Source organism: Scatophagus argus, chromosome 13 (genome assembly GCF_020382885.2).
Source record: "Scatophagus argus isolate fScaArg1 chromosome 13, fScaArg1.pri, whole genome shotgun sequence".
Lineage (NCBI taxonomy): Eukaryota > Metazoa > Chordata > Actinopteri > Scatophagidae > Scatophagus > Scatophagus argus.
In genome coordinates this window covers 10,350,357-10,494,535 of record NC_058505.1, presented here as the reverse complement: position 1 = coordinate 10,494,535, position 144,179 = coordinate 10,350,357, and the positions used below count along the sequence as shown (strand labels likewise).

General features: G+C 39.9%; 2 protein-coding genes across 2 annotated transcripts in view; both read right to left on the bottom strand.

Moving 5' to 3' along the window:
- LOC124069981 (aquaporin-4-like) overlaps window positions 1–3,833 on the bottom strand; it is a 4,195-nt gene extending 362 nt beyond the window's left edge. The window contains exons 1-5 of the mRNA XM_046409554.1: window positions 3,716–3,833; window positions 2,675–3,092; window positions 2,406–2,570; window positions 1,541–1,621; window positions 1–750 (exon numbers count right to left, since the gene is read on the bottom strand). The exon at window positions 1–750 is cut by the window's left edge and continues 362 nt beyond it. Coding sequence (XP_046265510.1) covers window positions 496–750; window positions 1,541–1,621; window positions 2,406–2,570; window positions 2,675–3,092; window positions 3,716–3,807 — 1,011 coding nt within the window. The 5' untranslated portion in view covers window positions 3,808–3,833 and the 3' untranslated portion in view covers window positions 1–495. The remainder of the gene's footprint in view (window positions 751–1,540; window positions 1,622–2,405; window positions 2,571–2,674; window positions 3,093–3,715) is intronic.
- An 83,605-nt stretch (window positions 3,834–87,438) lies between these two features.
- cdh2 (cadherin 2, type 1, N-cadherin (neuronal)) lies at window positions 87,439–143,696 on the bottom strand. Its single transcript, XM_046407593.1, has 16 exons — window positions 143,349–143,696; window positions 141,540–141,648; window positions 108,822–109,042; window positions 105,213–105,380; window positions 103,976–104,131; window positions 102,519–102,663; window positions 102,051–102,223; window positions 100,510–100,647; window positions 99,841–100,026; window positions 99,274–99,527; window positions 98,483–98,625; window positions 97,176–97,409; window positions 96,187–96,420; window positions 95,809–95,948; window positions 91,666–91,830; window positions 87,439–89,001 (listed from the first exon to the last, which is right to left on the bottom strand). Exons 1-16 carry the CDS (start codon window positions 143,406–143,408, stop codon window positions 88,795–88,797), a joined length of 2,733 nt encoding a protein of 910 aa, XP_046263549.1. The 5' UTR covers window positions 143,409–143,696; the 3' UTR covers window positions 87,439–88,794.
- Between the last annotated feature and the right edge of the window lie 483 nt (window positions 143,697–144,179).

Genomic DNA, 144,179 nt, shown 5'->3' with positions numbered 1-144,179 from the left:
GAAACTGGTCAGAGCTGTCTTACATTGCTTGGGACCTGTAATGTGCTTAATAATCACAAGGAAAATCTGTCCTGTCATTACATACACAATACATGGACCAAATGTGACACTAATCCAAAAATAACAAGCCTGCATTTTCTTCTTCACTCTTCCAATTCAGCGTGATGACCCCACATAATTGGTTGACCCTACACATATTTCCTGAGACACAATGTATTGCTGGCTGCCATTCTGCCGCGTATGCCAACACCTACAAAATCATTCAAGGGGATCCTCGGGAGTAGTATTGAACAGGCTCTAGATGTTTGTGCGATTGAGCCATAAAATCACATTAGCTTTATGACAATAAGTGTAATCCAGCTTCACTGTGAAGCCTCATGGACAGAAATTTTATTCTGCTTTGAGGTCTTTGGAGAGGGACACGCTCGAGATGGATGCTACAAAGTTTGACTGTCATTTCTACAGATTGGTCTCCATTTCCAGCGCACGTGATAGTCATACTGAAGACAGCACTTCTCCTGTCGAGTCCTGGAAAGGATCTTTTTTCTCAGCGTTCTGCACATCAGAGATGCTGTGGATGGAGCCTGGCTTGATGGCAACGTCCTCTGTCGCCACCTCCCTGTATTTCCCTGCTGGGTCCTTCTGTAAGACCAACTTCAGTCTCTTCTGTAACTCAGGGTCGGGGCAGTACAGGTACTCATAAAGACCAGCAGCCAGAATGCCCCCCAGAAGGGGTCCCACCCAGTACACCTATCATTACAGGAAGACAAACACCTTAATTGGTCAGGTCGTCAATCAGTGTCCAAGGGAGATGTTTTATTATGATGTTACTACCAAAACTATCAAACTGTCCTCAGGGAGGACATCATCAGGGGCAGGTAGAGCAGTGTCTGCAGCATTAAGCATTTACCGCCATGATAAGATACTGAATATTATACCAGTGACACAGTGACAGTTACTGAACATTATAAGCCTACGCAGACAACATAACACCATGCTGGCTTCAAATAACTTGGTGCAAGTAATTGCCTGGGTACAAAAATTCAGAGCTAATGCTATTTTACACCTTGTTCAGTGACATCTCATTATGTAGCTAGAGGTGAATATGCTGTAATGTTGTTATTCCTTCGCCTTTCTTTAGTTGGATTAAGTCATAAATTCAATGGTCATGCATAAGTTATTCAATAAGCACTTAAACCATCTTGTTTATGTTTTCTGTTGAGATTTACCAATATAACTGAAAGGGTATTTTTTGATTTATCTTCAGATCATGGCTGTCTTTGATGCTCTGGCAATGGTGCTGAAAATACTGTATGACCTTACCAGATTTCAATAAACCATATCAGCCTGCCATGGTAGAGCTTGCTCTCTGCAGGACATTAGCGCCAATTAGCTACTGCTAATTATTTCACAGCATTTTGACAGGATACAACGACATAACATTTGATCTGACTGATTTTCTATGCTAAAATACATGTATGTCATATAGGAATGGTTCAAGTCCAATCAAAACTGACCCGGCCAGGGAGATGTCTCTTACCCAGTGGTTCTCGAAGTTAAGTGTGACCATTGCAGGCCCGAAAGATCGAGCAGGATTCATGCTGGCTCCTGTGTAAGGGATCTAGAAGACAAATAGCAGCAGTACTTTCAGTCTAAATGATAAAATTTCTTCATTTTGTGTGGCATTGCCAACAGAGATATTGCTGTCTTACTCTGACTTACAGAACATGTCTTTTAATTCAAAATAAATCTGAGGCAAGTCATAACATATGTAAATACTGTGTATTTTCTTAACAGACCTCGGGAGAAACCACTTGTGTGAGAGATAACATCTATTTCCCTGTGCATTCATTTGTTCTGCAGGGTAAAGGGAGCCCCAAGAGATTGGTTGCTATGCAATGGCAGCCTCCAATAAAGATGTGCACATGGGTGTGAATCAGTGAGACGTGTACAATATCACACATTGAACAATAGATGCCTTAATGCACCTGCTCTTTCTTAAGAAGCATCGGTGCTCCTGCTTCCATTGTGTGCTACAGAGACTTGCACTTGAAACGAGTCTTGTTCTACAACTAACTCTGTAATGTGCTGTGTTGAATTTAACAAGATTGGTTTGAATTTAATAAGGTTGGGCTTGGGAGCCAAGGAGGTGTCTGCTGATATGTAGATGAGGTTGCAGACGATTTGGCTGATGCAATTATAATTATATTTTATATAACTGTTTGAAATAATAATTGTTTGAATAGAAACTTACTGTAAACATTTAATTTTTTCTATATATTGTAGTTGTCCACCCTCTTGCTGGAGTAATGAGAATTTAGAATGAGGAGCCAAAGATATTGGAGCAACACTGCAATAAGTATTCTCCTAGCCATCTCTTATCTAACTTACTGGAAGGTACTTACTGCAAACAAGTGACCAATAGTTACAGCAAAGCCAATGGCAAGGCCAGCAGAGCCTCCCAGGTCGGTGCGTTTGGGATCACAGGTGGCAAAGACAGTGAAGACCAGTTCAAAAGTGATAAGAAGCTCTACAAGAAAACCATGTCCTACTGAGATGTTGGAGTTCACCTTAAAAAACAGAAGATGGGGCCTGTTGAACTTTAACCAGCTTACCTTAAGGTATGAAAACGTGTTATACACACAAGTTAAAATTAGCATGGTTAGAGTCTTACCGTGGTAACACCGAGGGACCCTCTAACTGCAGCAGGTGTGACTAAGAAGAGGATCCCAGCTCCTGTTATAGCTCCCAGGCACTGAGCCATCACATAGAACAACGCCTTTGCCAGGCTCAGCTTTCTAGTTACCACCATGGCTGCAGTGACTGCTGGGTTAATGTGTCCACCACTGATGTGGCCAAAACACTGCACCATAGTGGCAATGCTCAGACCAAAGCACAGGGAGATGAGGACTAGGTCAGCTGGGGGAGGCTTCTCCTCTCCTGCAGCCCAGTTGATGGTGGAGCCCAGACCAAAAAGGACAAAGATGAGTGTGGCCAGGTATTCTCCGGACACAGCCCTCCAGAAGTCCTTGGTCCAGATCCCTTTAAAAGCCACCATTATGCTCTGACACTTACACCAGGACAGAAACCTCCTGGCAAAAAGAATAATGAGCAAAATGATTAGCCTACTTATGTATTCCTGGTGTGTGCATGTGGCTGGAAATGTACTGAACCCTATCAGGATGGCTGCCTCTGGGCACAACATTTATAACTCCACCAGGGACTTGAGCCTGTGACTTTCCATCACAAAATGCCATACAGAACATTCTTTAAACATTGTGTATAGGAGCAAATGATCACACTTACAATCAAAGCACACAAAGTTTAATTGCTGTCACTCACTGAACTTTAACCAGGATGGGAGAAAAATGAAAAACATCTTTGGTGCCAAACAGAACATAATTTACATTGATGGAAACATCTGTGAGCTGGTGCACATTTAGAGAAATGTTAAAAATTAAAATTGATTAACATTACATTTTGTTCAGTAAACCCCCAAGGCATCACAGTTGCACAGACAACTTCTGTGATTCCTCTTCCTCAGTCAATAGGCTAAAACTTACCAAATGCAAAAACATGTTCTCCCTCTCTGTGTCCCCATCATGTGTGATGTGTTTTCATTCGTAAGTCCTGATAAGTTATTCAACCAGCAGAGCCATCTCTCCCTTCATCACATCAAAAAGTCGAAAGACCTGAAATGACCTGTTGTACTTACAGGAAGGCAGCAGGCTGTCTGAACTCAGGAGTGAAGCAAAGAGCAGGTCCGTCAGATGAACATGATCCACACATTGTGCACTGGGATAGCATCCAGCAGCTTTATTAAGTTACTAACTGGGCATCACCTCACGGGAATTAAACAGCCTGCTCGGAGGGGAGGAGTCATGGGATTTGCTTTCTGTGCAAATGGTAGCACGGTTGCACAAAGTGCTACTGCACAGTGACTCAGCCAGCTTCAGCATCTTAGTCATATCAGAGCACTGAAACATGCAGGAATGAGCAGAGTTATTATAAAATGAGACTGCAGAACCACACATTACATTACCATCTTGTCAATTTAAACACTTGTTGTCCATTTCAATTTATATTCAACAAATCTCAAAACTATCGTCACCCTAAAGTAATTTTCAATAGATAACGCACAGATATCATAAGAGATGCATACCACACATACCATGTGGTATGTGTGGTATGCATCTGTTTAATTGTTTAAAGTATATTAAATCAAATATTCTGCTACATTCCACTGGGAAATATTGGACATTTTAAATTTGATTATTGTTACCACCTCTGTCGCGCTTTCTGTTTTTCTTATAGTAGCAGCTAGCGGTTACCAACAGTGCAGGACAAAAGTGTGAGTTTATTCAGTCAGTCAGTCTTGAATGGGGACATTAAAGCAGATAGGAAGGCTGCCAGGCTGCTAGCCTGACTGAACTGCCACACAGCCCTCTTTATCCCAGAAGCTTTCGTGTCCAGCGGCAGACAACATTACATTGTATTTCAAAGCAAAAAAAACTTGTGTAATGCCAGTTTAAGCAGAATATTGACAGGCCGATGTTTATTTAATTTAGTCCTGGTAAGAGTAAAATTTTGTATTTTCTGTAATTCTTGAGCGCATACATAAGTTATTCGTTACTAAAAAACACTAAGACTTCAGCTTCAGAGGATTTTGTAAAAGCATGGAAAACCATAAACTGCAAATTTATATCTGTGTTCTAAGGTAAATACAATTCCACCTCTATGTTTTATCTGGATCTTAGGACTTAAGTATTTGTGCTTCAACAAACACTTGCACACACACATTGCTTTTCTTTATCATTTTGTTCCATGTTAAGCGTCCAGGAAGAAACATGGTCAATTTGGTAAGAATAGAAAGATAAACTTGTTATCTTTATGGCGATCAAACGGCATTCTTGTAAAATGAATACAGATATCATTGTAAGAAAAAAACATCCATAAAAAGGACCTTCCCTCTGTAAGACCTTCTTTTGGTTTCTGTGACCTCTGCATTAAGTAGATAAACAAATACAATGAAAATATTGTACCTTTTATATTGACTGTTTTGATAACTTAACTGTACTCACAGACGTCTTCCGGCCATATACTTAAGGTGTACTCAAAGACACTCAAACAACTCCACATGACTAAAAATAAAAGTACAGGGCTCTTTGAATTTGTCAGATCGGGTGTCAAAGGGCGAAACTGGAGCTACTTATTACACCTGTCCAGTGCCCAGTGCCTAGTGTTTTCATGGGTCCTCCTTCTTGCGTCTGAGGAAAATAAATTGTAGATGTCATTTTGAATTGGATTACATATTTCAGTCAATATTTAGAAATGAATGCAGCCCTAAAGGTATACATGTCACAGTTCTGTGTTAGATCAGGAAACTGTCTCCCTCACTGGACACATATCTTCCAGAATTTTTGAGGAAGTGTTTGTTGTGACATTACTGCTAGACATAATTAAACATCAAAGGCCAATTGCTACTTCATTCTGACCTAATAAATTATGTACCTAAAATTATAACTAAAATATTTACTGTTGTCATAATAATTCTACCTTCGTTTTCACTTTGATCATCACATGAACAACAAACGGGCAGCACAGATATTATTTTGTTTGGAAAAATCTACACTGACACCAACAGGAAACAGTCAGCATCTTCCAAACATATTTGTGTCATAACTTGTCAAACCTACTGTGGCACTAGGCTCCAACTTCGGTTCATTTCAGCTCAATTCAGTGTCTTTATTTTCACAGCAAAAGTTATCTCATAATACTTTCCAATTAGAGCAGGTTTAGACCATTCTCTTTAATTAAATTTTGTAATACAGAGAATCTAACATCCCCCCATGAACAAGGACTTGGCGACAGTGGCGAGGAAAAACTGCTTTTAAGAAGGCAGAAACCTCGGAGCAGACCCTGGCTCTAGGTGGTCGGCCATCTGCCGGCTGGGTTAAAAGAGACAGAGAGAGAGAGAGAGGGGTGGGGGTGGGTGGTGGTGGGAGAAGGAGCACAGAAACAGCAGTTTATAAAAATGAATATTCTTTGAGTGATAACTGCAAGATTATCTTATATATTTGTACAACATTCTGTACTGCTGTGAGAGCTGTGGCTAGAAACACACCATACATCAGGTTTGACAGAATCTGTGTTTTTATATCAGGTGTACTGAGAGAGAGAGATTCTTTTAAAGTCTGAGTAGTTGCATTTATATACTGATTTATGATGACTTGTATTTACAGACTAAACAATATTTGAAGTAACAGAATGTGCTGAGCACTCAGCGGATACGCTGAATGTTTATTGTTTTTGGTTCCCCTTTATGACACACTGAGGTTATCATCAGCTTCCCCTAAGTATTTTATGGTTGTCAAACAGCGGCATTTGTGGCTTTGTTTGTTTGCTTGTTGTTTGTCTTACGTTACATAATGTTTTTATGGCTGGTTGTGTTGTACAGACTAAAGCATTGGGACACATATTGAATTCAGGTGTGGCATGGGGCAGTTTTTCAGGGATTTGGGTTAGGTCCCTTATCTCCAGTGAAAGGAAATCTTAATGCTTCAGCATACCAAGATATTTTGGACAATGCTATGCTTCCAACTTTGTGGTGACAGTCTGAGGAAGGACTTTTTTCTATTCCAGCATGACTGTGCCCCAGTGCACAAAGCAAGTCCCATAAAGACATGGCTGGTTGGATGAGTTTGGTGTGGAAGAACTTGACTGGCCCACACAAAACCCTGACCTCAACCCCTTCGAACACCTTTGGGATGAACTGGAATGGAGATTGGAGACAACAGCAGTGCCTGACCTCACAAATGCTCTACTGCATGAATGGGCACAAATCCCCACAGAAACAATTCTTTTGTGGAAAGCCTTCCCAGAAGAGTGGAAGCTTTTATAGCTGCAAAGAGGGGCTGCCAACCAACTCCATATTGATGTCTATGTATTTAGAATGCAATACCATTAAAGCCCCTGCCAGTGTAATGCTCAGGTGTACCAGTAATTTTTGTCCATATGGAGTAAAAAAAAAAAAAAAAAAAAAATCTTGAATATCATTTGGTAAAACAGTTGAATGAATTGTGAATCAAAAATCTTCCCTAAAAATGTTGAACTTTTGAAGTTGAACTTTTCATTTGTAGACTAGATGCCAGTGGAACTAATAAAATGTGCACTCACAATGATTGACCAACACCATACATGTAGTTTGTGGTCATTTTGAGACACCAAATTTAATGATGCATTCAATGACCATGTAAGTGACCTTGCCCTTGAAGAACATTCCCTTGAGTTTTCATGCATTAACATGTTTCATGTGTTAATATTTGTCTTAAAGATCTGTCATGCTCCTTTAGGCTAACACAATAGTTGTGCTCACCGTTAAGCAACAAGGTCAACGGAAATGTGATTGAAGATAATATCAGGGTTTTTACTTTTGCCAGTAGATCTTATCTTTCGGTACATCGCAATAAAATTGGGATTTGCCCAAAGTAGACACAATTTTCTAAGATGGGTAATAAAAAAAATAGATTATAGATGTCTTCTTTCTTTCTCTCTTTTTGTTTGTTTGCTTCTTTCTGTCTCTCTGTTTCTCTTATCTCTGTTAATTTGGCATTGAGCACTCTATTACAATGACGTAAATAAAATACGATGACCTACGTTTGTCCTCCATGTGAGCACCATTTATTTGTTTGTGCTGCAATGCCAAAACTTGTCTGTACTTCACCTGCTCTCCTTGGGATGGGCCTTGAAGGTGGTAGATGTTAACCTCTAGAGTTTCAGCATGCAGATTTACTGTGAGGAACAACTGCATATCAGTGTTAGAGTAACACAATACATCCTGTGATATCATCAATAACAGGAGCGAAATGTTCTTGTCTTGTTTAAAGAGTAAATTTTGCACTCTGAATGTGGATGTAAAGGCTACTTGGGAAGGGAGGAAAGGCAAATCGTCGTCACTTGTCACCAAAGTCAGCTTGTATCCTCTTGCACCGCCAGTCTGAAAACAAGAGCACACATTTTGCTAATACAAATAAGGCATCTCCAAGAATTAGCATCCATTGTAAGTGGCAACTTAAGGTTATTAAAAAAAAAAAAAAAAAGCAGAATTCTCTTCGGCACTGTCGGTGCTTCCAAGTTTATGCTTCCAATTGAAGAAAAATAAAAAAAAACAAAAAAGCAAACACTTTAAGATTAAAGAGCGAAGGGGAGCTGTAGTGTTCATCATGCTATGAGATGCAACCTGCACCACATGCATAATTATGCATATATGTGATACAGTTTTATTTACAGTGGTAAATATGGCTACTAGGCTTGCTCTTTTCACACTGAAATTTAAATCTGCACACTATACAAAACTCAAATATTAACGAGCTACATAAATTGTTAGAAAACAGTTTCAGGATCTTGTTTCTATAGTTCCTCCAGGCATCACACACATCAGAGGAGTCCCTCCATTACTAATTAAAAGCTTGCCTTAATTCTTCAGATTTGCATGTGTTTAAATAACAGTTGAGTCAATTAATGCTTGTTGATACAGCAGGAGTTCTGTTTGAGTAGAGAGCTGTCCGCCTGATCAAGTTGTTGGCTTTTACATAAGTGATTTGCTAAAAGGGAATTCTGACAATGTATTTTAGAGTAATAAGTTAGAATGGCACTGAGCACCTTTTTAGAATCTTTTGGGGAACCTATAAAGACAATGGATTAATAATTTGTCATTGAAAACACTGGCACTGACAGCAACTCGAATTGGACTTTACGGCACATGCAGTTCAGTTAAAGTGAAGCATTTTCACTCATATATAAAAAAAAATACTGGCACATATTGTGTCATCATAACATTGAACCATTGAAATACATTGAAAATCTACCAACACATGGTAAAGCAATACAGTTATAATCCATACCAATGATAAATGTATATGGTTTTTTAAGAATCAGTTCAGGCACTAAATAGGCGAGGTACCAAAGGCAGCGAAAGCAAACTGTCTCTTGTAACAAACATGTTTTCCTTGCTGAGTAACACTGCCATGCTTCGTTAGGCACAAGCTACTGCCTTTGTTAGCGCTGCACCATGCCAAGTTTTCTGCATGCCACAGTGAGAGAATCCCAACGCCGTTATATAATCTATAGGTTTGACAGGGAGCCAAATCAGTGGCCTCTTCTCGAAAGACAGGACTTGCTAAAGGGTTGATCCTCATTGAAGTAGATGAAGCAAATGAGAACAATCTGTCCGTGAAAGCTCATTTAACCTTTGACACATAGAGGAAAACAAGCTACAAACTGTAAGTTCGGGCAGTCATGCAATCGTGTAAGAGCATAACACAACTAGCATGCATGCATCTAACATGCAAGCAACCACAATGCTTTATCAGGGAAGATTTTCTCCTACAAGGCTCGAGGAGAAAGGTTTATAAGATGGCTGCATCGTCACTTACCTCCCCTGAGTTATGTAAACGGATCCACAGATTTCAACTCCAGCACATTTTAATGATTTACTCCAACTTAACAGTACAGTCACTCCAGATTTAATGGGTGTGAAGCACGACTGCAGCTGCCCTTTTATCGATGCCAAATGATTGGCGCGAGTGGGATCATAATACCAGCACATGCAGTGTATAAGCATCGCTTTCAAACAGCCAAATTTTACTTTGATCATAAAAAAAGAGCTACAATGTTTATCATTGTGATCGTGTCCCGATCTGACATGAGATTTCTGACTGCAACCCAAAGTGAGCTCAGTTTTCAGAGGGATCCTCTATTTGAAAGCATCGTAGCACAGGGTACAATATTAAAACCAATTTCAGGTCACTTTGACAGCCTCTTCAGTGTTGCTTGGTGTCCAGTTTGATGAAAAACCCAAAAGAACTGTGACAGCAGATGTAACACATCGCTCTGTTTTAAGGACAACCTAAAAAACAAACAAACAACCATAGGTAAACACAAAAATATGGACATAAAGCATGTTAACCACAAAAATAAATCTCAATCTCAATAACGGGCTTCCTTTTACACTGGGAGGCAGCTGATTATTAATAGGTCCAACCCAACTTTATTATAATTATTGCAGACCAAAATTAATTTCCAGCAGTTTTATTTTTCTAAAAAATCTTTAAGGTAATTGGTGACCTTTATTCTAAATGTGACTGATTCAACTCTCAACAACATATATTCAATGCACTCTTACAGAAAGGGGATGCTGGCAATGCTCTGCTCATACCTTCTCTCTGACGACACACTTCACGCTGTAAGCATCACTGCATCATGCTGCATCATGCTACGTCTGCAGCATTTTATCAGATTCACCTCTTGGCCCTGACTCCAGTTTTTCTGAGGAGGAAGAGTTTGTTCAATCTCAGTCTCCTTGTGTGCAGCCCAAAGTGTGTGCTGCAGGGTGTTACGTGTCAGAGCCTAAATGCTAAACATTAACTGAATATGCTCCTATTTCAACATATCAATAAAACTTTTCACGTGAGTCAGCTGACCAAAATGCAATTAGTTCCAGCAGCTGGCGGTCTGTGCAAACCCAATGGTCGGATGAACACACACACACACACACACACTTTCTCTTTCTTTCACTCTTCCTTTCTCTCTGCTTTCCCCTCTCTGTCTCTCAGAGCACTCAAAAGACCTTGAGATTATAGTTCTGCTGAACAAAAACAACTTGACAAGATCCCAATGTTTTCTGCCGTGGGGAGAGGGCACATTCCATGTAAGCTTCATTACTCCTATTCAGTCATCCACAGAGTATACTGAGATTTTCTGGCGTGAGCGAAGGTCACATTTTTTACCTTAAAAAAAGATGTTTTTTGACTTTGGAACATAACTAAACAAATCGTACCTAAAAAAAAAGAGAGTTGTTGCTTCAAGGAACTGCAAGGCAACAAGCACCATAGTATGATTAGCCAGTAACAGAGGGGTGAATTGGAGTCACAGGACTTTGAAGTTTGATAACTTTAAACTGAACTTGACAAAATCAAAATGAATTGCAACGACACTTGGACTTTATCACCAATGATTTATAACCTGACTTTGAGCCTTTGAGCCTTTTCACTTGAAAATACTTTATACAAGCCCAAAGATTAAAAAGTGTGTTTTTTAAAAAGCATGTCAACAATAAATTTTTCACCATGTGTCCAAAACTGCTTCTGTCTTTGCTGCTGTCTTTGTCAGGGTTTGGTACACACACAGGATTTCAAGGTGCATTCAGGTGCAACTTGTTATCTTGGAAATGTGAATCATGTCGTACAACATGTCTCTTCCTGGGCACCAACAAGGACATCATGGTGCATTCAAGCGCACCACGTAAACTTAATAGTCTACACTTAAAAAGCCGCAAAGGTCATTTAAAACAGGAAAGTTTCTGTTTTGACATTAGATTTCTGACTGCAACCCAAAGTAAGCTCAGTTTTCAGAGGGATCCTCTATTTGAAAGCATTGTAGCACAGGGTACAATATTAAAACCAATTTCAGGTCACTTTGACAGCCTCTTCAGTGTTGCTTGGTGTCCAGTTTGATGAAAAACATTGACATTATGACTTAGAACTCAGAATTCAAAGATTAGATTGTGGGACTTGACTGGTAACTTGTGAGTCTTGACTTTGGACTTGATTTCGGACTTGTCTGTTTTGACTTGGGACTCGAGTATTTTAATTCTTAGTGGATGAGGAACAATGTGATCATTGTGCCTTTTGATAGTAGCAGCCACCAGGGCTTTGGAAGGCTAAACCTAATAACTTTACATGCACAAAAGCAACCATGGATGGCTTAGGGAGTTTTTCATGTAATCAAGGGACTGCACAGAACAGATAATATTGTCCCCTGTCCAGCGTCTGACTGGATTGTAGTCTTGCTGTCTCCAGTGTGTTCAGGACAGGAAATGTTTTAGCTTGAAACAAAATTAAAGAAAATGTCCCTGGTGAAGTTTAGTTGAGGTATAATTTTAGGAACAGCAACATGATGGGAAGCAGAACTGCATCTGAGGAACATTCATTTCAAAGTATCAAATATTATTTGGATTCACAGTCAGGATATTCACCTGATATGTTACTTAGCCTGGATAACACTACGCACTCCTGTCATATGACAATACTGCATGCCATGAGGTGCCTTTATTGGAAAATCGCATCATCTTCAGCGTAAGTTATCATCACCTGCTGGGGATTTGATTTTAAAACCCCATCTCTCCCTCTCTCTCCATTTCTGTCTCACTCCTTCATTTGGACTTCAAAGAGACTCAGTGGCTTGATAATAATTTTCCATTGCTAATACTGTTGTAGAGCTACAGAAAAGTAAAAGACAGCATAGTACAATAGATGAACAATAAAACAAATGGAGGCATATACAAAAAGCATCATCAGGACTCCAACCATGCGGAACACAGCCACGTTTCAGCATGATCACTCAGTTGGAAAATGGCAAACAAGCCACTGCACTGTCTCCCAATCATATGCTTGAGCACTGAATTTCACCCCTTTTTTTTTGCATATTTTACAAGATATGACAAACATGTGCAGTGGCATTCTAAGTTTCTTTTTTACACCCTGTCAGGCAGATTTACAGTCCTTTTGATTTTCTCATTTTATTAATTTTCATTTTGTGTCTACATTTCAATCCATTTGTGAACTGAGATTGCCATTTGGACCCTCTTTCAGGAAAAAGAAAACTGTCTGACCAAGCTTGTCCCTTTTCTCTCAAGATTGGTTTGTAATCTGCCGCCCAGTGAGCAAAGATCATAAATATCTTGCTTTCACAGCAACCAAGCACTGCTGAGTGATTTTTTTTTCTACTTTTTTTGCCTTTCTGAGTTCAGCAGAGAGCAAGTGCATTAGAGGGGAACAAATTGTTCTGCGTTGTGGAAGGACCAGTGTGAGTAAACACTGATACTGTAGTTTCCAGGGCTTTCAGATGGTATCCACAAACAGTCTCACAGATAGTGTCATAGAGCATCCGGCCTCTTGTTACATTGCGCCAAGGAATTCGAGCTTTTAACCTTCCATTTTGACACTTTCTGTGATTAATATTTATCTCTAAAATAGTGCACGTCAAAACTGGTGACTGTAAATGTGATGGGGAGCCGCTGTTTTACTAATATTATAATTTCAGTCAAATAAATTAAGTATTCAGATACTTCACTTAACTAAAGGTAAAAGGCAAAAGTTCTTCTAACTACTCAAATACAGTTTAGTAGTTTAGTCCAGTGGGACCCACCCGAGCCCTTCCAACCAGTCACAAGATAAATCTGAGAGTTTGTGAGTAAGAACGAAGACAACAGTCTGCTATACACACACGATTCTTTTTTCAGATTTTCTGATCTTTGCTGTTTTGCATATTATTGGAGATTTTTACTTTTTTTTTTAATCAAATAATTAATTAGATGATGTCATGTGAGAGGTTTAGAAGGATAATCTGCTTTTTGAGGAAACTGCTAACTTAATCAAGGAGACCAAAGCAAAGAAAAACTGAATTTGGTTTAATCATTAATCATTAATGTATTTTATAAACTGATCATATGGTGTTTTTTTAAACAAAGTAAAAGTGTAAATTAGCATAATATGGAAAACTAAACTAAACTAAAGTAGAAATATAATGAAAGCATAATGTGGTAGTGCTTGAATGTAAAATGTTTCTACCACTGCTGAAGATATGTCTCACTTAATTATAAATGTCAGCAACAACAACCTGTTTTCTTTGAGAGTGCTGTCTGCTTTCTTAGGCCAACGCAAAACAACGCTGCCACACTTTCGCAAAGCAGCCTCAAGGCCATCCATATTTCGAAATCCATTCTGAAGCACAGGGAAAATAAAAAGGCACTTTTAAAGCTTTTTTTCTGTTTGTGGAAAGCCAGATTTTAAATGATGTGTTAGTAATGATTAAATGGAGTTTAAAAAAAACAACAAAACATGTGAAGGAAGGCTTTTAGCGTTGTGTTAGTGTTAGATTGGGTTGGTTTTTAATCCGCCTCTATCGTCAGTACTGCTGGGTTAAAACTGATATTCATCATCAGTGTCGCAGTTTGTAGGTGACATAATTACCATAGACCATAATTACCATAATCACCATAGATCAGATCTTACATGTAGTAATGTTTATGAGGATGCTAACACTTCCCCTTATACTGACAGCATGTTGTTCATACCTTAGCTCACAAATGAATTCCTTCCCTCCCTCCTTAATTTGAGGTAAGTTAATTAAAACTACAGTTACATTATTAGTATATTTTTACTGACAATGGATCACGTGACCTAATGTAAAGTTAAAGAGGTAGGGATGATAAGTCCACAGAGAGTTACAACAAACTCTGCAGTTCCCCACAACAAAATTTTTAATGCCTCTGAGATCATTGTTTGCGTATTATGGCCTCCAACTTTACTGTGTTGGTTCAGTCAGACCGGCCTTATCAGCCTCGCTTCCAGCTGCTGCGGCAGTAAATGGAAGACTGACGAAGCAGCGGCTCAGACCCTCCACTCAACCCTGTCCTCCACCACAGAATTATAAAAGTGAAGTGGCAGATTGCAGTTAGAGAAGGCTAAACATGCAGTTGAAACCATCAGTCTTTAGCTACCTGAAGCACATTTTACTGGATATTGTAGGTAGCTAACCTTAGCAGGATTGCTGGCAGCTCCTTACCCAGCTGAACACATGATTAATGTGCAGAGGGGAAAACAGCTTGCAAAGCCAGAATATTTTCACATCTGACTCAGTGAATTAAGGGTTTATTTCAGCCAAAGCAGGATTGGTAATTATTGGAACATAAACATGATTTTGTTTCTGTCAAGTTTGAATGAATTGTGTTTTACAATGATCTGCAAGGTAAAATTACTGTTAGAGAGAGGTGTGGCCAGCAAGCACATTTGTTTTGGTCTGGAGCTCTGGTGTGACATCTAGTGGTGATGAATGAAGCAGAAAGCCTTTAAAATGGTTCTCCATTTGCATAGCTCTGAAACAACATTCAGCATCACCACCATTGCTTCAGTTACCTTTCACCTTCAACTTGTTTTGTTACTGCAGCACTGGGACTGTGAAAACAGCACCCAACGCAGTTTTTTTCTTGACATTTTTACTACACGTGTGTCAGATGTATGCCATAAGCCTACAGTGGAGACACTTAAAAAAACTGCCTATCATAACTTGAGACTTAGACAAATAGATGGCGTAGATAAAAGTCAGAATGTTGTTACTGGTGTCTGGTCATTATACTTGTCAAGAAATGCTAAAGGAAAACCACAGTGTACACAAACTCCAAAAACACTTGTGTATGTGTCATTCTGACACATGTAGACAGAATGAACACAGTCTTTCTCATTACCAAGCCTTCATGGAGACAAGCTGTCAGGTTGAAACCCACAGGAGCCTACTGCAGATGCTGCAAACCATCAGCCTCAACTCCCAAAGCTAAGGAAATAGGATGTCTGCTAGCATCAGCATCAGAGGGAAAAGAAAATATTTACGGGGAAAGCATTCAAACTGAATTTTTGATTATAGACCAACTCTTCCACAAGGTGTTAGTCCACTGGGTTCAGTTTGAGTTTACAATCTGCTGTCAGTGCTGCCAGTGGAGAGATTTAACTGAGATTTAACCGTAATATGGCTGAATTCAGACCAAGATACCCAGATGTCTCAATAGCATAATCATCGCTTTGTATAAACTTAAAACCTAATCAAATTAATAAAATTAAACTTAAAACAACAACAACACTGGATGCTACAGAGAAAATCCACAAAGATTTTCACTGACAACTCCTACGTTGACCAATACGATCAATATGTTATCATTATGAGCTATAGAGCTTACCTCACTATGAAAATTGATCCAGATGTCAAGATGTTCTTGTTTAGGCCAAGGTCAGCCGATGAATCATATACAAATAACTGTGAATAATGTGCAAATGTGACAACACAAACAAGGGTCGTGTGGCTGAACAAACAATTTTCTTTGAGAAGCATGAATCATCATATAGCTGCTCAATAGTGGCATTATTTATATGACAGAATATTCATACTACATAATTCATATTTTACTTTACAACATGGGTGCCCTTATCAGAGTGGATAACAACTGAAAACTTTATGCTCTTCACTGTGCAAAACATATTCAAAGCATCAAACCTGTGGGGCATGCAATCCTTATTAACACCAAAAGTATTGAGAGGTAGCACTCTGCCCAAGCTCCAAACACTCACTTTAGTCCTCTGCCTTAACCAACTTTGAGGCTGAAAGGTCACACTAACTCTCAAATTACGGTGGCCAGCAGACAGAGGAAACACCAACACCCTTTAATGTGGTCCACAGTCTCTGCTCCATCCTTCTGGGTTGGTCTCCGTGGTAAAGGGAACATAAACAGCTTGTGCAAGAGCAGAAAACTGCAGCAAACTCAGACACATCTAATGATGCTCTAAACTGAGATAAAATAAAGTGAGGGTCACTGAAGCACTTGTTACACAGAACGAGGACTATTCAAATTGAATGGGCAGATGAAAATCAGCAGAGGATGTAGGATAATATATACAATCATGCACTTTAGACAGTGTGTTTCCAGAGATAGAGGCTTTTGTCTGCATTTTGTAATTGTGCCATTGAACAAGTCTTCCCTTAATGTATTTTGCTATAAAATCTCTCTCTAAGCCTCCTTAGTCTCCTTTTCTGGGAGCTCCTGTTCCCACCAATTTAACAAAATATTTTGATTAGTATTCATTGATGCAGTCCTTTGTTACTGTACTGTACTGAAGAAACATATCATTTTCTCATTTAATCTATCATCTTGCTGACAGAATGTAGAGCTGCCTGTTGGTCTAAAAGAGCAGGCGACTGACAGACTACAGGAGGTATGCATGAACTGCCGAAAGATGTCCCAGGCCAGGACAATCGAACCAATTATTAAACAACAGGAAGGCAAACAAAATATGAAGAATAAGGAAAATAATCACATATAATCTATTTAAAGGGACCTTCTCCAAATTTTCCTCACAAAGGTTAACTCAGTCATCTTGGACTGTCCTACTCAGTCTGTGAAAACAGCAGCCTAACATAAAGGTTGCCATGGCTGCCTGGAGGTGTTAAGTTTCAAAGACGTTTCCCGGGGTAAGTCTGATGAAAGACGCTATCAAGTTCATAAAGATATCTTAGTCTCTTCTCCAAAGGAATCTATCTTTCATTTCAGTTTTTATTTTAACATAACAGTTGGCACACTTTGAATAACTGCACCTGTGGTCTGCTGTATGTGTTAAGTGCTCATGCTGTTTGTTGTTTTCAAAAAATAACAGTATATGTGTAGTAAATGGAGTATATGCACATATGTTTCCAGTATAGATTTAGCCCCAGGTCAGGAAACAAAAATACAAGCGCTTTATCACATCTGTGGTATTATTGCTAGGGGTGATTGTCTAATGTGTATTAGTGTTGCCTGAGGGATAATGTTTCAATAACTGTCAGGATGAAATGCCCTTAAACCAGGATTACATAAAGAAAAATAAGAAACATTTTTGAAATGATTCACTGAATCTATTATGAATGACTTGGTGTAGGCTGTAAAATTGTTAAAAATCACACATACACTGTCAAAACAAATGGCATAACAGCAAACTGTGTCTAAATAACAATATGATCATATATATCACATTGAACATCAATCAGTATCACCACAAATACACAAATGAGTTGTTTGAATTAGTTTCCTTTTCTATATCTGAGTATTTTCCAGATGCTGGAAGAATAACCCTGCTGATTGCTTAACATGATGCAGGTGCTAAGTGGTGCCTCAGGATGGAGCCAGTGTGCTTTGAAACACAGAGACCTCCACCACCCACAGATTCCACGCAGATTCCACACAGATTTACATTCTGAGTGACAGCTCTACTGGCATTATATAATATTAACTTAATGGTGGCTGTACTGTCACAGTATGAGCTCCCTGCGAGCTTTCTGAAGATTGTCATATTACTCCCATGCCTGTCCTCTATTAACAGAATGATGGCTTAGTAATAATAATAACAATAATAAAAGCAATGCTAAGGAAATTACTATGGTTGTGTCACAATCTCAGCTCCTGTTATTTCAGAGGACCACTGTCAGTACATACACATTGTAGTGGCTTAATGCATAATATAATGTCTTAGAATCTTTAGAATTAAAATCTTTAGAAGTAACACAGCACGGGTATGGTTGTGGCTTCAGTTTATGATCCTCTTCCTGAAGAGTCAAATCAAAGCTGTTGGTTTGGAGCATTGTTAGGGAGTCACCAGACACCACATCCAAGGCCACCACTGACTGTTTGCCAATTAATGCTACCACTTTGGAAAACCAGCCCCCCTCCGCCCCACACACACGCACACACACACACACACAGACTATGATCAGCAGGATACAAGCTGCATTACAGGAATAGTTTGACTCGGGGAAAAAACATGCATCCACTTTGTGGCCAAGAGTACAAGCTCAATCCCACTCTCGTGTCTGTAAATATAGGGCTTATTAGTTTAGCTTAGCACAAAGACTGGAGATATCATGTTGTGGCATCCTTAGGGGTAATACAGTAACTTTCCACAGTCTTTTTGTTGTCTTAAGTTACTGTGCTCAGTCAACAGGCTTAAGGCATGTAAAATACTTATTATTTTTACACTTCTGTTTTTGTGTGTTTTTGATAAAACAAACAACATACGTTTGTGTTAATTACTGGGAAAATTTTCTGTTGCCAGGCTAGCTTTTTCCAATTGCTTCCAGTCTTAAGCTAAGCTAACAGGCAGCTGGTGGTATCAATCTTCTGATCAAAGTCTCACAAAATAAGTGTCAAGTAATTGTATTTCTCCAAATGTCAAAATGTACCTTTAATCTGATCTAATAAATTTTAAAATAAAATATTAAGTCTCAGAAAAACTGTGATGTCTCCTTGACACTAGTAGAGGATGAATAAGCTGTCGAACCACAATTGAATCAGCTGTATAATCCTCACTGTCACTGCACTGACCTGAGAACCTTCAACAGTGATTATTCAGACGACATAATACCTCTCCAGAAATATCTTCCACAAAACATTTTTCTTTTGTTTTGTCATTTAACTTGGTATCAGCTGCACTAACTTATAAATTAAGATCCATCTTTTCCCCTTTTTGCTTGAGATCAAACTGCATAATTGGTAGCCTGCAGTGAGCATGCAGGAGGAGTATTTCCCAATGGTGACATATAGTTGATGCAGAACATAAATGACATTTTCTTACTCACATGGTTCAACTGCCAAGAATAAAGCACAGAAAATAACTTTTCCCTGCTGAGACAGCTCTCGCACTATAGACCTTAACACAAAAAGGTCTTCTCACAGTTCTCATGTGCACTGTAAACTACTCTGTGTGTGTGTGTTTGTGTGTGTGTGTGTGTGTGTGTGTTCATGGTCAAAAATGAAAGCCAAAACATCCTCCGGGCACCACCATGGAGACATGCATCTGCACCGGTTATTTTTCAGCAAATTTCAATACTCACCAGGAGAAGTCTTCCCAATGAACTTTACAGAATATTGATATTTTGTTGGGGATATTTGTGTGTGCAGTAGGCCATGCCGTATGTGCTTGTATGCTGCTGAGAGGTGGAGTTGAATTGTGAATTGGAAATGGTGAAAAGGGTTTTTGGAAGAAGGTGGAAGGTAGTTGTGTGTAAAGGAGGAGTGAGGAAACGTTCCCTTGTGTAAGTGGATGTGACAGCTTCTCACCCAGGAGAGCACTTGTACTGAGCACACACTAGAGGCCAGCAGGGCCACCTGTCACACAGATCTGTGACTAAAGAACTCTATTAGCGAACAAGCACCCCGGGGTAACACACACACATGCAGACACACGCACAAACACACACAAAAAAATCAATATGCGAATGAATGAATGGAGCCATAAATGTAGAGTGATTAGGTAAGAAGACAATAAATATTGTGAAGGATAAGACAGGACTAGACTGACAGTCACTTTCAATATTAATGCACATTTTAATGATCCCATTCTCTAGATTATATCCTGCTTGTCACTATGGTTGGCAATACCATTGCTCAAAAGAGTGTATTTTCACTTAACATGATTTACAGTACATGCGCGGAGTGAATGGTGATGAAACAAAATTTTCTCCTTAAAACATGTTAGGCTGTGCATGACCATGTTTCACTCTGTCCACACTCCACTCGGCATATGACAATAATCAAGATGGATTCGCATTAAACTGTGTATACTTCCATAAATACATGGGGTATTTGAAAAGACAAGTGGGGCTTAGTGTAGAAATAAAAATGATCTATATTTCAAATGAGTGTGAAGCATGAGTGGGAGGAACTCTGCAGGCTTGACTTGGCCTTTGCGCTCACATGAACACAACTATTCCTCTCCATTTTATTGTCTCAAAAAAATTCCCGTCAAACACTGTTTATACATAATATAGGTTACTTAATGTGCAGAGATGCCCTCCTGGAATAGAATAGCCAGAGGAATTTTCCACACTGTCACTCTGTTTTGGTCAAAAAAATAATAATAATAATCATATTTGACACTGCTGCATCCTCTGGAAAACCACGACAAGTTGGGCTGTCAGGGCTCTTTTGCTTGGTTCTTGTCCTTGAAGCCTTTTGTCATTTTTCAACTTCTTGCTCCTTCCCCCCAGATAGACTAGTTGTGATGTTTGATTTTTAAATGGCTGCTGGAATAATATCCGTGAAATCAGGGATGATCGTTGCTGTCTCTCAAACCACTACCTCCCCATTACCTCCCTATTGCAGGCTCTCACGTGATGCTGTCTAGCTGATCCATGGAGAGAAATTCATTGGAACAGGTGGAGCTGTGAACCATATCCCATTAGTGAGTCTGCCAAAGGCTGGTCCCTGTAGGAGTAAACCCTCCTCTTCATGCACCATAGGCACAAGCTACTGTATATAGAATCAAATTTATGGGCGAAATCCTGCTTCTCAGGCAAAAACACGGAGGGAGTGATGAGCATATAGATCAGAGCTTTCATTACTTTTAATAAATATGTAAAATACATGGTATAAAAACCTTTTTTTCTGTGAGGAATGTACTTAGCCTGAAAACATTCAGAGAACAGTCATTTGCAATGAAAGTCAGTGGCTGAAAAATGTACTGTAGGCTTGATGATGTGTGTATTGAGGGTGCATGTGAAGGGCACACATGCCTCTGACTTTGGCTTTTGACTGGCTCGGATGTTAGCCCCTGGCTTCATGACTCTTCCCACATGGCATCACATTATGGCAACACTCTCAATTCTATACATAGCACAAGGACTATTGTCGACACAAATGAGAGTAATTGTACGCAGATATCTGATAAAGCAATTTCCCACCTCATTCTTTTAGGTTATAAGAAAATGAAATGGACCACCCTTCACCCAAAATGTGAAAACATTCTTTCAATCAATCAGGATGGCATGTGCGCGCATGATGAAATGTGTCTTATACAAATCAAGTGACTTGTATAAGATGAGTAAATGAAAAGCTGAGAGAAAAACTTTCACATGCTGTATATGGACAGTTAATGTGTGCCTTTCAAATGACATGTTTATGAGTTGCGTGGGTTTTTTTTGTGTTATTTTTCATCTCAAATTTTTCTCAGTAGTTTGTGGTCTTTGTCGTACGAATGGGAGTGAAAGATGGATGCACTTCATCTTAAGAAAACAAAACGCAAGAACAGAAAATAGAAAAACAGAACAGAGAAAGGATTTTGACAACACATGCATTTGCAAAAAATGCTGTTCATTGAAAACAACGCAGCAAACACAAACAATGTACACACAACAACAGAAACTGTCTCCAGAGGGCACCGAAAAGTCATGCACACAGCTGGGACATTCATTTTGTAAATTATGGTTTCATTTAGAGTAAAATAAATGATAAAGCAGGGTATATTTTAGGGCGTGGCTACCTTGTGATTGACAAATTGCTGGTCAAATCCAATCCTCCCCAGTTCTACCCTCTGACCCAAATATCATCACAGGTGATGTCATGGTAGGTTTACATTGGTATAGTGCTTAAACTTCAATAATCAATCCCGCTAAGGGGCTGTTAGGACCAACTTCGAAGGAATATTCACCACATTTTATGTGGATGTCCAATCAGATGGTAAATCAAACAAAGCAATAAATTCCATATTGCTGAAGAAGAAGAATCAACTTTATTGGCAGTATATATATTTTTACTTACACATACTGAATTTGACTTCTGCATTTAACCCATCCTTAGGTGAACACACATGCAACACCCGGCAAATTACATGCAGTGAAACACACACAGGAGCAGTGGGCAGCGTCAAGCGCCCGGGGAATTGACCAAGAACAGAAGTTCTTCTTTTGACACCAGCAATGTAGTTAGTAAGAAAGAAATAAAGGCTTTCTGTGCCTCTGGATCACCAGGGGACGTGCTGCCGCTCAAAAACGAGACTTGTTCTCAAAGTTTGTAAACTAGCTACAACCTCGACATCCCAAAATTTGAGTGCAGAAGATGTCAATGTATTTTAGAGCCCCAGCATACATCCAAAGAAACATAGCGGAGAAAAACTGAGGTTTTTAAGTCTTTATCTACTCCGACTATCTGAGAATGTCAAGGACCAGTGATGAACTTTATTTTTGACGGAGAAAGAAATATCCCCACAACAACTGTGGATCTTTTGACTCGTGCAAACTGTGTGAACGCTAAGCCTCATTTGAAGCCAACTAAATAACAATAAACAACTCTTTTTACATTATTGATTTTAGCTGCAGCTTTCCACCTAGCATTAGCATTGTTGTCATGCAGAAGTCTGTTGTGTTCCTCACTGTAATGTGTGTGTGTGTGTGTGTGTGTGTTTGTAAATTTACTTGAACAATATACTGTACAATATACTGTAAGTAAGTGTGGCATTCACATTAGTGTCTTTGATAAACACCCAGCAGCTACTTTGTTTAGCGAATTGGGCATTAGAAGCTAACACACAAAGCATCCTGGTATACGTAGGCACTGCCAGCACAGCTACACTTGCAGGACAACTCTTTCTTCAATATAGCAGGCGCTGAGGAATTTGTTGTTTCAGTTGACTACATTTATCGTCAGCACTGACTGGACATCCACATAAAACACTAAGAAATGACTCAAAAGTGACTCATGGTTGATGATATTAATAATAAAGTAAGAACACAAAAGAACAACTCAACCCAGTGAACAACTCAAATTATAAGAGCAAGTTTACTCTCCTGTTTGGCTGTAGTAGCAGTGCCTAATCCCACTTTCTTTCCTGAGATAATATGACAACTTGTTGAGAGATACACAAGCAGACTGAGGGAAGAAGCAACAGGATCACGGGTGAAGCAAACCGACGTGTTGCCATGGCACATAATGGTTAGAGTAGAAGATCCTGTCACTTCAGGAAAACAATATCAGAGTGCTGCTGCACACTGAGTGCTGTGTTCTCTTGTTGGGTTGTGCACAGTGATGCTGTTTATTTGAGTTAAATAAGTATCCTGTTTCTCTTATGTCAGTTTCCTACTGGCTGCACTGAATGCTGTTGAAAGGCTATGAAAAATTTATCCAAGCTAGACACCTGTGTCCCATGCTGAGCTGGAAAGCTGATTGAAGAAAGAGAAGTATAGTTATCCTCATCAAGGGAAGAGTCGATTCTGTATTTATATTCCAAAAAGCGGTCCCGCTAAGCAGACACAGATAATCCTCCTTTTCTCTTCCTGCAGTCTTCATCTGCCTTTACATATTAAGAAGCCTCATACTCCTACCTGGCCAGCTCACCTGTCCAACATATTGTAGTCCATGGTATTGTAATTGTAGCTATAATAACCACCTCAATTCACACATAAGTGGGATGGAGTGTCCTTGAGCAGTACGCACTTATGAACTCAGAGTGTTGCATTACTCCCCAGGGAGCAGTGATGACTAAGGATTCAGTTCATGATTCTGAATGTACCGTAATGGGAAATGTCAGTATTATAATAAGAAAGTTCCATCTCATTTTTCTTGACCTTTTGTTTAAATGCTGCCTCTAAGTGTGTACTTTACAGCAAAATCAATATGTACATCATGATGCTCTTTGCTCTTGATGCACAACAGTGGCTACAAATTGTGCATGCTATGAACTACATAGCACTAATTTGTTTACGTCAGTAATGACCAGGCGAGATTATAGGATTGCAAGTTTTTTTAATCACATAAAACTGAGTTTTTCCCCAGGCTGGGATGTGAATCGATAAAGCTTTCAAATGTACAGCAACAATAGAACAGAATTGCTTAAACCCACATAAACTATCTTGAATATACACAGGCTAAGTGTGCTCTGAGAGGAATGTTTTTTTAAGACTGTAACTCCTTGTTGTACTAATTAAAACCAGCATGGCACAGGTTGCCGGTGAATAACATGTTAATGGTTAATTTATTGCAGTAATTCTGATTTAAATTAAAACAGAACACATTTCTTTAGCCTGTAGGGCATGTGGCTCTTTACTGTTAATATCACCAATACACAAAGAGACATTGCAACAGTCCTTGACATTACCCTGCAATAGCATCAACACTCAGTTGTGCCATGCCTGAATGTATTTTAAATGTTTAATAAAGAATGAATTTGAGAAGGCACCTCTGAACTGATGAACTATGGTGGTGCTGCACTATTTCCAGCGCTTTAAATATTGTGCTGACTGGTCCAAGAGCAGTACTATAATTGCAGTTCAAACCAACACATAGTTTTCTAGTGTCATTGCCAGTTACTACATTTTTCAAACTATTTCTGTCTCCATGATGCAATGATTTTCTGTTTTTGCTATCCCTCACTCTTTGCATCACTATGCTTAGCACGACACACTATGTGTTGACCTCACCAACATGAAATCCAACTGCATTCCTTGTAGGTTATAATTTAGAAAACCAGCTTTGCTCTGTTCTATTACTTCTTTGTTTTATAAAAGTTTAACACACCCCTCTCTCAGAAGTGCATTATTGGCTCATGTCTCTCATGCTCATGTTCCACTTTTAAGCAAGCCACACACATTTTGTCCTGCACTGCAACAACTTGAATGTCATTAGCATGAATTTTGCACAACCAACTCTATATTGACTCACTGGCATTTAGGTTGTGAAATCATTTCTCCAACTTTAAGCATGAATGAGCATTAAAAGATCTGCAGTGGTTCTGAATGAGATGGTCACAATACTAACATAATGCACTTAATGGTGCAGGCAACAGCATAACTTGCAAACCTTTTGCGCTTGCAAGGATGGAGCACCAGAATACTGTAGCCTATACGAGCTGAGCAACAGACAGAACATGAGCAAATTTCATATTAATATTGCAAGGGACTAAAATGCCTTTGAGGCTTGAGGACAGGTGATGGCTTAATTAAGACTGCAATTTGAACTATATATGTCCATTATGGTGCATGACAAAGAAGGAAAATGGTTATGAAATGGTTGAGAATATATTTTTTAGTAATACTGTACGTTATATAGAAGTAATTCCCTTAAAAACTGAAGGATTTTTTAAATCTTTCCTTACACCATACATCTGCTCCCATTTGTTCCATTTCTCTGTCCATCTGCCCTTTTATAGCCTACTCTGCACCACTTTGAGATGAAAAGGGTTTGAGCTCAATGTTTTTTTCAGACATTGTCTGCTGCAGTGTTGGTGGATCCAAAAGATCCCTCCCCATTTGTGAGAGGAGTGAAATCAAAGCTATCTTTCTTGGCTGCACTTAAGAGGCTTTCATCTGCTGTAACTGACCTGTGTCTTCACAGAGTGGATGATTTAGAACATAGGAAGGAAGAAGTTGGAAAGCACTAACTTTTTCCTTTTTTCCACTTACATAAGGTGTGCCTCTGCAAATGTATCCCTAAAACGGCTGCACATCATGTCATCTAAGAAATGTTACTATTCCTACTGCATAGTAATTCGATAACATAGAAGAAAATATTCACCTGAACTGAAGACTACCCATGAATGCAACTGACTTGAGCTCCAACCCCTTTAAAAAAAAAAAAAAAGTACTGAATATATGAAAATGAGAAAACTCATTAGCTCATTAAATAAAATACAGAGAATAAATGAAAACAAGTCAATGAGAAGACACTTAACTATGCCTACACAAATGAAAAAAAGAAGTTTTGATGCAGACTCATCAAAATGCTAATTATACTGCCGGCATTCCTGGTAGACAAGCAACGCAGATATGAAAAAGTGTAAATAAATGGGAAGATGTACGACAGTAAGTACCGGATGTGGAAAGATCGAGGGTACAGGGGAGACTGAACTGGCTTTTATGGCATAAATGTAGCCATGGCTCACTTACTGCTTAACTATGGAAAACAACATGAATAACTCACAAAAATAATCACATTTATTTTTAAATTTAGTTAGTTTTTTGGTGAACGAAATTAGGTCAACATGACTCATGCTACAGATACAAAAACAGTGACAAGAGAAAATCTTCCAAAAGGAATGATACACCAGGATTGCTGGCATAAGGATCTGCTATGGCAATGAGACCTTGTGTTTCATATCTTTAAAACAGACTTAGGATCAGTCCTACTCCCAAACATGTAGCTTGGGAGTGTGTCGCTGCTGCAGTGAATGAGTAGAGAACTGTGGCTGACATTAAAACCATAATTTGGCTGGAAATTAATTCATCAAACCTTTAACTGATAATTCTGTTCACATTTTTACTCATACAAAGTTCAGTTCTTGGACGCATACTGTACAAAAACTGCAAACTAAAATAATCGGCAGGAAAATCACTTACAACAAGTCCACACTTTGCTTAGAGATAACATCCTTTCCACATCAAAGTAAGGTCTTATTAATAACTACTTATAAGTGTTTTTTTGCGTAAGTCATCCTTAGGATCAAAGCTGATTGTGAGCTTGTTTTATGCTTCAGGCACCAGTAGCCAACAAATTGAAGTGTGTTCACTTGCAAAGGTGAATGGAGTTTGATTATCAGGTTCATCATCTACTCTTATATAAAACATGAAATCAAAATAACAATGTGGCTGAAATCACTTGCAAGGTAAGAGTTTTGTTGTTCTGCAATAAGAGAAATCAAAGACAGTATTAACAACCCAGCAGTGAGGAAGGGTTAGGGTTAAACACTACGTTTCCACTACATGACTGATTGAATGTTTCTCTAAATGCAGTGGATGTCAGTCACAATGATTCTGATGCTCAGCTACTGAGGGAGTGGCTCTACTTTTTCGTCTCACATGAAGCACTCGTGCCTCAGAGTGTGAGATGGACTAGCTGCGCTTATTGGGGAAGACAAGTCGTGTTCACTTGAATTTTCCCAAGCCTTTGTCAAGATGCTGGGGTACTTTCAAAAGATTCTGTCTCTTTCTTTTCCTTCCTTTTCCCCACAATATAAAGAGTAATTTATTGGGGCCTATTTAAGAAATCTGTTTGTCAACAAAAGCCTTGAAAGACAAGTTCATAACAGAGACTGATGACAGTACCTTGTAATAAAGCAATGCCAGTTCCAGCGGTATTAAAAATTTCCTGTAACAATAAGCTTCTACCTGTCACAGCTGTCATCATCGTCTTCTTAGAATAGCCTTCAGTGAGCTGTGAGCAGCAGCTTGATATCACTCAGCCATGTTTCTGATTTTTTTTTTTAAATATTGTGAATTCCTTATGTGATCAAATTCTCTGTAGATGATAGGATGTAATATTTAATGTGAATGAATACATTTTTCATTGGGCAATATTTACATTTTCTAAGGTGCACAAACCACAGCCTTTTAATTAAATCTCTCTCTTAAAGATTTAAAAAGCTCTTTCAACATAAAATAATAGTGTCAGATGTGCAGCACATGTAATAAAATATGTAGATTTATGTTTTACCTTTACACTGCTGGACTGGGTACTCATCAAATGCATTCCTGAGCTTTTTCTTTTTCAGAATTTTCATACTGTGAACATTCGGATTGACCTGGCACCATATGTTGCTTATTGTGCTGAGACATCGTAAGCAATCTGACAACACTGTGTTTATGGAACTGGCTTCAGGTCATACGTTGTACCACTGGCAGAATTCACCTAAAAGAAAAAAAAGGGCAGGCTGGCAAAATGGTGCATTTTGTCAGAAATGTTAAGGTATGCTGTGCCATTCGACACATACATAAAACATGCAGTGGTGTTGGCACCCTACTAACAGCCTGTACAGCCTCCATGAATGATGGACCCATGAATTCTTACAGTTTATGGTAAATTTTCACCCTGCCATGACTATGTTGCAGCACAAACCTTGATCCCTTTGGACTAGCAACGCTTCCCGCTGTGCAGTGATGATGACATCCCCACTATGGCTTCTTCTCATTTGTTTAGAGCAACATGCAGAGTGAAACCTGGCATGATGTTTTGCTGCTGTGGTCTGTTCCCTTTAAGATTTGACGTGTTCTCTGACATAAGATGTCCTCCTGCACAACATTTTGGCACTGAGTTACGACTTCCATTTTTGTGGGCCATCTGTCAGCTTGAACAAATCTTGCTGTTATACTGTGACCTCTGCACACCACAAGGCTTTTTTTACACAAACCTGACACTGACTGGATGCTTTCTTGTCAATGTGTTCACATTTCTAGTTCATGGCATCATTCTGACTAAAGTGAAGGCACTGTAGTGCGTGAACTTCCCACAATAGTGAATGGGTTTATATCGGAATTAGCACATCTGGGAACAAACATCACACTGCATCCAAAGTTGCTTAGATCCCATCCTGCCCATTCTACCATTTAGTCAAAGAGATACTGAATCTCTCAACAATGTTTGCGTGCTTTACACTCATGTATTATTTATATACAGTATGACTCACTGTCTGGAAGAACAGGCTGTTTGTGTAAATGAGAATGTGTACTTAATAAAGTGGATACCAAGTGTGCTGTAGATCCTTCTGCGAGAAAATCCAGCCACATGCAGTTTTAAATATTACCTTGGGCCTCCAACTTTTTAAATATTTAAACGTATCTGGGAATCCTTCATGTCAGAGATGACTTACAATTAAATGCAGAATGAAAAAAGTAGGGGAAAACTATACTTAATTTTCAGAGCCTACAAAGCAATTCTGTCATCTCAACAGGCCAAAAAATTGATATAATCCACATTTTCTTATGTCAAAACAATTGGCATCAACAGAGTTGTTTTTAGGAAGGAAGCACAAAGTGGGAAGACAGTCCCCCATTTTAGTGTAGCATTGTTTCAGCTATTTAACGGATTTCCATGGCATTTGGCCAGTCATTGTCCCCAGAGGATGAACTTTATTGAACCCCAACTAGTTCCACCAGCAGGTCAGTCTTCTCATAGCCAGTGGATGAGTGGTATGTCTCAACAGTTAGTGGATGGATATCCACAGAGAGAATCTTCATGATTTTGGTGATCCTCTGATTTTGTATCTAGCACTGTCACCAACTCGAAATTTCATTTGTCCCATACTTGCATTTATGACCAAATACCTGTGAATCTGGTGAACATTATACCTCCTGGAGCTGTTATTTAGCAACTTCAGTACAGTGTCAAGGAGCTGCTTATGTAGTTTGCTTGCCTTATTTCATTCCTGAACAACACTCAACAGATATTTGAAAATAGATGTACCGGATTAAGTGTGTGTCCACATGCATAGCCTTTTTTTTTTAACACAGCATAGATTTAGCAAATCATCTCAGCTCTTTTGGGAGTGACTTTCATCACCCTCATAATAAAATCACACAGACAGTGTTGTAGGTTGGGTGCGTTACTGTGAGCTCAGATTGGTCAAACATTGCCAGAAAATGACCAACTACTTTGTGGTGTCTGTCCTGATGTCAGGAGTGGGCCTGGAAACAGAGACACGCTGAGTCACCCACTGATCCTGCTGAATGCTGACATCAAAACAAACAGACAGAGGAAATAAGCCGTGGCATTGAATCAACAAACAGCTGTCAACCATCCCTGCGTTACATGACGGGCTCCGCCGTGGTGAGAACAACAGAGCATAAATGGGAAGGGACAGATCGACACGCTCCGTTGGGGTGACAGACTGCACAGCCCTGGGAAAGGTGTGGGACAGACAGCTTTTTATAAAGAAATATGTCTAACACTGTAGACGCTTGGTGCAAAATCACATCAAAGCTGCCTGAAGAGGGTTTGCAACTCGAGTGTTAGTGATAAAATATGAACGTGTTCAAACTATTTCCAAGCTGTGGAAATATCCACTCGTAATATTTTCATGCATGGCATGGGAATTTGATGATCTAATTAGGCTTAATAATCAAAGCCACAATCATCCCTTGCTCATAGTTTAAACTCTTCATCATATTCAATTTTGTCGTAATAGATGCATTTCAGTATGAGTTTTGAATGTGCACAATTAGAATGAGAATAGAGAGCAATCAAACTGAATTGCAGCGGTGATGTTGTCACAAAAGCTGCATGCCAGCAGTCCCCTGATAATGTAGTCACAATGATTGCACGTTATCTCTTTAATGATAACAATGCATATGCAATCTCCAGCCCCCCCCCCTCCCCCGGTGTATTCTGTATCACTCGCATTTCTGGTAACTCAGATATGGTCACATAACAACACTCCTCTGATTATTTTTGTTTCAGATTTTAATGGAAAGTTTTGCACTCTGGTGTCACTTGTTTTTGATTATAGCGAAAGATATTTAAACTCAGGTAATATTAAGTATACATTTGTGTTATCACAAAGTCTGTTAGAATAAAGTATCTTTTCCCATAGCATCACATACTGTCAAGCTGCAGATGCAATGCGGGACACAGATTACCTCCTCCCTTATGTCTTTTGGGAACAGCACGATGTATTTTGCGTCACCATCAACACCATAGATCTTCTTGAATTTGACAGCTCCACTCAATTGCCCTTGTCTAATGGCTTGTATTCTGATATTGAAGTGCAGAATAATGTGCATCCGCTTCTGGGGAAACAGATACAGACTGTCTAGCCTGGGAAATAATTTTATATGAAATTATATATTTTCCTTATTGCGATGCCGCTCTCTCTCCACGCCACTTCTCTGATATGAGTGATCCGGGATGAACTTTGATTTTCGTTGCTGTCAGAGGCCGCCAGAGATGTTTGTGCTGCTGTGGGTTTTTTCGCTCAGTTGTGCAAACAAATGTGGGCCATAGCCTCTCACAGAACTATTTGAAGTTCAGTGTAATGTTGGAGGAGCAACACACAAGCCGACAATCAAACATCAGAAAAGCTACAAAGATATTACCGACATAAATATACAGTACATTCTAGGTGTCTTTGTTGTTGATGTTATGTGAGAGTTACGGTGGAAAATGTTCGAATTCCATGTTGGCAAGTACAGAGAAAGAAACTGCAAAGATCACAGCAGCTGGGGAGACTAAAGAATGATATTGCATATGAAAATGGATATGTCAAACATGCATTTAAACATTGTTGAATTATGCTATAATGTGTCACAGATGAGCAAAAGTATTGCTCTGTGATGTGATAAGACTGAAAAATGTGTCTGACATAAAACCAAAATACATTCAGACAATCTGGTTATGTAAGGCTTAACTTTTAGTAGTTATAAGCCTTGCACTACAATTCTTTTTATTGTCTGGAGATTTAACATGGGTGTGTAAATGATATAAAACTTGTTAATGTTTTGTTTTCTCTCCCATGCAGAGATGAGTGCAGAATTCATTTGTTCTTATGACAGATGCAGATGGCTGACTGTAAAAGGAGCCAAACATTATTGCAAACTAATGTAACTTGAGATAAATGGTGATCAGTGGCTGCTTTTCAGAGAACAGATTTCATTCCTTGATGCTCAACGGCACTAATTAATGTGCCACTCTCTTGGCAGTGTCACAGTGTTGACCTAATCCTGCTTATAGTGTCACGTTTTATTTGTCAGTGCCCACGGAAGTGAAACATTTGCTTCATATTTTTCGCTTGCATGGAAGACTGGCAGATACAGTAGATGGTTTTGAATACTGAATATTATTTGCTTCGCATGAAAATAGCACTCTGTTTCATTATTTACTCAAAGCCGCGATAGAACATTTTCTTTTGGAAAGAAACCAAGAATCTTTAAGAAAACAACAATGCCAAGGATCCCTGGTTCCTGGTTTATTAAACTTACAATTTGTGCTATCAAAGCATGCCCATGAACGTCTTCTGTAAAACATACATTTTACAAAGAAGGACACATTTTCAAAACTCAACGTGGCTCAGAACACCATTACTTTGGTAATTTCTAATGGGCCACAAGACCTGCCAAACTCTCTTCAAGTCCTGAATAAAAATACAAAATTAGAAGCTAAAACTTATGCAGAGAAATCCTAATTAAATTTCCATGACTCTTAAATTTTTAAGTAAGTTTTTTTTTTTTTTTTGCCTTTGCTAATTTTATGTGCTGCATTTATTCATTAATGCTGACTTTCAGTGTTACCTGTTTTGTGTATAGTTACATTTAATACATTGCTGTGAAAGCGAAAGAAAGGCCTATTCAGTTACTTTTCAGAAGGGTAAGACATTTACATTTGCTCTGTCTGATTTGTAAAACTATTTCACAGTCTTAAAATAATGCACCTTTTTATATTTTTTCTCCACTTTTGTTTATTAGCTTTCACAATGGAAACAGAAATATTATGTATACAAAGTACAGGAAAAACTGAACACTTTAAATAAACACTTAACACTTTTAAATTCAATTTGACTCTCCTAAATTCCTAAATTTACAACAGCTATAACTAATAAATGGGCTAATTAGCCTACTAATAAACTGATCAAAGGGCTGGGCTGAGGTTATTGTTTCTTCCATGATATACTAGGTTTCAGGTGATCATTCTAAAGCTGCAAATATTTCTCAGTGTTATATTAAATGTACATAATACAGTATATCAGGCAGTATCTGCACTATTTGTTATATTTTTGAGTACATGTATAAATGTGTGTATTTGGGTAAAATCAACTCAAAGTTTAAGAAATGATGATATTTTTCTCTCTCCTTTTGGACTCTTGTCAAATGTTCAGCAGTGACTAGGTTGGTTTATTCTGTCTTTGAGTAACAAAATATTCACAATTTATTCTCAAGATTTATCAGTAATGTAAGAGGAAGCCTTCCACTCCTGCTTCACATGCTTCTGTTATCATTTTCTACCAGTCATGCCAGTCAAGTCAAGATGCTTGACTCTCTCTTTTTTTTTTTCCCACCGCATTGATCCCCTAAGAATTCAATTATGGTTTGCCCCTGTCCAGTCGGAGGTCAGAAACCAGTGTCAATGACTGTCTCTTGGGTATAGGATCGGGGTCCTGCTCAAGGACACCTCCACTGGTGCATATCTGTAGTCAGGGAGACTGAAACTGGGTTTACAACTACAGGATGCTCAAACTATTCTCTAAGCCACCTTGCTTCCTTGATCCTTGATGGATGAAAACTACTGTCATATGAGCTACATTTCAAACAAACAAAAGTCCAGAAACATTGCCAAAAGCTATCATATATTTAAATTATATCAGAACGGCACAAAACAATCAAAACTTAAAACTATAATTTACCTCTAAACGAGATCTTTCCATCTTGTCTACTCCGCAGGAAACTGTATATAACTACATGTGTCTGTGCTCCAAGTGCAATGATTGAATTTTTTTTGTCATCCCTACAATGCACTGATTTTTGCCTCATTTTGTTGCCGTTCATCTGATGTTTTTGTCTGCGATGGGTTTCTGTTTTCACCACCCCTGGAAATTACCTACTCTGTAATGAGCACATTTCCAGGCATTATGCTTTCAAACCTCAGAATCATACAAAATACTCTGAATTTATTTTTAGTGCAAATATGGAATATTGTGTGACAATGAGCAGAACAAAGATAATGCTGATATTTATATTCTTTATTATCATTATGACCTTTTGTAACCCCAACCAAATGATTTTAGTTTCCTAATCTAAACCATCCCTAATCTTACCACCATACCTGTTTTAGTTGTCATGATATATAAAATACTGAAATACCATAGAATTTCACATTCTGCAAACATATTCCTTATGAATGTAGGATATGATGTATGTTGTATGTGGGAGAAACACATATTCCATATTGCTTTACATGTCCCCTCAAATTGTATTCAGTTGGAAATAGTAGAATTTAAGACAAAATCTGGATGGTAATACTGTTTTCGACTGTGACACACTTGTGAATGCCTCTCTTGCTACTTGTCTCTTTGACATCATAGAAGTGTCAAAACCGACTGCTTCAAATAGCCACATTAACAGCAATTTAATCAGGGCTCGGACTGCCTGACACTATTACTGCTCTAATTATTCTCAAAGTGCTTGGTGTGTGAATATGATCTGATCTTCAACAGAAACACGCAGAGGTTCTAGAAGTGCATAAAATCTTAAAGGAACTGAGCCTCTTCAGGGGATAGAGACTTAACGAGCTCAACAGCCTTTGAGTTGCCTGGAGACAGCGGCAGGGTTATAAAGCATTAAGGAAGGAAATCAAGTCCCCCTGAACACAGAAAAAGAAGAAGCTGCAGAGATTCTGACTATCACTAAGCTGTGAGTGGTGGCTACTGAGGATACAGAGTTGCTGAGGACAAATGGTGAAGAACCCTGAAGAAGAGGTAAGATTTGGGATCAATACAGGCAACATAATCGACAATCACTGAGGCAGTGACATTTAGATAAAGCCAATTTAATGCAGATTTAAATCTTTAGGAAACAATTCCCCATAAGATACTGTTGGACTTGGAGGCTTAGATATGACATTTCAAAGTGCCACGCTACTATACGGGCCATTCCCTTTCTTAATTACAGAGTGAATCACAGCAGTGCTTAATAATATGCAGTGTCAAGTACTGTCAAGAGGTATATTTCTATTACTAATCTCTGTTCATTTTAATTTTTTTTTTGCTTCTTTCTGCCATGAAACTTTGTGGTTCCCCAGAAGATGAATTAACTTCAGTAATCGTCTGACTTTTCCAGTAATGCCACCATGAGGCTCACATTTATGAGTATCAGCAAAATGTCTCTACAACATAGAGGGAACACCATCAAATGTGGTACTTTTTTGACTTTTCACTTAGTGACATCATCCGGTCAAAAGTTCAATTTGTCCAACACTTTATAATCAAATACATGTAAAATAATTCATTCTCATCAGCTTCAGCCATACTTTGAGTTCATTGGAAAATGTTAGCATGCTACTACTGCACTACAAACGCACTGTGGTGACCATGATAAATATTATAACTCAATAACCCAAATAGCAATATGTTAACATTGTCACTGTTAGCACATTGGTAGCATTAGCATTTAGTCCAATGCCTGCTTGTTTTCATTCCTGTTTAAGGCTCCTGGAAAAGGCTATCACACATACAAATCCTGGCAGTTTTGTCTTCATTTTCAGTCGTTGTTGTTGAGATTGTGCTCTCCTAGAAATACCTCGTCATTCTGTATTATATTTACAAGGACTGTTAGGCCTACTTAAAGGTCTTAGAAAAATAGTTGATCTAGATTTGAATATTATATATTAAGAGCATATTGTCTGAAAAAAATGAAAACAGTAAATCGGAGTGTGAAGAAGCACTCTGGGGATAATTGTTTAGTCTTGTCTTTTGGGAGAAAAACAAGGGAGAACTGCAGACCTTGGCTAATTTGATTGGCATCTATTTTGATGGCTGCTGAAGTGTCCAGGTGCCCTCTTATCTAATTCTCTGTTCGGCTGGGAGGCTGGAGTCCATAATAGCCTCGTTATGGAAGCCTGTTAAATTCATTATGAAAGAAGGAAGCAGGAGCGACAGTCGGGGCAAGAGCTCAGTTGTTCTGACATTCTTCTGGCACAGAGTCTGCAGGGGGAATAGTGTTTCTGATTTTCATTAGATATCATTAGATAACACCTCGCTTTTCACAAGCAGTTAAAAAAATGAAATGCTGTTTTGCACTTTTGCTGTCTCCTCTGCCCACACAGAGCTGCTTCCAAGACAGTGTCTTTTAGGAATGGAAAAATGTTTTCAATATGAATAGGAGAGAATTTGACTCTGTATTTACTGCATGTAACAAACCAACGAGCAGCTCAATGTTAACTTACAATAAGCTTAGTATATCGTCCGAACAGGGTAAATGTAAAGTCATTTGATACTACCGCCCGCGTTGTATCACTGAATGCATGCCACAGTCTGCAGCACCTCCTGTCTCTGCATAAATTATCATGGTTCCAGCCAGAAGAAGATGGCTCACTGTCTTCCTTTTTTGGAATATGCTAGATTGAATTTGACAAGAAAAAAAAATCATATTCCTGCACTCTGGTCCCGTCAGACATACTGTACAGTTCTCAGTATTGAAACTAAATGTTGTATTTTCAGGCTTCACACAAGCTCAATCGCATCCACCACATTGTCACAAGATGCCAACATAAACACTGCAGACATGCATCACTTCCTATTTATTCAAATTCAGCTGACAGTGTCATGTAATGTGAAATTACCTATGACAGCACATATGTCCAAAATATATTTAGTATGTTTGCATGAAAAAGCCCTGAAACTGTTCCAACTTATTTGCCAGGCAGGATATTTTTTACAAAGCAGTTGACCGTTCAAGTTAGCTACATGCTGTCATATGAGCTTGTGTAACAGAACAAGGTTTCTCTGGAAAGACTGTATGGTAGATCTGGCTAGCATACTGTGCCCAGACAACAAAGGTCAGTTTGAAATAGTGCCCAGTGTCAGGTGAGCTTTAGTATCCTAATCTACCAGTTACTCTACATGAAATCAAGCTTCACTATGCTTTTTTTAAATTATTGAACCAACTTCATTCCAGCTCAGTGCTATCTCAGTGGTAAATAAATTCAAGACAGCATTTAAATTCAGTGCCACCTTTTTTTTGCTTCTTACACACAGGTGGTAGCCAGTTTAGCTGTTCTCCAAGCACCACTAGCTGTAGCTGTGTAGTTGCAATATTATGCATAACTTCAAAAGCAGATCATTTCAAACTTACATGACCTTAAATCAAGGACTATTTAATGCACAACTCAGAGAGCTACTTTTGAAAACACCACTTGTGACTTGGTCTGCTGTCATGTGGGATGAGGGAGTGACAGGCACAGTAAATTTGTCTTCTGCAAATGTTTCACAGTGAAAGCCTTATTGAGATATGAAGAGTTTCATTCAACATATGCTCTAGCCTACCTTTCCCTATGTCCCTATGTCCCTATGTCTATTTTTAGTACATGATCACAAATGAAAGGTTTCTCACAGTAAACAGTCAGATTCTCAAGTGGATAACAGACTGTGATAGACAGCCAAAGCATGCAGCGACAGTTTCGACTGAACCGAATCAAAAGGTGGTCCAAACAATGTTAAAAACAATGAAATAACAAAATAATAGTTGATCACCTGATTGCAGGAAATTTATTTATTTATTTTTTTGCAATAGCAAAACCATAAAGTTCTTCACTTGGACCATTGATTGGGTGCCTGTGAATATGTATGAACATATATGGAATGTGTTCTGCAAGCAGATACCAGACAGCAGTATACAGAAACACTATGTGTCTGAGGTGTCCTCAGCTCCCTGTGTACAAGTCTTTTAAGGAGTATTCTGTTGAGGGTGCCTCAGAGGCTTAATGATTAGGGCGCATACCACATAACACGTTTCAACTCCCGGGGGACCTTGATTTTTTCTCTCCATGTTTCCCCTCCATCTTGCTCTCTCTCTCTCTCTCTCTCTCTCTCTCTCTCTCTCTCTCTCTCTATCTATCTATCTATCTATCTATCTCTGTCTCTCTCTAAACCTCACACTGAGGTGGTAGAAGGGTGAAATCTATTCTGTATCAGAAAAGGGTTCTTGTTATGCTCTGACAGTGAGGAATAACTTTCCTATCTATCAAAGCTTTTTTTTATTTCATAAAACTGTTTCCCTGCCTTCATACATACCTTATGCTACTATACAATTCCATTTTGAACAGTTAACTGGTTCCTTTCAGCAATGTAACATGTCTTTCAAAACAGACACGTGTTGCCTATAAATGCATTAATAATAACCTTCGCAAACATCCCTGAGAAAAAATCAGCTGGATTATTTTAAATAAGTACTCATATCAAATACTAGCTCTGCTCTTTGTCCTGCAGCAACCTTTTTAACCTCCAAACACCAACTCCATCCCATCTCGCTTTCCTGCTGTGGTCTTCGCTCCTCTATTTCCCTGTCCTGTCCTGCAAGCGCACAACCTTTGCAGAATATCAATCAACTGGACTGAAGCAGGCTTCATCATTTGGCCCTTCAACTCAGCCTCCCCTGCTTTCACTCAAGCAATCAACTGATTGTTCTTCAGTCTTCCTAAAACGTTCCTGAGTCACCCCACAGACTTCAGCTGAAATGTCAACCAAATTAGCAGCCAGACTACCTGCGAGCATCACTAGCGCACAGAAATACATTCACAAGCATGGCGTAGCTACCACACAGAGTTAACAACTGTGCAAAACAAAACAACTACATGGCTACACCACTGGCCATCAACAAAGTTCCTGACAAGCTGTTAATGTCAAAGGTGCATCCGATTGAAAGTCCAAATAGCTCCTCTGCTACTATTGAATAAAGCCTCCTCTACCCCAGTCTTTGCATGTACCTTGGTGTCTGTTTCAGAGTTTATACCATTTGGGGATTGTTGGCAGTGCTCATTATGTGTTGTTTTTCTATGCAGCTTTCCTATGTTGCCGAGCATTTCAAAAAGTAGAAACATACTGCCATGTCAAAGTGTGTTGAGATCTGTGTTTGCAACATGGCATGAGTGTTCTGGACAAGTAAAAATACTGTCTACTAGTCGTACCTATGATCAAAAAGGTTATCTTTCTAAAATTAGAAATGATCCCCGAGAACAACAACTTTTTATTATTCCACATAATCTCATGTGAATTCCCATGTATTTCTGGTCATTTGAATGGCAAATAAGTATTTCAGAAAATGATGTAGTAGTACTGTAAACTTTCAGTTGGTGTTTATTGTACACGTAAGAAAGGAATCCCATTTTTTGTACTCCATAATAGACATGGAAGGAAGATGTGAACTAAAGTTAATTTAGTAAATAAAGTTATTTTAATAAACACTTATTGTAGGATTAGCAACATTTGCAGCGGACATGTCTTCTGTTTTCCATCACAGCATTATTGCCTTGCCAGTGTAAGGGAACCTTCTACAGAGGGACTATAGATAGCGTCCCGAAGAGCTTCATCACCGCCAGGCTTGGGAACTGCAATGACCGCACCTCCCTGCAGCGGATAGTGAGGACAGCTGAGAAGTTCATCGGAGTCTCTCTCCCCTCCATGATAGACATTTACACCACACAGGGCATCCACAAAGCCAGCAGAATTGTGAATGACTCCACACACCCAGCACACACCACTGGGCATACTGTACTGTATTATACCACACTGTTTTTATTGTCTTGTCTATGCTGTTATTGCACTGTTGTATTTTGTATTTGCACTGTCTCTCATGTTAAAGATGAGAACAAGCCATAATGCTATTTTATTCACTGCCAATAGCTCTTGTTTGACTGTTTACTAACGTGGGAGTCCAATACCAAATACCAATGTTTAATAGCATTTTATTAATAATAACCAAATTTGCACACAGTGAATGATTCAGCTAAATAAAGAAATGCAGCAGCATTGTTTATAATTAATTCTAGCCAGCAGGGGCACATTTCGTTACTTGTTTATGACTGTGCCATAATTTTCAAAGGCCCTTTTCAACCCCCTCAATATGTCATGTTTAATCAGCAGTTTATGCCATGAAAAAGATGTAGGCTGGTGCTTACCTAAGACAAATGGGTCCTCTTTACATTCTCGACTTACATTCTCCAAGTTTGGCACATCAGGCTGCTATTCCATGTTTTCCACTGCAGTAAACAAAATTATCCTAAGGCATTTGTTCCCCGCCATAAAGTGTCTGACAATCTGTCCAACATCATGTTTCACACAAACAGCAATTTCTTGACAGGGTTTGCTTTCAATGGCAGCCATACTACAAAAAGATCGAAGCTACTGTCAGGATTTCAGTCCAAAGTAACGCTGTTTATGCTTCTGCACAAAAAAAGCTTTTCATGTTGACTGTTTCATCGAGAGCTGTTGATTACTTTTTTGATGGTAAAAAAACAAATTGGAGCTTTATTACTACAACAAATCTATGTCAAGTATTGAAAATACAAAAATACCAAACAATATAAATGGTAGCTTCCATGAACTCACCAGTCATTACTACTTGTCACAGTACTATTTGCTGAACTATTTGCTGCTGTAACTATAATGCTGTTAAAAAGAAAAAGGAAAATTTGGTGAGTGGAATGGGTTTAGATCTCAAGTCACATGATCATGTCATACATTAAAGGTCATTCTCACTGTTATTTAATTCCCTCTTTAATTCTTTACAGACCATATTCCCCAGAGGAACACCTTCAGATACACTATATAGACAAAAGTATATAAATACACCTCACCACACAAAAAGGAATCTAAGACAACAACAAGTACAACAACAATTATAATAATAAGGATTCAGACAATAAGAGAATGGAATAGAATATAATAGATTTTACATGGGCAGCACACTAATACATTTCTCCAAATGTCTAGAGAAGGTTCACCTCTACATACTATATGACTTTCTGATCTTGACTGTTCTAGGCAGGAAGAAAAGAATCCCTTGGCAATGAAGTCATACTTATTCATATAGCACCTTTAAAGTGCAGACATCAAAAAGAGCATCACAAATCTAAAAAAAGTTCAGCTTAATAAAACATAGATAATGAGCGCCATGTGGCTTATCGGCATCAGTGACAGTGATATTACACATAAAGGTATACTCATATTAATCTTCCATCCTGCTAATATTAGCTCCAGCTTCAGTTCACAGTTGAGGCCCGGCAGTGGTGAAAGAAGTATTCAAATCATTAACTTAAGTAAAAGTAGAATTGCAACAGGATAGAAATACTTCATCAGAAGTAAAGGTCCTGCACTCAGATATTCTCTTACGAGCAACAAAATGTTGCAAAAGCAAAATACTCCTAGCGCAGAGTAGCTATTGTCAGTGTTGCATTATGATATTTTAATCATTGCTATTTATTAGCATTTAAGTAGTATGTAAGTAATTTAATGTTGTTGCAGCCAAGGTGGAGCTAATTTTAACTACTTTGGGTTGTTTAATCTGTAACTATATAAAACATATGCAACATATTTTATAAACTGAAACCAGCAGTTCCATTCTCATTGGGACTTGACTTGGGAACCTGAGGGTGGCCAGTTCAAAGTGAGACTGAAGAAAATAGGTTCTACCAACAATTGCAAGCATCAGCACAGAAGACCCGAAGGAGAAACACCCATATAGTCATGAGAGACATGAGTGCCAAGGTGGGTGGGGACAGCAAGGACTGGAATGGTATCATGGGGACACAAGGGCTTAGGGAAATTAATGAGAATTAAACTCTCTTTGCAGACTTCTGAGCCTAGTGACCTGGTAATTTGACAGAGCTTATTTAGGCCCGTGGATCTCTCCAGGCATAAACACAGAAGCTAGACTGACCACATAACCACAGCAAGAAAATGGAGGAAGCTAATGCTTGACATGAGGGTAAAAAGGGAATCAGACATCAACTCTACCACCACCTGCTGATAGGGGAGTTTAGACTAAAGGTAGCTGCTAAGATGAAAGCAGATCATTGTTTAGGGGCACAGAGAAGGTTTGACTTCAGAAGCTAAGGGATCCAGAGGTAAGGCAGGATGCAAGCAGAGTTGTTGTATTAGTAAAAGCAGAAAAGCTTGAGGAAAAATGGGGTAAGTGGAAGAAGTCCTTCACGGAAATATGTGATCATGTTTTGGGGTATGCCAAAATGAAAAGAAAAGACTCAATCTTGGATGAAACCTGGAAATCCACAGAGGAAAGAAAGGACCTCAAGCACAAACTGAAACCCATCAAAGAAAAACTGTAAGAGTACAGAAAAGAGCATGATTGTAAGGAGGAAGGTAAGATGGGATAAGAGAGGGCATGCTAACAAGCTAGCATGTGAGGCAGTAGTGGCAGTCAGAGAGTGGAACTTGAAAGAAATTTATAAGATCAGAAGACATCTGGCAAGGAAGAACAGGACCACAAGCTTTCCCATGAAATACAAACTTGGATTTCTCACCAAGGTATTATAGCAGGTGAAGTGGTGGAGTAAAACGTTTCTGAGTAGACCTCTAAAAATAACACCATAGATCAGCATGGAATCATCAGAAACCCTAAATGTCTCAAAGGCCAAAATCGCAAGAGGGCCATCAAAAAGCTGAAGGCGTGTACAGCACAGAAAGTTGACAACATTCCCCCTGACATTATGAATGCTGACACAAAAGCAATCACTAAGGTCCTATACCACCTCCATAACAAGAACTGAGATATGGAAACAATCCCAACAGAATGGAAGATGGACTTAACGGTCAGCATCCCAAAAGGAAGGAATTTCATAAGTGAACAGCTGGAGAAACATTATAACTACTGATCCTCAGCAATGTATTCTGTAACAATGAACAGAAAGATTACCATTGACTGAAACACGAGGAGAACAATTGAAAACCAACATATTAAAGAATCCAGTGGACCTTGTTCCCCCAGCTCAATAATCTGGATTTTGCAAACAAGCCAAGTACAAGTCTCCAAAAACCACACACATATGCAGTGGAAGACAGACCACATGATAGCAGCAAGCAGCTTGGAGTCCAATCCCACTCAGGGGAGGGAGACCTTAGATGATGTTGAGTATTTCAGCTACTTAGAGAGCAACATTTGCAGGGATGGAGGAGCAGAAGAGGACAGAGCTACACCTAAAGACTGTCCTGCTTTATGGTTCTGTGACGCAGAACCAACAATCACTTGCAAATACCTATGCCACATCCTAAAGCTATGGTGGCACATTCAAATCACAAATGAGAAACAGGAGAGGAATACTAACCAGGAAGCTACCACAGTCAAAAGAAGAACATGGAAATGGATAGGTCACACCCTTAGGGAGAACACAAATAAAATCATAAGACAAGCCTGGACTAGGATCCACAGAGAAAGAGGAAACAGGCTGGGCGATTAGCACCTGGAGACATTCGGCGCTTCAAGACTGATTTAAGCTGGCAGGAAGCAAACGCTCAGGCCCGAAACTGAGTGAGATGGTGGACTCTGGTGGACATCCTATGCTCCTAAATAAGGTTTAGGAGATTTAAGTCAAGTAAATCAGGAAACTTCTTTTTGCTGGCAATTAAGAAAGAAAAAAAACAACCCTATTGTAAAAATATAACACAGACTCAGTGTAACAAGTGGTCATTAAGTAACTGCACAGTTTTTGTGCCTCGGGCAAGTGAAGTTCACAATGAAATGATGCAATAAAGAGTAACAATGTTTTCATTATCAGTAACTGCTAATTTCTAATCTACTGTATAAAGGTACTGTGATTTTCTTCAAATAGTTTCCACACAAGAGTGCCTAATTAGTAATCAGTACAAGTGCTCAGTGCTGATAAAATACAAAACGATGATCTGCAGAATACCTTTCATTTTTTTTTTCGTTTTATTTTTTTCCACTGGTTGAAGCCAGCTCTTTCAACAAAGTACTGCTATTTAAATCAATACATCCCTCATTACAGAATGATGAATATTTCATCACCAGGACTATTACTTCAAATGAATAATTTAAGTGTGTTATATCAGTCAGGGTTGGGGGTTCAGTAGGACCCTGGTCCCTTAGCTTTTAAACCCAACCACTCATTATGAAGCTCTTTAAAACACTGCGTAACCCCACCAAAAGGGTCCAGGTTTAGGTTCAGAGATTGTTCTCTCTGAAAATACCAGGGTCGCAGTTCAAACCATTGACTGCAAAGGCATCCTCAGCTCCAATTAGCCATGATATATACATTGTATTGAGAGCATTTTTCCTTATTATAATGAGCTCCATGAACGGGTAAATCTCACATGAATTTATAGTTCTTGTGCTCATTATAAATACTGAAACTCCCTAGTGACCTAAAACAGTGATGTATCAAATATTCAAAGGCCTGGAATGCGTGAATGTGGGTGGCACTGGAATCATTTCTGTGCAACCTGATTTGTAATGAATGTTTGTATTTTTCTTTCTCAACTTGAAGATTTGTGCTGTTGATTTGCTGGTTGTTTCAGACACGGAAAACATTTTGTGGCTGTTGTGATTTCTAAATCAATTATTTTGATAAGAGATCATTCAGATTATTCCAACAATTATTCATGTAATCAGAGAGGAATATTTTTAAGTGTCTAATAGATACTGGATATCAGGTCAGTTTAATTGGAAAATATCGGTTCCATTATAATTAGCAAATAATATAATTTATAGATTTTATTATATATACAATTGCAATAAACAGTTGAATGTTGCTCTAGTGCTTCTTTAAGGGAGACCAGGGGTTTGGGGGTAGGGGGTTGGATGGTTCAACAAAGTGTGTGACTGTGACAGGAGAGAAAGCCAGCATTGTTTTTTTTTATTTTAGAACCACAATCTTTACCTAACATTAATGAATAGAGTTTGTTCCTAAACCTCACCAAACGTTAACCACAGCTGTGGCAAATCAGAAAATGACACTGACAAATGACAGCAAGAGGGGCATCAGATCGGAACGAAACACTCATATGGGTTGTTTTTGAAATCAGTAGAAAAGAGCCTAATTTGTCAATTATTTTGGAAAAACCAGCTCTACAGGCTTAACATGATGCAACATATAATGGCCCTCGCCCAGCACCACAGCTGCTTTCAAAAACAAATTGCTCCCCAAGTTTGAGTTTCTTGTGTTCATTTTTTCTCTGGTTGCTGCCTGCTTCCAGCCTCTCTCAATTTTCAGCTTACACAGTCAGTAGCTGTACAGTCAGCTCATGCACTATAGATCCACTCCATCATGAAATGAAAGTTTAAAGCATTAAATTTAAATAGAAAGATTTAAAATTAAAATGTTTGAGCAATCGTTTAAGCCCTAAAATCTAATATCAATGCAGTACCAGTGAAGCAAACTCTGGTACCCTAAACATGGTCTGAGCTTGGTTATATTACAAAAAGGATAGCTTTATTGTCAGTTACATCAAATTCACTATCATACATTAAATATCAAGTGAGTGGATTTTAACCTTCAGGATTTCCACAGGGAAAAGGGATGAATCCACTTCCCCCCCTTTGAACTTCATCAAAATGAAGATAAGAGTTCTTTCAAGTGCTGAGCTGTGCTGGGTATTAAGTAACACAAGGTCAAATTCAGTGTTCATGTAAGATTATGGAAATGTCAGTCTTTTCCCTCCCTCTCAACTCAGCAGTTGAGAACACTGACACAGAGAGCACAGTGGTTAAGTATGTCATACACAGATAGATGTGTTGATTGTATGAGAAGCACTTATTTCAGTCACATCCCCACTCATTTGTAGTCTTTCACTCAGACAGGTTATAATTTCTGTGTAATTACTTCCATTAGCATGAATTGCTCTTCTGAAGCTTGAGTATGTAATGACATATTGTAGATTCAGATAATGGAGCATGGGCATCACAAGCTCTGCAATCTTCTCCTTCAAAAGGTTGCATTGCCTCTCGACAAATAAGGCATTTATCAAGTTAAATTATCAGTATCATGGCACAAATATCAAATATATCTGCAGATATAACTTAATCCTTCTGGGCAACTTGTAGACTGAGGTAGTTAAAAATAGCAGCCTCTTCTGCATTCATCAGCATTCATGCCGTATTATATTCACTGATTTACAGTAGTGGCCAAGATGTTGTGTATTAACTTCGGTATTGTTTTTTTAAAAAATACATTGTCTAACCAGAATATAATCTTTTGTCCAGTGTCTCAGTGATGCTGAAGCTTACTGTCTGTGTCGTTTCCTCCCAAGGTTAATACCCTTTTTTGTTTGTTTGTTTTTTTTTGTCCTTTTCTGAATGATTTTCATAAAAAGGATTGTAATTTAAAGGTGTGTTTAGGCTTTCGTTTTATTTTGATGGTGACAGCCCCTCTATTTCTTTTAAGTTGAAAAAAAAAATCCTCACATATTGACTTTAAAAGCTCAAAAGGTCAGTAGTCTCTACCTTTGTAAAGAACAGCAACTGCAGTAAACAGTTTCTCAGTTTTCACAGTGTAAAAAAAGTACCAAAAGGTCATTGGAACATCTCAAACCTCCCTTGCGGCATTGCACACTTCTGTGCTGTATGTTCCAAAAGAAAACATAATTTCTTTTAAAATATGGCCTTTTATTGGCTGATATACAGTAAAACCAAAGTGTAAATATTTTTTAATAAAGTCATTGTAATAACATAACCTTTAAATATTTATGGCAGAATAATTGTTAGTTCAGCAAGAGTGCAGGGATGACTTTTAAATGGCTTCATCTACATAACTAGTTAGCTTAAAGATCTTTTCATAAAATTTACATCAGAAACATTTTCTAAATGCAGCGCGGCTTTATATAGTAACTTCTGACTGCAAGTCAATTCCATGCACAGAAAAATAAAAGAAATCAGCTTCAGTTTCTAAACACCCTGAACTGAGACAAATAAAAGTGCTCACGGTGTCTAAAATGTCATGTTCCACTCTGACCTTTGAGGATCGAAGTCGGTGTATTTAACACGACTGGCAAATCTTTTTAGCAGTGAGCCCTTCATATCCTCTCTAACAGTATCTCCTCCTAGACTGCACCGATAGCAATGGCGGAAGTAACTTATCTGGATGTATCTCTCTCTCTGGACTCTCCCCTATCTCTCCATCCTCTGTCCGAGAGACCTACTGAAATGACAAACTGTACTGTTCTCTGTGGATCAATGGCTCATAAGTATAAACCAATTTCCTTTACAAACGGCACTCTGGGAAATAAACAGGCACACTTCCTGAGAAGCCTGACACAGTGGGAACTCCAACAGACGATTATTCATTTTAATGTTGTGGAACTTTGGCAGACACACCAAACTTCAGAGATCGAGTTAAAAAGTAAATCTTGCAAAAGTAAAACTCAAGTCAAAATAATCTTTTTTTTTTGGAAGAAGCACAAAGAGAAATAAGTTAGACATCTGCTTTTTATGGATTATCTCAAGACTACAGAAGTGATGTTTCTTGTATAGATATTTTGGTACTTATGCCCCTTGTTTGAACATTTGGAGTTAATTGCAACCAAATAAAAAAAAAAAGTTTCTCTGGCCTTCATGCTATAATATAGATTTTCCCATTTACCCTGAAATAACTTTAGAGGACTAATTGGTGTGCTCGATGATACATGTGTCATACGTGGTAACCACAGCAATATAGGACTTGGTTAATGGGCTAAAATTTATGTAGCACATTTTCTAGTCTGCCGACCTCATCAGTACTTTTTTCACATTCACACACATTTTCATACACTGCCAGCAGAGATTGCAATACGAAGCGATGACCTGCTGATCAGGAGCAATATGGTTTAAAACCCAGCCATTAACACACACACTCACTGATGGAACAGTCATTAGGAGCAATTTGGGGTTCAGTATCAAAGACACTTTGAAATGCAGCTGGACACAGGGATCAAACCATCAACCTTCTGATTACCTGAAAACCCACTCTGCCTCATGGGCCACAACCAGCCCAAGTTCTACTGTCAGGTCTGTATGTGGAAAAACTCTGAGCCCACATCAGAGTATCTGCTTAAGTTGTTGCATTTATAAATTATTTCCACTAAGTTGTTGAGCAGAGCTTTTGAATAAATGAAGATGGTGCACGAAATATGAACAATGGTGCTAACAAACTCTCACAGAGTTTCTGCACAGAATGAAAATATGTTAAAGGGATTATCACTATAAGGTCATAAATGCCAGAGAGGAAGAGTATGGTAAATGGAATGGTAAATGGAGTAGAAACTATTCAATACCTTTTGTTAGGTTTAGCTTTGTTCTTTTTCTTAAATTGCCTCCACACTAATTAGCAGGAGTGAGCTCTGTGATCTTCAACATCCACCTACACTCAGTTAGTCAGCGTTTCCTGTTCAGTGTGTTTTACAGTCACCGTCACACTCACACACACACTTAATGCTTATTTATTTGATGCTGAGAGTCAATGTCGCAATTACCAATGCCAGCTTTTGATAATTTTGAAACAAAATTTTGTGTCAAATAAATCTCTGATCTTTAAATCTCTGAACTGAACTGTGGCTTAGTGACAGACATTTTTCCCCACTGGTTGAAGTTGCGGCTATGCACCAAATTGATTTCAAATAGTATACATTCTCCTTGCTCATTTTAAACCTCTTATTTGATTAGTTTGGCGTTTTGAATAATAAAGAAAGTTCTGTTATGTGTCCTGAATCCCTAAAACTAATAGTCAGATCATTTTTTGAGGCTCATGTTTTTAATCGAGTGCACAAAATATTTTGCACTGGATTTCATGTATCTTACAGCCTTTTTATTTTTCTCACAGCTGCATTAGAAACCTTTTCATTATTTAAAGCTGAAGATCTGTAAGATAAATGCCATTTGAACTCACTTAAATACGTACCTATGGAAGTAAGTAAGAAAGTATGTCAGTATGTGTCTGACAATATGATTATGGGTTACTCTTCCAGCTTTTTGTGCACCTGCCTGCTCTTTTAACTCTGTGTCTGCCAGCATATTGACGGGAGCTTTCGGAGCCCCTTTTCTCTCCCGGCACTACTTCAGTGATTCCACTCAGTTCTGAAGAGGTTGTTGAATGCTTTAACTGCACCTGCTTGAGTTCTCTCGATGCTGTTGCTCCTTCTAAAATCAAAATTATCAGCACAAAGAAATCCCTGCCTTGACTAAATGAAACCACCTCAGCCAAGTAGAGAGGATGGCTTAATGTTAAGTCATGGACAGACATAATGTTTTCAATTTCTCTTGATCACTCACCTTCAACAGACATCATTTCTGAGGTCGTTTGGGTTCAAAATGCTTTTGCCTATTTGAAAGCATACAGCACAAACTTTCTCATTGTTGTGCACAGCTGCATCTGCTCTTTCCACTATGCCATTTTTATACATCAGAAAAACTCTTTTTCTTATTTGTCTGCTGCTATAACAATATGATGATGTCTTTCTAACAAAGCAAATCCAGCAGCAAAATCACCCAAATCACTCAGTTTAAACTTGTTGCCTGCCTTCACAACTGTTTTTTAGTGATTCACAGCTTTGTATTATAAATCTGTGGGGAATCTTTGATGGGAACCTCCTCCTGTGCCCCTAAAAGAAAGGCCTGAAATGACTCTAAGACTTATCCCTGTATCTCTGTCTTACAACCACAAGACATTCAAAGGAAAATCTTAGACAACTGGACTTGAAAGGCAGTTTGCTGCCTATCTACAAGGTTTCAATAATTCTCCAGGCTTGGTCCTTAGAACTGGCTGTTTGAATTAAAACAGCATCAGCAACACTACCATGTGTCAATAGAATAGGATAAGATTTTTCTACAGTTGCCCTAATAAGCATGTGAAAACATACCAAGCAAGGTCCATGCCCTCCATAGTGTATTCTATACAGGCTCCTTCATTCCTGATTCTTTTATGCAACGTGGAACAAATTATTTAAAATACCACATAAACATTTGCAGAAATCCAAACATTATTTTCAAAAGATCATAAAGTTGAAAATAAATCATAAAAGTAACCAATATTTTTACATTAACAAGGCGTCACATAACTATGCTTCTATAAAAGGGTTCACAAAGAGAATTATCACCCACCTCTGTGGGTCCCCCCAGCATCTTTTTTTTCCTCTCTCTCTCCTTTTTTTTGTTCAATCAGCAGCTTTTATGTATTGGTTTACTTTTATCACAGCTGGTTGCAGCAAAAAAAAAAAGAATAAAGCGCTTACCGACTAGCTAGTCAACATGGTGAAACATTTAACTTTAGCAGGAGACCATAAACAAAGCTAAAGGAAGATTGAATGTTTGACTTTGACAAAATAGTGATGATTGGTCTCTCTGCTGGACGCATACATGAGCAAGTGTCTGCTAATAAGTTTGCCATATTAATTTGAAATGTAATTGGATGTTTATTGTGTTTGCAGCTTGCTTCCACTGCTCCCAATTGGCCAAAAATAGCTATTGCAAATAATAATCGCAAATATTTGATCAATTTTGGATTATCAGAATCAGAATTCCTTTATTAATCCCTGGAGGGAAATTCTTGAAATTATTATTATTATAATTATTATTATATTTATAGATTATATTTATTTTACTGTGACACACGTGCTCATTTCCATCTACTTCAGCACAGGCATTGATTTATGCTCATGTCATTATCCACCTGCTGACCATTTGCACTGTTTACCTCACTTACTTGCACTATACTTCCACTCTGCACTACCTCACTTTTGTACTACCTCCAGAACCATATTTATTTTACTTATTTTATTTTGTTTTACCTTATTCTATTTTATTTTATTCTACTATTATATGTTACTCTTTCTTACATTCTATGTATGCACCAGTCAACAAGACAAATTCCTAGTAATGTGAAACCTCTTCACTTAAAAAAGCAATAAAAACGATTCTGATTCTGATTCTGATTCTGATTCTGATTCTGATCTTCATGAAGCTACCGTATCATGTAGTGGGTGCTGAGGCCTGTTAAAGTGCTGCTTATCATCTCCATTGCTTGATGCTTGTTATAAATGACTTACTTAAGTCACGGGATGGAGAGGGGAAACAGGATGAACATAAGATAAACATGTACATTTTTATGAACATTTCTAGGCTTCAAAATGCATTTCTAGGCTGCGACAGACATAGTGGGAAACCAATTCACAAGGAACAGCAAAAGGTTTTGATCTCCAGCAAGAGCCATTTTCTCTGAACCTCCTACTTAATGTTTTGACTCTGTTATCCATGTAAATGCTCAGCACGGTGCTTATGAATACTGAGAGCTCTCTTTTGCACATGGATTGTCAGAGTGGTTGGAGATCATTTAATTCTTAGGAGATGGTGATTAACACATGCATTCATTTCAGGTTGTGCACCTCTTTGATGCCAGCAGAGAGAAAGAGAGAGACTAAAAGAGGAATAGTGGGAGAGAGATGGAGAGGAGGAGGAGAGAGGAAGAGAGGGAAAGGGTGGGAAAGATGAAACAAAGAAATACAAAGAGACAGTCGCATAGCCAGGCAGGGATGAGAAAGGTAAATCTCTCATAATTATATATCACTGAGGTATGTCAATATGCAAGTATGGGTCTTCATTAGCACTGTTGACACTAAGCACAACCTTATTGAAAAGCACAAAGTGCACTTTGCACAGGCAGAAATTATCAACATCGCTTTTAGGATGACAAAGACTGGAATGAAAAGAGGCATCTGGGTATTGCGCAATTAAAGCCTCCATCACATCCCAGTGTCCTCTTTAACAACATTGTCCCTCACTGACATCATGTTCAATTAAAGGAAAAGTTCTGCGAATTTCTGCATATGGTAAATACAGTATTTGTGCCAGTTGTTTGAGTGGGGGAGGGAGCACTTTGAAAACTAAAAAAACACAGCCGAATAGAGTATGTGCATATATATATATATATATATATATATATCTCCAAGAGTGAGTGTACAGTGTAATGTACTATGGATAGCTGCTGATTGCATGGAGAAAGGATGAAAGATGAGAAGACGAGACATTTGATGGTGGCTTTGCATTATGATTAGAGGATTTAACTGTTTAAAGTGCTACTGAAATAGTCATTATTCTCCTAATCATGCTTTCAGCCAATCTCATACTGTATGGAGATATTTTCATCGCCTCACTACTCACAATATGCCAACGCCTTCCTTTGGGTAAATATCTCATTGTTTTTAAAGGTCATGTCCCAAATACTGAATCATAGCTCATGCAAAAGGCCAGATGTTCTTGAATGAAACCACAGCTAAGGTCATTTGCATGGAGTAATATCTGTTATCTGTAATCTTCTTACCGTTCGTGCATCTTGTCTGCTATCCATCCATTCGTCATCTCTGTGGATCAGCGGTTAGCAGCAGGTCATGGTCTGATTCCAGTGAAGCCCTTGAGTAATGTTTTTAACTGCAACAGACAAAGTATTTTATTCATTCTTCCTCTGTTAGTTAAATTTATAGGCATAGTCCATGTCAACAGAATTACATGAAATTAGTTTTTATTTCTTTATTATTATTTATTTCTTGGTAAAGAATTAAAATGTTCAGGTTTCAATTAGTAACTATGCAAAAGGTTTGCAGGGAAGTTGTTTTCAAAGGGAACAATAATCTCATTGCACAGTTGTAGTTTACAGAATTGAGTATTCACCCGGAACATGGTATAAATAACAATAAACTAAAATATTAGTATGTTAAAATAGAGTATAATATCGTATATAGTGAATTATAAAGTAAACTTAGCCAGACATAAAAATGACATTTCTCATACTTTTAGTGCCAAGCATCGCTCTCTTTACAGCTCCATGTGCACCACTTCATCACGTTAAGAAACCCATAGCTTGACAGGTTTGCTGTGATGGCTAAGAAATGGTCGCACGATCTGTGTTGCAGATCAAACTGTGCCGCTTAAAATGACAGTTCAGTTGGGTTACTTTGACAGAATGCGTGTTAACTTTTATATTCTCAAAAAACAAAACAAAACAAACAAAAAAAAAAACTAAGCATTGCTTATTTTCTACTACGGTAGGGGTTCCACATATAGACAACCAAAACTCACATGCGAGACAGAATTGTTTTATTTACACTCAGTTTTTAGTAGTAGTAGGTTCAGTTCATAGATTGAATTTATCTAACTTGTCACACATGCTAAAGCATAAAAGTTCTTTTCAAAGTTTATGCAACTCCACAAAACATTAAACCAGGGATACAAGGTTTACAAAGCATCATAAACTGGGTCACTCCATGAAAAGGTCTCTTAAAAATGAAAGAGACACTGACTTTATGGACAATGTGGAAGAGCTTTATTCTGTGGATATACATTTTCTGCTCCCTGTGGGCGTAAAGGCTCAGACTGAAGTTCACAAAGTCGGCCTAACACACCGTAAAATATTGTTTCATCATAACTTTCAAAAAAGTTGCCCTTAGTCTTGTTTGGATTTTAGCCCTCGCAGTGTGGCTTTCTGCCTTCGGTGACTCACATAAAATAATTTACATTTATATATGTTTTTACTCTAAATTTTCCTGTCACAGTTAGACATGAGTATTACCATAATGCTTATAGGCTGAGCCACAATTTTATGAGAGATATATTTTATCAGTGAGCAGGCACTTCCAACCTTGCACATTTTGATCTGAATCAATCAATCATTAATATTCAGCCATCAATATTTATGATGCTGATGAGGCATTTTGGCTCTTGCCATATAAAATTATTACTAACTACTCTAATTTATCGCATTCTCTGCTTTCACAAGAAAGCCCCAGAACTCTCATATATCACATCTGTATTAGCCGGATTTTTGTAAAAAGAAATAGATAAAAAGTTTAAGGATGCTCCAGAGCATTCGATTCTGTGTGTCCTGTCACAGTCGTGGCTGTGCCTTAGTATTGTGTCTGTTTCTTTATGTTTCCCTCCTCCCCGTGCACCTTGTCTGTCTCTCTTTCTGTGTCTGTGCTGCCTACTGACTTGGCTACTGGATCCCTGCTGATTATGCACACCTGCTGAACCTGCCCACCCGGACATCACCCTTGCTGCCTTTTGTTTCTGCTAGCCAACTTCTCTTCACCTCTCCACCTCCTCCCCTCCCCCATTTCTCTTCAATAAATCTTCCTTAACTCACCTTACCCCTGTGTCTGTGTCCTGTGTTTGGGCCCACCTTGCAAAACAATGACATCTCTTTTTCCAACGGTACATTTCCAGAAAACAACAAACAAACAAAAAACATGCATTGCACCTTCAGTGGGAAACCTCTTTATATATACAAGAGCAGTTTGACCAAAGAACAAAATTTCTTTAGAAATTGAGATATCCAATGTCCTTGAGTGTTAACAGCAGCTTTTACACAGGGAAGGCTGTAAAATAAACACGAAAGCTTTCTCTGTGTTAGAGTGTAGCACTATTTCATGTGCTTGCTTGCAAAAGAAATCCATGCTGAATATTATTACTTTTGAAAAGAAAAAATACAATTCCCTTTCATCAGTTGCACCCTGTTGCATCTGCATGTGATGGTGTATGATGGAAATAAGATAGTGATTGGCGATTCGGGGAGCAGGAGAATGGTGCTTGCATCATCATGAGTGGCCTGTCACTACGTGTGGACAAACTGTGTGGGGGATGATGGGGGACAAAGGAGGCAATTAGTTGGACAGAGCACTCGTAATACACTCTCGGGGGACCAGTAAGTCAGGCAGCTCAATGCTACAGCCAGGTTCACTGAGCAATTAAGAGAGCAGGGAGAGTCAAAGTGGCTTAGTCTGATGCTCTGCAGCTCTGTGCCAGTGCTGAGAGCAGAGGGTCACTTTCACCCCCTATCAGTCCACATGTGTGTCTTAATGCACCCATCCACACTGGCCAGATGAGCCGAGAACAGAGCCAGAGGGACAAGTGGGGCCAAGGCAGAACATGGGAGGAATTATTCTCCCCTTTCCCCATAATTGTGTCTGACATATCTTTTGGCTTCTCGCCCAGATCACTACCTATACATATATTTTTCTTTATACCCTTGTTATCCATGGCTCCTTAATGAATTATTTATAGTGGGGAGAGTGAAGGGGTTGAGAGCATTACTCTAGGAGTAAACATACCAATAAAAGGAAAGATGACTGCAGTAAAATGATATGGAAGGCATCGTTTGCCCTTTTACCAAAATGGGTTTCAAAGTATTATGGGCCTCACACCATTTTTGAGCTTCAAAAACAGCCAGACTCTTTAGCAACATGATTCTTGGGAAACACATGTGGTCTGAGTGAAACTAGAGAAATTAGTATTGCAGGAGCCTTGTGTTGTAAACTCGATCATAATTAATTTGTGATGCACAAACAATTGATCTTAACTGTAATAATCCTGGCTGCTGCATAAACAGAATCGATTAAATCCTCTTAAATATTGCATTTTCTAATGCAGTTTGACCTCCATGGTAGAGCGAGTGCAAACATAGTAATCGAATTTGCTACTCTTGTTGCAGGTTCCTCCCAATTTTTAGTGAGAATGTCAGATCTTACCCATAACTCCCTGGAAATCTACTGTACTGAAGGAATTTTAACCATAAGGCCCCAGGACAATCCTCAGTAGATGTTTTTTTTTTTTTTTTTGATTTGCTTTTTTTCCTCTCTGCACCAGACAAGCAAGATTACAAGAATGAAGGCAGTGATGCCTTGAGGGGAACGATTTCCAACACACCAGCAGCACATTCAAGAGCACCCTCACCTAAAAGTCCTCAGAGAAATCTGTGCTCCAATTTACAGCTTCCACAATAATGTATAAAATAACTGTTCTGAAATGAGGAATCAGGTCCTTTGTTCCATCTCAGTGAAGGAGCAGTTTAGTGAAAGGATGTCTGGGTCAAAATTGAACAGCACTCAATGGCTCTCCGTCCCCCTAAGCATGTACAGTATACTGTATGTTTTCAAGTCTTAATTTACAGCCATTTCATAATACATAAGATTTTCTCCAACTTATGAGCCTGCACCAAGGTTTTGCTCATTGAGACATACTTTCTTGTTGAGTTTCACAAATGCAGGAAAAGGGCAGTGATAGGTCAAAGCCTGTTAATCGAAGTTGTACATAATAAAAAAAGAAGGGGGTGGGTGGGGTTGTCTGTTCATTAATAATTGACCAAAGAGCCGTTAAATTGAAATGTGTTTGCATCAATTAATCATCCCCCCAGATGCCAGTAATCAGCCTTTTCCATTGCAGCATCATAGCAATCCTGCAGACTACACCGGTTGTGCTGAGCTTAAGCCATCATTCATCATGTCTCACTGTGCTCTTAAAGCCTGCCTCAAGTCTGTGACAGAGTGATTAAAACACTATTGCCATTGAGCGCTGCAGGCTTTACTCACAATCTCCTTTGAAAATTGTCTGCAGTATATACAGTGGTGTATACAGTGTGAAAGTTGATTACCATGTTTGTTCACGCCATTGATATTCTGTGAACTTTAACAGCGTGGTGAGGCACACTGCGACTGCAGCAACCGTTTCAATCCACATAATGTTCATTTCAGTCACTGTCAGGCTCTGCAATTAGAAGTACAAAATAGAATTTAAAACAATGAGTTAAAGAATGACTTAGTTATAGCTCATTGTTTGTATTGTTATGCCTTGGCACTCAATGACAACTACTAAACAGTGAAGTAGATACTAAATGTAGCTGTGGCTGACACATGAAAATCCCAGGGATTATGATATTACAAGCCCCGCCTTCACAGGAAGTTGTTTGATTCATTTGACTCATGTGATCTTAAATATATCATGCCAGGCTAGGACAACAGGTGCATGCATGAATGTACAGCTGGTTCTCAAAGGCACATGTTGTATGAAAATTTAAAGTTGCTCTTATAAAGCAGATTGTGAAGGAGCTTGGAGATTTGCATGCAAGGTTAAAGACTGCTGGTAAAATAGGTTTATATTTACTTGCAACCTACAGACTGGAACCCACTTTCCACAAGAGAGCACCAACAATCACTGCATTGTGCAGCAGCAAACCATTATGTGTATTTCACATAGTACAAAGAAAGTGTGTATGTTGGACCTCCTGTAGTGTCCATAGCCTTTTACACTGGAAAAACATCACATCTTTAGCCAACATTTATTGTTGTTTCATAGCTCATAGCTCAAACTGATCAAATCTTACGAGCTTATAATGAAGAAGATTTTTTATAATGGGTAGTCTGTTATGCCATCTGTGTAAAATAGATTAACTGGTTTGGATAAATGGCCCTGTGACACGGTTTTTCAAAGCAGAATATTGCTCCTTTTGTCCTCACAAAGAGATGCAGTATCAACACTTCAAACAGCAACATATGTCATTATTGTGCATATACGTTTATCACAAATACACTTTCTCAATGTTGCCGATTGGCATGTCTTACTATGACAAATGTGGTGTGTTCCAAAGAGCCATCTCCATCTAATCTGCCTGAAATCAGACCACCCAACTTTAATTACGATGAAAGCACAAACTGATGCCTTTTTATATTTACTACATCAGTGAACATCCAGGTTAATCCAAGAAGGGATTATCTCTGCTGAGACTGACCACTCATGTAATAAACTCACAGGTAAGGTGACTCAGCTTCAGAGGGCCTGTGGAGTTACAGAGTGGCTCAACCACAAGTCATAAAAGTCATCCCCACTAAGCCATGTTAGGAAATGTCCCCATCATCTTTATTTAAAGTTTAATATCTCCAGGCTGTGTCTTGGGTCCACTGCTGTTGACATGAAAATGATCAATGACAGTAGATCAACCCCATGGGAAGTGCAAGATACACATCACATGATTAATGACTTTGCCAGCTGTCATGAACTATACTGGACCAATACAGTGAAGGCTTCATAAATCATAAGAGTTCTGACACATGAAGTTTTTGTGCACTTTATAAAAGCCAACAATTGGTGCGCTTTCAGTTTGTTTTTTCAGTTTTTTTTGTTTGTTTGTTTGTTTTTTTCTGCAGTACTCTCAGCAACATAACAGGATCAATGTTGTTTCCAATTTAGTCTGTTTAGTTGCTGTGTTCTGTTGACAACAGTCCTATGGCAAAGTGCCTCCGGTCTAATGATGAATTAAACATGAAATTTAATAGTTCAAATAAGATGTCCCTCAGGAAAGTCTGTCATGCGCTAATGAATGTCTCTTAAACCTGCATTAAATGTTTACCACTAGAGATAATAAAGATTCCAAAACAAATTCACAGCAACAGAGTCCTGATATACCATCAGCTTATCAAGTGCTTATAGGTGAAGTATTAATTGAAAATTAGCTACTTACAACAACACTGCATTGCATTTGAGCCTTTGTTTCTTTCTACCTGTCAAATGTAATACTGATATTCACCCACATTTCAGCCTTGGTTTGGTGCATGAACACCTGAGAAAGTGTTATTGGATGTCTTCTCTCACTGGTTTTCTAGACTCTTACATGAAAAATCAACCGAAAGCAGAGGAACGCTGCAAACAAACAATTAACGTCAATGATCACGGCAACCGTGGTCTGATTTTGAGTAGTAATGAGTAGTCTTCCATCCAGCAGCAGGGCACAGTAAAGTTGGGTAAATTGCGAAGGATTTGGAGGTGTGCAGCTCTTGATCTTTCACCTAACAACACAAGCAAGCGTCTGTGACAAAACCAGTTTGAGTTCATTGTTTCCTATTGGATTGTTCAAACTGGTACCAAAGCTCTACACTGCCGCAGATCACAGGAAGCTGAAAGTTTGGGCCAGGGAAACTCACTAGTAACGCATGGGTGAACTCTGTCATTTTCCAAATCAGCATGTGTATGGCTATATTGTAGGTCATTTCCAGTAAAGAAACATCTAAATATCACAATATAAAACACGTGTCTGCGCTTTAAAAAGTTTACTTGATCATTGTTTCATTCCTCCACACAATATTTTTACTAAATGCCAAAAATTCCCATTTCCTAACTTTGAAGACACATTTATGAGAAACATTTGTGGTTAGTGCCAACCGCTGTGACAAATAGGCTACGTTGCATTTCCTGCGGCTGCTTCACAATAAGTTAAGGTCACTACAGTTGCATGTTTTAATGTCAAATAGCAGCAGCAGCAGGAAATGTACTGCTTGTATTAGTACTAACTGAATATGGATCTGGTGAAAAGAGTGCGACAGTTAGCAGTGAGGTAAAATCACACCAGATTACATGCTGCAACATCTTTACTGTTGGATCCTTTGTACATGTGAAGGCGATTTGGATCCAGCGAGATTAATGCAGATTCTACCGCTAATGATGAAAACTAATAAACAGTGAGGTAGTTAATATTCCGCTATTGCGGAAAAATGCAGACTACACATTACAGCACAAATACACATATGGATGAAAAACTACAGATTTTACCTTTAAAGTGAGTAACAGTACAAGCCACACATTACAGGGAGTCATTTTATTCAGTATAATGAAAAAATATCACTTCAGGGAGCTTTAAATGCTGTGTAATGTTTTATCAGTTCCAATTTATATTCCTTTTAAGTGCATGTTGATAATTCCCTAAATTTCATTGGTGATTATGAGTTTCAAGATCCAACTTTATGCATTATTCTGTATGTTTGCGAGAAACATTTTCTCACTCCTTATTATAATTATTATTACTTGAGATGCTATGCTACCCCATTTTTCAGCATTTGTATTCCCCGCGAATCATTATGCTGCCATGTGGTCACACTAAGTCTCCTTAATGGCCATATTAGTAGGACGGGTCATTAGGGGTACAATTGGGGAATAATTACATATCCACCCACCAGCCACCTACACATATGTATGCACAAGTTCATTATTCAAACATGCATGTGTGCTCACAGTTTGCACAGACACTAACAGGACAACAACAGAAGGAGGTGTTGTGGAGAGAAGGAATGAGAAAGGAGAGAAATAGAGGTCAGAACTAATAGAACACTGAATTTTTACTAGCACTGTAAAATAGTGAGGCCATTACAATTAGAGTTATACTCATTAGCCTGATATCTCATCCTCCATCCTGTCCAGGATGATGTGCAGCTTTATTGAGATCCATCAGCTTCATACCCAATGGGATTCTGTGAACATATGGTGCATTTAATGATGTGGGGAAAAAATAAAATAAATAAAAGATAACTTCACATGAATCTAAAATAATTGTTTATCTGACCAGGCCTTCTGGGATGCTTGGCATTTCTGTTGACATTGAGCAATATAAAGAAAATAGTTCGTCTTTTCGATTTAATTGCTCACATTCTAACACAAGCCAGCAAGTCCAGTATTGCTTTTCTACTTCTTGACTGTACACAATAAATCAGTAGATTCACTTACTGTTGCACAACATTTCTTTATTATTACCACAGTTTCCATAAGGAAAGCCATGGGTGATTAATATTCTCTTGTTTTTTGGCTGTAAATCAGAATTTGCCAATTCGGCAGTCTAAGGTTACGGCTCACACCATCACTTCCACTCTCAGTCCAAACAGCACTGTGTGAATTTACCAAGTCGTTTTAATCTAACATGGCAAGGTCAACACACACACACACGCAGCCTCTATCACTGAGTGGATCCGCAGAAATATTTGTCAGTGCCGAGAGGCAAAACATAAAACACTGGAAAAGCATCACATCTTTAGGCAAAGCATGCCAAACCTATAAATGCAGTTGTCCGTGACCTGGCACAAAAGAGAAGTACAGCTCAAAGCTGCAATAGGCAACAATTGAACATACATGATTCACAGCCTTGCACCTCTCTCTGCTGCCTTTTATCAGTCTGCAAAGCCAGCGGTACAAGGAGTTGGTTGCCCTGTGAGATCTCATGCCTCTCCACAGCGTGAGCCTCGGCCCATCTCGCCACAACTCATACTTGCCCTTCCAACATTTCGTAGCCCCGGGGCTGAGTGCCCCGAGAAAAACAGACAGTTGTGACATTCTAAGAGTGAGATGAAAGCATGGTCCAGGCATCCATTTCGACTCCCTTAGCGACATTCTGCATCTGCGGTGAGGGGCAAGAAATAGAGGGAGGCCCTGATTTGTTCAGGAGGGGGTTGCCTTATTATTTAACTGTCACACCCACATGCAATTTAATTCAGTTCAATTAAATTTTTATAGCGCCAAATCACAGCAAGTTATCTCATAACGATTCGATTTAGAAAAGTCTAGACCAAACTCTTTAATTTAACAATAACACAGAAAAGGAAATCAGACATGTTCAGCTTTGTGCCAGAGAAATCCAGAGAGTCCATCCTTAAAAGTTATACCTTACTCCATCATTGTGTCTCTTTTCTACTCGTCGATACAAGAGCCACGGCATTAAGCGATCTGTGAGGAGCTGGGACCTGTTTTATACAATATGCCCTTGTAGGCTAAGGCGAAATTTATCACAAGCTACAGGATTTTCAGCAGCAATCTACCCTACTGAACCAGGCTTTCACCATTTGAAGGACGTGCACTCACACCTGCAATTGTAAGAGGATATGAAGGTCCTCTTGATCTGTGATTGACCAAGGTCTTCCATCATGGCTAAATATTCTAAAGCCTGGAAACAGAGCCAAGCCAGAGGATCAGTGATTAAGTTTTATCTCAGACCACTTGAATTGCAATATGCTGAAAGGTTATTTTGAATTGTTTGTCCAATAATGCAAAAAGAGAGATAATATGCCTACAACAATTCTCAAATTCTCAATTCTCAAAGTGTCCATTCCAGATGTCCATGACTGTTGTTTAAGGAATTTTCTTGGTCCTTTTTTTGTTTGTGCTTCATTTTCTAGAGTCTTGTGATTGACTTGCAATCTGTCCTACTGGGGACAGGATCCAGCCCTACTAGGACTCTGAGCAGGATAGACTGGTATGGAAAATGGATTGATGCTTGGATGCAGTGCAGCTCACCTGGAAAGAAGATGTACCTGTTAGAAGAACAGGCAATCCGTTATTACCATTGTGTGGGGCACTGGTTGACCCAAGTGAGTTTGGTGCCCCCATGCAAAAACACTGCATGATAACATGCTCGATAACATAAAGCACGATAACATGCTCTGTATGTTGTCCTTTCAGGGGAGAAAATGTGATTCAGTGCACTAATGGTTGCCCTTGAAATGGAGAAAATCTTATGCAGAGCCCTTGTGTGAGTGTTTGTTATATTGTTATTGTTATTACATTGTAGGTTAGAAAGAGGATGCTGTGTAGTATGAAGCTTACTTTGAGTGGGTTTTTAGCACTAAAAATAAATAAACAAATAAAAATCAGTCACCAGATACCAACACATCACCCAGAAGTACAGCTACATCTCACGGTCAGCAGTGTCAGCAGCCTTGTAGATTCCTGATGTTGCCAAGCACACAAACATTGCAGCAGAGCCAAGAGAATGACACATGCATGTTACCACTGGCAGGAAACAGTGCGTGTTTGGTGATGTGAAGTAGTGCTCCCTGGCATCTCTACAGAGAAGCATCTGGTAGTTGGAATGACCTCAAATTGTCATTGTGAAAAACCACCTTCTAGCTCAAAGTACATCTTTGAGGCTGAGAAATAATACAAAGAACAACCAACAAAAGGGGCTGAGGAATTCTGAGCAGCAACAATGTCAAGCAAGTTGAAAGCACAGTTGTTTCTTTCTGCCACCCTCAAGTGACATGAATGGACTCTTAGCAGGTACACTTGCAAAGGGGGCTTTTCTGTATATTCCAGGTAGTACAGCATGTGAGAACGTGAAAGTGCAAGGTGCTTAACGACTCTGGTTTGCAGGCTTCTCAACTGATACAAAACAGAAAAAGACCAGTTTGGAAAAAGATGAATTTGCTGTGGCTATTGACAGATTTATTTCCCATAAGTTTCCCATAACAATCATGCCTTGCAATCCATTCTTTAGCTTTGCACTCACCACATTCAAGACACCTACAGGAAACTGCAATCAGTTTGATTCTGAATGACCTTTGCTAGAGTGGTCAGTTTGTCCATAGTAGGTGTGATATTCATTCATTCATTCATTTTCTATACTGCTTATCCGTCAGGGTCACAGGGACCTGGAACCTATTCACACACAAAGACAGACAACCACACACACACACACTCACACCTAGGGACGTAGCCAATTAACCCAACGCGCATGTTTTTGGTATTGTGGGAGGAAGCTGGAGGGAGGAAGCCGGAGAAAAACCCACACCTCGAGCGGCATGGTGGTCGCCCGTGGTGTGATATTTTGGATGTTAATCATTTTGAAATGCCAGTTCTTGTACCACAGCTTCCTCTGTGTGAGGAATAGGCAGGTGTTTGGTCTTAGCCATCTGACAACGACAGAGATCTTACTATCAAAAGTCTGTAAAAGCTGCTAAATAAAACACTGTAATCAGCCCAATTATGTGTCTATTGGCTGACACTGAAGGGAGCGTTTGTTTGACTGAGGAAGCCAGGATACAACATCCTCATTAAATGCAGTGTGTGTGAACAGCAAGTCCTGACCCTTTGATTTCACACCAGAGAGGGGGGACAAAGGCAATACAAAAACCTTCCCCCACCACTATGATTAAAACTGCAGGAACAGAGGCTTCTCCATGCTTTTTTGATCATACCAGATCATTTCTGTCATCATGGCTTCCAATATAAATAAATCAATAAGACTGAAAATGAAAATATAAAAACCCTGCAGGCACCAATAGACAACATGGGAGGGAAGACACTACAATCTGGTGAGATGAAACAGCTCTCACTAGACACTTGACTTTGTAGAATCTTCTGGCATTTGCTTTACAAAGTTAGGGAAGTTCAATGAACATATATATTGTTGGTGCATAAGGGCTCTGCATGTTTATCAGTTTTGTCAGGCATGTGTTAAATTGCACTCTATATACTACAATAACGCTACATTAAACTATTGCATTAATTCTAACAAGCCAGTCAACTTTAAAAAAATAGGAAAAAAAAGTAAAAAATATTGTTTTTTGAAACACCAAATAATGGATTCCAGAAAGCCACAGTTGGATTTTCTGAAAGGCTGCTGTCCATGCTGTGCCCGACTCTGTTGCAGGCAAATGAATGAATAAATGGAAATTTACCACAAAAGAAAAGTAGAAATGGAGGTTCAGCTATGGCCACGGATGAAGGCAGGCCATGATACTTCTTCCTTAATTAAACATAGGAGACAACATATGTCATAGGAGAACAACCAGGCGTTAAAGGCCAAGATGAAGACAATGCACAAAATAGATATTTTTGGGGGTAATCTGTGGAGACAACCATTCAATGCGCCCTTGGTCACTTTCCAAAGAAAAAAAAAAGCAAAGATCATTTATACATATTTTTCATGCATTTGACATTCTGAATTTCTTTCTTTTTTTTTCTTTTTTTTTTTTTCACGAGCCAGGAGGTATTGCTGGTTCACTCAGATCTGTGAGTATGATTTGAGCATGTTTAACAACAAGAGTAGCTCGCCCCTAAATGAAGCAGTGAGCTGAATAGTGGATGGGATGTGAGATGATTACTTGTGCGATAGCCTAGCAAGTATCAGTAATTAAGAAAAGCAGTGCGGACTACTTCCTGTTTGTGTGTCACGGTCGCGATGAAGATGAGGCACAGAAGGACTACAGCCAAATGTTCAGATGTTTTTTTTTTCTTTTAAATGATAAGTCATTACAGTGGAACAATTTACTAGGTGTCCATTATCAGGAATTAATGGACACCATGCAGCCAGTTGGCATCAAGTATTCACCCAGATAAAATATCTAGATTTATAATGTGAATATATGGAGTATATACTATGGGAATGTAATGAAGAGCTCTCCTCAGTTCAACTTTTTTGTTGAAAAATAGCAACCACTTACAATTTCTCTCAAATTCATAATTGAGAACTAAATGTATGCATATTTTCCCCCCGGTTTATGTGTTCATGCTTGCTTTTGCTAGATATAAATTATTAGTGTAATCCATTAAAAGCATAGACTGAGGCTGATGTCATGAAGCTTGAGCTCTTGCTCTTATTTTACAGCTCCTTGCTAAAAAGACAGTGACCTGTGCAGCCTGTTAGCAAAGATGATGTACAGTCTGTCAGGAGATAACAGCGAAGTGAGATGAAATTTGTTATGTTACTGAAAGAAGGGTTCTGGCATTTAAAGTGATATTGAAGAAAGATTACATCCTGTCCTTTAGGCCATTACGAAACTCACAATCAAGTGAAGGGTTTTGATCAGAAATCTTGGTTAGAACAAAACTACAAATTCTTCATTCATTGTTTCATTTGCTTTTGCATGAAAAAAAAAATCATTTTATACTAACAGCTCAAGATAATGAATTAAAAGTTTTTACATCAATACATTCAGTTGGATGAACAAGCTCTTGGGCCTGAGAAGCAAGTAACAGAGAAAGAGAAAAATGATTAAAATTAGAGAAAATTATAGCACCCATATAAAGGTGCTATGAGTTTTGGTAAACAAACAGTATCTGTACTGACTCAAAATTCAAGCTCTCCAGTTTTACATTATTTTCCTCTGATTTAAAGAAATATATTGTTCATATTTACAAAATGAAATGGTTTTAGACGTAGAAAGCAGTAGCCATATTAGAAGTTGAGATAATGGTGAATATTGTATTATGGATGTGTGTCATTTTAGATGTTACTGAAAATTACATATATCATATCTGACTCAATTGCTCCTTTGAACTTCAAAATACAAACTGCAAGGACATTATTTTTAATTTGAACATTTCAAATATAATATGAATTGGAATTGTATACAGACAAAGTAAAACTAGGACATATAGTATGTTTTAGCACGAGCTATAGTCAATCCTGAACTTTTACTGTGGCTTTGTGAAACAACTGTGTTCTCAAATAAAACTCAGTACTTCCACTGTTCCCACTGTTCCAAATGATTAATGCTTTGTTGTAAGACCGTGCTGCATCCATGTTGTAAGACCGTGCTGCATCCATACCTACTGTTTGCTTATTCCATTTGTTGTCATCATTGCTGTCAGGAGAAGTTAAATAGTTAATTATTCGACTTGTCTGTTCACCACTGGCTTATTCTGCAATTTACATTCACAGACAGAGAGTACATGCAGGCAGCTCCATACAGATGTGGTCCAGTAATTTGTGGTCCATACAGAGTGAGCCACAGGAATGAAGGTGTGGGGCGGGGGTTGCGGCTGTCTTTCATTCATTGCTGTGCAAAATTATCTGTGATCATTTTTCTGAAGACAGACAGGCAAAATGACAGAAAAGGTGTCAAGGCTAATGCTTTGGGTTGTTAGCACTGCTTATTTTGGTGACCAGACTCTGCCCCCTGATCCACATGTGGCTCCGATTATGAGAAGCCATGTGGTTTTGCAAAAGCAATGACCCTAACTGCTTAAAAGCTGTTTTGAATCAGAGATGAGGAAACATCCTTCGCAGAATGTTTATTTTGTCATCACTGTGCCGCCTGCAGCTTTTAAATATCTTAATTTGGTCATGAAGAGCTCTAAAATCCACACAGTATATACAGTTACTGAATACATTAGTGTTCAGCATCTGGAATCATTAAATCTCACTTTTTAGGGGGGTACTTGGTGAAAGGATTGTTAAAATAACCAGTGCTATATAAATCTTGAAATGACTTGGCAGGTGGATGTGACATGATATGTATGCTAATCTGTCTTCCACTGTGAAACATGAATGAATGTGAAATATGAATATGGAGGAGCGCCACCCGCTCTTTCTGTTTCAGGACACCTGGCCATTACGCTGCCACACAGTTCCTACTTTGACAAGTTTCCTCAAGGTTGCGTCTGTGCTTTACCTGCACTTTCAGGCTGCACGTCTTCATTTAATATTTACTATCAAAGGCTTTTATCTTATACAATACAGTAAAAGCTGTCACCCACAAGAGGAAATGTAATGATGAACATTGCAACTATAAAGACAATATCATTCTCCATTTTTCCATTTTCAGAGATAAGTTTATTATCATTATCATTTATTATTCATCTTTTTTTGTCGTTTTTTTTTTTTTTTTTTTTGCGTTGAGGCACAAGCCAGTTGCTGAAAATAATAAGAATTTATAAAATAGTTTTTTTTATACATTTGTGTTTGATTAAGAATCATCCCAGGGGAGCTGTACAGCTTCTCACTGGCCATCATTAAACAGGCGAGCAGGGAGAGGATCAAAAGAGTTAGAATGAAAGCTAAAATCCCAGAATAATTATCATCATTCTGTAACTTTTAAGTTTCCTCATTGGAAGCCCACACTTGTCAGCATCTCCCTCAGCACAAGGGCGGGTTAGTATGCAAGAGGCAGCTGTACTGTCTGCACTGCACTGTATGGCCTCTTTGTTATTTACTGATTTCTTAATCACTGTCTAAGTGCTGAAGGAGGGCTTTTATGGAGGCGGGAAAAAAATCATTTGATGATGTGTATTATTAATATGGAGAAAAGAAAACATTTTGGCCCTGGATTACTGCAGACGCCGATGCAGGAAAACAAGGACCATGACTGGATCCAAAATATCCACCCTACTCCCACCAGGATATTTTGTAATTGCTGGCTCTTGTGTGAGCAAGGATACAGGAATGCAGCATCCAGTAAGTGGTGCCCTATAGCTACCACTGTGTTCAGCTAGCAGTCACAGCCCACTGAGTCACGGGCCAGTGGAAAATGTCAGATAAACATCACACTGAGAACACACTGCTTCCTCCCTCTCTCTCTCTCTCTCTCTCTCTTCCTTTCTCTCGCTCTCTGGCAATATAAGTGGTTTAAGAATAGCACTAGAGATGGAGCTGCTTATTTTAAGTGACACCGTGAGAGTCAAAAGGTCAAATCAAATATACAAGGTTAGAACAGGCAAATACAGCACTGAGCAGATCAGATGACTGCGGCGCATGCCGGAGTGTGTTGTGGGTTTTGCTCAAACGCCACGCCGCGTGTTATCCTGCCTCACCAACGGCATGCTGTCAGACACTCTGCTGTCATCCTCAATTATATACTATACAATAAAGGAGGAAAGTCTGTAGAAAACGAGGAGGAGCTGAAATCTGAGTCTCAGCGTTTATAGTTGTGCTACAGAAACACAGCATTAGGACTAAGCTGGGACTTGGCTCACCCACAAAAGTCTCAATTCACACCTTCACACAAACATTCACAAAAGCTTTTTGTAATTTCCTGTGAGACTTTAGAAAACTCAGTCAGGAACAGCTCTCACTGTAGGCTGGTGTTGTAAATCACATGAGGGCAGCTCTGATATTTCATTTTTTGCTGAACATTTCGCTCATCGACCGGTGGGAGAAAGTAGCCTGTGAAACATCTCCTCTAGTTTCATGACATGTTACACAAACACTCTGCCGTGCTGCAAGTGCACCATGTACCATTTTAGTCAGACATGAAGAGCTTTGTACTTATTAAATTACTGAATGGAAAAAATAATTTCATTTTATGCTTAATACATAAGCCAAAATGTCAAGGGGAAATGTTTTAAAATTCTGCATATAAAACAATATCAACTTAATAAATATGATATATGTTGATGTATGTATCAGTAGTTCTTTAATAATAATTTATCATTCTAATATATATAAAATATAAATTAAAAGGGACATTTTGTACTTATAGTTTCAGCACTAGTTTCAGTACTTCAGTTTATTTTGTTGCACTTGTACTTAGTTGCGATTGCAGTTTTTTTGCACAACTTTTTCGCATTTTTCTTCTTAAGTAGCTGCTTTATAGTTAGAAAAGTCATCTTATTCCAAACTAGTTGACTGATGAGTCAAGACTTTATACACGTTTCCCCACAATGGCTTCACAATGGGAACTCCACAAAAATTTCTAATAAAGAACTGTGGCTTTGGACAGGGTGCAGCTGCATGAATCAACATTTCTTGCAGTTTGAACCACTTGGCAAAGTTACATTAGAATTTCCTCAATTCCAAAATCAGTTATCTTTATGCCTTAAATGATTCTTTCCCAGTCTTTGAAGGCAAAAAAAAGCAAAGTTTTCGGTTCATTTCCTCAGGACTGCCTCATTGATGTGCTGACAGAGTGCTGCCCGGCCCTCTGCTATACAGCAGCCACACAGAGCGGGGATGAGCTACTGTAGATGCTGTCTGGTTCATCTTCCTCCTTTTCCTCCTAGGCATTCACTTGCGGTGGCAGTCGGTGATCATGGCAACGGCGGGTCTTTGGCAGGGCCAGTCAGGTCCAGACCGGTCCAAGCTGCAGTAGTAAGCTGGCTGCAGTGCTGAGGCGCTGTGTTTAATTAGGCCCATCCTGCTGAGCTGCTGCTGTTTATTTCCCCTGTGACACTCCGCTGATCTCCGCTGAGCAGCCAGAGAGAGAGACAGAGAGAGAATCATTATGCATACACTTCTGCACAAAAGCACCTATACTGTAACCGCTATACAGGCACATAAAGTTACTCATATATACACATTCACACTCAAACACAGTATGTACTCTCATATGACCTGAGTGTATTTTGTGTCATTTTCTGCTGGCTTTCATTCTGTGCACATGCAGCCACTTTTGGAGGAGACAGTATAGCAGCTCACAGTCATCCTCTGGTTTTAGCCTACACTCCCACATTATCACACTGCAGCAGTGTGTTTGCCTCAAACACCTCGAAAAACACCTCCTCGAAGCTGAGCTGACAAACTGTACGCTTGATATTAGTTCCGTAATGATTTGGACATAAACGTCAGAATTAGTTGTGTGTTTCCGTGCGAGACAAAATACATCAATGAAAGAGAAGTTTGACATTTTGGGAAATGCGCGTCTTTGATTTCTTGCTGAGTTAGATGAGAAGATCGACTCCACTCTCACGTATGGTGAATATGACACTATGGCCAGCAGCCATTTACTTACACAAAAACTGGAAACAAGGAGATAACAGCTTGCCCGGCTCTGTCCAAAGGAAACCTTTGTCTCTTTGTCGGAAGGCTGAAACTAACGGCATTGAAACTAAGGAATTGGATGGCTGGGAACCTCTCTGTAAAATCACAACATGTCATTTATCACGTCTTCTAGTGTGTCAGTCAGTGAGCTTTAGTTCTAAAAACATTGGGGTGTTATGTGACATGTAAATAAAAACAGAGCACAATATTTTGTGAATGAAGTGTGCTAGATGGCAACAGCTTCACAAAGTGTTCCTGAGCCCATGTAGAGATATCCTTCATATACTTTACAAATCATGGGTTTCACAAAGTTGTGAACTTCAGCCCATCCTTGCTTGTCAACGTCTGAGCCTTTAGAGGAAGTCCCTTCCATTTTTTTTTTCCAGTCTTTAATTGTTCATGTCCCAACTGGTTTGAAACATTTCGCCAGAATCAAATTCAGAATAAGCACAGATTTATGACGATCAATAAAGCTGATGAGATAAAACCTTAAATATATTGTCTTTAAGTGCTTTCAGAGTACATGTGAAAGAGGATTAGCAAGTTATCACATTCTGTTTTATTTGTTTTGCACTGCATCCCAGCTTTTTTGGACTCGAGGTTCTACATCTACTGCTCATTTTAAAACATATTTTTTACATGAAAATGATTTCCCTCCACACTGGCCTTTCCATGTCATTTTGAAAGAAACCGCTGAAGTAAAACGTCTGAATAACTTAAAAACAGCTTCTTCGCCTTCTTTTCAGTTGACATCACAGACGCCATCTAGGAAGGAGTGGGCAGACAACCCAGCTGAGCAAATCATTGTTTTATGGCCACCTGACAAAATTATCATAAATACAACTACAGACGTACTCTTAGAGGTGCTCGGAGATCAGAACCAGGCTAATTATTTCCCCCTTTGTCCTAAGATAAGCTGTGGCTTCTTATTGACCGTACAGACATGAGTGGCATTGATCTTTTCATCTAATACTTGACAAGAATGTGAATAAGCATATTTCTAATCAGCATACTTTTGACAGAGCACATGTGAGGGTAGGGAAGACGGCAAAAATGCAAAGATGCTTTTGCGGGCACAAAGTTCTGTTTCTGCGATAAGAAAAACCTCTTCTGAAAAACAATACACACACACACACACACACACACACACACACACACACACACACACACACACACATACACATACCTCTTTGTCTCACTCCCATAGCCTAAAATGGACTACATGTCATATGGGGGAAAGGGCAGTAGCAATGTCTGTCAGATACAAAAATCAATCCAAGAAAAATAAATAAAAAGGAATAGCCCTGACAGGAGTTAAGTTGAGCCTGCGAGTTTCTCAGAATCCCCGCAGGGCAGAAACTCAGTTGAGTTCTTTTAAACATTAGCAGTTTAATTTAAGTGTGGGTCCGGTGAGCCAGGGGTGAATTACTGTTCATCTCTCGTGGGTCTATCGGAGGCGGCGAGAAGCATCAGGTCAGCACAGCGCTGCAGCCAAAACCGAGAGACAGATACTGATAGGTTGTCAGAATACCTCAACAGTCACAGCACGTACTACGGGACACACTTTGCCCATGTGCAATTTAAGCTACATAGCTAAACCAATGAGTTGAGCAAAGATGGACAAACAGGATAATGTGCTGTCCACACGTTTTTTTTTCCCCACCTTTTTACTTTCTTTGTTGTGTTTCAGTAGATACAAATTGAGAACAATCGGAACACATGGCACGTTAGAAATCGGTTAGACTGCTCTGGCACCTACCAAACTGTGAAAGTAGGACTGGCAGAGCAACCATATGTTCTGTGCCAGATCCTCCACAAACACTTCTTCACACACACACACACACACACAAAATTAATTATGGCAAATGTGATTGATTTCCATGTACATCCACTGATTTATGCCTTTTAATTGTAAATTCAGACAGACCTGCAGCTTTATGTGGAATGAAAATCATGGAGAAGACAATCAAGATTGCGTTCCTCATATATATTATATTATAACGGCATAATATCAATATCAAGGTCGTTTAAATGTTCAGGTTCAGATGAGTAGCTGTTGAATTTATATTTCAGCTCAAGGTGTTCATTTGTTAGGACACAAATCAAATACATACAAATTACATTCTGTTTCTTTGGTTTCTGGTCGTCAGTCCCCTTGGCCAGTAAGATAAGAAGAGAATATTTTCCCTGTTAAATGGAACAATTTCTTCTCTTTAGGCTAAATATATGTGAAGAATAATTCATGAGACACGCTTCTTTAGTATCCTCCTTGGCTTGTAATTCATTGGCCACATGGTGTCAGTGTGTCTGGATGATAAAGTGACTGAAAGCAGCAAAAAGGACATCCAGGAATTATTTTGAAGTGCACAGCTGTGCTTGTATCAGTTGTATATGAAGCATAATGAGGGACCTCCTTGTCACTGTCACCTGCGATAGACTCGTCAGACTCCAAATCACAGGGCTAATGGAGAAATCGCCCAGTGGGATACGAAGGGGAGATATTGTTATTTGAGGTTACAGTAGAGCCTTAGCAATGAAAAGAACTGCATAATGGAGGATTTATTTATGGTGTTAATGTATTTGAGAGGAGCCCATTTGTCTGTCAGCATGTGTACTTGACTGGAGAGGACAGAGATTAACCATGGAGTCACTGCGACCTTTCTGTCTGTTATTCCTCTTTCCTTCTCGCTGTCTGTTGTATCCATCTTTGGTATTTTTTTTTTTCCCTCAGATGGACGTAGTGAACTTGCATAAAGGAAGATCCTTGGCAACTGTGGCCATTCAGTACAATGACAAAGAGCAATCTCAAAAGAGAGAGTGTTTTCTGATCCAGCACCTTGAACCAGAACATTTGCTGAATGCCTCTAGGATGGAGCTGATTGCTGCCGGTGTTTACTTAACCAGATTAAAAAATACACTTATCATTCCACAGGCGTATGAGAGCAGTTACGATTTGGGAAACATGGATCGAACTCTTGTAGCTTTTGTTTGCTTGGGCTTGCCATGCTAAAATGTAATAAATATAGAGCAGATAAGAGAATATGAGATTCCTGCAAAAATTGGTTCTTGAGAAATTCTAACAGCTGTAAATGATTAGAAATAACAAATGACAAATAATGTAATATCCAAGGTTGTACAATGATACTCAGGGTGTTTTATTACACCCAACTTATCTATGTTTACATAATGTTTGAAAGACAAACACTTGTCTCGTGCCTTGACAGACATCAGAACCTAGAGCCAAAACAGATTCATAGCACAAAACCTTCTTGCCAAATGTTTGTAAAGATTAGCCACAGTCTAACTGGCAGTTTAATTATTTCTGATTGCACATTATTTGCGGCGCTCTCGGTACACATTTCTGTGTCTCTCGTTTGGCAAATGAGGCCCATTGTCGGTTTCCTTTTTCTCCATGTCACCGGAGTTCAGAACAACACCGTTGGCATTGAGAACGATTGGAAGGAGAAAAAAAAGAGAGAGGGAGAGTAGTGACAGGCTCGAGCAAACAATCTCAGCATGATCAAAGCTGCTGAGTGGAGGAGAACACTGTGTACAATGATTGGAGAGGGGAGGGAGGAGGGCCCTGTCGTGAAACAGATCACCTCAACATGAAGTTCCTCTGACACTGCAGTTCATGGGATGGGCTGGCTGGAGTGCAAAGCATTTATCATAACCACCCTACTGATAACAAGCGATAGCTTTGTAACCAATTGTTGGAACTTTACAGCAAACCAGGATGTGACAGATGTGCTAGCATCATAATTAAACATTAGCCTTTATTTCATCGGTTATCCTGTTATCACCTGAGGCGAGACAACAGGTAAGGGCAATAACAACAAAACAGATGTGAGAGTGTGAGATTCGGTCATTGCTGCACATTGTAATCAAACTGACAAGGTAACAACCTTCATTTGGTACCATGTGCACAATCTGCCCACTTGTACATAATTACCACATTTGTCCCCTGCAGTGAGCATTGCCAGCAGGAGCTGCGTCCCTGGAGATGGAGGAGACATGTGACACCCATAGCCAACAAGCACTGTCATTAGACACTGATTGGAGGCAAAGTTCAGCAGGCGACTCCTGTGTCAGGCCTAATGGCTGCACATTGGGATGAGGAGCTGATGGGAACAGGGCAAGTAAAAACATATAATGGAGGGTGGTGGAATTAAATTGAGGCAGTTTACTGGGTGTGATTCACAGTTAGCCAAACTGGAAATTGCAAAGCTGTAAATAATTACTTACTTACTAATTTACAATATGATGTCATCCTTTTCCTCTTAATGTGACCGCTCAAGGCCTTTCTGATCATTACACAAGCCACAGCTTGTTTTGGTTGGTGTCTTTTTTCACTTGAGTCAATTAGAGTTTGACTAATCTGTTGTTTTCGTTTTTTGTTTTTTTTTTTTAATAAAAGGCAATATTTTGTCATCTTGCTTAAGGTTTGTTTACCACAGTAGGAAGAGTAGAGCTAAAATAGAAAAACAAAAATGCATGCTCATTATTGTACATTAAATGCTGAATTAAATACATGTGAAGAACATTACATTAAATCCAGTTAGTGAGGGGAATATGTGAATGTTAGTTCTGAGTATCAGAACTAACTCTACATCAACTAAAATGTCAGAGATTAAAGCATTGATTCTTTCATTCACTCTTGTGTTTTTTAATCACCCTATGCTCTAAGTTTAAATTTAGTCGAGAATTATGAAGTGTCTTCAATGCACCATATGTGTGCTCTCGTGTGAATCTGTGTGTATACATCTTGTACACCTTTATTGTCTTATATGCATATAAAGCTCATATTCAGTGGACACTTCTGGGTCGGTTCCTTGGCAGGATCCTGAGCCAATCTGTTCCCTCTATGTACAATTAAAACAGCTCAGGAATACAGCGCTGCATCCCAATTATATTTCTCCAAATGTTCCCGGCAACACTTCTGCAGTGCACGCTCCTCTCCCACTCCTCCCTCTTCTGAGGTTGGGTGACAGGCATCTGAAATACCTGGCTTGTCTGTAGAGCTTTTCACATTGCCCCAGATCCATCATTGCAGGGCCATTGAGGCTCATTGTGTGCATCCATTAACTGTATCTATGGTGGAACGTTACAAAGGGCCAGCTTGAAGAGGGTCACTGGTGCGTGGGCCCTCGCCATCATAAATCTGATGCAGTCCAGAGCTGAACCTCCCCTGTGCTCAACTAATGGCACTCTAATCGCTGGTATCACTTCTTGGGTGGGACTGAGGGGGGGTGTATGTGTGGTGGGGGGATGGGGGATTACGAGAGGATGCTGTGAATAAAGCATTAGTCATTTGTTTCCAAGCCCTGTGACCAATGAGCCCTAACTAATCACTCTGAATTTTGTCTTTTCCATAAAAGACACAAATTAGCCAACCGTTTTAGGGACTCTTCCTTTGTCAAGATATTGATATTAATCATTATCTTTATCCCCACTGCATATCCATATGAATAAAATATAGACTGCGCACAGGGATGGTCAAACTCCTACCTCCTTGCTTTTGGATGGATCTCATTGCTCCTCATTATTGAAGTGGGTCAGTGCCTCTTCACCTCTCTACTCACCTGTAGAAAAACATATGGGTTTGGAGACACTTGAAATATTAATGCCACCATAAACCAGGGAGGACCTTCTCTGTAACCATATCCTACCATAAATACAGACTTGAAAGCATGCTCCATAAACCTTAGAGTTAGTCATTTGTTCCCTTATGTGCCAGTGGACAATGTTTTAAAGGCATTACATGATTTTGTTTTTTACGGTTAAAAACATTCATTACAATGTGTACAATACTGCAATATTGCATAAATGATCATGTTACAATACCACACCCTTAAGCAGCGCATAATAAGAAAAGTGTGGAAATATATGGAGACAAAGTTCGACATAATCACACACATTTTCCCACTCTGTCACCTGCTATGAAGAAAGACGTGTCAAAGTGTGAAAAGTGACACTTGTGTGGAAGTCACAAATTGTTCACTTGTTTAATGTATTCCCCTGCTGCGCTCTGAATGCCAAGCAGTATCTGTGTAAGAATTGCCATGCAGGTACAAATGTCCCACTAATTTGCCTGCAGGATCCTGGGAACAGCGAACTCCCTTGTGTTGTATAACATCGTCTAAACTGGGTTATTTTTGAGAAAGCTAAGCAGGATATGAGGAGATTCTTTAACTCCCAGTATCCCACAGTTTGTCCTCTGTAGATGGGTAAATAATTTACATTTTTTCCTTTGCTCCCCACACCGCTTCTCTCCACCTCCAGCTTTGTAGGCAGCTCAGTCAGAACATCTCCCACCGGAATCTGTGGGTGTCCTCTCAAGTAGAAGCACCTTCTATTGGTTTTCTGCTTGCATTCCTACCAACACACATCCAAAGGTTCCCCTCTCTTCACCAATCAGTCCCTGCAAGTCCTGGCAGCCATCACAATGCCTGAAAAACAAAAGAAATGCGTCCACCTTAATACTGTCCCTGGGTGCATGGAGATGCAGAATGCTGGTATTGGCGAAAAAGAAGAGTGCCTCTGCTTCAGGGACCCCCCGTCCTCCTCTTTCCTTCATATGCTGGAGGATCAAACCTCAGAGGAAGATTCAAGTCAAGTGCTTAGAAGACAATGGCTTTTCCCTGCCAGCAGGATTACCGGTGGAATGTAGCCATTCATATCCTCACATCAATTACGGCATTTAGATAATAGACCCCTTGATGTATAATCATGGTATTTACTGATGAAACCTCAGTGTCCAATATTTGATCAATGAATCAAAAATAAATAATCACATGAATAAATTGTACATACATAATTAAGTGAAAAATTTGGGAGTTAAAGGGATAGTTGATCCTCAAATCAAAAATACATATTTTTTTCCTTTTAACCTGTAGTGCTATTCATTCATCTAGATAGTTCTGGTGTGTGAAAGATGTCTGGCTTCTCTCAAAAATAATGGAACTTGACTGCATTTTACTTGTGGCATTCAAAAGACTAAAAAATCCATTTGTAGGAGTAACGCAACAGACAACAGTAATGTCTCTTTCCAGAAATGATGACCTGGTTACTCAAGATAATCCACAGATCTTACTGTCGGTACTGTTTTCATTCTACTGACCTACACTGTATCACTGCGCAGAAAGAAATGTGCATCTGCTCATAGATGAAAGGCTTTGCTTGAGATAGACTGGGATGTAAACATTAATGACATCTTCCTTGCCTGAGCTGTAAAGTTAGCTGGCTTAGTTAGCTAGCCTGTTTTCCATGAGATTTATCATGCTTCCTTCTGCGAGGTGACGGGGAAAAAAACTGTGTAAATTGTAATGAGAATAAGATGTGGATTTTTGATTTTGGGGCGAACTGTCCCTTTGAGCAGGCAAGCTCAATAAGTACCACCACATTTAGCCAGTTAGCTCATGTTAGCTACAGCAACAGCAGGTCCAAAGGATTCAAGGATTCAAGGAGCTTTATTGTCATTTCACACATGTAGAAACATGAGGTGGAACGAAATTAGTTTCCCTGGTCCCCGTCTAAGCCCAATAACCTACAAATACTAATGCTATAAATATGAAAACAACACTATATACAAAAAAACAATCAGAATAAAAAAATATAACCAGTGAACAGGGACCAGATGGCAACAATATTTATTTTTTATTCAATAATTGTGCAGATGAAGGAATAAATGAGACAAGTAGTACAAAGTAATTTTGAATCGATCAACAAAACACTGCAGATATAAATAAACACACTGCATTGACACAGGGACAAGTCATGGTCATATCTGCTCTTCACAGAGTTCCATTCAGAAAAGAAAAAAAAGAAAAGACCAACTAATAATTAGAAATTCAACGGTAAGCTTTACAGAAATGTAATAAAGTCAAAAGTAAAGTATTTTTTGAATGGAGTAGAGTTCAAGTAATAATTTTCCAATGATAATAATGATGATAATAATAATACTCAAGTAAAGTACAGATATTCAAAAGATGTACTTATGCACTCAAGTAAATGTGCTTTGTTACAGTCCGCACCTGAAAATATGTGTATATGTGTATTGAAACATGTATTTTGCTCTGGCAACACCATCATTAGCAGCAACAACCTGAGTGACCTGTCATGATAGCCATGGAAAGTGTGTGTGTGCCAGAACACGAGCATGTACTGATTAGGAAGTTCACTAACACAAGCAGAAAATGTTTCTAAAGTTTTAATGATTTTTTACAAGCAATCTTGACTAAATTAGTTTTTTTGTTTTTTTTTATGATGTATTGTGTCCTTTTCTCCTCATGACACTGTGCCACGGGTTTAAGAAAATGTTTTCTCTGATGTAATCTATTGCTGTAACACTTTATTATCAGTGGAGCGTGTGGACTAATACACCAGAGAAAGTCACATCAGATATTCATCTGAGGTAATTTCAAATGTGTAAACATGGATGTCGTCCTTGATAAGGTTGTGCCCAATAGTCCAACAATGATGATAGATGACCAGTGATCCTCCCGTGTGTTACTCAACGTTCCTTCGAACGTGCTCATCAGCTGCAGAGATTATCATTCAGCTGAGCTCCTTTTCCTGTGTGCCAGGACAGAAAGCAGAGGCTCTGCAAAAACATTAAATACATATGCAAACAAGAAAGCAGGCAAGCAAGCAAGCAAGCGAAGAAATAAATAAATAAATAAAGAGAAATATTCGTGCCTACCTGTTGGATGGTGTTTGGTAATCATTTCAGGATTGCTCAAGCATGCAGTGTGCTTTATTATATTAAATTCTTTTCAGTGTACTTAAAGGAATTTTACTGTGTGTATTCAGCTGAAGATCAGATTATCTGTGGTGTTGTACAATGGCTCATTTCAGAGCTGGTAGAGATTTTGTCAAAAGAGATTATATGATTATGTTTGTAATCCCTTTGTCTCTGTCTCTTTTCACGGGTAAAATACACTAAATATACCTATTATGCACATTTCCGTCTGTGTGCTGAAAGTGCAGAACATGCAGGACCATTTCCCCAGAGAAATTCTGCCCAAGTCAGATATCCTCATTTGAATTTTTATCACAAATTCCAGTTCGCAGATATTCCCAACACATTCACACTCCGGTGTATGAGTACATAAGTTAAAAGGACATTTTGATGTTTGATAAAATATTTGAACAACACTCTTTCTTACTTTCTTTCTTCCTGCATATTGATGTTTCCTCCTTATAAAATCTGTGTGACCTGCTACAGGGCTGTCACAGCAGGTCTGAAGAGCTTTGACACGTCTTAAAATGACACCAGCATCTACCATAAGAAGAAATCTGCTATTAACTCAGAAATGTGTGGGTTAGAAATATCGACTCATTGCTAAATCCACTGCACTATAATGAAAGCACAAAAACAGCCTTATGTGTCAGAAAGCAGAGAGAAAGAACGGAACAGAAATTCAGGTAAAAGAGGGCATCAGTTGAAGGACCAGGACAAGGTTCACCTCTTTCTTATTATAAGGTGTGATTGATCACAGTATCATGCCATTAATGGTGTTGGAGCTCGCAACGAGACGCTGGGATAACAAGGTCGTGCTACCACATTATTGTGCAGTGCTGTTCCTCGACAGGGTGGCAATATCCTCACTTCTGACTCACACTTCAAAATCTTTTCACTCAGATGGTGCTATTATTAGAAATTTGGATTCTTTACTTTTCTTTTAAAGCCTATTTAGCATATGAATGTTCATGACTCGCTCCCGTCCAGCTCAGGAATTATTGGCTTTGCATAGTCATTTCATGACTAATGTGTCTTAATGACATCTCTGTGGTTCCTATTTAAAACACTAATGGGCAGTAACGGATCTTAAACCGTGGTGTGTTATATTAAATTAATTATTGATCTTAGCCTCATATGCAATTGATGTCTCAGTCCTTGGATACCTTGTTATTGATGGATCTTTACTGAGATTGCAAAGCATGTCTGAAGCCAGAATGCATCAGGCTGTGGAGCTGGAAGAAGACATGCAACATGCACTGACATTTTCGGCTGCACTGATGCAATGCATAGTGCATATTGAAAACGAGGGAAATCCATAAAACGTACACGTAGGGTTGCATTTACAATAACCGCCTCATCTGCGGTGTCGATATATGAGCATGATGAACTCAAATTGTTATGTTCTGTATTAATGGCGTCATTTCAGCCATATTTTACTCTTAATTAGAAAGAATCTGTGTTATTGGCGCAACGCTGGCTCTGTAATTGAACAAGGAGCTGTGGGTGTAAAGGGATTCACCAGGTCGTACGAAATCATGTGAATGATCACAAATATGAGACAGAGAATTAACAAATGGTTTCACTGATTGCTTAAACTCCATTTAAACACATATTTAATTGTTAGGCAACTTGCTCTGGAAGTGGCTCTGTTCACATTCTGCACTGTATTGTATGTGTTTACTGTGTGTTTGTATTTCTTGGCTTTCTTGCACTGTTTACTGCTGCCAGGAACAACAATATCAAACAGCAATATGAAAAGGCACGCTGGCATTGTTGTTTCTTTGTTGTGTGCCTTCTTTTTGTTTGTGCACCTGACCAAAACAACTTCCAGTATGCTTTACATACTGATAATAAAGTGGTTTGGGAGTTTTGTGTTTGGGGCTTTAAAGCCATGAAGATGATTTATCCATCTTGGCAGGCATGCATTCCTGCTTGTTTATAAACCGAAGAGTTTATGGGGTTCTTAGCTTTGGCACTGCTTTCTTCATCCGTCTTTCTGCACTTGTTTTTCCTTTACAGAAGAAATGGTCTCTGCAGGAGAAAACAAAACATTTTAAAGCTTGTATATGCAGGGACTTTAACTTACAACCTGAGCTGGCAGCAGTTTTGGACAATGCTGTGCTAAAAAAAAACAAAAAAACAATTTGACCAGTAACATAACACAACACCTAGTGAAAATATAGCAAACCTACCAGTAACGGTTGGTCTTGAAAGTGAATTTGGTAAATGTTATGATAACCTAAATTTTCCAGGGCTGCAGAAATGTCAGTTTGACCATCATGTTGCACACCTGCCTCACCACTGAGGAACTGGGCCACATCTGGCCCAAGTCTGTGTATTTGTTTGCCCATAATACAATTCTTCCGTGCTATAAACAAGTCGAGTGAGGCAGTCCTCTCGCTGCCTTGGTTGAAGATCCTTCTTTGTGCTGCCAGTCAGTTCTGCTCTTTTTTTGGAGCTAAAAATACTTGTGTGGACAAACAGAAAACAAAAGAAAACAGAAAGAAGGAGAAAGAAATACATATTCTATTGCTAGACGTGAAGCATCCAAGGATTGTTCTGAAATATTCAAAACTGTGGATGCTCCACACTTTTATTGCCATTCCCATTCTCCCTTCAGTGTAGGAGTTATTAAGGTGATGTTATGGCTGTAACATTAAAGAATGGCATTTCATGGATGCAACCTGAAAAAGTCATTTCGCTCCATAACGTGCAGACTATACACTAACACACATCAACGTCTCTGAAGATTTCATCTAGTGCAGCAATAACTGGAAGGATTTTTTTTTTCTTTTTTATCTCTTTCATCCACATGCAGATGAACCAAGGACTCTAAGGCAATAAGGCCCAATGTGACACTTGTGAAATCTCCCCTGAGTAAAATGTGCACTTGGACTTTGGACTTCTAAAGGACACAGCTTGTAAAAAAACTTCCTGCGACACAGAGCAGAGAGGCTCCCAGTATAAGCCACCTTGCTTCTGAAGCGCCTCTCCACTTAGAATTGAGGGTAAAGGGTCAGATCAAGAGAAGAAGGCATTTGTAAAAATGATGGCCTGAGGAGAGATTAGTCAGCATAGGGCGAAAACTCATTTAACATCATCCACTCGCTGTGTAAATCTGTTTTTACACCTTTTCAGAATAGCTGGGGCAACGTCATATTAGCATGAAATACCAGTTTGAGCTACTTATTATGCCATGGGAATTTTGTCAATTGAATTTAAAGTGTAAAAAAGGATTAAAGGGAGCTTATAATCACTGTGTTTATCACTACTTAGTGAAGCAGATGGTTTGACATTCATGTCAGAGTTGACTAATGATTTTCTGTCGCTAATTCGCTGCTGCAGTACAGTAATGAGCTGCATTTCATGTCTTGTGTGCTTTTTACAGATGTCAAACAAATAATAGGCTGAATGCAACATACTTGAATTGATGTGCGCTCTCATTTCTCATCTACCACCCTCGGACAATGTGGGAATGAAGGCTGATGTTCTTTAAGACTGAATGTGCTCTGGAGTTTTGTTCCTGCCTGGCTGATGGCCTGTCACTCCAGCCCTCAGCTATCCATACGACTTGGCGACTACAATGGAGTCAGCAGACAGGAAAGGCCGAGCTGTCCAGTGGCCTCGTTTCTCTACCATATAGACAATATTATAACGACCCAGTTGTACAATCAGCAGCACATTGATCTCTGGGCCGTATAAGCCTTCGGCACATTTATTAGCTGCTGATCATGGAAGTCCCTCACTAGTCAGCAGCAAGATTGCAAGAACAGCAACGTATTTGTTCTCATTGGAAGAAATTATCTTTTTCTGCGTGAATGTGGCCAAGGGACATAAAGCCTTAATGACAAGAGCGTGACAGAATGTCAAGTGTTTAAAAGCATGAACAAATCTAAAGTCTCTCGAGGGATTCTTTGTTTCCCCTTTTTCCTTTCGGTTCTTTTTCCTCACTCCATTTTTGCATATTATATTTCACTGGAGAATAAGAAATCTAAAAGTATTTCTCTAGAGTACGCAGTTGCCATTTGCTTTCGCTTAATGTGATTGTTTTTTTTTTGTTGTTTTGATAAAAGTGAGTGTGAAAGAGAAAGAGAAAGAGAAAGAGATGACCTGAGTGTCTGTAAAATGTGTGTGCATGGTTTATGATTACATATTCTTAGTGGAGCACATCAGCCATTCATGCAAGAGGAACCACAGTGAGATGAGAAATTCTTTTTGCGCACTCGCAGGCAGCACAAAGTGACATTGAACACTCATATACACGCTGGAAATCTCGTGCTCAGCCGATATGCATCTTATGAGAGAAACAGCGTTCATCATTTTCGTCTCAGTGCCTCAGTACCTCCCACCTACCCATCCCAACCCCTCCCCAGTTCTGTGGCCACAGTGTCATGGCTGTGTGTGGACTGAGAATAATGGTAGGATGGGGCCTGATAAATGAGAGCTGATAAATCAGTATCACAAGCAGAGGCAGAACAATATCAGCTGAAAAAGAGGGAAAGCCAGTGGAGAGATATCTGCAGGCAGTCAGTGAGAACAGAGGGAGTTGTAGATCAAGGCTGGATGTTGGTGTGATCCTGGTGCAAAAACCTGGAGAACAGGTCCCTTCCACTCTCTGTGACTGACGAAATCCAAACAAATTGATCTAATATTACACTTAGAGTGCAACAGAGCAGAAATGAAATTGATTGATACTACACAGGTGACTAGCTCCATACACAAATACATTAAAGACTGCAAGTGCCCCGTGTGTGCACACTCTGTCATCCAGCCTACTTACTTATTCATTCGAAGGTAGCATGCAGAGGCTGGGAAACCATAAGAAATATGCTCATGCTGCTGCGGGCCAGAAATTTCTATCGATAGCCTGGGTAGCATCCATCTTTCCAAAGTCCACCAAAGGTCAGCACCAGCATAACTTAGAAGCTGGTTTGCATCGGATTCTAGTCTGTATTCTGCGTGTTTACTGACAGCATCCCCACAGAGGCTGGGTGGCCCTGTGACACTTGCTCAGCCATCCACACACACACACACACACACACACACACACTGAGGAGCTGAGGATGGCTGTCTTGTAAATCTGCTATGGTGAGGGGGTGTTGGTGAAAGCATTGTTTCACAGTCAATAAAAGGGGCCCTGGGGCGCTTGTAAGAACAGCAATCTGCAGCCATTTTCCAAAGAGAACATCTAGGGAGTACTCAAGGGTTATAAGTTGAGCTCCTCCTCATATTTGGAGTTAATATTTTGAATAAAAACTAAAATAATAATGTGCCCAGCACATATTGCGGTGTCTGAGGGGAAAAGATACGGAGTCACTGGAATTCAGAGTGCACATGAGAGCCAAAATTCACAGCAAAGCCGCCAATTCTTGCCAGCAAATGACAGCACATTAATTATTTATTTATCGTTTTGTACTACTGAGGTGTTTGCTTTTTTTAAAAAAAAAATGTGCATTTTGAATATCAAAGGAATTTGCATAAACTGGTAGATGAAACAGCGGTATTCCTATCCAACTTAATTAGGTATGAAAATGATTTTCTGCACATAATGCCCTTGCATTACTATTTTTATCCATTTGTCATTTAGCTAATATGTGCAACTGAGATACTATTTTGAGTTATTTCCACCTTACTGGTGTACCATATGTCAAATAAATAATTAAAATGTGCTTCCCACACATTTGTAATGACTACTCAATCAGCCATTACCAGTGATTGTTATTCTCAAAATACATTGTTAGCACATACAAATAAGTGCCAGTTTGTGCCATCTATTGCAAGATTGTATTTATAATATAGTTACATGTCATATATTACATTATAGTACATATCTACAGAGAATGTGGGTCTTATTCCATGAAGCCTGCCATGTTGCACCACCACTTTTCTACAGTAGCCCATAATGGACAAACCAAATACTGGCTCTCTTTGAGTGAGTGAAGAGTTATTCATTTTCTAGCAATCTGCAACCTCACCACTAGATGTGCGTATGTATATGTCTGGAATATAATATAATCCGGCATTAACTTCCAAATTTTTGATGACTGAATGCCAATTTAGGAAAACCCGTGAACTTGTCGGAGGATTTGTGATTAGCCAATGTAGCAAGAGTTGATCCAGAAGTTTTTTTGTTTTTTTTTTCTGTAGCCTCCTCCTCAACTGTATGATATTTTTTTCCTTGTTGGTTTTTCCATCTCATTTACAATATAGGTAGTCGACGGAGCTTCTGGGTCTCAAAAGTGAAGCCAATACTGAAGTGCTTTGAATCTGCACTATTCCTAATTGCCATCAAGGGAGTTGATGAAAGTCTGATTGTATGTAAGAGAAAATTGATGACATCACAGTGGGTTTACACTTGATTGAATGTAGGCTGTTGAAAGTGAAATTTTAAAATGGAATGATTAAAGTATAATGGATACATTTCATGTCACACAAAATGATTGAGGGCTGCCACTGGCCTGCTCTAACTGAAGCAGACTGTTTTCCTTGCATTGCTTAGCAGTCTCTAACACTAGATGTCTACAAATGGTACGGAATTGTATGTTTTGGGTGTGGATAGTGAAGGAGCTGTGCAGCGACTGCCTTTATGTCCGCGTCTCTCTTAGATTGCCAGCTTTCCTTCAGGGATAATCCATGTTGTGAAATTGAAGTGCAGTGCTGAAATATCAATTCCTTTTTTTCCCTGCTGAGGGTTAAAAAATGAAAAAGGACTTGACTGCTTGGTGGATATGAACCCATCGGAGCAATCTGAACATCAAGAGGACAATACGGCAGGGTGGGAGAGGCTGTAGAGGAGTGAAAGCTGGGGGGAGAGGCAGTATTAAGAAGTGGACAAATGCGCACTAACACTGTGCACCAACTATGAAGCTGTTCATCTTTTGCATGCGATTTAAAGGAAAAGCTTGACATTTTGGGAAACACACTTATTCGCTTACTGGTAGGGAACTGGATAAAAAAAAAAAAAAAGATCAATGACAGTCTCAAATCTGTCTGATAAATGTAGGGTTAAAGCCAGTAGAGCACTAGTTGCTGGCTGAAGCTATTAACAGGATGAAACAGCCAACCTAGCAGAGTCCAAACTTAACGTCCACCGAACACAACCCTAAAGCTCACACATTAACACACTGTGTATCTTGTTAGTTCACTGGAAGATGTGTCTCCACTCCCTCCCCCTGTACAAAAAGGGAAGCCAAAATTTCCCACACAGAAGCGCTACCATCTTGCACCAATGGCATCATTTGCAGCCTGAGACTGGGCAGTAGTGATTGGACGGTGGAGCTGCAGGATCGAGGTCCTGCCCATACATCTTACTGACCCAAGTAAAAGCAGCCCGCAGTTGTCAATCATGATGTTTCACCCTCTTTTTATAAAGCAAATAACTTAATAAAATCAAAAAAATAATAATAATAGAAAAAATTAACAGTTGAACATACATCAGAACTCCCTGAAATGACAGAAACTGTCTATGGAAAAGAATTATTTGAGGTGTACTTTGAGGTTTTAGTTTGGTTTAGTTTGACTGTTAACTTGCTGGCTGTACATGTACACATGTTGATACTGCTAGCTGCTCTGACTGTACACTGTATGGACTGAACATAACACATATGTCGGTTGTTTAGTACGTACAAAACCCATCTAACTGTTCTTCTCCAACTGTAAATAATCTGCCGTAACAACAATAAATATGTTAATTTATGAGCCTTGGAAGTGCTGATAATATTTGATGGAATTTGTTACTGTATCTTCTGACCGATCCAGTGCTTGTGCTGTGTCTCCGATGTTTGTGCTAAGCTGGGCTAGAATCTATATATTTAATGGATAAACATGAGAGTGGCATCTTTCATGTAACTCTCCCCCAGAAAGAGTCTAAAAAAAAAAAAAAATAGAAAAAAGTCTAACTATCCTTTTATGTTACAAAATCTTCCTTTGAAATTACGTCCAGCTCGGCTGCACAGTCGTTAATTTTGGGCATGTCTAAGCAGTGAAAAGGATTTGATGAAGCCCTTTTGAGATGTTGAGTCACGAACCACATCTGCGCCTGCACAGATCAAAGCAAAGAAAGCAGTCAGGCAAAGGTTTATGTGGTGTAACGCTTCTATTAGGAGAGCAGAAACAAAAGGAAATGCATTAAAGCCAGCTGTCTGGTTTTAAAACCTCAAAGTTAAAGGGAGTGATTTGGCAAAACAAATCTGACTCACTTGCAGTTGAAAAAACACCTCGAGGTCAGACAGTTTGTTGTTTAACATTTCATCTGACTGGGCAGTGTAAAATCTTGTGTTGCTTCTGGCAAACAGAGTGCATAGCTGTGCATACTCTAAGATAAGCGATATGCAGCTGAGAAGGTCACTTAAAAACATCTCAGTAAGAAAAACTCCTCCTCATGCAGGAGGCTGTATGAGAAAAGTATCAGTGTTCTTAAGAGGTACAGGATGTGGAGCTGATTAACACAGAGCTGCTACACTGATTACACCGGCTGAAAAACAAAAGGCAGGTACGGTTCACTGGTTATTCTCTAATAGACATTCATTGCATTTTGTGTGAGGACTAGAAAACCAAACTCCTGCCTAATTTGGTTGAATTAATAAGCCATGTCCACATCTATTCAGCTGGGTGTAAGTGGTGACTTTGTGAATTCCTGGTCCCGAAGTAACAGAGGAGAGAGGGGAAAGGAGGGGCAAGTGAAGGCTAAACGCCCGACATCCCGTGACTTTCATCATCCAAATTCACCAGGCACCTGATGGCTGAACAACTCGTTTGCACACGCACACACACACACACTCTCATCTTCATCCTTCCACATGTCCCAGGAGTACAGATATATGCAGACTCCCTAAGGGCAGTTTTTAGAGGCATTCTTCATTTTGAGGTCAAGTCCAATCTGACCCTCACAGTACAAATCCCTGATAGCAGACAGGTGCTGGCTGGAGTTGGCATTTCCACAAGATTTTGACCTTGACCTGGCTTAGAAAAACACAGATAGTGTTACAAAATTAGCTTATTGTTTGCTGCATTGCTAGCAAGCCACACAACTTAATCATCGATGGACTCGTATGGGCCTAAAGCATTTTGCTTGTACACAATATGCGGTAACAACGTATAAATATTAAGAGTATAAATGATTTATTCTCCCCTCTGGTAAAACACTGGAAAATGAACTATTTTGTTGTTTAAAGCTATTGTCTTTTGAGATAGATTGCACAACTCACAATCTAATTAAGCCTCTGCAGCAATGCTGTATTTGAGTAAAAGAAAATAAATAGAGAGGCAGTTTTCAGCTCCAAAATTAGCATTTTATTTGGATGGTTGGGGTCAGAGATGTATAATTTGTTTTCCAGTACACATAGTTATCCACAAGGCTTAAGTCAAAAACCTTTTCCAGTCTTAAAGCTTATTCGGTAATTAGTGCCTAGCATGTTATCCCACCCCACCCACCCTTTTTGGTACAAATTCAACAGTTGTGCTGACAAGATCACTACTTTTCAATTTTTATCAGTATGAATTTTTTTTTCATGTTTTATACAAAAAACTCTCTTAACTTCTACACATTTAATGTCACCCGGATTTTTTTTATTTTTTTTTTTAACTTTGTAAATAAATTTGGGAAACAACATTTTTCATTTTTGTTGTCATGAAAAGATAAAAACATGCAAAAAACTTGAATTTGTAGTCCAAATTATACATTTACAAGTTTGGAACTTTTTGCACTTTTTCATATACTACATCAAAAGAAAAAGAGAAAGAAAAAAAAAACATTATGTACACACATCTTTTTACAGTGAAGAAGAACTTGAAAATATCAGATGATGACTAAGGCAAATGAAGTGTACATAGATTAGACCAAAACAGTTTTTTTTTGTTGTTTTTGTAAAATACTACATCACTTCAGAAATAAAAAGAAAAAAAAAATCTGCTACAAAAGTATGATTCATAACTCCCTTTATTTGCAACCAGCTGCATAATTTTAAATTTTTAGTGAAAAAAAAAAAAATCTAGAAGTCTAGCATACTGTACAGTGCTGCTCTCAATTGTTCTCTTCCCATCCAACAAATGATCCTTCATTTCGTCATCTTTGTTGTTTATTTAAATAATCTTCAACAAACAGGAGCATTTGTGTAACCAGAGGAAAAAAAAAAAAAAAAGCATGTAGAAGCATACCAGAGTGTAACATACTTTGTTTGAAATCACTCCAAAAGTCAGTACCATTAAAGCCTTGAACATAAAACTAATCATTTAGATCCAAAAAAATGTACAAAAAGGCACATTATATCCCAGTGCTTCTGTACTGTGAAATTCAAGTGTAACTGAGCGCATTCAACACCAACAATCCAAGTGGTGACAGTCCACCAGTGTTCCCTCCCACATCCTCCATAACTGGACCACAGCCTATGCCTAAGCTTTCAACAAGCATATGTATGCGTAGACTACAACAATAAGCCTAGGTTGGTTGTTTTTGAATTATTTTTTTTTTTCTGAATCAATGTTTATTTTTTTGTTTCTTTTCTGTCACAGTTCCACCTTTCAGAGAATATCAGAAGCTGTCCGTGTCCATCAACAGGAAATCTTTCCTTCTTCTTTTTTTTTTTTCTTCTCCATCTTTTCATCCTTCAAGGAGTGGCTGTGAGTCCTAGTCGTCACTTCCACCGTACATGTCTGCCAGTTTTCTAAAGCGAGGGCCCCAGTCGTTGAGGTAATCGTAGTCCTGGTCGCCCCCGCTGCTGGAGGAGTTGAGGGAGCTTAGGGAGCCGGCTGTGGAGCCGCTGCCCTCGTAGTCGAACACTAGCAGGGAGTCATAGGGAGGAGCGGTGGGGTCGTTGTCTGCTGCCTTCAGTCCCTGTACAGAAGGAAATAAAAGTTAGATGAGAAGATTAAGCCGCGTCTGCACACCAACACCAGCTGCAATAAGGAGGGAGCCCACATGAGCACAACTCCCTCCCCCCGCTGCTGCACACAAACAGGCTAATCTATCCTGAAACAAGTCAGTGGTTCAACCTCAGCTTGTTCAGGAAATAAGATTAATCAGGCTCTAGTGTTTCTGTGAGTTCCCTCTGTGTTTTGGTTGAGACACTCTTGATGTTTCTGGGGTGTCGGATTATCTGCTGCTTGATCAAAAGCCAAGATTGAACAGTCTCAGATGACTGCAATCATCTCCACTTCCCCCACTGACCCCCGAGCAAGCCCCCCTTCTGTCTTCAAGAGCCTGAGACAAGCAGTGCAACTCCGGCTCCGATATTTTGTCATCTATAATCTAGACAGCAGTATCTTTAATAAATCATATTTATCTAACTCCTGCCTAAAACATTAGCAATAACGAGTGAGCTCAACTGGGGCAGAGACGAGATGAGCATGAGTGTGTTTTCCACGCATGCGTGTCTCTCCGTGTTATCTTGAGGCTCTTGGTGCTGGTGGGGGTGGTTCTATTTTAAAGATTGTGCTCGACATTCCTAGAAATCCTCATAGCATCATGAGAGGTCCTTATGGATTGTTATTGATTTCCAGCCCCATTCCCTAACGGGACTCAGGAGACTTGATGGATTGCTAATCTAGGAGTTGAGATGTGCTTTGGCCATGAACCACATTGGATCCAAGCCTGGTTTCTCCCTCTTATTGCCACAACTGAGGTACCCAGCAAATAATAAATGAATTAACAGAAGTGGAGCAACATAACACACAGAAACGAGACCTCAGCTCATTGGGAACTTGTCGAAGATTTATAGTTTCCTCTGTGCTGTCATTATAGCACTGAAATGCTCTCAAATAAAAAGATGGATTGAATTAGAGTGCCTGGGCACTTAGCGATTATTTTCCACTTGTTAGCTTTCGTTAAGCATTTGCTCAGGGCTGTGGTGCTGATAATTTGGTGGGAAATATGACAGATGGATCGTTCATTACAATTACAACCATAATCGCTCTGCTGGTTATAGCCCCCTTCCATCTCCAACCAAAACCCCACTGGCAGTTTCATAAGGTTAGTCAATCACAGAACTCAGCCTCATAATTTCATTTTAACTGAGTCATCCACTGTGCAGGAGACGATCACAACCCTCAGTGAAATGGTGAAACCTCCCCTCCAACTTTTTGGAGTCACTCTGTCCCACATAACAGAGATATGTAATGTAACTTTCTACTCAGAGACAACATGGCCAAGGCTAAAATGAAGCACTATGCAAAACAAAGTGCACAATCTCTTCGGCTTTGTGCAGTTGTGTCTACTTGAGACCAAATTCTTAATGTGAGGTCAGGTGGAGTTGGTGGTAACGTATCTGTCTGATATTGGCCACCCCTCTGTGGGAACAGACTAATAGGCGTTTGTTGGTCCAACTGTGAGGTTAAATTCCTTGTGTTAAACCTAAATTTTTTTGTCACTCTAATTAAGAGTCACAAACTCTCTGGGCACGTGCACACTACAAGATGGAGATCAGACCCCCTGTCTTCTCCCCCACCACTGCTCCTCCAACGGCTAGCCCTTATCAGCTGGGTCAGATTCCAGCTCCACGTGAGCACTGGAGCTACCGTGACTGAGCCTTCACAGCAGTAAAGTCTGGGACTAAAAACAGATCGACGCTGCCTGGTTGCAGCAAGCGTTTTCTGGGTCAGGATGCTCAGACTTGAAAAGTCTGTAAGGTCTTGTGAGAATATTAAAATGACAAGCCTGATGAAGGATGGTGTGCATTGTAAAACTGTTCCTCACTGAGCGGCGCAGAACATTAAATTCGACTCAATATCAGCTGTTACAACAAGTGCATTAGATGTATTCATGAGACACGGCGAGATTGAAAATGAGCAGTGCCTGGGTTAAGGGATCTGAGAGATAGATGGGGAGCTGAAAGAGCAAGTTCTAATCTAAAAACATGGGTGCCATCCAAAAAGTAGGAGAGAACTCCATTTGTAATGCTGTGAAACTCTTGTCTGTTGGAGCTTGTGAAAAATACATGACTGCTCTTTTCATTTTACATTCTCCCTTCATGCTGGAGTCAATGATGGCCTCAGGCAAACGAGGGCACTCTGAACAGTGCACTACGATAGAAAGCCAATGTGTTGCTTCTCTTCCATTTCTGTGTTGACACATCTATAAGTCCACTTTGGCAGAAAGTGAGGAGAAAAACAATTATATCTGAGTGAGTTAGCATCATATACTTTTTGGACTTTGCATGTCTGAGCGGATATATTTGAGATGAGAAAAGTTTTTACTATAGGGGGAAAAAAGATGAAAACAATTCCACTAGTAAATATTCAATTCAAAGTTTTTTTCCCCCCTCCCTCTACATGGCAGTGCACAACTGCTCGATATTGAGTCATCTGAACCAAAATGTTTATTTAGATACAAGCTGATTAGAAAGTTATTCAGCTTGAAAATGAAATTCAAGCTTTGTGACAGCACTGATCCTTTCATTTCAGCTCTTTTCCTGGGATTTGATTTCACCAGACAACACCACAATCTCAGTTTTTGCGATGTAACTCCGCACGCTTTGGCGTTGTTGCGGCACGGTGCTTTTACCTCGTTGATGAAGTCTCCAATGTCTCCAGGGTGGGGTGCAGCTGACCTCATGGGGTACTGTGGCTCAGGGTGCAGGGGTCTCTCGTCTAGACGACGGATTCCCACAGGCTTGATGGCATCAGGCTCTATCGTGTCCGGCTGCTGGAGCTGACTCAAGTCATAATCCTGGGGAGTACATGGACAGATGGGAGTTAGCCGAGCAGCGTGACGAGACCCCAAACTGAGTGTGTTCATTCAAACAGGTAAAGACATCCCATGCTGTACAGTGGGAGAGAAGTTCAACTGAGTAGAGAAGATTTTTGAAGTTAGAATGCAGCGGGAAGAAGTCGAGGGAACACAAGTGAAACTTTAATCTTCTTGTCTGTGAAGCACAAGCCCGGGGACGATTTGACACATTTAAAGACCCAGCACTGAGGGGGTCCAAACAGAGGACCACATCATACGCTACAGAGTGTTTGTACTTGTGCGGCATGGTGCAGGAAGGATGTGCTGGCGACTGTTTTTGCTCTAATCAGTGCCCAGACACGGGATGGTGGATATGCATAAGCCATCGCTAATCCTATTAACATTACCAAGGCAACCTGAATGGCTTGCAGTTTGTGCAAAGTCATGAACAGGGAAGGAGGAGGAGAAGGCGCAAAGAGAGAAAAGGAGTAAGGAGGAGAAAAAGAAGCTGCGGTGAAGAGCAGAACTGAGCCGAATGACTGGATGGTATCACAGTGACAGCAGATGTGATAGAGAAAATGCCATTTGAGAATCAGGGTGTGTGCCTAATAAGCGTGCATGATGGATTGTCCCTCTTTAGAAGATTTTCAGTAATCCATCCATCTCTAATATCCCCCTTCAAAATTGTCTTTGCTCAGTTGCACATGTACCTAGGCACACAGACGCATGCATGCTCAGTCTCACATAGAGAGAGACAGAGAGAGAGAGAGAGAGAGAGAGAGAGAGAGAGAGAGAGAGAGAGAGAGAGAGAAGCTGCAGACGCTTCAATGCAAAAATAAACATGAGAATAAATTTAAATCCCGTGATGATGCACAAACATCCAAGATATACAAACACAATGTGGGCACTTGCCAAACATTCACTCAACCCCACAGTAATGAGTATCATCTCAAATCTAAAACAAACACATTGATTGTTCATGTGTAATTTGATTTCACAGGGAATGACAGTAAGCCCGAGGCTAGCTGGGGAAGAACGATGGTCACCACATATCACGCAATAACGCCATCCATCATCTTTGGTCCATTTCAGTCTGACTCCTGTTTGACCTTCTCTGAGGTCACACACCGGAGGGGTCAGGAGTTGGTGACAGGAATTGCAACAGAGCCGTATAATGGCTGAACTAAGCAGGAAGGTCTAATGACATACCAGCTCCCTCGAGGGAATGACTCCTCACACGTACACTGGCCTGACAAAATGGCTGCCCCTGGCAATCATGACCCACATTCAAACATGGGAGACTGAGCTTCGCTAAAACTCGAGACTTAGATAAAAAATAAAGAGCAGAAGTGTTTTATTTTAATAATCTATTAGAATTTTTACTGGTAAAAACACTTACTTTCAAACAACAGTTTGAAAACATCTATACAGACCTGTAACTATATAAATTGATAAATCTCTATATCTATATCTATATCTGTATCATTCCTCCAAATAAAGCAGTTTAGATAATCTCGCCAAAGTGATTACCTGCCACATGCCTGGAATAAATTGTTTGAATGAGAAGATGGATGTAACCGATCCATCTGTCCAGTCAATATAAGACCGTGACCAGCAGCTGGTTAGCTTAGGTTAGAAAACAGACTGTGTTATGTTTAGATAAAACCAGGTTAGATTTTAGCCACTTTTCCCACTGTCTGTGTTAAAATTTATATTTATACCAGGCAAATAAGCACATTTCTTAAAAGTATTGCCTTAAATATGAGCTCCAGTGTTTTTAGCCCTCTTCCCACTTCCTTTTGTACAATGTTATGATAATTGAAATAAGGGTTAAAAGTGCAAAAGCCAAAGCCTAAAATTGCAATAAAACAGAATCATCCTGAGATAACACTTTACAGTTTCTCTGACATGTTATACTTGCTCTTATCTCTGGTGACAAATACATGAGTCGTCTTCTATGTGACCAGGTCCGATTTGTCTCGTTCCACTTTACTGCATCAGACTTTTCAAAGCTACAGTCTGAGGTTAACTTGCATCAAATTATTCTGAGGTCATCTGGAGAAGCAAATGATTCATCTTCAGCTCACATTTTTTTTTTTTTTCACCGGCGAACCTGTGGACAACAACTCCTCAATTGTCTATTATTTTTACATTCTTTCTTTTTTTTTTCCCTTGTCTCGGGAGCCCTGCCTGATCAACTGTCTGCCTTTGATAAAATGAGCGCTTCACAAACCAATACAAACCAGGGCAATGGCAGCAGCAACCAAAAATCATATACTCTGAGTGCGCCCAACGGTCTGACACTTCAATTTCCTCCCCTGCTGGAGATAGGGAGAACAGAGGTGGGCATTATAAAGACCACATTGCTGGGAAAGTAAGGGCCATTTTTTACCCAACACCGACTCTCGATTCCACAGACAAGACCATTTTCTCCTGGCGCCCTGCCCTCCTCTGTGCCACTCAAAATGGAGGCTTGTTTTCCCTTCAATAAATTGCTGCACCCGCTCGTTTGCCTTTGAGGGGTGTTATATCATGTTTCCCTTTCAACATGTTCTGGTCCACAAGTTTGTGCATTTTGTGTGTGAGGAAGTCGGGAAGGGAATACACAAGTGGGAGCATTCCCTCCTGCCCAACCACTGGCTGGTGTGTAATGGCTTTCCAGTCATTGTTAACTTACACAGAGCTTCATTATTGTTTCCACAGCAGATGTCTATCTCCAAATGACATCAGCTTACCAATTACAAGTCTCCAAGGATAATTTGGCACTGTGCTGGGTCAGCTCCTACTCGTTTCTGCTGTACCTAAGCCACCGGAGCACTTCAGCCAGTAGCAAGAAAATAGCCCATTTGGTATAATATTACTGCCTTTTTTATGAAATGGTTCCGTTCTGCTAACAAGGGGTCATTAGGACAATTGAATTTGTGTCTGTGTATGCGTAATCAGTGCGGGGGGGATGTGACTTTATTGATGCCTGTGGCACTGCATTTCTATTGTATGTGTATGTGACTGGGTGTTAGTGCTGCGAATCAGGAACAAGTTCCAGTTGAGGCAACACTTCCAATATTTCCAGAACTGATTGGATCAAAATGTGTTTGCCTTATTGATTCCAGATTTCGATTCCCAGCCCCATTTGTAGGAAGAAAAAGGTACTATTTCCAGTTAACAATGAAAACCGCATTTCTCCTTACTGTCAATGGCTGCGAAGCATGTTGGAGCAGCATAATGATGAAGACGAACACAAGAACGAAATGCATTGAAGATACTAGACGGTCCTCTTTGTCCTAAGGTGTCTTCAGCCATACAGAGGCTGCTGCTGCATACTGTAGATGTGACCTGAATTTTCCCCCTCACAAAAAACCACACACTCGTCTTACTTCACCCTTGCTTCTGTCTTTTTATAATTTAACAAGCTGAAATCCTCCAATTTTAGAAGTTTTTTTAAACACAAGCAGCAGTGCAAAAACTTTAAACATATTAAGGCCAATTCCTGATTCTCACATCTGTGGGGCCACAAGGACACATAATAGAATATTTAGTTATTTCCATAAATATTATCACCTAATTAGTTAATACTCAAAGTTTGGTAAAGTTTGGGGAGGAAAAAGATATTAGTTATTATGAGTTTAACACTCAAACTCTGGCCTCAATTGCCTCATCAGGATTGCATGGATTTGACAGTGGGTCGAGATAAACAAACATCCTGCAAATGTTATTAGATCCAAATACTGCAAAATCCTGATTGGTGCTCAGATGCATGTGACATCTCACTCCATACCAACAAATGAAACAGCATGTGTTTCAACAGAATGTTTTTAAAATAACCAAAATTGTTCTTATTTTGGCAAAAACCATTTGTGCTGACACGGGACACCATCGCTTAAAGTAAAGACATTGAGAAAGCAGGTTCCCTGGTTCTTTAAAATGACAATACAGTTGTCAGGGCGTCTACACAGTATGTGTTTACCAAATCATTCTTACCTGATCCTCCTCTCCTCCGCCTTCCTCATCATATTTGAGAATGTTGTCTCTCACATCATCCTCTGGATCGATGAGGAGCTGCTTGGCCTGGCGTTCTTTATCACGGCGCTTCATCCACACCACAAACAGCAGCACGAGAACTGACAGACAGGCAGAGAGAGAGAAAGATCTTATTTTACAAAACATAATAACTTACATATTTTCATACAAGTGTAATCGGATCCGATGTTTTTGAGCTTGGAAGCGGGCCTGATCAAGGCTATCGTTTTGGTAATCCTACAGTAATCTAGCTGTATTTCGGATAATGTTTAGCAGTTTTTATAATCCCTGTATGTGTTCCTGTGATGAGCTGTTTGAAAAAGGCACTGAGACACTCACTGAGGAGGATGATGATGCAGAGGAGGATGGCAATGATGGCACCAGTGCCCAGACCGGCAGCCATGATATGTTGCTGGTCAGTGCAGTCTCCGTTGATGTCACACTGGCACACTTTCACACGCAGATAGGAAGTGTTGGACATGGGCAGATTGCCCGAGTCTGTGATTATGATGGGGATCTCGTAGATGCCACTTTCAAGGAAGCCAATCTTCAGACTCACTTGAGCGTAGTCACCTGACAGACGACAAGCAGAAAAGACAGAAAGAGTGAGTGATCCACACTGCTTCTTTATCAGAGCAAACACATATGAACAAAAATAAAACAGCATCATGTTTGTATAGACGGGGATATTTGTTTGTATACATGGCTCATAGTGAGATTGCGCTCCCTATTACCACACACACACAAAACATAAATTCATACCTGGAAGTTGCATCAGCCATCTAATCCAAAACATGGTCAGGATTTAGATTTGGAGCTCCCAAATCTACTGAATACCTTCTGATAATGCTGCTTAGGCTGAATTCCCAGTAGCAATAATCCAAATGTCATTATCCTATTAAGATATATTCCCTGCTTTTCAACTGACACTCTCTAATAGCTAACAAACACCAAATTAGTTCTTCCTCTCATGTTTTAGTTCAAATTAGCATTAACAATTAATGACTGTTTAGTGATGTTAACATAATATTAGATTGTCTGTCACAGCTCTGCCTGACCCTTCCACAAGGGTTGTTCAGAAGAATCACAAATTCCCAACAACAGACCGTTGAATCTTTTATATTGGGTCTTTTACATTTTCTAATTATTAAAAGTCACTAATTGAAAAAGGGGTCGTCTTCTCTTTCATTTTCTAGTGACAAATGCAAATGCAGGTTAAAAAGCTGATTTAACATCAAAATGAAGATTAGTATCTTAGATATAGTTCATAATAGAAATCTAACTAGGGATGTTGATGCGACACTGTGTCTGTGTGATCCGTGTTTTACCGCTGAGTCTTGTGATGGTCCAGTTTCTCCTGACATCAGAGGGCCGGTGGGCTAACTCAAAGGCAAACGGGCCAGCATTGGGGTTCAGGTCTCCATCGAGTGCTGTGATGTTGATGGCGTTCGGCTCTGGCTTTTCACATATCTCTGCTTCCTGAGGGAACACCTTGGGCGCGTTGTCATTGATATCCAGCAGGTAAATCTGGAGAGTACCTGTGCCACTGGCCGGAGGTACACCTACATGGGTTTGCACATACATATTTATGGAAAAGCGGATTTAAAAAACAAACAAACAAACAAACCAACATTTACATATGGATAGAATATATATTATTGAAATGTCATCACTCATTTTGCACTCATTATGTAGTCAACAGAGAAAAGTAAAGTATGGACTTAATTCTTTGGTTCTCATGTTGTAATAAGACACTCTAAACAGCTATTTACTCTAGTGGGAGAAGATCCATTCAAACTGCATACTGATCTCAAAATCTAATCTCAAGTGAGGAGGTAGACAGAAAGAGAGAGAATATCTGAACATTTGGGTAAAGAGCGAGTGTGTGTGTGTGTGTGTGTGTGTGTGTGTGTGGGGCAGGAGAATGTCTTCCTGACGAAGGACACGGGATGGGAATACTAAAGCAGACAAACAGAGCCCACTGTCGCTCCTCTCAGGCTTCTCTATGTATTCACTCGGCTAAGAGGCTTTTTTACCATTCAGGCCACGCTCAAAGGAGCTAGTCATCCAATCCTGACCCATTAATGCTGAGAAACCTCTTTATTGGTAGAGTTTTTAAGCCTATTGGCCTAAGCTATGCTCTGCAGAACAGGGTAAACCTGAACAGAGGTAAATCCCACCAGTGCAGGGAAGAGGTGAATACATCCACATGCTGGATGGTTCAGGGGTTACTAGCACATTAACCTTCAACTGAGGTGGTCAGCGTTCCACACTTGCCAAGTGTCTGGTACGAGGTTGACCTTCAAGCACGGAGGACGTCTTTGTGGCTTTAACCGAGATAGCTTTTTTCCCCCACTTGTTTGTGCCGTGGCTTCAGGTGCAAAATATCACAGAGGGAGTCAAAGTGATGCAAGGTGGAAGATTGACCTTTGAGAGGTAGGCTACATTAGACATCCGCTAGGCTTCCTGTTGAAAACGCAGCATTATCTCCCCCTGAATGCTCTAACAATAATGGCCTGGAATAGAGTGCTTGTGTAACAGCCTGGCTAAAACACCTGGACCATGTAACCAGTGCATCACGGGAGCTCAACGAGGTATTTTTGGCAACTGCAGTACCACTTGAATGGTTACATACCGCTGTCAGAAGCCAGGAATGTCGCATTGTACAAACTGTTCTTCACATAGGGCGACTCTCGATCCAAAATTGCAATTGTTGTGATACGGCCGGTGTTCGGGTCAATCCTTAGCCAGTTGGCTGGGTCTGAGAGTTTGGAATACCTGAGGGAAGAAATAAAAAGGAGGTTTACACAATGATTCATAGTACTTACTGTTCACTTGAAGCTGAAATGTGAGCCAGGCGTTATCTGCAAGTTCTTTTTTAAAAGTGGTGAGGAAGTTTAAAATGGTTCTGTTTTGTTTTCTGCAGATGGAAATCCTGCTGGTGAATTTAGTCTCCATTTTCAGTTTGATATCTCCTTTTTTTCTATAAATGCTTTTGTTTTTATTTGTTTACACGGAATAAATATTTTAGGCTTCATGCATTTTACATAATTATTCCAACTCTTGACAGCAGCCTCACAGGGGAGACCAAACTGGCTTGGTGTTATCAGTAGCTCAAACTGATTTGTAGGACAAACCATGGAATAATAAAGTTGGCTTATTTCACATGGACTGTTTCCATGCAGATAAATTTTTTCACGGCCAAACAGCTGAGACATGCTGGGATATGCACAGTGTTATTTATCCATAGTGTTGTCAAGTCATCTTAGCCTTTTATGACACTCCTGTTTCTAACAGTGGCAGAGATAAAACAGGCTGGAAGATTTCTTCAAATTTTCCACATCTGTGAAGCGGACTCGATTCCCTTGAAGCTGTCTAGAATTTAAATCAGACAGTTCAACCTCCTTGTTTTCCTTTTTAATGTACCTGATGCTTTGCTGCATGAAGCGATCAGGGTCCTGTGCTGTGAAGGTGGTCAGCGTTGACTCGGGCATCATTCCCTCTTCTAGTTTAATGAGTTTGGGGTTGGGCTCAAAGTATGGACTCTCGTTGACATCTATCACTCTGATGGAGACGGTGGCGGTGGACTGACGAGGAGACTGAATGCCCCTTGCCAGAGGAACCTCGTTCCTCGCTTCCACTGTCAGCACATACAGCCTACTGATTTCATAATCAATAGGCTGGAAAACAGTAAAGAGAGAATAAAGAATGAATCACCCATCAAAATACAGGATAAAGGTATTAGATTTTGTGAACAGTTGTGAACAAAGACAGTTGGATAATTGAAGAAAATACAGGCAGGTCCTCTGCAGATACAGACACTGCTACACACTTTTAGTGGGTCATAAGTGATGACCGATTTTTGTTTCTGTTTTTTCTGCATATTAAGCCTGTAATATTAATGCCATCCCTAAACATGTCAGTATAGCATACACACATCCACTACGCACCCACAGGGGAGTTAAGAGGTGTAGTTTGAGGTGGAGGCCTTACCTTGACGACCGTCACCAGGCCCTCGTTAGTGGTCGGATCAGTGGGCACAGAGAACCTGCCAGTGGGATCGCCTCCGGTGATTTTGTAGACAGCATTCCAGGCCGGCGTGTTGGGCTGGTCCTTGTCAGTCACCGTAAGGTTGGCCACAATGATATTCACACGGTTTTCAGGCACCTCGCCGAAAAACTGCATGAATAAACCATGAACGTACAGAGCAGCGAGCTGTTAGTGACACTGCTGTGGCAGCAGAAAATATACCGAGCCCTGCCTCACACAGCACAGCAGGACCAATCCTCGGTAAATAGACATCTAAGGTAACTTATCATGTCGTCATGGTCATCTCATTCCCTGTCCTCCCCTGATAGCACAACGGTAGCATTACAAATTTCAGTGATTCGCGAGCACAGTAAGTGCCTCTTTCACTCAGGCAGACGCCCCCGTGGTTGCAAGTGTCAACATTTGGAGGGGGATATAACACTTAACGCACGGCTGGCTACTTGTGTGTCTGTACGGCTTCAGAAATGCTGGGCTAGCAGAACTAGGTAAGTGAGCAGAACTGACGGTTGAGTGCATATGTCCACAATGGGGTGAAATGGGGGTCCTTGTAGTGCTTTCCTTTCAATAAGACTGCAGTGCTGATGTCTCAGATATGAGTTTGTTTCTTCTTACCGTCTCAGCAGTAAACTCCGGCGGATTGTCATTAATGTCAGTGACTCTGATGACAGCAGTGGCTGTGTTGGAGAGGCCGTACATAGGATTGCCCTCCATGTCAGTGGCCTGGATGATCAGTGTGTACTGAGGTACTTTCTGGAGGGAAAGGGAAGAAAAGCAAGGGTAGGATTAAAACACAGTTCTTTGATCTTTGAACAATGTAATCAGTTCTGTAGCCAAGCTTGAAGAATGTGGATTTTCTCACTGACCTGGGAGTTTTTTTTTTTTTTGGTAAACCTATGTAGTTCAATGCAATCTAATACAGAACCTCAAAAATAATTCCTGTTTTATCCATCATATTTTTAACCCTGTTATTTTATAGTGATGTTGCTTTGAATTGTTTTGAAAAAACATTCAAGATGAATCAACACCTCTGAACACCTCTCCATTTAAAGTTTCATATACACAGGATTTAATTCTGGACTACTATTTCAGATTGAAATAGCCCTCACAAGTGTCCTTAATAAGTGTGTAGGTCACTGCACATCATATTAATGTGGTCACATAAAATGAAACAAATCTGGGCTGGCAAGCTTCTTAATTATGATGACTGATAGTGGCTTTTTATATAAATCTGATTTATCCTTTATGCAGTACATGTGCTAATGTGTGCATGTGTGAAACTTGCCCCTCTGCTATATACACCATCATGAAGCTAACAAATGATTCTTTTCACATTAAAAGCCACTCAGGTGACGGACCAGTTGCTAGGTAATGAGAGTTGGGCAAATTACTTCCATGGCGGCAACTGGCGGACATAAAACCACGGCCCCAGGGCGGAAGTGATTGAGCAGCCACCTAGTCAGATTGCCCTGACTAGAATTGCACCAACTGTCTCCAGTTTTCTATATAATTTTATTTATTTTCTCAAGCAGCCATGAGATCCAATTAAATGACAGAGTGGCAGAATTTACAGCACAGGAAATTGAGAGAAAGAAAATGCAAGTAAAGCTTCTGCTTTAGAGGAAAAAGGACAGAGAAGGCGAGAATGAAGGAAGCACACAGAAACGTTTAGCTGCTCAGTAATGCATGCTGCCTCTTTGTAAAAGTAAATAAGTGTGAAACAGCCAAGTCCATTTCTACTTTCTCATTTAGTTGGTAATCAGCAAAATTCACTCTGGCTCATTAGTTCTCAGACAGTCTGGATATTAGCAAATATGCTCAAGCTGTGTTTTGTCATCATATTTTAAAAAAAAATGCATAGCCCATTTATATAAACATGGAAAATGAATATGATGTTATGAGCCTACAACAGGCGGCAAATTCAAGAGAAAAAATCATTAACATAATGGATGGCCTCGCTAATGAAAGTCTCTATTAAGTGCTGATACAATTATTTTATTACAAGCCTACAAGCACTAAAGAGGGAATGAAAATAACATTAAGGTGTATGAAATCAAAGGAAATAAAGCTAAGTCATAAACCCATGTAGAAGAAGCTAAAGAGAAAATGAGGAGTGAAATCCCACAAAGAAGGACAGAAAGAAAAGTGTCAAACACCTCTCTGTCCAGGCCTGCTGCCACGGTAATGATGCCTCCCGTTTTATTGTTGATGGTGAACATATTGGAGGATGGACTCTCGGGGTTCTGAGACAGGATCTTGTAACGCAGCATGCCATTAGCTGTTTTGGGATCATCTTTGTCAACAGACGTTACTGTCATCACAAATGTTCCTATGGGATAAGCAGAGACAAGATTAAAACGCTTAACTCTATTTCTTTTATTAGTAATTAAAAGACATTAAAAGTTGAACTGAACATTACTAGGTTTACAGCTTTGTAATACAGAAATCCAATGTTTTTCTTGTGATCGTAAAATACCACCAACCACTTTAATCCAGCAGGAGCAAAGTTAACAAAGTTCCCGCCCCTGGAATGCCATCAGAGTTGCATGATATGCCATCATTATAGCAGCATGTGAGGATGGATGCTCAGGCTACAACTGATTGGCTGCTGTGTGATATATTACCTGGCTTGGAACCCTCTGGAACAGTGCCATTCCAGATCTGATGAGTGAACTCGGGTCTGTTGTCATTCATGTCGATCACATTGATCACAATGTCGATGGGGTTTTCTACCTGGTTGCCGTTCAGGTCCACTGCATGGGCTCTCAGCTGGAGGAAACACAAACACATCTGGACTGTTCAACTGTTCAAGCTACGATAATTCTCAACCATTCAAACATCATATTGGCACAAACCACTCACTCAGTGTAAACCAATGAACTGCTGTGACAATTAAACCAATAACCAGCATGGGGACTATTTTACTGTATAGAGAAGGGCAAACAGAAAACCTTCTTTATGCAGACCAGCATGACTAATAGAGGAATTCTGTTTTTATAAAGGACAAGTTTTTCCCACACAATGAACTCTAGCACGTGCAGGGTAAAAAGACAACCAAATGAATCAGATACTTACCAGAGACAACAACAACACTTGTCTTTTTTGCTGCATTTTTTATAATCATCCCATGAAACAGATGTAGTCTTGATTTTATTCTCTACTGTTGCCTACACTGGGTCAGCACAGGTTCACTTCTGTTTGTCTAAAACAACTGGTGTGCAGCATTTTGTGCACTTCAGTGCATCTTGCTATAGAATAAACATAGGTAATACAGTAAATATTGAAAATCCTGAGGCTATGTACACTAAACATCATATGCCTTTGCATGCAATACATTAGGGTCTAGTTCAAGTGTCTATTAATCACTGAACTATAGTGTACGATCTGTCAAGTGGTCAAGTGGAAGTCAAGTGCCTTTAGTAAAAATTAATAATGGAAACTACAAGAAATGGAGGGAAACTGGCAATCCGTAACATACCGGACCTCAACAATTCTGAGGCGCACCTGTATTGTTCTACAGTTTACAGTTCACCTGCAGGTTAAATCAAAACAGTATGATTATCTGTAGAGGTTTTTTGCAGAAAGTCTTTCATGACCTGCAAAGATCACATACGTAGACTCTATCAAATGAATATGCTTTAACTATAACCTTGCTTGATGTCAACTGGTGAGTGTTAAACCACATGAAAAAAGCATTAAAAATCTAACCTATGCAATTCAAAGACCTTTGCAATGTAACTGGAGAGCCACTAATGAATAAAGCAGCTCTGATGGCTGATAATGTATGAAACATGCACACGTGCACACACACACACACTTCACTCACAGAAATACCACATTAAATCCTTTAAATTCTCAGACGGATAAGTCAGATTTCCTGGGAGACCCCAATCTTCAGTCAGTCTGAGGAGACCATTTAAGTTACACATGACCATTGAGCATGTGCCAACTGGCAGGAATGTACAGCACCACTGGACAGAACACATTTGTCTAGATAAAGCGGACTGGAAAAGAGCATTTGCAATTCATAAGAATACCATTTAAGGGATATTTTTTAATAAACTACTGCCGTCTGACTTACGTGGAAGCTGGGGATGTGCTCTCGATCCAGGGGCTTGTTGACAGATAGCTCTCCAGAGATCGGGTCGATAATGAAGATGCCAGTGGGGGGCTGGTCAGCACCAGGGCCTGTCACACTGTATCTAAGGGAGCGGTTTTTGTCATGGTCTGACCGGATCTGTGGGGGTAAAGATTTGTTAATGAAAGCTTCAAAACAAGGTTAACTACACCATTAATGAATATCAAATCTGATTACATAATATTGAGTGATATTTTTTCAAAAACACATAAATATGGTGGCTTGGTGATGTACTGAAATGTGCATGTGATGTTAAGGTAAACATACATACATACATACATACATAATATTAACAGAATAGTGTGTGGTATTGTGTGTAGTATGTAGTATTTGTACTACACACTATAGTAATAGAAAGTAATACATATAAAAAAGAAGAAAATCTTATTTTGTTTTTTATTAAATTTTCCATACAACTTCTTTGAATACCAACTTACTTATTGACTTTTCAGCATATAAAGAGTGCGTGTCTGTGTAGAACTGAAGTTCTGCCTTGGCTGGGCTGTCTATTCTGTTTGCCATGTAAATGGAGACCCTCTGTGCCTACACCCTGAATCCATGCTGAGCAAACAGAGTATTTCCTCATCATGATATCATCCACCAAAGCCCAGAAACATCCCTTCTAATATGGCCGGATTAAATATAATACATGCAAATAGCATGTACAGGACTTAACACTCGGTAAGGAAGTCAGCTTAATATGCTGAAAAAGGATCTCCTTCTTAGCTGTCCTGAGTATTGCTGTCCTCTGTCAGCCACCCACACTAAGCCATGACCAGAGAATTGATGTAAATGAACTGGGCTGTGTGTGTCCTTGAGAGACAAGATAAAAGGAGTGTAATATCTCAACAGGCAACCGAGGAACAATTGTGATGGTAAGCACTTCAGATTACTCGCCTCTTCTAAATAATGCCAGGTTGCATTGGTACTGAATGCCCCCTGAAATAAAAGATAAATAATACAGGAGACAAAAAAGGGCCCTGACCTTTACCAAAGTGCTGTAAATATGAAGTACTTGTTGAAGGCATAAGTCTCATGTCTGTGACCCTCTGAGTTGGAGCTCAGGGCAACAGGGACCTACATACAGGGCTGTCATATCTAGCAAAAAGCACTTTCTTTGAAGTTGTGAGAGTGGTGCGTGCGCGCGTGTGTGTGTATGTGCTTCGGTGAGCTACATTACCCGGACAAGCTCTTGTGGGAATGGGCCTCGTGAGTTCTCTGGGACATTGATTGGGGGGATGACCCAGTCTCTCTTCATGCGTTTGAGTTGGCTGTCCATGTTTCGTGGCGGAAACGCTATTTCCTTCAAATCCTTGGACGTGACTGGAGGGACAGCAACTTCCTGGACCTGAGACAAGGAAATGATTAAGTTCATGAGCTGGGTAGTGACATACATTTTAGCCACACTAGCACGCATGGCTCTACGGACGGAATAAGGTCTCATCTATACCTTTAACAGGTTAAATTTTCAATTTGTCCAGTATTTTGGTTTACGACTATAGCTTCAAAATCAATGACATGTTGTTGACAGGACATGGAAAACCTTATACTTGCTAAAAAGTATGTTTACAAAGTCACTGTGGAAATGGTGGCACGCTGACAGCATTTAGCTTAACGCGCTGCTGTGCCTGAGCAGAACCTCAAAACTGCCAGCATGGCTACTGACTCTGATTAGGTTATTATTATTATTGTACTGTGGGAATGAAAGCCTTAATCCTGATCATGAAACCACTAAGATATAATCAACAGCAGCATGTGCCAACTCACATTCTCAAGTGGCACCTTACTGCAAAGACTCATATTATAGGCCGACCAAAGTCGTTTCCTCTTTGGTTATACAAGAGAGAAATTGATGTGGTGACAAAAGGAAACAGGCTGCCATTTTCTGTAAATCCTAAGTAGCTCTTTCAAATGTCATTTAATACCTATTCAAAACGTGTGTTTGATAAAGCAATCCATTCTTTTATGACTTTCTTTGTAGCTTAAAATATCTATAGCACAGCACGTGATGGTATGCTTTGGAACGCTTTGGTGTGGCTACAGTTTGGCTACTGCAGCAGCCGCACAACACCGGCACTGGTTTGCTTTAAATGGCAGACCTCTTCTTATGTCCTGATAAAATGCACCCACACAGACAGACCAGCTTCCATAATGGATCTGCCATCCTCCCTCGCCTGTAATGAATGAGATTTGAAACAAAGGAGGATGGTACCTGCAAGCCAGACTCTAAACACACAGATGGCTCAAATTGCCTATGCTGCTCCAGAGACTGAGGAGACTGAAGTAGTGCCAGAGAAAGTTAAAATAACCTTGAACAAAACAAGGCAGGAAGGAAAACAGAAAAACAATATGTGAAATCTCAATGTCAGTGAATGATATCTGGGATTTCAATGGAGCTGTCGTGTCCCTTGAAGTATTTTCCCTTCCGCCGCCTGTAATCATCTGAATGTTGATTGGTTGTGAGGTCTTCAAGTCTGACAAACTATTACAAAGTGCCCAACGCAAACAGAAATTAATTACCGCTTTGCTACCTTATAACGTGACCCATATCCCACTCTACCCCTCCTCTGACATCTGGGGAACTGTCGGAGAGCTTCCACTAATCATGTTTGAAATCCGATTATACTGCTTTCACACACTGGAAACGCAGTTAGGCAAGCGGACAGATAGCAAAGGAGCATGATTCAGAAATATCTATTACCCTATTAAAATGGGTGCGAGTGAGACCCGTAATTATTTGCAACCTGTGTCTGGAATGATGAATGGCATGGTGGGTTTGTTCAGCCCAACACACATCTATCTATGGTTCACTGGATGTCTGTACCTATCCACACTCTCTGGATCCCCTCCATCTTCTGACTAGGAGTCTACTAGGAGTGTGTTAGACTGAGTGATGGCCTGAGTGTTTGCGTGTGTCGGGGAAGGATTAGACATATTTGCCCTTTTAGAAAAATTCTGTCTTTTAGATACTGAAATGTTTTCTCCTCACAGACTGTGGTGGAGCTGGGTTCCAACAGAGGTGGAGATAGTGGGCGAGGACCCTCTCATGTTAATGAGGATATTGTTTAGTTGTCACTGATTAAAATGTTTCCCCAAGGCTGCTGCATTCATGGACTAATACAAAATGTAATCGCTGATGTGATTAAGAGATGCGTGATGATTCATGACAATAATTATGCTGTGGGGAAGACAACTGCTCATGACCTCATAAGTATGCACAATAGGGGAAAGTCAATCCCTGATTTCATTATGGACAAATCAGAACAAACCCAAGAGCTCTCTACAGATACAGATCAGAATATGACTGCTAATGATACAGCTGATAATTTGTATACACATGCATAGTCAATGTGAGGCTCTGAGTTTTATTTAAAAAGTAACAAAGAAAAGAAAACTGCCGAAATCAATGTTTACCTGTTCGGGACAAGTATGCATTTGCCTTTGACCAATCTACAACAGTGACTGATGGTATCATTAAAATCACATACCTGCAGGAGGTCCTATAGTAAATGGGTGTCAGTGGCAGTGTTTTGAAAAGCCATAAAATCATTACTGGCTACAAGCTTAATTTCTGCCCAGCAGACCACTGAGCCATACTGACAGTAACTACACATACCTGTTAGTATTAACTTTTAATGTACTCCCACATAAAATATGATGTCCACCTTTGCTCAGATTATCTGCTGTGGTGCATGTTTAGAAATGGCCACTTGTGGCCATTTGCTTATGTGTATTAGAGGGATAAGAAAGAAAGGCACATAGGTCTTTGTAAGACAATTATCTAGACAAACGTTATTTAGACAAACATGATTATTGCACTCACTCCATCTAGTGTTACAGAATTATGGCAACCAGCCATGTAAAAGTTATATTCAAATATATTTCAACAAAATGAAGTAAATGCATGTGCAGTGCAAGCTATGAAACATTACGCTATAATACTTGAGCACATGATAATAATTTCTTGCAAGTAATCAAAAATCACTCAGTTAAAATGCCCATCTCTAATACATATTTGCAAATGCACATAAAAGATCACTTATAACATTGTAGGACAGGTGATGACAGAGAGTAGCTCACGGACTTCTGATGTATGTGTGTGTAGCGTCACTCCTGTAAGTTTAAAGCAACAGATATCATCTAATTGAACAGGATCACATAATCCACTGGCACTGAAGTTAAAACCTATACAATAACACAGCAGTTCCAGCTTCTTTTAATTTCCTGGTTACACAGCAGATGAATGGGACATGTGCAGTGCTTTTTTGTGCAATTCCTCTGATCCTCAGCCAACCACAATGTTGACATATGAGCACATGGTCATTCTAACTAATTGCAGATGACTGCACAGCACGTCCAGTGGAACGGTTAGAGCAGTACTCTGCAGAGCAGCAGATGCTTCCTGTCTTCCAAAACACTGAAAGAGGTGTGTACCCTTTTGGATGATAAGGCAATAACCTCACGATCACAAGGCATGCTCACTGAAATCAACTTTACGAGGAGCTATTTTGCATCTGCTCTTGCTATGCACTGACCGTGTTGAGTATGTGTTTGTGCTCCTAGTAAATTGACACATTAAGTTTTAATTAGCAAGCATCCATCCAGCCTCTCAGAACACCTGCTACGATTTAGGGAACTAGTCATCTGTGAATGTGCAGTATGCCTAATAAGCGTAAGTTATTTGTTGTGAGTGGAGAATTGATCATCCCACCTTTCTATGGCACTAACATCAGTCAGACAATCGAAAAACAAGTCAAGAATGTTAGAGAAGTGATTAAGGTATATTCACCTGCTCGCCGGAGGTTTTGGAGGGTGTCAGCCTGACTTGAGTCACCCATTGCTGCTGAGAGGTGGTGTCACTGGCCTTGATCAACAACTGTAAGGAAGGGAGCGTAGAGTACTGAATACTCCTCTCAGCATAAACTACTCCGTCGCCCTCTATCCGGAAGTCAGATGGATTACTGCATTCAAACCGCATCAGACCACTTCGGCCACAGTCGAAAAACCTCACTGCAAGAGACAGAAACAGACAGATTTAAGTAAACAAAAAATTAGCCCAAAAGTGAGTGACAAACCTAAAAAAAAAAGAAAAACAGATGGAGACAATGAAGGGGGAAGACAGACAGAAACACACACACACACAAGGTCCACAAAGGTTTTCCGATTCTCCTTCTCGCTCATACATTATTCACTTCAAGCTGTGCCCCAAAGGTATTGCTCAAAACAGGTGCAGTGGAGGAGAGAGTTGGAGGGAGAGAAAACTAAGGAAAAAAATGAAGAGTGCCCCTCAAGGTCTATTAAAGACCCTAAAGCAAAACCACTATATTTAAAATTTGATGCTTAAATTAGACTGTCTAAATGTCCTGTTGTGTTTGGGCTTGAGAAACCATATGCAGCAAACACGTAGAAATCAGCCAGATAAGTCTTACTTTATTTCTAGCTAAGGCTATTGCATGCTAGCTTTGTCCCCCATGACATACTGTGATGCCTTTGCGGATGACTACCGATCCTCACCTCCTCAAGAGACAGACATAAGTGCACGTGATGTTTATTTCATCAGCATGTTCACACAGAAAACACAGCGAATTTCTCACATGCATACATCCACTGCAGACAGGTGGCTCACGGGGGCTCGAGTCCCGCTGGTACCTCAGTGACACTGCTACAACACAGTTCATGTTACAAGTGAGTGACAGCACAGCACAGCCTACACGTAGCGCTTACATATACACACTAACACACACACGCACACACACACACACCTCAACACCTAAGAGCTCTATTGTATGATTCATGTGGATATGTTTCCTGGCAGGCCCACACAAAACAGCATCAAGGGAAAGATAAAAAATTCCTCCTGGCCACAAAGATCACAACATTACCGAGTATTGTTTGTGTGGAGGTTCTGCTGGTGCCGCCTTGAATTATTAAGAGATGTGGAATTACTTAACAAAAGCCTTGAAGGAGGGTGCCTAATCTTCCTTTGTGCTGCCACCTTGGGGACCCACTGATGTCTTCAGAGTATCATCTGCACATGCACACCCAGTTCCTCTGGGCTTTAAGAGAGGATGCAGTAGATCAGCTCGGGGTCTAAAGAAAGTCCTTTAAATCGAAGGCTTAATTCAATAGTATCACAAAAACACATGCAATCAATTCTCCTAAAGTGCACCACACCCTACTATTAATAAATCTCTTGGTGATGACATTAGCTAATTTAACACTTTTCTTGTTGCTTGTAACGATAGACAACGCAGATATGGCAGGTTTTCTTAGTGGGCAACTAAAGGCAGAATGGCTAAAAGCAACACAGCAGCAGCAGGAAATAAAAAAACTATTATGGAAAATGAATGCAGTATATTTTCTTTAGCCGGAGCAGGAATCCTATACAAAATGTTGCATTATTGAATGTGAGAATTAGTAGAGTGTGTGTGTGTGTGAGTGAGTGAGAGAGAATCAAAAATATGAGGTCGCTTAAGGAAAGTTTGCCAGGCAGTGTAATCATAATGCATTCATCCTGACGAATGAAAATGCAATCTTGCGCTAGTTTATCAAAACCCAAACAGGGAGAACAAGTCTTCTGCAAGGACTGTGTGCTGCATTGTATTAGAGATACTGCTTAAAGATTTAAACACTGACAAAACAACCAAAAACTGCACTGCAAACTGGACTTTTTTTAACTAAAGAATTGCAGTTCGTCTAAATATTGCTTAACAGCATACAAGGTGAAATGGCATTCAGCCAGCAGTTCCAATAATGAAGACAGAAGATGACAAGATCTTTCTTCTATAGTGGAATACACTTGATACTGACCATCTCCTTCCCGACTGCCTTTGTTAAATTACCCTTGTCCAATTAGTTTTTGTTCTTTGAACCTGGCATCACTGACATCAGATAGATGACCTTCTCTCTCTGAAGGTTTTGCCTTAAAGCCAGCCGCCTGTAAACTCAAAGCCTTCAGGCAATCACCAGCCAGTCCAAGTCAGCAGATACTCAGACAGAGGTAGAATACAGAGTAAGGCACTGTCAAAATAACTCACACTACAGGAGAAGACAGCCCATAGATTCACTTGGAGGTGGGCAGTATCTCACTCACACTCACTCACTCACATGACTGGGGCGTAATGTTATTGTAAGTAGACCTAATAGCTGAATCATCACTTTAACCATTTATTGATAGCAAAAATTGCTGCTTTTCAGTTTTTTTTAATCATAACATTTTATCATATTATAAAGTTAAGACTGGACTTTAAATTAATCTGGAAAAAAAACCTAATGGAAATAATCCTCAATTATATAAAGTGGTTACAGCTGCGGTATGAGTTTTGGTAGTTCTTGTTGAGAGGAACTACTTCTTCTTTCTTCCAGCAGTACCTCTTTAGCCAATTCCTTGATCCTCGCTGTATTTAGGGGCATTCCAGCAACCATTATGTCAGTATGTAATAGCAGGAAACCAGTAATGTAGCACAAACTTGTCTGATGTTAAAAAAAAAAGTCATTTATAGACTACAGATACCATGCTGGTTTAGTTAGGTTAAACCTAATCCAAACCTTTTGACTATACATTTTTATGAATGTGTAGTAGTGCACTTGACAGCAACACCCCCCCGTGAGTTGTTTTAGCCTGAGCCTCTTGTTGAGCTGCTCCAGCTCTTCAACACCATCTGAAATTTGGCCATCAGGATACCTCTGAGAGACCCCTTCAACAGTCAGCCCCCACGGCAATCACTACACAAACTCCCAGCAGGCATGACCATTTCCAATGATAATGAATGGGAATGTCCAGCATGTGTCTATTCATTTATCAGACACACTCTGGTGGTTTATAAAATGCAGAAATGTGCAGTGTGGCACTGCTTAAACCCAGGCTGCTGCAACTTATCTATACCTAGATGTATTGCCTCCCTAAGGTACAGGGCTAAGAGAGATCTTGGCTGCCACGCCCTATCAGACATGTCGTCATGGACACAACGATAAAGGTCTTTGGTTTGGAGAGAAATGCCGATGCAGCAGAGGGGGACTGGGGGTTGGGGGTTAAAAAAAAGAGGAGGGGGAGAAGGAGAAACACGCCTGTCAGCAGAAAGGGCTGTCCAACTAATGCCCTGCACCGGGGCCCAAAATTACCTCCGGCTCAATGATCCTATTCACAGCTTAGATGCCCCCCTCACTGACAAGCAACACAAAAACCCCGGCTAACCTCTGCCAGAGTGCCTCTCTATTGTCTGCGCCATCACGTGATAACTCAGACACACACAAATAGTTAGAGAGAGATAGTGAGAGGCAGAAGAGAGACACATTTAATTTGGAACATGGATTGCAGACTCTGCGACTGCATGCAGGCAAAGAAAATGTTCCTCAGTCTTTATGCCTGCATGTCTGCCAAATACACTGGCTGCAAGTCCCTCTAATGTGCTGTAAATGTGACAACACTGAAACCCCTCATGTGAGATCATCCCGTTATACCATCACTCATTTTTGGAAAGTGAGGTCACTGACAGTTGAGAAATACTCAGCATAGGTGTCTCATCAGTAGTTATGGATAAATGCAGACGCAGGCAAATACCCCATTGGCAGCACCCCTCACCACCTCAGCCCTGGCAAATGGTACAACATCCCTTACAAAATGCATTATTCACAAATGAATGTGGCCAGGTTTAGCAGAGTGGCCTGTACTGGCGATGAGACAATGCAATATGAAGCAGAGGCTTCAAATGAATGTGCTGTGTGAGACATGCATGCCAACACCACTGTTCATAAGATCCTGTTAAGCCCCAGTGCAGCTCGCACTTTGGTACCTCAATTCAAACTGCTGCTATGAAATTCTAATTGAGTCAAAAAATGGGGAGAACATGCCAAATTAAGGTCAGAGAATAGGACTTTGTGCTCGATCACTAAAATATCCTTTAAATATTCGCTAATTTCCCAATAATCAAACTGCTAAAAGCTCTACACATTATTTTTTTAAACTTGATGATGGCTGCTTGCTATGCGTAATTATGCATGTGTATGTTATTTTCGATGTATTGTTTTCTTAATGCCACTATTATGAATGCAAATTCTACAGTCTCAAAGCTCTGCAACTTATTACAGCCTATTCTTCACAATTACAATTATTTCCGTATACAAATTTAAAAAATACCATAGTTTTTTAAGTTAGTCCTCCAATGGACTATGATTGTTCGGTAGCTCTCTGATCCAGTGCAACAGTGCATTTGCTATTTTCGTTCCACGCAGTCTTCTCTACGTTTATTTAGAACTGATGGACCACCACTGCTACAAAATAATCACCGAGGCTATGCGGGATGATTTAAAAACTACAGTCATGTCAAGAACTGAGTGAATAAATCAGGGTTTGTGAAACCATCATCAGTCCTTTCTGATAAAATATTCAGCGGAGGTAGTGGGCCTGTGGCATCTGATGCTATGTTAAACACCTAAATAAAGACTTTTCGAAAGAAAAATAAAAATTAAAACAAATAAAAATTATTATAATTTATTTAAAGATGCTGAGATGCAGAGATGAGACTGAGGTATATTTTTGTTTTCAGAAAATGATATTCTTCAGAGAAAGTAAACTGTTTGTAGCTGAAGCCGGGATCTGGGAAGGATGATACTGCCGTTTGCCAGACTAAGCCCTCGAAGGCATTTTGCTAATGCACTGCACTTCAAACGCGCAAAGCATTCCATGCATTTATAGCTGGGCCTAAAATATGTAAGGGATTTGCATGAAAAAAACATGCAGTGTTTGTACTTTGTTCAGTGTCTCAAGCAATTAAGAAAACTAAAGAGGAATTGCATCAGAGCATAAACACATTTAACAAGCAACTGGCTCATTTTCCTAGCTTGATTGCAGTGACCATTCCCCCAACACTTGGTTTGTGTAGTTTATGCATATTGTTGAAGCTATTTTTCTTTCCTAAGACTGCAGCCTCAATTAGAGATTTATGAAGAGGCCCTCAAGAAACGTATTGATACTACCTTCCCTTATCACACATACTCACATTGGCATACACACTGAGAAATTCAAGTGATGTCTGAGCGGCTGTAGCTATATGAGCTTGCTGAATCTCAAACACAGAGATTTTTAAGTTCCATTTATCTAGCAAACTGGCCCTCAGGAGAGGGAAACTACTTTCATTTGTTTTGACGTGCTCTCCAAGGGTACAGCAACCACTTTTGACAACCACTGTAATTAAAAGGACAATTACAAGATAAGCAGACCCCCAACCACACCAAGAGTCACCTCCAATTCCTTCAGAGTACCAAAACTTATCCCTATTCCTGTTGGGTACAAAGGTTCTCCGTTTTGTCTCAGCAATGATTACCCATAAGGAAACCACCATTACCCTCTTCACTGGCTGTCCCCTGCCTATGCATTAACTGCATGCTTAGTAGATACCTGCTGAGCTCTGACTGCACAAAAAGCTAGCTGAACATAACTGGCTGCTCTGATCTCATTAAAATGACTTTCAGTAAGAGCCTTTTATGCCAGGGACCAAACAAGTTTTTCTGCAATGGGAAAAAAAAATGTCAGTTTGCCTCTTTTGAATATTTAACCTTTGAAATTAGCAATCGCAATGGGTCGAAAGTGAAGAGAAAGTGCAGGGGGACTTAACAATTATTCTCAGGCCTTTGTTTGGTAAATGAAATGATTCTGTATTTTCCAGTACAATGACAGACGAGCATTGTGTGGATTACGGTGTCACTGGAGCCAAGAGCTGATAAGACTAAGCTACATCCTTCTGCAGTTATCAGCGCATAGCTACTGGGATTTTGTTCTGTGAGTTATTGAGACAAGTGGCTTGATACAGAGGCTTTAGTGGGGTATTAAAGTGACCACATTACCAGTGTGTCATACTCTTAACTCTTCATGATGTCTTTTGCTGTGTGATTGTTCACAGGTGGAGCTCATTTCGAAACGCCTCAAAATATGCTGGCAAATTAAACTATGAAAATGACGAAAACTTACAAATTGGCAGAAAATGTGCCTTCTGGTATGTTACACTGTACTTTCTCCTTCAAGTTCAAAAGACAATTGAAATTTAGTGAAGAACTTATAATTACTGTAGACAGTAGTAGGACTAGTCATAGTATTAGCTAAATGTGTCAATGCCAATGTAAGTCTAGATCTCAAAGCCTTCAGTCTACAATGTCCAGTTGCCAGAAGTGAGGTATTGATCTTCAAGTCCATAAAAAACTATCCTTTGACCTCATTCCCTCCCCTCATAAAGGGTCACAGGTTTTTAATTGCTCTGTATACTCACTGTAATTCACTTTATAAATGCTGAGATCAGCCACTTTGTTCAGGCTTTAATGATTAACGCAGGGAGGGAGAAAGGAAAGAAAAACAAAAGCACTGAGGGGTACAATGAAGTAATCTGTGTGAGGTTGGAGGCCAGAGTCAGGTTGGGACACCGAGATGTCTTTCAGAAATCAGACTCTGAATAACAATCCATTTAAGGTGTCCACATGCATCACTTTTTATTGTTTCTGTATTACACAGGTCATTCTCTGGTGACCATACACCGCAGTAATACACATTTTAGGGAATGCTTCACTGCACCCTACCATCCATCTCCGCTGTGCCATGGGGCTGTTACAGTGCTACTGCGTCTCAGGCATTTTCACCTGGACGGGAAGCTAACTTATCCAGGAGCCCCTCGTTGGGTGGGAAACAACTATAAATATTTAACATGAGATATTGATCGCTTTCATGTATTATACATCTACCATGATGAAAACAAAGACTATACTTAAAAAGAAAGTTCAAGTACTAGACACGGTCAGATTCACTCAGAAACCTGAATTAATTAAAGTAAGAAAACCACATCCACATCTCTTCTGCGCAGTGCTGTGTATATAATGTCAGATGGAGGACAGCTTGAATATATGTATTTGTTAAGATAAGCACAGCAGGCACTGATACAGGTTAATTTTTCTGAAACACATTTAGAGTTTAATGTCTGTAAAATGCCCAACAGAAAAGAGACAATTAAAAGTAAGGCAGCCAGTGGCTACATCGGTTGATTACTATGAAATTACCATGCTTCTGGTTCCAAGCCGAGCTGATATTTTCCAAAAAGTCTGATCACGAGGGACGGGCACTAAAGCTGCCTCAGTGCAACCTGTAATGTGACATTATTAGGTCCTTTTGATCTCAGAAGCACAGACTCAAATCTATTTGGTTCTTCCCCTTGATCATTTCTGTCAAAATACCATCACAAAAATCAAAGAGACAAAGAAAGAGGCAGTGACCAGTGATGAGGTAACCTCTGCTGACATGTTCACTGGTTCTTTTAAGACTTTTTAATAACAGCAGCAGAGTAGTTCCTGTCTCTGATTTGCTGCTGAGAGAAGAAACAGAAATATATCTCTGCAGTTCCACGGGGACAATCATGCAGAGTTTCGAGTGGAAAAACAGAATAGGTGACTTATGCAATGATGTCAAATGTCTCATTCTGCTTTCATCAAGTGTAAAACTAAGTGCTAAAAACATGCAAAGTGGGCCTATAGGCTCCAGCTTCATTGTCTCTAACTTTAGAAAATATTAACTGTCAAACTACACTTCGCATTGCCACGCATTGTATTTCCCAACTTAACTGAGTCATGACTGCATATTTATGGAAATCATATCAACAATCACTTAAATATAGTGCCACAAGATACCCACTTATTTTAGAAAGAGAGCAAAACTGTTATCACTGCAGAAAACACTAGTGTCTCTGTTGTTCAAACAGTAAAATGCACCAGCTTGTCTGCAAGCACTGTGTGTTTAAGGTGGAAACAGACTAATCAAATCCCAGCAACACACATATTTTCCCTTTGTGCAGTGCACAAGTAACAAACAGAGGCTGAGTATTTAGCCATTTAGTCATATGATGATATAGATGGACAGTGGAGGATTGAATAATGATAAAAGAGTGGTTCGAGGAGTTTCAACAATTTTTTTTTAGTTCTTTTGAAAACCTGAAGTTGTTTAAGAAGCAAAAGAACTACCAACCTTCCACAGCTGCCTTTCAAGCCAAAAGCATTTACATTTCTGAGACTAAAAATTAGGTGGAGTAGTACTATAGCAATGACCTTATCACTTTTAATTACTTTTAATTGGAAAATAAAAAAAAAAACAAAGGAAATTTTTTCTTATTAAAACCGAATTCAGAAAAAAAAGATGATGTTGTTGCATGTATCACATTACACACATGATATTTTCCAAGACATTTAATAGACAGAACAAATAAATCAAACTGACCATTCAAGCTTTGATTTGCAGTGGACAAAGGGTTGTAGAAAATAGTGTTCAAAAATTTTCCAGGAGATCGGTCACCAAAAAATCTATTTGTACACTATCAAATATGATAGAAATTTACACAGCTGTATATTAGGACATGATTATATTCTGAAAATTGGCCAACCTTTAGTGACATTGACCATGACTGGAGAAAGCTGATATGCCATTATGTAAATGAGATTTTAACCATTTTCTTAGCAATAATGACTTAATACTAATTAACAAGAAAGTGATGGCTGATTAAAACATGCAAGGTTTGTGCATCCTCTCTGCCTTTATAGGGAATAACACTTGCACCTGCTTTGCGTAGCTCTGTTGTCAATCAAACCAATGCAAATGACTAGCTCAGGTAAAGACTGATGCGGTCCAGTGCATCCAATTACAAACCTAACCACACACACACACATACACACACACCATGCAGTTTCTGTTCAGTTTTCCCTTCCTTTACCAGTCTTTAACATGCACATGTGGAAGTCCGTGCACAACAGTCACACACATATATAGTTTTCCTTTATCCCTTTGTGTGCTCAAAACAGAACAGTGCAGCAATTTGAGTCAGATTCAAAGAGTGAGGGATTTTATACAAAGCAGAGTGTCTGTTAAAAAACAAAAAAAGACATGGAAGAATATGATGCACTCACCTACAGTCTGAAATGTAAAGTAAAAGCAGTAGAAAAATGCATGGGGGATCTGGGACCAGTTCTTGAGGCCATTATGTCGTGTGTAGAACAGTCACAAGTTCATGCTGAGTTTTTGAGAACAAAACTAATGGAATTCCTGCTTTTTTTCCTTTGGAGAAGTCAGGGCATGGGGAGAAACAAGAAGCAAGCATGTGAATCCTATTTGGCTGTGAAACAAAGCGGCAGACAAAGGAAGATGAAGCTGACAGCCCCTGGAGAAGACTATTATACTGTAAGATAGGGGCTGCCTCTGTCTCTCTCTCCAAGTAAAGAAAAATTATTTACTTAATCATTTGTGCACACGCAAAAAAAATATGTTCGGTCTAACTGCTCACACCAACCCCTATAAATTGCACAAATGCACATTTATGTGGTAATCAGTTAAAATATTTCTAGAGAGGTTGAATAAGAATTTCTTTTTAAATTTCAAAGCAAAATATTAAAGAAAGAAAAGGAAAAAAACATTTGTTTATGAGCCCATAAGGATATTTAAATGCTTCTTTTTCAAAATAAACAAAGCAAATTAGTCATTGTTGTGGGCAGACCATTACAGACACAGTTGCCAACCATTATCCTCATTTTACTCACTTGCCCTTTGCCACACTTGAGAATCACTCTCTCTAAATCCCTTCATACAAACAAAACAAACAAAACATATGGAAAAACCCAAGGCTGTAGAGTCACTGGGTTTTTGAAACCTGTCTCCTCTGTTCGGTTGTGGAGGAGAGAAAAAAAAAATCCATCCTCAAAACAATGACAGCAAGGAAAAAGCTTCTTCTTCAAAGAGAGAGATTAGGGCAGCTGCCAATACACAGGGTGTGCACATTTGCCATTGCACGTTTGAATCAATACGTGTCAAATTCTACTTGAAACACAATTAGCCCATGCTTAAAGAAAAAGACAAAAAATACACAGAGAGAAGATTAAAGACAAGCCTGATGTTCCTCTCAAAAGCTTTCACATTCAACGCATACACAGCCTTTCAGACACATGACAGCTTGTTATGTGCTAGCTCAGTTGAAGAAAGCAAACAGAGAGGAAAGCATGCATTTGTATGAATTTACAAACGCTGTCTTAATGTGTCAACTGTGCTTATTCCTGTGTACAGTGTTCATTCCTGGAGATACAAAGCTACAACTGTGATACCAAACGTGGCTTGCTAAGAACTTAGTTTGACCCCCACAGTTAGTTTGCCATCAAAGGGGGAGGCAGGTTATAGTCGTATAAAATCCATCTGTGCAGTGCAATTAATGTCTATTTCAAAGCTGAATCAATCATATTCTCGAACTGATAGCACAAACAAAAAGTCTTAAAAAGCCTTTTTGATCGCAAGCAGTTGGACTTTGAGATGGTTAATTGGAACTGTTAATTTGAGTTGGATATAAAGTTGGTATCTTGTGTGATAGAGACATTTTGTGCACAATGCTGTTATTGATTTCTGTTACTGTTTTTTTTTTTTTTGTCTTGAGCGCAGAGGTTCAGACCCTGATCCTCAATGCGGCATCAATTTGTAAGAGAGACACATCTTTCTATTAGGGACGCTCATTTTCATATGCATGAATTCTTTTTTATTTCTGAGCAGAAGCAATTTAACACAATCCAACCCGACAAATTGACATACCGCATTGGAGTCTCGCCTTCACATAATGCAGTGTGAGCAGCATTAAAATCACACAAACTATTTGTTAATTCAAAGAAGTTTTCCATTGAAAAGGCCTGTAGACTGAAAAATTCTGCAAACTTCAAAGCTAAAATATGGATTTTAACAGTTCGTACAGGTAATGAATGAACATGGTTTTCCTTATGTGAGCAAAACCTGTTAGACATTACAAATAGCAAAGGATATAACAGTCCCCGAAGTGTAACAGTTGCAAATGCAACATCAGGTGTGAGCAATTAGTCTTGGCGGCGGTCCAGTACAAGGAAGTGTCTCCTCTCACATGCATTATCTGTGTGAAGGGACCAGTACAGCATTACCATGAGGGGAGCATGGTTGTGTGACTGGACTCTGTGAGAGGAGAGCCCTCTTACTCCCATGTAATCAGCTGAACTGAGTGGGTTCAGAGAAGGATCTCTGCAGCTGTGCTTTATTACAGACACAATGAGTCCTAGATTAGGGGAACTGGAAGAAGGGGGGGTAGAGGAACACGAAGGAGGAGGGGTGAGAATGACTCCAAACACATCTGTCCTCAGTTTGTCTGCAGCTATAACACAAAACCACAAGCATGGCCATGTACAAATCTGTCTCCGTTTCGAAAGGCCGCCTGTGGAAATGTTTCCAGACCTTGGGTTTTTAAAGCAAGGACTTGTGGGAATAGTCTGTCGCCTCGCAGTGATAGCAGTCTTCATCAGGGTCACACTAACATACACGGTGGTGGCATGAACAAGCAGGTGGCACAAACATGTGAATCACTGCAGGCAGCTTCTGATGCTGTCGGGTGGTCTCAGGGAAACCATCAGTTTAGTTCTACAGTGAATGGCGTGCTGTTTTCCTTCTGTTCCCATCTGTCTATTTCTTTGCTTTAAAATGTCACAATAACAGCCTGATCGGTCATTAAACAGTGTAACTGTTGTCCAATTATATAATGCTGTCTATGCATCTACAATGTTGTAAAGTGGGCATTCAAATTTCAGAAATGCAAGTGATCATCTCGCCTCCACCTGAGTCACCCTAACAGACTCGGAGAGAGGGGGGAGAGGGAGTCATGGGTGGAGGGGGATGATGTTATGTCTGGTTGGTGCTCTCCTATCATTCTGCTTCAGTGGAACCTCTCAGGCAAACAAAAAATGCAGGTTCACAGCATGTTATGCCAACAGGGGCAATACTCACCAGGAAGATATCCCACTACCATTAGGGCTTACTGGAAAGCCTTTCTATCCCCCTCAGAACAGCTTACGCACAAGGAGTGATTAAACATCAAACCACACTGTTGCACCTTAATCCACCGTCACATTCCGGATGTGACTCCCTGTTTGTCTTGCTTTTTTCCTTCCACATGTACATAAGTAGAGATGAGCCGATTCCTGACACTATTCAGATTTAATTCCACACTAAGCTGTTGTGTTTAAAAAGGGGCAGTAAGACTTGGTTGAGAAGATTTTCCTTTGTTACAGTTTACTTACACAGAAGTGCTACAGCTAAGAAAAGGCTAAAAGTTGGGGAATTTTTAAGTTGGCAACAAAAGGCCGGCAGGCACATGATACAGGCAGGGTACAGCACTGTTTCTTTGTTGGTCAAGCTGGAGGTTAAATTGTTTCATGCTATTTTTTTTAACTCCTCTGCTTGGCCTGCAGGTGTAAGAACTGCAATTCCCTAGACTGGAATTGATCCTATTTTTTAAAGCGCATGAACAGACCAACAGGAATATTGGGGGCAGCATTACTTCTGTGGCTGGTTTTATTACTTACACAGCTTCTCATCTAAGGCTGTTCTCCCCACTTACCCACATGCCTCTGATTCACTGGAGTGGGCACAAGAATTATGCTTTTCTTCACTAGCTTAATCTCATTACTTTCATTGGCTGATAAAACCCGGTGCTAAAATCAGGCTTATTATTTATTGTTTTGAACAAAGTCTATCTGCACCAGGTGTGTGAGCTTGCTCAGATGGAGGGAGGGATTTAAACAAGCAGTCCAGGGGTGATAATAATAATAATGACCTTTTATTTTTTTTCTTCTTATCTTCTGTGGTCAGGTATGACACAGCTGCTTATTAACCAATATGATCTCCTTCGCTACTCTATTTCCTCCAGGACCACACCGGACAGATTCGGCAATATACATGGACACTCAAGATGTACAGCCCAATAACTCACATTATATGAATTCAATAACACATGTCTAGAGTGCTGCATGGTTGTTGATGGGAACAGTAAAACAAACTTTAATATCCCAGTGTGTTAGAACTGTTAATGATCAGTGCTAAGAGTGCTGTAACTCACTGTCCCTGGCCACTTCACTGCCAGTGGAGACAGTAATTCTCATGCTAACACTACATGTGGACACTGAAGAGATGTCCCTCCACAGTACCTATGAATAACATCCTTTTGGCGTTTTTACAAGCTTACCATCGCTGTGACGTCAGCACTGAACTAGCAGTTTCCTAAAACTCTACATTGTCTGATTCACCACCCCCAACTGTTTTCAGTATGACACTGACCACTTTTGAAGGTTATTCATCAGTAGGTGACTTGGCCATCTGAGGGCAAATAATTAGTTAACAGAGGAGCAGAGGCTTTGGCAGGGCTGAAGGATACTGCAAAATATGGCAAACATGGCATGCTACGAGATCATAGACTGCTGGCCAGCTGTGTCTGTTGATGCTGTAGAAACCATTTCAAGGCCCTTCAACATATGGTTTGAATCCAGTACATCAGAGTCATACTGAGTTTTAACATCAAGTAAAGGTTTCATGTGTTTGCAAATGCGGGATTAATTAAAACACTAAAAAATACATAATAAAATACATCTTGACATGTAAAAATGCTGACACTGTACTTATGTGGCCAGTTATTTCAAAAGCACAATTCAAAGGGGGGGGGGGGGGGTTGGCTGACTGTTATACAGTAATGCAGCAACTGTTTCAAATTAAAATCTAAACAGCATTTGACAGTGGGGTTCATTGTAACTGCATCCTCCTGAGCATTTAAACTCAAGGACTTGACTGTATGATGTGGTGCTGAAGTATTTAGACACATTTTTCCACCTCTAAAAATTCTGTTCAGGTGGGAAATATTCAAGAAATCAAAGTGATTTAAATTGCATACATACATACTACCACAATTCATTTTTATCTCTCCACACAACCTCTCGCACGCACTCACACTCAGACAAACATTGACGACCTGCTACCAGTCACACATAAGTAAAACTTAATAACTGCGTCTTTAGTTTATCAAATTTGAAGGCCATTCTTTCTTCAAATGCATTATTCTGCTATTAAGGACATTACTATACTGAAAAAAATCTACCTCAAAGTAGAGAAAAGACAGAAAAACAGAAAATACTGAGAGCCATTAAGTCAAGCTGTGCAACTTCCATTAGTGAAGTATCAAACAGGGTGCTGTTCTATTCATTAACAGTATTCATTGAAGAGGATGACTGTTGTGATTCTGATTAAAGCAAACATACCCAAAATGGCACATATATGTTATCTTGTCTAACTGGGAGCATGTTAAAAACTAAGGACTAAGAACTAAGGTTCAACCCACATCTAATCCAACTAGCAGTGGCACTGTACAGAGAGGGGCAGAAAGAAACAGAAAAAAACAGGGCGGGGCAAGCTAGTGTGTGTGTGTGTGTGTGTGTGTGTGTGTGTGTGTGTGTGTGTGTGTGTGTGTATACAATCAGAGAACACAGGTGCAGGTGTGTGTGCGCGCGGGTGGGTAAAGGAAATGCAAAGTGAACAGATTACACAGGTTCGTGTGTAAATATTACAGTAAGGTGGAGAATTCAGTAAAATTAAAAAGGTGAAATGAGAAATAACCTTGTGTGAATAGGGTAGTGTGATATTTATAATAAACAACTGATATTTCAAAATTGTCAGAAACTCATGTTGAACTCATCCCCACATCATTTTTTCACTTTGCTGTGAAATGTAAAACTTCTACAACCAGGAATGGTCAGCTGATACAGTCTGGGAAAGGGCGTTGTCCATGAACCTCAGCATGTTGCTCCATCTTGTGTTACACACACACCCCCCATCCTTTGTGCACAGGGACAATAACAGTGTGTGGAAGGACAGGGGGGGCTGCGGGGCTGACGGGAAGATCTGGTTACCTTCCCAAACACTGCCATGACAACATATGGAGGAAGCTTAGTTACATGACAACAGGTCCATCTTCCTATATTTCTCTCCATGCTGTTTAGATGCCCTGGAACACTGACTGCTAAGCAGTAAACACTAACATATATGGGAGAGAGAACGCAGTATTACAGTAGAGGTACAGCTGAAATTTTATATGTGAACAAAGTCATAATATCCACTGTAAGACAAGCACAAGTGTCACATTGGCTTCAGTCATTTCATGGTGTCCAAACACAAAAATCAATGCACATATACTCTAAAAAAACTGTGTGTGTGTGTAGGAAAATAAATGTTTTATCCCTCTCTTTTATACACTGATTTACATAATGTGGGCGTACTGGGGTCAAAGATCATCCCTATCACAAATCCCTTTGAGTGAGGACTCACAATGGGCAGGAGCTGAATGCTTTTAGCCTAGTGGCAAAGGGGAGATCGGCTCCTCCCTTGATGCTGCGTTCCTCCATCCCTATACCCGTACCTCTGCTACATCCCAGTTTGAAAAGAATCATACAGCCTGCACTGTAACCTGAAGCACTTTGCATATCAGTTTTCAACCAAGAGTAAGATGAGCTGTAGAAAATAGGAGATGAAAGTGAATAAGGCAGGGAAAAAAAACCTTATTAACAAAGAGAAGGGGGAGGGGGTAAAAGCAGAACTCTGCTAGTAGTGGTTTTATTGTATCCTGGTCCATGGAAGAAACTGTGGGGCTTCTTTCAACTGTCACATTAAAAAACCCATCCGTTACGAACAGAGCTCTGTGAAGTCTCTGCATATTGGCAACGAGGGGACACTTTCCACTGGGCTGGCCAACACTCCTAAACCCAGCTAGTGTAAATAAGATTGCCACTGGCACTCGTTATGACCAGCATACAAACAAGGCTATAACATTCCAGAGAAAAGAAAACAATGAAATTAAAGACATGGAGGGAGGGCAGATTTTTGCACACTCACCAAGAGCAGCTTAGCAAAAAGTTTTCTACATTTTACTCTCACCAGCATCCAAAGTGTACATTATCTAAAAGTGTAGTTCACGCAAAGTTCATTCAGCATTAACAGAGGAGCATGGAATTATCAAGGCATTAAATCAGATTCCTTCTTTGAAAACTACAGTTGTTGTTTTCCGGTTGGGACTTAAGCCTCAAAGAGGGCTATTGTGCTGGAAGCCTAATGATTAAGTATGCAGGCGTCTGTCAAAATAACAGCAGATATCTTTTGAGTTTCTGCTGCTGGGATGCTAGCAGATATTGTGTTTCATTCTGAGCTGGAAGGCTTGGGCAAGAAGGGGATAACATGACAGCTGTAACGACTCGGGATACCAGGAGGACCTGGAAGCACAAACATTTGCCTTTCTGCCTCACTGGAATCCACATTAGGAGGTCATCAGCACTAAAGAAACCCCCAAACGTGACCCGGTGGCAGCTGTGCATGGGAGTTTACAGCCCAAATACAAACAAGGGATAGGGTGTTCAGAGAGGAATGGGTGCTGCCATGCACTTACAGTAGGACACTGACACACTACCCCTAACAGTGTACCTGGAGCAAATTAAATTACCATTTCATGACAGCCAGTTCCTTGGAACCAAGTACACATTTAATAAACAAGAGGGGATAAGGATGAGAAATGAGGCAAGTGGTAACATGAGAGACCCCATTTGCATCATAAATCAATCAGGAAAACATCACTGGGGTCATGTGATCTTACACCAAATACTGAAATGTTTGATGTTGTCCTTGCATATGTCTCACTCAATCACGCTAAGGTCTTCTGCTCAAGTAGACCAGAGGGAGCCGAGCTTTTAAGATCAATGTAACATATGGAACAGACCAAACTGAGAAGGAGTGGCGCCCAAGGGTTGGATTTTAACACAGATAGACAGCTGGTGCCGTGAGCTATGACAGCAGAGAATTCATATGGAATTCAATTCTCTTTTTATGGTTGTGGAATTGTGGGCAAATTGTGGAGCTTCTCTGGTAAGAACATTAAAGGGATTTTTTTATAGGTCTGCTAGCAGAGAGTGGGTCGTTTTAATGAGTGGCAATGTCCAGCCCCTGCTCCTCCTCACTTTAACTGCATGCCTTCTTAAAGCCCATGTTGGACCCTCGGCCACATCAGGGACATCTGGCCCCGCCATCTACAAACATGACCCTTAATGGGCAATTACAAAGTCCAGGGGCCTGGGAATATGCTTCAGTTTATAGTTCCAATGTATCCAAACTCAGAATCCTCTGTCTATCATGGCCACATTAAGTTATATGAGACAGGAGGCCCATCAGACCTAATAAGCCTTATCCTTTCCAGAGGATGGCCATTAAACTCCCCCCTACCATGCCAGCCCAGCCATCAGCTCCCAGTCTAGTAAATTAAACAAATGAATGGCGTCCTCAGTATTACAATTAAAGCATAGAATAACATCAAACTATGAGGCTCATTAAAGCTCTACTCCATCTACATTCCAGGCCGAGCCCAGGAAAACTCAATTATAAATCATTTATAAGGCAGACATCCAATGTGTGTATTTTGTTTCACCCTTTCAATGTCAGACTCATATTCAGCCTTACCATAAGCCCACATCTGAGCTTTCTTTAAGAAAGGGTGAGAGGGAGGCAGGTTACACAGAGACATTGTAGTTGCCCCTGACAACCCACAGCTTTTGCCAAGTTGAGCCCTCGTCATTTAACTTCCCCTCTTCTTCTTTTCACTCTTCCTCCCTCTTTTTTTCAGTTGGGGGTCTCCTGCTTTTATTAAGTCCCCTCCCCCTTTCGTTACAAACACAACCGTGTTATCCATGTCAAATCCATTGGAGACGGCCCGGGGAAGTCAATATGGAGCCAATAGATTCTCTGCTTTCAGTGTGCAACTCCTGCGGCAGGCGAGGCAAATACAACTGAAACTATCACGGACAGCTCGAAACAACTGTAACTTTTTTTATTAATCTAAGATTTAATCTAAAGCAAGAATATATTTTCAAGGAGAAAGCTGGCATTAAAAAAAAAAAATCTATTTCTTCACGCATTCAGTCAAAATTTATCCAGGTGTGACAGAGCCGTTCCAGTAAACTGTTTTTCTTCCTGCCAATGTCCAAGTAAATGAACAAATTTTAAAACCCCATGCTGACATGAAAAGCTGGACATGTGAAAGAAAAGAATGAATCTCTTTTCAGAGTGTTGGTGAGCTAGGAGCCACTGAAAGGGGGATTTTTGTACAAACACATTAATCTGTGTATTTTTTTTTTTTTTTTTGAAGTGCTTGAGCAAAGAGAAAATTCAAATGCGAGGCACACAGAGAGCAGAACAATCAGATGTGAAACACTTTATTCATCCCATTTCGGTTTGGATGCAAAAATAAAAATACTGATCGCAAACAATTTCTTTGCAGTGTGTGAAATATCAGCACAGGAGAGAGCACAAAGATACTGCAGAAACATACACAGTATCATGCCTTGTTTTCTGCAGCCTTTTTTAGCAATTAACACCTGCCAACAGCCTTTCACCCTCCTGTCCTGAGCCGCAGGTGTGAGGAGAGCAATGTGTGACCTGATGAAAGACACACTGCCAGTTTAGTGCCAAACAGTCATTTCCCCTCACTGATAGGCCATTCTTTATTTAGCATAGCCTAAGGAGGCATGCTTAGCTCCCACACAGGTCAACACACATCGACACCAACACTAAAAATAAACCATCACCAAAAGCATAGTCCACTGGCCACACATTAACCACAGAAAACTAGCTGGTCCCTGCTTGATATGTCAGTGAGTCCTGGAATTAAACACAGCAGACAAAGAACAGGAGAGGGAAATGACTGAACATGGCACGAAAGTATGAATCACCACCTGTGCGGCACTATTTCTCCCACTCTTCCTTCTACTCACCCAATAGCCAGAACTCTAGAAGTGACAGTGAATACTAACAACGTGAGCTAGTGTCTCCTGGGCTTCTGTACAGCAGGCACAGCGTAGAATCATAAATGAGCGACTTTGACAGAAAACACATCGGCTTATAGAAAAAAAAAAGGGGGGGGGGGGGTGAAGGATGAGCAGCATAGGAGGCAATGAATTTGGAGGTTGGGGGATTTTCGATATGACGGGGGGGTAGTTATTTGCTGGCAGCAGCAAGTCCTTTACCAACAAAGGGCCTTTCATATTTCCTGTGAACAGAGACAGAGACTCCCATTAATCCCGGGGGGAGGGCTCATCTTAGGCTTCTCCTCCGCACATAAATTACTCTTCTTATGCCCTTCCTCCCATTACTGCTCAGTGTTTACAGCATAAAGAGCAAAGAAAAAGAAAGTAAGAGAGCCAGCCACACATCCTTAATGTGTTGGGCCACTCTTAAAAACAGTTATGTCAGTCCTAACTCATAACACATGTGCCAACATTTGCTGTGCTCCAAGCCTCAGGAAGCTGTGGCAACCCTACTCTTTACATCCCTCCTCTCATTCTGTCTCTCCATGTCTCATTTCTGTCTTTCTCATATGGGAGGAGTGAAAAAGCTCTGCCCAGCTGTTGCATTTTTGAGCAGATGAAACCCGCTCTGACGGGTAGAGAACATGCCAATCCCCACTTATCCCACACAGAATGAACAGTGATGCACAGCTGTATGTGTACACATGCTTAGACCTCTTGGTGGTCTGGTGGAAGGCATGATAAGCGGCTAAGAAACCATCGTCTCCTCCGTGTGGCACACTCAGTGTGGATTTGCAAGAAGTGGAGGACAGACAGAGAGACGGTAATAAGAGTGAATGAAAGAGTATATACAGAAAAAGAATCCCTCTCATGCATGTGCCAAATATCTGGACCGCCTTATTTCAAACAGACACAAATCAATGGTAGCACAATTGCTTTTTCCAAGTGCGCAGCAAATGGCCAATAAACGAAGGCTGGGGATCAGAGGACAGGCTGAGGAGAGGCTGGACACTGCATCGGCTGTTTCATAGAATACTGTTCCAGCTGTCAGCAGGATGCAACACCTAGTGCTGCGCTCACACATACTCTTTTATTGCGTGCAGCAGCCTTGTTCATAAGGTGCTCAGCGTGAGAGCTCTCTGGTTGTTAGTTTGTCTATTCCTAAAAGCAACAACAACCACACTGTTTTCCTATGAGAATGTACTAATTGTAACTGGCAGATAATAATTTTGGATGAAACATCTCAATCTTCATGATGGGATGATTTGTCAGCATATCACTTGGGACATTCATTGACGCAGCTGTAGTTCAAGGTCCACGTCCCTTTCAATGCTATGAATAATTGGTAAAACTTAAGTCTGAAGGCATACAAATGTGGCAGCAATGCATGCTTGTACGTACTCTGTGGTCTAAAGTATCAAACACAAAAGTGGATTTCATTGTACTCTATCTTGTAACATCAAATATCTATTCCTGAAGAGCCAGAGATTGCTTCCACACATGTAACCTACTGTGTGTCATGAATCTTTCCTCTTTAGATTGGTTCTACATGTCTATGAAAAAATCCAAATTGCACAGCTTCATCTTATTACATTTCAAAAGCCATGTATAGCCATGTCGGCAGTCAAAAAGAAAGAAATTTGATATACAGCGTTATGGCTCATGAATAAATATTATCTCTTCACCAACTACCCAATCTTTCAGTACATGTACAAAAGAACAATGTGTCCCAGTGTTTGCTCACATCAGTCACTTTTCACAGATTAAGCTTGGTAACAAAGCCTTGTTTGTGTCTTTTGACCTCAGCTCTCCCAGACAACACATTCTTGGTAGGACAGAGAGGAAACATTCAAACGGGTTCACCACAGTTGTTTTTTCAGCTATTTATCTAATAAGATTCCCTATAGAAGACAAGTTGTGTCAGTTTGTATGTGTGTGTGTGTGTGTGTGTGTGTATTGGCGAGGTGGGGGAGTTGCTTTAAACAAACATTAAGCACTGAAGTAATAATACTATGTCAAAATGATGGTTTATGTTCTTGGCAAGGCACCCACAACATATTTTATTTAGAAGTACTCTCAGCTGAAGAAGTTCTCTGTTGACTGGTTAGATGATTTCTTAAGTTTATCTATTAGCTGATTAAATTGCAAAATTTGTCAAAATGGCTCCCACACGCTAATCTCATTAAAAGATTCCTTATGTTCCAGGGATGAATCACGGCTAATGGCTCATTCTTCACCAAACAAAATCTAAACAGCTGAAAAATGACTAATAGACTACAAACGGCAGCTGTACTGTTCACTGTTCACACCCAAAGTTATTACTGACAGCTTCATATATAAGATAATCGTTTATACAGCGTATATATTTATATGAAAAGTATAGGTTAAATGTAACTCATGTCATTATCCAACACTAACACCTCTAACTAAAGAGGCAGAGCAGACCACGTCCAGAGCAGAAATGTCGCCGCCACAAACTTCATGAAGCGTTTCTTTCAGCTTGAATTGATTGCTCAGACAACCATAGGTGTGATTTTATCCATCAGGTTGTGCTAAACTGACAGTGACTACATGTGCTTTTCCTCCTGACAAATTTAGTGCCTTAAGGAAAGCACTCAGTGTAAAGTGCACCATTTGGTCCCAGACCACAAAATGGTTCACAGTGGGAGAACCATTTTGAAGAGTGGAAAGGCAGCATCTGGGTGAGGATGTGTCCTCCATCTGTAATAAAGGTTCTTCTGATCAGGACTGCCAGGACTGATCACTGATTACTGGAACCAGTACCAGTCGATGCAGATCATAGGTCAAAATGTTATTCCTTTACTGTATTATTATTATGATATTATTTTTGATGGCATGATAAAAAACACCAGTAAAATAGTGAGGAAAAAACTATTTATTTTATCCAAACCAAAGAAACAGCTTTAAAACAAAATGAAAACATATTTGAAGAAGAAGAAAAAAACGGAAGTAAGAAAAAAAAAACACAGGACACAATTTAATGACGCAAACACATTTGACATTTGGGCAAAATTTCTGTTTCAGTCTTAGTGTTGAGGTCTTTGTGCCTTGAAGCCACTATTCACTGCTTGTACATGGTTACTTTTATTTCTGACAGACGCTTGGTAAATTGTACAATAATGTAAGATGTTTCTAACTCCAAATTCAAAGTACTTTTACCTCCAAACCGTACCCGACTTAAGTACTTCAGTACATTTACTTAGTGTTAACTTGTTGTGTTCTCACATTAAACTGCACTCAGTCTTGCTGTGGTCAGCTATTAACGCCATTAGGTGTTAGCTTCCTTAATCAAACACACCATAGGACTCACCAGCTGTTCACAGTTAACTAGCTCTCCTACTTACAACTTCTTTACGGATTTGCCATGTCCTCTTGTTTTAACCAGCTAAACATTATTGGAAGGTCTTACCAGCAAGCCATTTGAGACTGAGAGGATAGATAGTGACACTGGAACATTTCAGAGTTGCTAGTCTAACTGTGGTAACAGCATGAGAAGACATGATCCATGGTGAAAGTCTGTTCGTACCAAACACATTTTTCGTAGTCTGGTTGGCTAAGAATTCTGTTGAGGACAACATGCCAGCGGGCAAAGATTATGTCTATTTTCCCATCTTGTACATACTGTACATTTCGAGAAACAGTCCACCTGAGCGAGCAAATAAGCCCCTCATCACACAAGCATGCACTGCATTTATAAACAGCACTCTCAAGCACGCAAAATTCGCATGCATTAGTCCTTTTAGCTCATCCTCTGGCTATCTCGTTGCAAATAAACAAACACTTGAAAAATTCAACAAGCTCCTCTAAATTAATACCACAGAGGAGGATAGCTGAAGCAGCATCAGTGATCCTGCCCTGGCTCTTGCTCTCTAAATGAGGTTATCGCTAAGCCCATCTGAAATATCTGAGGTGTATATGAATCAAACAATGGTACAATATTAAAAATGTCCTTTAAGTTGGACCTGGCTAGAGACATCCTCTAATAACAAAAACATATTCATGGTACAAGTTCTCTGTTTTCATCTATTGCTTATTTCCATTGGGATGTGATTGTGGTCTTATGTACAAACAATGCATCAGGCAGAGATAAGCTTCTCCAGAGTCAATAAAAATGGTTTTAGTTGAACCCCATAAGGGACCGGGTATGATTATAAACACAAGAAGTGGAGCTGGAAAAATAACATCATAGCATGTTGATCCAATATAAATGCATGCCTCCCTTGCCTCCCACCAGGTTTTACAGACTGGGAGCTCTGAGGGAGGACTGGGCTTAAACAACATGTGCTCCATATACCCTGTCCATGGCTCTGTTTCACTACAGTCCACATTCTTTGCATGCTTCATTTTATTCAAATGGTTTTCTGCTTGTTTCGGTTTTCCTTCTTTGTCTTACAGCTGGAAATGTGCAAGTAAATCACAAGCAGAACCACAAAGACAAAAAGATTTGTGAGTGAAATAAAATTGCCAGAGTCTTGTCAAGCAGTTCAAATCGTCTTTGCACAAAAACTCTGATTAGGGATTCTGAGTCCGCAAAATCCTTCATCTGATAATAATGACCTCAGTTCAAGATGTGCTGCTGTAATGTGTTTTGCGCTCCAAGTGTTAATGCTTCAGGCATTTCACGCATTGCACCCTGATCTCTGCCAGACGCATTCAGGGAAGCATTATGATTCAGTGTGACTCCTGCTGTATGTGCTCTCAATTTCTACTTTGGCAGAAGACAATTGGTCAAACACTGTAAAAAAAGTAATGATTTAAATGAAAGAGAAAACTGGAGGATAAAGTTGCTCCCTAGCTTTGATTCAAAGCCCAGCTCTTTAATAAGCCCAATCCATTTTCCTCCTGGGTCTGGCTCCCTCTATCACTAGTGACAGGCGTGAAAGGTCAATAACCTTGGCTCATAGCCCTCATATGGTTAGCAATGCCATAAATTAATGGTTGAGGCCGTTATTCCAAACTCTTCAAGTCAGCCGAAGGAAGCTTATCTTCTACAAAGGTCACAGTGCTTAGATCACTTAGTGTGAGAGTGAAGGGCTGACACAGGGCCTATATAAGATTGAGTGTATTGCACTCTGGTGCAATCAGATGGAAGCTAGGTGGGATGCTGGTAAGAATTTTGAAACTCGTTTCTGTTGTCGAGTTTGTAGTGTGCATTGTCTTTGGACAAAAGACAGAACAAAAAAATCTTGGCATGTGGCATGTCTATCACGTTTCAGGAAAAATGTTATAACTTTAATGAGCACTATTCTTGACTGCGACATTCAAGCAAATCAAAAACTTTCTGGAATGAGGAAAGGACATGTATAATTTGCTTTATTTATTATGGTTAAGAAAAAGACAGTAATGCTTGTGCACGGTAATATATTGCAACAGTCCTCCCATAAATACAGCCTTGAAAGATTCTGTTGAGACTACTTTTTCTCCTCCAAACACCAGGAGATTAGTTCCCTCAGGCAGCAGGGATTTCATCACATTGAACAAATGTGTTACCTTTTAGTGCTGCAACCAGAAATTTCTACCAATGTGTTATTGACCATGATCATCCACATCTTATAATCTTGAATGTATTGAAAGGAATGTGGTATTGATTTAGTTTTAAATATGTTTCTGTCAAAACTGATTTGGACTCCATACATGCATTTCCTTTACCTCACCATAACCAGCGGGGTTTCCTTGTTTATGACTCATGTGATGGCAATTTGCAATTTCGGGCGGAATGAGCGAGTGCTTGGCTTAATGCAACTGATCTCCCGCTAACCCAGTCACTGAAAAATCACTGTCATGTATGAATGACATTTGCCTGTTATTAACGTAAATATTAATTTTAATACAATTAATCATGCAGGTCTGATGGACAGCGGCGTCGACCTCAGAGCCTCACACAAGCATATTCTACCTGCTTAGGATAAAATGCCAGAGGGCAAAAGAAAAGCACTGGGAAGGTTAAGACACCCAGACAGTTCAACTGGAACTTGGAATAAACTGTTACATTTCTCAGGTGGTAAGAAGGAAGTTCTAATATTCCAGATTTCTGATATTCTGATTTCATTTTAATGTGATTACAACTTGAGGCAGACAGTCATTTACAACAAGAGAAATCCTAATCAAAACACACATTCCTACTGATATTCCATATGCATTTGTCTTACTAACCCCAGTGGTGCCAATTTGTCTATCACACAAGGTTATTTTACAAAAGCTAGAATCAACATGCTCCGAGAAATTAGCAGACCTTTATCTTGTAGCAGCAGTTACACCCTTCAGTAAGGCTCTACCCCCCTCCAGCCCTTGTCCTGCTGAGCAGGCACTGCTACAGGAAATAAAGTGGCGACATGCTGCACGCTCTTTAATGCCTCAGTAAATATCGACAGAGGCAGAGATAATATAAACTCAGACAAGGCTGGCCGCAGAGCGATATGTTGCTCACAGCCATAGTGTGTGCTCAAATGGAGGCCAGAAATTGCTGCAGGTCAATCATAATATCCATGTGGTGATGGCAGACACTGGTGTCAGCAAAGCCTGGTGGCGTAGATGATTTGAGACAAGGAACACAGTGGGCTACATATGCTCATCTGATGAGCCAACAGTTTGGGAGAAAGATTCCCATTCACTACTCCAATCGGGATTAAACTACCTGATTTTTTCACTATACATTCAAGTAATAACAGCAGTCAAGTTATTTTTGTAAGACAAGCCATAGTTCACTGCAATGACATGAGCAATCAGTGGGACTTCATTCATATCCTGTCTCAGGCACACCAAGCACAAAAAAACTATTAAAAAAAACACTAAAATTGCACATCATACTTTTGATGAGGTTATGAAGCAGCCATGGTCAGTCCAAAGACAAACTTAGTTGTCGAATAAAGGACTAAATGCTGCAGTGGTAGTACTGTCCTTGCGTTACTCAATTAAGTCACATCAATCACTGTATAGTCAAGGGAGCTCCTCCATCTTAAAGCTCACATGCAGCAGGGGGGGAAGGGAGCGGTGGAGGTGATAGAGGGTTGGATAAATGGAGAAGGAATTGTCACAGGATACGGCCTAGCGACTCATCAGAGCCTAGTGTCCAGAGAGGCGCTGGTGCGGTGAAATTGAAGCCTCCGCTGGAACACAATAGTTGGCGTTGCCCGCAGGAGGTGGACGTCTCTTCCCAGGCAGGATATTGGCCTTTGTGAACATGGCGACAATATCTGGGTCAATTAGCGTGTCCCTGCTTCAAATTTCTCTTTTGTTGTCAGAGGAATAATAGTGGGACAATTCATGTAGTCTCTTGAACACAGCATGAGGTTTGGAAATGTAAGCCATGTGTGTCACTCACATACAGAAAAAGGCTAAACACAAGGCTAGTTCTCTTTTCTATTTTCTGCATTTCCTCAAACCATCTCATTAATATATTCATTTGAGTATTAGCTTCCCTGTTTGACCCTGTGCACAAAGACGGTGTGTCTGCCGTCTGTCTGTCATCCAGTGCCGTTGAATTTACAACCAGCCAGCCAGTGAATGCACTCTTGTCTAACAGCAACAAAGCTGAGGGCTAAACGAAGCTAAATGTACTGCCTTACAAGTAAAAGATTTAAAAAGAGGGAGAAAGTAGTTGGGGACCGGGAGTGGCTTCTCCTCACATACCTGCTGCTGGAAAATGTGACGCTGAGGCTCTCTATACTCTCATCTACCTTAATCTGAGAAAAACAAGCATGGCAGAGAGAAGAACTGGGGGCAAAATGGAATGGGGCTGTTGCACAATAAACAGCTGGGGCAACACGGCAAACAGAGCTTTCTTTGTAGACAGGATCTGTGAAAGAGATATGGAGTTGTTTGCTCTAGCAGCCAAAAAAGGCTGTTCCACAGAAGAAAAATGGCACTGGAATCCACAAATCAGTACCTAGAAAAGTAAACAGTCCACTCCATAGTGCTGATGTATTGTGTTCTAGGTGCAAGCTGGCATTTTCTTTTCCACACGGCTTCTAGGATTTCACTTGTGAAAAATAACACTACCCCAGTTATAAGAAGGCATATATGCAGAAAGTCAGGTCAATACAGCTATTTATACACAACCTCATTAAACAGCAGGGTCATCTTATGCACTTCCTGTGTGTTCTTCACATTAAATAAAGCACATCATAACCAGTTTGCCAGACTGCGCCACAATACAATCCCTAAGAAAGATCCCTGCACCCTCTCATGTTATGACAAACGCAGAAGGATTGTTTTAGAAGAATAAATAAATCTTTTCTCTTTTGACAGTCTTTTAGATGGAAGAACACATCAATTTTAAAACCCGAGTAATATGGCATCATGGACGGTGGGGCCCAGGTGTGATCTAGAACCAAATAACCTATAAAACCCTTCTAACCTTCACATGACTGTGTGAGAGAGAGAGAGAGAGAGAGGTGCAGTGAATGGTCTGCTTGTCAGACCTGTATGCAGGCCCTGCTGATCATGATAAAGACAATGAAATTTTCATTTAGCAAATCCGGTTACATGCAAACTTGCGAAAAACAAATGATAATGTACATTCAACACAGATTACAGCATGGTCTGACTGATTGATTTTGAGTCAAATCAAGTTGACAGAGGAAGTCGAGATCAATCAGCATTTATCGATGGCCAGTTATATAGAAGTCTCTGCTGCCAGGAGCCTGTACACTTCTAAGACTCGTCTGGCTTGGACGAGCTAATTATATGCAAAGGACAAATCCAACACACACTCACACAGGCACAAGAGAGAGACACCTGAACTACTGCCCAGTGTCAGAGCCACACTGTGCTGGGTGCCACTAGCAGGGGGCAGGGTCTGTAGCTGATAAGAGCGATATGAACAGAGCTGATGAGAAGTCATCAGAATCATGTTAGTCCTCTACAAAATACCTTATCTATATTTAGGCATTGTTCAAGTACCTGTCTGCCTCCAGATATGTAGGGATTATTTTCAGACTACCCTTAGGTTAGTTTAAAAAATTTAAACTTAAATTTAAAAAATTTAGAGCCTAAAAAGGTCAGACTTAGTATGTCCTATAATCTCATGCCACTCAGCAGGCTCAGAAAGCACACTCACAAATTAGCCACAGATGGGTGCACTTGCTTTAATATGCTAACATTGTTATTTCATTTTTACGAGATAGCCTTAGGACTGCAACGGAGCTGTGATCTTTTGACAAATGGCTCTGGCGGCCCTACCACTAGCACTCGACCAACTCAGCTTCCTTGTTATACTGTAGGCAAACCGCATCAAAGGTTACTTTCTGAAACCACATACTGCCAAGATTCAATCTGCCGTCACAATATGTGGTGGTTATCTAGGCCATGGCGTTCCCAGAAAAAAAAAAGGACAGTGAAGGGGGGGGAATAAATATATGCAGGCTGATAACAATAAAGAATAAAACAAATTCAAGCCTGATGCACCAGCGATGCTTTAGCGGGGAATTGGAGCGCAGCCTTCATTACAACATATTGATCACTGCAAACAAAGACCCTGAATTTATTGATCCACTTCCAGAAAAAAAGCAGGGGGATGGGGGCAATGAACTGCTCTTACAAACTACAGTGAAACTGCTGCCTTAGCTTATAAAAAGAAAGGAGTGCTGGAGTTTGAAACCCCACCAAAAAGACATAAAGATGGTCTTGGGGTTGCTCTTGATACCCCACAATGACAAAAAGTATGCATGAAACATGCAGCAGCCACTATACAGTTAAAGAAAAAGAGCTTCACGGGGTCTTATGTTGCTCTTCATTTTTCTCATCTGCTGCGTTATGGCTCCTCTGTGCTCAAGGATCTCATCTCGAACAGGGATTTGAATATTAAGAAAGTCATGTTTGGCTATTGAATTATTCAGCATTGGCACAGACATCAATTCAGACCTCATACACCTCAAACATAAAGATCTGAACAGCAGGCGCTCTTTTTCTGACACTGTGGGCTTCAGCAGATATTCTGTTACAGGCTATTCCTCAAAGTTATCAACCTATACTGAATATTTTAATAAGCAACAGAGCAACATAAAATTGAAATTCTGCAATGTTCCAGAGACAGCCTTTTATGGTACCTGGCCCGTCCCAAAAGAGCCACAATCATTATTTACTGTCCATCATACTGCTGGAGGAAAAATACTCAAAAACAAAAAGAACTTGCTACCCCTGAAAACTTGCATTTTCAAAATTTGCCTACGTCCTTCTGAAGTGATGAATGATCGACCATGTAGGTCAAAACAACATGAGGTAGGGGTGCAGTGCATTTGTGACCTCCCTGGTGATGGGTCAGGACCTCTTTTGCTGGTTTTTCATTCATTTACACCTCACCAGAAAACCCCCACCAGCTTCATCCCCAGTCCGTGGGCAGGAAAAAAATGCTGCTGAGCATTTGGCCCAGTTTACATCAGAGGGTGAGCAGGGTCACGTCTTGCCAAACACTGGGGCCCCTTAAACACATCTGAGTGGCCCCAGCTGTACCCAGGGCGATCAAAATCTTAACAGAGCGCAGAGAACCAGAACAACATAAAAATGGGTTCAGTCGCTGCAAAATTCAGGATTTCGCAAAAACAATGTTTTTCTAGTCAAAAGGGTCAAATTTAGTTTGTTAAAAAGCTTTGACTTAAACAAACACAGCAAAGAGAGGTAATTATACTTAGTGATGGATTAACTGAAAATTCTAAGATCTATAAAGTGCTTTCCAGGTAATGTTCTCAGTGCTGACATTGACATTAATTGCTTCAATCACATCACTAAACTGGTCAACTGTAAATCCCACTCCCCAAACTCATCCCTGGAGGAGGCTCAGTGGACCCTGGTAACACGCCACATTTAAAACACTTGAACCAAGGCTAAAGCATACTTCCCTTTCATCACCAGCGCACACATAATTGTAAAGAAAAGGAACTAAAAACACAGGGCTGTGGGGTGGGGGAATGAAAAATGAAAGCAGAATAGATGGTTGGGGGTAGGGATGGCAGAACATCAGCATAAGAGTGTGTATTAAGCTCAATTAGGCTTTTGGGCTTTTCATTAACCCAGTTTTTAGGGAGGGAAACCTCTGCTGAATAATGCTGCGACTGACTCATTTTTGCAACCCTGCTTTAAAGGCATCATCTGGAAAAACTGCACAATGTGTGTCAGCTCTCCAAAGCCACCGGAATTACATTAGACACCCAGGGGCAAACCACCCACAGTCTACCTGAAATTAAATGCAATTTAGTAAAACAATTATCTTTAACAAGCAACTGAACAAGATGAGAGGAAATGCTGCGAAAACATCTAAAGGTGCTTTAGTCTGTATGATGGCCTCATAATTGATAACCATGTTTGGTTGTTTCTCTCCAATAAGTATAAAACCAGGGCAAATATTCCAACATTAAAAGCAAGGTTATATAGACCCCAAAGAGTCAACACTTGCTTTTGCATCTGCAAACAGTGAATCTAACTTTTCTTTAACTGATCGTTGGAGAGGAGCTCTTATAGAAGAATAACTGTCCTTCTTGGCAACTTCCAATGCTCCTCGGCCAAGCAACTTTGAAGTAATGCATTTTAACAAATCTATTGAAAATCGATGGGGCATCACTTGGCTAGCAAACAGTTAAAGTCTAGTTTATGCCCCCCAGGAATGTGATTAAATCTTACAAACAAATAGCTATGTTAACTGGTTGGCCACAATTGCCATCATCAAATCCACAGGATGTCTTTAATTTGGAGCATACAATGTCAGCTGTTTACATGTGAACTGCCACCATTTCCAGGTTTTATAGTTCTCAGGATGTGTATTCTCTTAATCACTAACAACAAAGAGACTCCAATTAGTTGTGACAAAGATATCTAACAGCTCACACTGGCTGTGTTTCTTGCACATGCTGAGGTCAAAAGCAATACAATATGAGCAAAGGAGGACTCATATTACTGACACCGTACACAATGGTGTGATGGTATTTCAAAGACATTCAATCAGATCCTATTTCAGATAAGCTCAATGCCAACCAGTAACTTTATGCATACTAGAATTAGCTGTCTGGGTTATTTATAACATGACAATAGCTATGTGTTCTATTTTAATCTGTTCGGGCTTTCGGGTATGGTTAATAAAATGACTTCAACAAGATTCCCTCAATACCTTTCTATTCATTATTTAAGGCCTTTCAGCGCACAATTGACTAAGTTAATGAAATGCAAGGAAATGTAAAGCATTAGCCTGCTGCAAGCAGCTATAGAACCATCGATTTGGGGGGTAAAAGAAGGTCCTGGTAAAAAACAATATCCTAAAACAGCATGGTGAAAGCAACGTTGAAAAACTTTGGGCATACTCTCCACACTGTGGGGGCTTTGTCTTTCAAAACATGCCACAGGAGCTTTTCATTAGAGAATGCTGTTTCATTAACATCATCCCACGCTGCTGAGCCCTGCTGCATTACAATGACACAGGAGTGCCCCTCTATGTCAAGGAAATCTCCACAGAGCAACAGCTCCATGGGGGAGGGGAAGGTGGAGAAAAGAGGAGAGGGGGTAGTACTGGGAGGTAGGTGGGGGGGGGGGCAAACAAAAGGGAACCTGATTACCCCCAGTCACGGCTCATCCACAAGCCAACAGAGGGAAATCCATCACCTGCAGGATCAAACAGAAACTTGTGCACAAGGTAAAGCCCAGTGAAAGCTGTACCCACCCACCTAAGCACTCTCTTCCCTTTCTCCCTTCTTGTTTCGTCATTGCTACCTCTCCCACCCACTGTTCTGACTCACACCAACGGTAGTGTGTAAGTTTTAGGCACACACTGTGAAATCCAACACAAGTGAGAATGTTTTCTGGTCCAAATGACCTCAAGGCTCTATCATCTCTAATGGCACACTGGTGATATATTCCAGTATTACTGCCGTCTGTAGGCCTGTGTACAGTTTCACAGTAGCTGCATCCTCATTTTGCCTATATTAAACTCCAAAGAGGAAGCATTGGTCATGCCTGTTGCAGTGTAATGTACTACTGCAAAAAGAAATCATTATTTTTCACTTTCTTGTTTCCATCAGGTTATACGTTAGAAAAAAAAATACAAACCTACCACAGCTGGGTTTCTCACATTATCACAATTGTGAAAAAACATTTTGAAATATACTAAATTGCTGTTATTAGTCACAGAGTGGGCTTATGAGTGTACCAGTCAATTTTAGACACATTACTATTAGTCTACCAGAAACCTTCACACAAAAGCATTTGAAAAAACAGACACTCCTTCCTGCATATGGTTTAAATCTGAACTGAACTGTTATTAAATTAGGACAATGCAAATGCAAAATAATGGCATATGAATTAATAGGCTAGTAGCTAGGCTATTTGCTTGATTAAAGTTGCATAAGTATTCAAATCTCTGCGTAATTGATTTTTATTCATTGCAACAAAATGAGCCCCAAGCACAATCAACAAAGTTTTCCTAATTTAATGATAAAGCCAGCCAGTTAATGTAAGTCTCAACAAAATGTAAAATATAAAAACACTAACCATTTTAGTCATAATAGATATTGTAGCATTTAAGAAGCGATCTGCTTATGCTCATGTCTGCTTTAAAGGAAACAACAGCATGAAAGTAAAATAGACGGGAGCTATATAAAGTTGAACCACATTTGAGCTGGTTTACAAGGCAAACTACACGGCTTGCAATACCACACAGCTACACTGAACCTAATTGTTTAAATATGTCAGGCTTGTTCTGATCCTCCCTAAAATGTAACACATGGAGGAAAACCCGTACAACTCGTATGCATGCCAACACACATACACTCAAACACAACCATAACAAGCATCCAGCACGGAAAAGAACTAGAAATATGTCACAACTTACCGTTGAAAAGGGGCTGTCCTTTCTCTGCGATATCTGGCACCACAACCTTGTATACATCTTCAGCGAAGCCAGGCTTGCATGGTGGGGTGCCCCTGCCCTCTGCTGCAATCTGTGATGGTGGGGGGGTGGGGGGGAAGGAGGTGTAACAATGAGTCATAAATCAACCTTCAAAAATGCACTCTGTTGCCTCCAAAAACCTCTTGGTCACGTTCTGAAGTCCCCACAGTTGTACAAAAGCATCTGTTGTTTTTATAGCAGGGACTGCAATTAGGATAATGAGGCCAAAAGGGTTAAGCATTAGCCAAAAAGCATGGCTGGGCAAGAACAAGCTCCATTTGTCCCCCTGGAGGGGCCCAGGCTCAGGGAAGGGTTATGACCAACTCTCTCAGTCGGCCCCTCTGATCAACACACTACTTTGGACAAACACTCCACTCTGAAGTACAGGAACAAGGGAATAAAAAGTAAATGTTAACAGTTCACTGTTGTCTGTTGTGGGGATAAACATACCTGTGTAAATGTCTGAAAAAAAAAAGAAATAACTGCCGATGTCTAAAGAAACTGTGATCAATATAGTGCTTTTCTGCCTCGTTTTGAGAAGGAAAACGCTGCGCTCAGGGTGTCAACACAAAAGATTTAGGGAATAATGGGGGATGTTGCAAAGAAAAGAAAATCGCTGGGGCTGGTGTTTCCACCGAGAATAAATTTATCAGGAGAGCAGGAAATCACTGACAGTGAGAAATCAAAAGCAGAGCATAACTGAAGAAAATGCTCTGGTGTCCCGGCATGTCCAAATGCACTACATCACACAACCCCAGCATTGATTCAGCTCCTAGGGACAAGAGGCCTGGCCCTCTTTCTTTGCATGAAAAGAATGTAAAACGAGAGGAGTCCTGCTGAAAAAGAGCATTGTGGGTATCCGTGCCACTTGCCATTCTTAATCAGAAGAATTTAAATGAAAAATGCTTGCAGACTGAGGAGGGGGAGGAGGGAGGAGCAGAGCCGGAATTCTAGCACGTTACAGGAACGGCACCAGCACGTACATTTCTAGTAATAAGTGTTAACACAGACGCCGATCATTCGCAGCAACTATTTCACCTCTTAAAAAAACGTTGCATTTAACTGTTTGGCTTCTATTCTCTCCCTGTTCTTTCTCTTAAGGACACAGCTTTCACTGAGTAGCCACATACTCAGGAGATTAAATTATTTCCACAAAAACACAGTTTACAACGTTGCGGTTCGACAACTATCATGTGCTCAGCCTATACATAGACTCTACTGCCACAATATTTTACAGTAGGCTACTTTTCATTGTTGCTCGTAACAGCCAGGGGACAGGGACACGCTGCAGTAATCTACATAAATATTAATCCTAAACTAAATATAACCAAGAAAGAACTGGGATGATGTGGGCCTGTGTCGCACAACTTCCAGACAATCAAAGATTCAGCTATTTGAACTCTTAAACCGGGTTACGCCAGCGCAATTTTGGATTCTTTCGACTGAGACAATTAATTTGAACGTGCGTAGTTTGTTGAAGAAACAGTTAGCATCTCGCGGGTATAAAGTAAGAAAAAAAGCCAGTAACATAAGTGGCGTAAGTATTACAATTAAAGCCAGTGCTAGACTCACTTTATGGTCAATTTTAGGTACATTCATGGCATTCTTTCCAAACTGCATGCCTTGTAAAGTGCCTGTCGGGCGGCTAGCGTGCTCGACCGGGCTCGTAACTTAAACAGCATCGCTACGGAACAACAAGCCCCTAAACTGTCCGGTTTAACTCCACTCGAAACCGCTCAGAAATTACATTACCTGCAGTCCTGCCAAGACCGCCAGCAGAAACAGACCGCTGCCCTCGTGTAGTAAGTACATTGGTACGATCGCGACTGATTAATTTCCTCCTTCGGAATCCGTGTGTAAAAAAAAAAAAAAACGAAGAAGAAGAAATGATGAAAAATAAAAAAAAAAAGAATATCCGTCTGGTTCAAGTGTGGCCGCGGTGAGAAAGGTCCCTCTACGACAAAGGCAGCAGGAGCGGTGGCGGCGGTGGCAGCATGTAGCAGCCTCCTCCTCTATCTATCCAGTCAATACTGAGGGAGAGCAGTGCCTGGTACTGAGGCTGCTGCTCCCTCCCATCCAGTCCCACACAAAAACAAAAAGAGCCCCAGCCGCTAGTCTATAAACCGCCTATCTCAGTGTCTCTCCCTACTGGTCACACTGCCAATTTCACTGCCAGGACGCGAGCAGGTCCCCTATGTCATGAGTATTATAATACTCACACAATATTCAAGCGGGTCAATAGTTACGTTCACAGTGTATGGTACTCAGTGTTGCGTTTACGGTGGTCTTAATAAATGTGTATATTTTTTTGTCTTCTAGTTTGCTGTTGCAGACTATGAGGCCTATTAGTAATGTAGCAATGTAAAATACTGTTACAACTAAAAGAAAATATTACCGAAGTAAAAGCGTGAAATCATGACCATCACAATATACGTATAAGTCCATAAAGGAAACGTAATCGTTATGTAGGACGGGTCGGTTCAGTATAATGTGATAGCCAGCAGCTAGCAAAGGTGGGGCTAATTTCGGCTACTTTTATGCTGTTAGGTAATTTTCTTGGTTAACTATATTTTATATTTTTTA

What these genes read in the sequence shown, in the direction of transcription:
- cdh2 (XM_046407593.1), bottom strand. Translation starts at nt 143,408, where the DNA reads ATGTACTTACTACACGAGGGCAGCGGTCTGTTTCTGCTGGCGGTCTTG. An exon ending in TCCAGAGGGTTCCAAGCCAG is followed by an intron (nt 102,224 to 102,518) that starts GTAATATATCAC and finishes CTTATCCCATAG; the next exon opens with GAACATTTGTGATGACAGTA. An exon ending in ATTCCTGGCTTCTGACAGCG is followed by an intron (nt 97,410 to 98,482) that starts GTATGTAACCAT and finishes AAACCCATGTAG; the next exon opens with GTGTACCTCCGGCCAGTGGC.